Source organism: Budorcas taxicolor, chromosome 1, assembly GCF_023091745.1.
Source record: "Budorcas taxicolor isolate Tak-1 chromosome 1, Takin1.1, whole genome shotgun sequence".
Taxonomy (NCBI): domain Eukaryota; kingdom Metazoa; phylum Chordata; class Mammalia; order Artiodactyla; family Bovidae; genus Budorcas; species Budorcas taxicolor.
In genome coordinates this window covers 145,026,275-145,170,453 of record NC_068910.1, presented here as the reverse complement: position 1 = coordinate 145,170,453, position 144,179 = coordinate 145,026,275, and the positions used below count along the sequence as shown (strand labels likewise).

General features: G+C 43.7%; 4 protein-coding genes and 1 pseudogene across 5 annotated transcripts; 2 read left to right on the top strand and 3 right to left on the bottom strand.

Annotated features, from left to right (window-relative positions):
• Positions 1-50,287: 50,287 nt before the first annotated feature.
• CRYGS (crystallin gamma S) lies at positions 50,288-55,777 on the bottom strand. The gene is made up of 3 exons (XM_052647132.1): positions 55,757-55,777; positions 50,962-51,204; positions 50,288-50,560 (listed from the first exon to the last, which is right to left on the bottom strand). Exons 1-3 carry the CDS (start codon positions 55,775-55,777, stop codon positions 50,288-50,290), a joined length of 537 nt encoding a protein of 178 aa, XP_052503092.1.
• Positions 55,778-55,912: 135 nt separating this feature from the next.
• TBCCD1 (TBCC domain containing 1) lies at positions 55,913-82,428 on the bottom strand. 2 transcript variants are annotated; one of them, XM_052647112.1, is made up of 8 exons: positions 82,367-82,428; positions 79,449-79,827; positions 74,877-75,032; positions 72,096-72,462; positions 70,132-70,318; positions 69,497-69,994; positions 61,351-61,501; positions 55,913-55,941 (listed from the first exon to the last, which is right to left on the bottom strand). In XM_052647112.1, the coding sequence occupies exons 2-7, from the start codon at positions 79,782-79,784 to the stop codon at positions 61,372-61,374; spliced, it is 1,674 nt and encodes a 557-aa protein (XP_052503072.1). In that variant the 5' UTR covers positions 79,785-79,827; positions 82,367-82,428; the 3' UTR covers positions 55,913-55,941; positions 61,351-61,371. The 2 variants fall into 2 exon arrangements, with proteins under 2 accessions (XP_052503072.1, XP_052503065.1); XM_052647105.1 differs by lacking the exon at positions 55,913-55,941 and adding an exon at positions 58,204-58,402.
• On the bottom strand, positions 62,645-64,175 carry LOC128054492 (elongation factor 1-alpha 1-like; annotated as a pseudogene).
• Positions 82,429-86,134: 3,706 nt separating the features above from the next.
• On the top strand, positions 86,135-101,033 carry DNAJB11 (DnaJ heat shock protein family (Hsp40) member B11). Its single transcript, XM_052641010.1, has 10 exons — positions 86,135-86,366; positions 88,280-88,436; positions 93,054-93,151; positions 94,867-94,999; positions 96,746-96,888; positions 97,650-97,732; positions 98,594-98,651; positions 99,616-99,727; positions 99,952-100,111; positions 100,575-101,033. The coding sequence occupies exons 1-10, from the start codon at positions 86,299-86,301 to the stop codon at positions 100,637-100,639; spliced, it is 1,077 nt and encodes a 358-aa protein (XP_052496970.1). The 5' UTR covers positions 86,135-86,298; the 3' UTR covers positions 100,640-101,033.
• Positions 101,034-124,191: 23,158 nt separating this feature from the next.
• Positions 124,192-130,935, top strand: AHSG (alpha 2-HS glycoprotein). Its single transcript, XM_052647470.1, has 7 exons — positions 124,192-124,404; positions 126,506-126,616; positions 126,941-127,025; positions 127,562-127,725; positions 128,912-129,013; positions 129,895-129,981; positions 130,618-130,935. The coding sequence occupies exons 1-7, from the start codon at positions 124,192-124,194 to the stop codon at positions 130,933-130,935; spliced, it is 1,080 nt and encodes a 359-aa protein (XP_052503430.1).
• The last annotated feature ends 13,244 nt before the right edge of the window (positions 130,936-144,179 follow it).

Genomic DNA, 144,179 nt, shown 5'->3' with positions numbered 1-144,179 from the left:
GGCGCTGGAGACGTGGCTTCAATCCCTGGGTGGGGAAGAGTCCTGGAGGAGGAAACGGCAACCCACTCCAGTATTCTTGCCTGGAGAATCCCATGACAGAGGAGTCCAGCAGGCTGCAGTCTATAGTGTCGCAAAGAGTCCATAGGATCACAAAGAGTGGAACACGACTGAAGGGTTTGAGCACACAGGCTTATTTTAAAAGATTGTGGTTTTCTTTTGGAGGTCTTAAAAGAATGAAAAATTCTCTCCTGTATGAAATGGTTTAAATATGGTGTGGTGTACGAGCTGAGTGTCGAAGAATTGATGCTTTTAAACTGTGATGTTGGAGAAGACCCGTAAGAGTCCCTTGGACTGCTAGGAGATCAAACCAGTTAATCCTAAAGGAAATCAACCCTGAATATTCTTTGGAAGGACTGATGCTGAAGCTGAAACTCCAATACTTTGGCCACCTGATTTGAAGAACTGATTTGTTGGAAAAGACCCTGATGCTGGGAAAGATTGAGGTCAGGAGGAGAAGGGGACAATAAAGGATGAGATGGTTGGATAGAATCACCAACTCGATGGACATGAGTTTGATTAAGCTCTGGGAGTTGGTGATGGACAGGGAAGCCTGGTGTGCTGCAGTCCGTGGGGTCACAAAGAGTTGGACACAACTGAGCTACGGAACTGAAATGGTGTACGAGCAGCTCTTAGTTCTTCACCTGTTTTCTTGCCTCAAACGATTTGAATAAACAAGCCAATCTTTTTGTACTGCTCCTTCTTGGTAGGGACTCAATCATTATTTTATTTAACCCTCACAATAACCTTGCACGGTATTATTTTTCCCACTGTACAGATAATGAAATTGAAGCTCAAAGAAGTTAACTGCCTCCTTCCTTCTTTAAATTGCACTAATTTTTGACAAGGTACAGAAGGTCAAAAAGGGTAGAAAATCAGAATGTATGTTACCTAAACCCCTTGTGTTATGTCAAACCACCATCGACAGTTTGGTTGTGATAGTTTGCTGGGTCTCTCTCAAACTTGAACCCTCTGAATGCAGCTCACAGTATCTCTTATATAAGAAATCTTTCTAGGATTCCTTAGTTTTCTTTTAGGTATATTCTTGTAGACTCTTACAGCGCTCACTTACATAGCAAAAAATTTATCTGGGGTCACTGTGTCCCAGTAGATTGCATGTTGCCTAAGAGCAGAAGCCTTGTCTGTTTTGCCTACCATTATAATCTCTAGCTCTTAGTGCTTTGCACTTGTTATTTGTTAATTAATGCAATAGATATCCTGGTGCATGTAAATTTATACTCCTAGATGCAAGGAGCACCTAGAGGTCCAAATGCCAGATCAAAAGTATGCACATTTTCATTTTCAATAGGGATCTTCCCAACCCAGGGATCAAACCCTGGTCTCCAGCACTGCAGGCAGATTCTTAACTATCTGAGCCACCAGGGAGGCCCCCAGATACTGGCAAATTGTCCTTTAAAAAGATGCATTAATTTACATCCCTACCAATGTTGTATAAGAATGTTGTTTCTCCCCACACTTGCCAAACCAGTTTGATCTTAGCAATCTAAGTGAAGATGGAACCTCCAAATATTTAGTCTATGTTTCTTTCCCTTTCTTATACATGTTAAGAGATAGTTCTTGCAGCTAGTATATGATTTGATTCATGGTATTTTCTTTTTCATGCTAGTGGAAAAACCTCAGAACTTTAAGCTTTCTAGCTATGATTTCATCATTAGAAAAAGAAATCCTCCACTCTAAAGTGAAAGAGGAGAGTGAAAAAATTGGCTTAAAGCTCAACATTCAGAAAACGGAGATCATGGCATCTGGTCCCATCACTTCATGGGAAATAGATGGGGAAACAGTGAAAACAGCGTCAGACTTTATTTTGGGGGCTCCAAAATCACTGCAGATGGTGACTGCAGCCATGAAATTAAAAGATGCTTACTCCTTGGAAGAAAGGTTATGACCAACCTAGATAGCATACTAAAAAGCAGAGACATTACTTTGCCAACAAAGGTCTGTCTAGTCAAGGCTATGGTTTTTCCAGTGGTCATGTATGGATGTGAGAGTTGGACTGTGAAGAAAGCTGAGTGCTGAGGAATTGATGCTTTTGAACTGTGGTGCTGGAGAAGACTCTTGAGAATCCCTTGGACTGCAAGGAGATCCAACCAGTCCATTCTGAAGGAGATCAGCCCTGGGACTTCTTTGGAAGAAGTGTTGCTAAAGCTGAAACTCCAGTACCTTGGCCACCTCATGTGAAGAGTTGACTCGTTGGAAAAGACTCTGATGCTGGGAGGGATTGGGGGCAGGAGGAAAAGGGGACGACAGAGGATGAGATGGCTGGATGGCATCACCAACTCAATGGATGTGAGTCTGAGTGAACTCAGGAGTTGGTGATGGACAGGGAGGCCTGGCGTGCTGCGATTCATGGGGTTGCAGAGTCGGACACGAATGAGTGACTGAACTGAACTGAACTGAACATATAATATTCTTGCATATTTTCTTCTAGTTTTTATGTTTCTTTCTCTCTTTTTAAATTAAGTCTTTGACCCATCAGAAATTTATTTTGGAGTAAGAAATGACCACATCATGTCTTGTTTTATTTATCAAGCAAGGTCCTTAGAGCTGACTCTGCAGGCCAGATTGGGGCTGAACTCCACTCTAGAACAGCCCCGTGATTGAAAGCTCTTTTAGGCACCCCCTCTAGATGACTCCTGAAATTAAATCATTCATTTGCTCATTCATTGATTCATTTATTCAATACCATGCCTATTATGTGCAAAGTTCATTGTTAGGTGATAGAGATTCAGAGACCAAGGTGCAGTATTTTCTCCCAGAGAACCCCAGACTAGGGAGCACATAGTAAACAGATAATATTTAAACACATGCACACAGCAAGTGTAAATATTGGAGGTACTGGTTTTTGCAAAAGCTCAACAAGGAGAATCTCGCCCAGGGATAGAGGTGGTGGTGGGATTTTCTGAGGGTAGTGAGTAATGTCTGAGCATCTTAGAGAACGATCATGCATTAAACAGGCAAGGAGAATCCCAGGCTGATGGGAAAACATGAGCAGAATTGGGTAAGGAAAAACTACAGGGATTCATGGCAGGAAGTGGAGAAAGATGAGGCTGGAGAGGCAAACAGGGGCCAGGGAACAGAAGGCCTTTTATGTCAAGGGAGCAACTTGGCTCTCATCCTGAGGGCAATGAGGGCCCATAAAGGATTTTAAACAAGAGAGGACATAACCGTATGGACAATGAATTTATGGGAGCCAGGAGTGTAAGGAGGTATGCCATTGTACCCTCGGGAGTACATTGGGAGACCACTGTTAACGGTCCAGCTGAAGGACAATGTAAGTATCAGTTAAGACAGTGATGCTATGAATGGAAGATAGGAGAGATAAAGGAATAAAGTATGGCTTCCCTTGTAGCTCAGTTAGCAAAGAATCTGCCCACAATGCAGGAGACCCAGGTTTAATTCCTGGATCGGGAAGACCGCCTGGAGAAGGAAATGGCAACCCTCTCTGGTTTTCTTGCCTGGAGAATCCCGTGGACAGAGGAGCCTGGCAGGCTACAGTCCTTTGGGTCACAAGAGTCAGACATGACTTAGCAACTAAGCCACCACCATCACCAAGGAATAAAGTAGCACTGAACTCTTTGTTCCTCTCATCTCCTCTAGTCTGTGTAATCTCTCTTTGCTTTCTTAACTCCCTTCCTTTTAATGCCTTGCAACATTTTATTTCTACCACCTCTCCCTTCCCAACCTCTTCACTTGTCAATATAGCAGGATATGTCTGTTAGTTGCCAAATTCTACCCACTCATAGCTTTTGGTCTAAAGAAATTATTTTCCTGAGAAATAAGTAGACAAATTTGTGTAGGTGGCAAGGAGCTTTCTAGAAGAAAGAAATCAAGCCCCTAATTGCTTTTGTTTTTGAGGCTCAGTGTTTTCAGAACTTATGTGATGAGTTTCAGTATTAAAATGCCGATTGGCCACAAGCATTCATTTCTTGCCCTAACAAAATTTTTTGAAGTACTTATTTATTTATTGATGTCCTCTGGGTCTTAGCTGCAGCATGTGAATCCTTAGTTTTGACATGTGGGATCTAGTTCCCTGACCAGGGATTGAATTTGGGCTCCTTGCTTTGGAAGCTTGGAGTCTGAGCCACTGGACCACCAGGGAAAACCCTGCCCTACCAGATTTTTGCCAAAATGATAATAAAGGAGGAAAAAATGGACACAAGAACATAGAGAACAAGAAAGCAAACAGCAGATATGACATTTAAATGAATTTTTGGAGGATGGAAAGCAGATAAAATAGTGGTCATTGACTTAGCAGAGAGGAGCAAATGATAACTTAAGGGTCTGTCACAGAAAATTCTTTTATCTTTTAGAATGAAGAATCTGCATGCTCTTCCATCCAATGGTCTCTTCTTCTTGGAATCTATCTGACAGAAGCAAGAGTCTATGGGGATATAATCATGATTATATTTAATGAATTTTTCCAAGTGGCCAATCAAAACCAAAATTAAAATCCAAACAAAAGGAAAATAAATTTAAAAACAGCAACAAAACAGCAGGGACTAAACCAGTAAAAGGAGATAGATCTGTATAAGAAGACTTAGTGCATTTTTTCATATTTTTCTCCTGCCTCCCTGGTCTCTGGTCTGCAAAGTAGTTACCTGGAATGCAAATGGGTTGATGGTGGTGGAGGGGAATGTAAGCCATGCAGAAGGAGAGCAGGGAATTAGGGAGCAAAAGACTGCAGTTAAAAAGGTATGTCCCAGAATAAAGATAGCATGCATGAAACCCTCATTCATGTCAAATGATAAATGCATATATACAACATTTATGTATATGCAAAATACTGTCAACAAATTGTTAATGGGACCTTTTTGGGGTGATGAGATTTTCAGTGATTTTTTTAAAGTTCTTCCTTCCACTTCTACACATTGTTCAAATTATTCCAAAAAACATGTGTTAATTATACAAACCAAAACAGCGATTACTCTGTTTTCACAGTGAGGGAAACAAAACAAAACAAAACAAAAGTTTGCCTAGTATCCAACATCTACCTGACGCTTTCTTTAAAACAATATCATAACCAACTCTGTCCTGGAGCAGACATGTTGTTTCATTTTATCATGTGATGTAGGAGGTGGTATTTCTTTTAAGTATTTGAATGCTCCCTCTCTCTCTTGCCATGAGGAGGGTTCCTTGGCATTCTGAGACAGTTATCCTTGCCCCGTTTCTAACCCCGGGATCATTTTGCAGATTTGGCTATTGTCTGTTCCACTGATTGTGCTACTCCCCGACTGCAGAACAGAGCAGAACACCAGGGCTGAGAGGATCAAAGCCCCAGCCCAGCACCACAGAACTGAGAGCATTTCAGACACAGCCCCCAAGACCTTGAGATAAGCTGGAATGACAATTCTGGACCTGCTCGGTCTCAGAGGCCAACTTCATCCTGCTGCCCGGTAAGCATCCATGCAAAGCCCCCCTCCCCATCCACCCTTCTCTGGAGGGGAGCTGCAAGGGGCCCAGCCCCTCTGCAGGTGCTGAGTCCAGAACTAGTACAGTTCTCCTTTCACCGGTCCATGCAAAGTCAACACAGCAAGCTTTCGAGAGGGATGATGTTAGCTGCTTTCAGACCCCAATCACTGCTGGCTTTCCCTTTTCATCATAAGCCACTGAAAACGAGTTATTTAAGCCAGCAAAACTCCCACAACAGAGACCAGCTGGAGGAGTGCCAGGCAGGGGCCCTGACATCCGTGTTCCGGGCCCTGGGAAGGATGACACCAAGGCCAGCGCAGCCACCGAGCAGTGCCCAGCTCCTCCAGCTGCACACAGCTGCTGCCCTATGGCTCACTCTGCACTCAACTAAGATAACAGGCTCTTAGAATAATACAATCAGGGCATCTTTGAACACAGAACCATTGATTCTTGGAATCAAACTCTTAAAAGCAAGAATCAGAGAATGTCACACGGGTAGGTACCTGGAGGTCACCTGGTCCTGTCTCTCCTCCGAGGTGACAGGTGTTTCTTCTGGGAAATTTGAGTGAAATTAGTGGGTGGCCACAGAGCCTCATGATATGGAGACATGCCCAAGGAAGCAAAAGTAAGGATTGCTGTGGCTCTAGCTTCTGAAATAGTACATGAAGCCAAAAAATGACCCTCCTTCTTGGTTGCTACCTGAGCTACCCCATCCCAGAAGTCTCTGACACTCTTGTACTCTCTAGAGACAATTTGAGGAGGAAGGTTTAAGGAGGAAGAGGAGGATTTGGAAACTCTTTAATATGCCTTTGTCCAAGAAGCTAGTCTTTCAGACCATCCTTGAGAAAAACAAGAGAAAATGGGAAATTCTTACATCTCTCCACTTCAGAACTATGGACTATTTTCGTTGACAATTTTGCCCTTCCCCACCTTTTTTGGCTCTTATATCTAAAAACAAACAAGCAAAAACAGCCTGTTCTGTGAACGATATAGAATGTGAGCTAATTTGGTCCCCTCCATCGCAGGCTTTGGCCACAGCCCCTGAGCATTAGAAAATAGCTTGTCACCCACTTGACTCCCCGTCTCATTCTTAAAGGAAAATATTTATATTATGCCACAGAGAGAGTTTCCATGGTAGTGACGATGGAAACACAGTTGCCCTGGCAACCACATGAGTCCTTCTTGAATGATCTGAAATCCCCTTCAAATACAAATAAGGAAAGTCTGTCAAAAGAGTTGTTTGGCTGGTAGGGGGCTGGGCCTGAAAGATGGCTTTCTCTCCCCTCAAGTTTTTCTTCTGGTGCTTTCTCCTTGGTCTCTAGCTCACTTCCTCTTGTACACTCTCGAGGGAACTTTCCCTATTTCTTGCTCTTCCAGGGCTGCCTTGTCCTTTTCCTGATCCACTGTGGAGACCCTTCCCAGAGCTCCACAAAGGGTTAAGGACTGGCATGCGAAGCCACGCCAAAGATAACAGGAGGCAGAATCAACACACAGATTGTCCTTTTTATAGAGTTTGCTGCCTGCCCCCTGGGGACTGGGGGCACGTTCTTCTCTGTCAGCCCAAAGCAGCTCTGATGGAGAGTTTTACAGGGAAAACAGACCAAGCATCCCTGAGGCCCCACTTCCGGTCATCACACGTTGGCAAGTCACCTTTCTGGGTCTTGTCTGTGAAATAAAGGACTTGCATGGAGCGTCTTCTGGCTCCTACATTCTAGGAATTTTTATGACTCAAGAATGTACCATCCTCCAGCTCCCAAAGGCACCAGAGATCCCTCTTGGTGAGCCTGCTGGGAACTCAGACAGGAGGCTGGGACAGAGAAAGTGCTGCAGGGGGAAGCAGCATGCCCACATTGCACATGTCAGTGCCATTTAAACCAGAAAATGCAATGTGCACACATATGGAAGCATCATCATTATCAACCTCAGTGTTAATTAGCACCTGCGTGCACGCTTAGTTGCTAAGTCAAGTCTGACTCTTTGCAATCCCATGGACTATAGCCCACCAGGCTCCTCTGTCTGTGGGATTTCCCAGGCAAGAATACTGGCGTGGGTTGCCATTTCCTTCTTCAGGGGATCTTCCCGACCCAGGGATCAAAACCACGTCTTCTGTGTCTCCAGCAGTGGCAGGCAGATTCTTTACCACTGAGCCACCTGGGAAGCCCAGAAGGCACTAAACTCTAGAGCCCTATTCTCAGGGCCACTCTAACTCAGTATCTTTTTCCTAGAGCAGGTGCGTCATCAAGCCAAGTAAATAGTTAAATGAGCCCTCTGCTGGAGGCGATCTCTTCAGCACAATTCATGCCTGAGATAGGGGCTTTCTTTGCCTCTTTGCTTATTGAAAAGCAGCTTGAGAAGCTAGAAATGCTGACTTGTTTTCTTTCGTTCTTCCTGCTGCTCTCAACTGATGGGAAGAAAGCTTTTTCAAGAGAGGAAGAAAGCAGTTGAAATCATATTTATCATTCCACTAGTAGGCAAGGACACCACTCTCCCAGTTTGGTATGGAGGCTGGGAGAAATGCAAGGAAAAAGAAAAAAGAGAAAAAGGAGAAGTAAATGCCATCATATGGTTGTTGTTATTCAGTTGCTCAGTCATGTCTGGCTGTTCTGCAACCCCATGGACTGTAGCCCACAAGCCTCCTCTGTCCATGGGATTTTCCAGACAAGAATACTGGAGTGGGTCGCATTTCCTTCTTCAGGGGATCTTCTTAACCCAGGGATCAAACCCATGGCTGCTTCATTGCAAGTGGATTCCGTATCACTGAGCCACTGCTGCTGCTACTGCTGTTAAGTCGCTTCAGTCGTGTCCGACTCTGTGCAACCCCAGAGACTGCAGCCCACCAGGCTCCCCTGTCCCTGGGATTCTCCAGGCAAGAACACTGGAGTGGGTTGCCGTTTCCTTCTCCAATGCATGAAAGTGAAAAGTGAAAGTGAAGTTGCTCAGGCATGTCTGACTCTTAGCGACCCCATGGACTGCAGCCCACCAGGCTCCCCCATCCATGGGATTTTCCAGGCAAGAGTACTGGAGTGGGGTGCCATTGCCTTCTCCGCACTGAGCCGCTAGGGAAGCCCAAATGCCATCACAAAGGAAACTGAAATACCTCTTCCCCAAAGCCTTTCTTGGCGAGCAGAAAGTCCACAAAGCCCGCTCAGACTCCTTCTGGCTTCAGACTTAACTGAGAGGCAAGAGGTGCAGGAGTTAGAGGGTGGGCTTTAGGGGGAGTCATTCAGAGCCAGGTGCAGTAAACCACCCTTCAGACCATAACCTTTCTAAGTCTTGGTTTTTTCATCTTTAAAATGAGAGAAATAATATCTACCTCATGGGTCTATATGATGGTTAGTGTTTTTGTATCAATCTGGCTAGATTCCAGGGCCCATTTATCTAATCAAACATTCAGGTGTCTATGAAGGCTATGCGTAGATGTGGTTAACATCTATAATCATTTGACATTAGGAGAAAGGGACGACAGAGGATGAGATAGTCAGATGGCATCACCAACTCAACGGACATGAGTTTGAGCAAACTCTGGGAGATGGTAAAGGACAGGGAAGCCTGGCATGCTGCAATCCATGGGGTCACAAATAGTCAGACACAACTGAGAGATGAACAACAAAAGTCAAAGAGGTTACTCTCAATAATGTGCGCAAGCCTCATCCGATCAATTGAAGGCCTTAACAACGAAACCTGAGGCTTCCTGGAGATGAAATTCTGCCTCAAAACTGCAACATTAACTCCTGCTTGAGTTCCCAGTCTGCCCTGTGGATTTCAGACTCAAGATGGCAACATTAGCTCCTGCCTCAGCTTCCAGTCTGCTGGCCTGCCCAAGGATCTGGGAATTTCCAGTCCCCACAATTGTATGAGCCAATTCTTTAAAATAAATCTATCTGTGTGTGTGTGTATTCACACATATATATATACTTACATAATATGAATATATGTTATATGTAATATGAATACATATATACTTATAGAATATAAATACACTGGCATACCTTGTTTTATAGCACTTTGCTTTATTGGGCCTGACAGATAGTGTGTTTTTTACAGATTGAAGGTTTGTGGCAACCTGTGTCAAGCAAGTCTACTGATGCCGTTTTTCCAACATTTGCTCACTTCATATCTCTGTGTTGCATTCTGGTAATGCTGGTGATATTTCGAACTTTTTCAATATTATTTTACTTGTGATGATGACCTGTGATCAGTGACCTTTCAAGTTACTACTGCAAAACGATTACAACTTGCTGGAGCTAGATGATGGTTAGCATTTCTTAGCAATAAAGTATTTTAAAATTAAAGTAGGCACATTGTTTTACACATAATGCTATTACACACTTGATAGACTACAGTTCAGTTCAGTATAGTCACTCAGTTGTGTCCAACTCTTTGTGACCCCATGAACCACAGCACACCAGGCCTCCCTGTCCATCACCATCTCCCGGAATCTACCCAAACCTATTTCCATCGAGTCGGTGATGCCATCCAACCATCTCATCCTCTGTTGTCCCCTTCTCCTCCTGCCCACAATCTTTCCCAGCATCAGGGTCTTTTCTTTTTTTTTTTCCTTATAAATTTATTTATTTTAATTGGAAGCTATTTACTTCACAATATTGTATTGGTTTTGCCATACATCAACATGAATCTGCCAAGGGTGTACACGTGTTCCCCATCCTGAGCCCCTCTCCCACTTCCCTTCCTGTACCATCCCTCTGGCTCATCCCAGTGGACTGGTTGGATCTCCTTGCAGTCCAAGGGATCCTCAAGAGTCTTCTCCAACACCACAGTTCAAAAGCATCAATTCTTTGGCGCTCAGCTTTCTTTATAGTCCAACTCTCACACCCATACATGACCACAGGAAAAACCATAGCCTTGACTAGACAGACCTTTGTTGACAAAGTAACGTCTCTGCTTTTTAATATGCAGTCTAGGTTGGTCATAACTTTCTTTCCAAGGAGTAAGCATCTTTTAATTTCATGGCTGCAATCACCATCTGCAGTGATTTTGGAGCCCCCAAAAATAAAGTCTGACACTGTTTCCCCATCTATATGCCATGAAGTGATGGGACCGGATGCCATGATCTTCGTTTTCTGAATGTTGAGCTTTAAGCCAACTTTGTCACTCTCCTCTTTCACTTTCATCAAGAGGCTCTTTAGTTCTTCTTCACTTTCTGCCAGAAGGGTGGTGTCATCTGTACATCCAAGGTTATTGATATTTCTACCAGCAATCTTGATTCCAGCTTGTGCTTCCTCCAGCCTAGCGTTTCTCATGATGTACTCTGCATATAAGTTAAATAAGTAGGGTGACAATATATAGCCTTGATGTACTCCTTTTCCAATTTGAAACCAGTCTGTTGTTCCATGTCCAGTTCTAACTGTTGCTTCTTGACCTGCACACAGATTTCTCAAGAGGCAGGTCAGGTGGTCTGGTATTCCCATCTCTTTCAGAATTTTCCACAGTTTCTTGTGATCCACACAGTCAAAGGCTTTGGCATAGTCAACAAAGCAGAAATAGATGTTTTTCTGGAACTCTTTTGCTTTTTCCATGATTCAGCAGATGTTGGCAATTTGATCTCTGGTTCCTCTGCTTTTTCTAAAACCAGCTTGAACATCTGGAAGTTCACGGTTCGCGTATTGCTGAATCCTGGCTTGGAGAATTTTGAGCATTACTTTACTAGCGTGTGAGATGAGTGCAATTGTGCGATAGTTTGAGCATTCTTTGGCATTGCCTTTCTTTGGGATTGAAATGAAATCTGACTTTTTCCAGTCTTGTGGCCACTGCTGAGTTTTCCAAATTTGCTGGCATATTGAGTGCAGCACTTTCACAACATATCTTTCAGGATTTGAAATAGCTCAACTGGAATTCCATCACCTCCACTAACTTTGTTCATAGAGATGCTTCCTAAGGCCCACTTGACTTCACATTCCAGGATGTCTGGCTCTAGGTGAGTGTACTTTTATATGTTTAGGGAAACTGAAAAAGCTCACATGACTGAGTCTACTGTGATATGTGCTTTATTGTGGTGGATTGCAACCAAAGTTCCACTATCTCCAAGATATGCCTGTGTGTGTGTATATATATATATGTGTGTGTGTGTGTGTATGTGTGTACATATATATATATTCTGCTTATTGTTCTGTTTTTCTGGAGAATGCTGACAGATACAGGCTGTTTGGAGACTGAGATAGCAGCTGTGGACTAGACATGTTTGCAGGGCCCACCCAACTGTAACTGTTCCGGTTTAGAGCACATCTTGCCCCCCACCCCTTGGTGCCTGCTGACCAAAGCTGATTGCACTAGATAGGAGGAATAGGCACCTGACCTGAAGGCAACCAGCCAGTCATGGTCTGGCCTGATCTGATCCAAAAGAAAGAGCCAAGCCAATTAGTTTTCTTGTTTTAGGAACCTAAATAGGAACTAAAGAAAGAATTCACCAGCTGGTAGAGGACAAGCAATTGAAAGAGAGAATAACTGGGAGTCAGAGAAGAAGACTGTCATGGGATGTGACCTCATGATGGTCTGCATTTTTGTGAGTCTGTTACCAATCTTTAAAATTTGAGAGATTTCACATTAAAATCCAGCCAGAAGTAACACAGGGCTGCAGTCTGATGGAGCTGGGGTGCTGCCTCTTTTCATGGGCCTTGTGTTTTCCCATCCAGCCCTCACCATACTCCACTTGGCTCTATCTAGCCAGCCTCACATTTATGTTACCTGCCTGGCACATGTGAGTACTGCTGCTTGCAACCCCTGAATTGGAGGATAGGTTCTTAGAATTACTTCTCAGAAACTAGAGTTGTTTTGAATACAGAGCCTTCAGAATTCTGGAAGCAAAACCCTAATGTGTTTCCTGTGCCCAGATTTCCTTGAGATGCCCTTCAGTCTTCGACATGGAGCCTTATAATAAGTCTTCTTTACTCAGACTAGGGTGAATGGGTCTCCATTCCCTGCACTGGCAAAAGTCCTGTGCACACAAAGGTAACAATGAAAACTCCCCCTTTCTCTGCCCAGGCCTCTCAGAGGCTGCAGTTTACACAATGGGCTGCTCTCTTAGGAGGACTCCAGAGAACACTGGCTGGTGATGGGGACCTGTAGCCTTGGGACTCAACTGGGCACCAGTAACTGGGGTTGGGCTTATTTTTGCCAGAAGAGATAAAGGTGGTAAGAGTTGCCACAGGCTGGCTCATGGGCCAACAGTTTGGTGACTACCAAATGAACTCCCACAAGGTTCCCTGGAGGTTCCCTGGGGCCAGGTGTCAGCAAGGCACAGATTGGTCCTCCGGATGCCAGGGGAAACGAAAGGTGGGGTCCAGTGGAACCTTGGGGAAGCTGACCCAGGCCAGGAAGGAGAATGAACTTTAGCCCTAGTACAGGAGCTGGGATGTGGAGAGCCCAGCTAGACTGTGGAAGGGGCACAGCATTGGTGCCTTTGTGGGGCACTGCTGGCTTAGCCCTGAGAGTCTTCCCGTCTATGCACAGCCACCTCCAGCAGCTCTGCTTTGGCAAGGATTTCGAGTCAGAGACATGCAAGCTCCAGGGGATTGCACTTGGCTCTCACTAACTCCCAGGTACCCTGGACATGAGCCACCAACCTTAGTGCACAGTAAGGTTTTTTTTCTGCCTTCTAGAGTCAGAGGCTGCAGCTGAGACTCATGGGGGTCTAACCTGCAACCTGGGCTCTGGAGTAAGCACAGGATCCCTATTCTGAGACCTTAATGCCTTTTGACAGTAGGAAGCTCCTCCATGTCAGGCTTTCAGTCAATAGTGGGAGTAACTAGCATGGCTATCTGAGAAAGGAGAAAAGCAGAGTAGTTGTCTTGACATTGTCCATGACTGGATGAATGGTGAGCCACTCTCTGAACTCGACTTGGGTCTCTCTCATTTGAAACAGGTTTTTAAAATTAGATTATTTCCTGAATCTAAAATAACAACATTCAAGGTAGTGAATTTGAAGAAGACAGAAAAGAATAAGAAAGAATGTAAATACTAATGTTGCATAGTGTCAAGCATACTTACTGATTCCTCTTGGGGCAGCTTCAGAGCTGAGGAAGTAGCACTGGGGATGTGGTCCGGTCTGAGTTGAAACCCACCATGAGTTTTCCCCCTGTGGAGCCAGCTCAGACTCTGGAACACCCAGCAGCAGCCATCATGTGCCAGGGGCTGCTCTAAGCTCTGGAACAATAGCTCCCATTCCTAAAGGCAATCATTATCTTCTCTTAGAAAGCTCCAGAACTGGCTCAGTAGACAGATAAATCCCTAAATTCCTTTCAACAGTGCTTTGAGTCAAGTGTAACCTTCCAGGAAGCCTTCTCTACCTACTCCAAAGCAGCTGTAATTAATTCTTTCCATATAGCCATGCACAATATACCACCCAAAACCAATGGCTCTTTTTAACGCAAAATGACCCTAGTGTGTGTCTCCAAGCCAGCCCACCACACTCAGGTCTGTGTCTAGAAGGCCTCTGCCTTCCTCCCAGCTCACACCTCTGCCTGGCGGATGTCCCTACACTCCCTGGTCTGGCTTCAACAGCTTGTTTTCCGTCGGCTAGTTCAGCACATGTTCCTCCAGGGCCGTGTGACACATGATTAAAAACAAGTTCTGAGTTCTGAGACATCACTTTAAATATGTTGCTCATGTAATAAATCTCCCAGGAGAACATCTTTTCTTTCCTACATGTCAACAGCCCCGAGTCAATCTCTAACCAAAACATACTCCCACAAATCCTGCTTAAACCTCCAAATTAATTTGACAATAAACCTCTACTAAGCACCTATCGTATTCAAGGTCCTCTATGGGTGCAGGGGACACCAGCCAATTAAGACGTGTTCACCTTCAATGAGTCATGAGACTCCAGAATGTGAATGAGAAAGGAAAGGGCCCACAACCATGGGGAGCAACCTCCCATTATGCTGGGGAGGAAAATAAGGCCCAGTGTGCGGACAAGTCTTATTTCTCTAGTGTCCCGTGGTTATTGTCAGAGCCAGGCCTAGAGGCAGGTCTTTGAACTCCTGGGCCAGGTCATTGCTATTTCACCATGAAGGGGCAAACTTGAGTTTTCCAGGCAGGTGACATAAAGGAGAGAAGTGGACTGAACACAGACCTCTCTAAAAGCAACCTCTTAAAAAAATAAATAAATAAATAAAAGCAACCTCTTCTCAACCTCCTACCTCATCCAGCCTGCTTATCCCACAAACAGGACTCTCCCTCCAACATAGTAACTGCAGGTGGGGCCACAGGAGTGTGGATAAAGTCAAGTTAGGTCCATCCCGTAGCTCTGCTGGTTTAAAACATTAATCATTGATGTTTGTTTAACTTTACTTGTGTGAACCAGACAAAGGGCTCAATTTAATGTGCAAAACAATCGCCTCAGCGGTGTTTTAAATGTGGATTCCTGGGCCCTCCCTTGTGATGCTGAACCAGAACCAGTGATTCTGATGTGGCTGATTCCCTCACTGAAACGTAGGGATGAGTAGTGCACTCCATCTCACCTACCTTCAGTAGTCAAGGTCATTTTAAAAATTTCATGTCCTCCAAGTGGCATGTCTAACAGTAAGATATCTACCCAAGTTATTTCCCAGGAACTTGGAGTCAGTTGTCTGGTTCAGCTGAGCTGAAAGTCAGTTACGCGTGTCTAGTTCTAGCTGAGCTGGTAAAGACTACCAGCTGGATAGGATCATTGACCCTCCAATTGGGCACACGTGCGTGTCTGGCTTGGTGATGTTTTGACATCAGAAGGCTGAAAACTCCACCCTCAGAGACCTGTAGCCTAGTTACGTCTGCATAGAACTTCAATTCCTGCACCTTTTTCCAATCACCTTTCCCCATGCTCCCCGTGCCTTACTCTACACTGACGCCTTATTCCTAAGCCTAGAAATAGCCCTGTCCCTTTGCCTTTGGGGAGATGGAGTTGAGACTTGTCCTCCTGTCTCCTTGCTTGACTGCCTTGAGAAAAAAAATTTTTTTTTTTTTTTTTTTTTTTGCTGCAAACCTCATCGTCTCAGCATTTGGCTTGTTGTGGGTGGGCAAACGGAACCTGCATCAGTGGCACGGGCTGGAGCAAGCTATGAGGAGAGGGAAGAGGCTGGTTATCTGGAGCTGGCTGGTGAGCTAGCTGTATGACTTCACTCCCAAGAGTGTTGTTAAATGAGGAGCTCAGGTGGGATAACCCAGTAGACCCTGCAACTCTAACATTCCAGGTTGGGTCAAGGGCTGCATCCCTGATGCTCAGGCCCCTTGGCTTGGCCCAGTGAACACGCACAGAGTGACTGAGGGCATCAGCCACACTGAAATCCACCTGCACGGGGTTCCTTGGACAAAACTCTCTCCTGCAGATGAACCTAGAGATGAGTCCCTGGCCCCATTGGAAGATCTTAGGCCTATTGACCATTTCCCAAGGTGTGTGTCCTTCCCAGGGGCCCTGAGAACAGTGCCCGGCCGAGGGGCCTGTCTAGGTGGGACAGGTCCTCCTGACTCAGACATCTTGTTTTTTCTTTCTTCCACTGATGTGTTTACTTCTGAAGTGCTCATACATGTAGGAGGGGATGAGCTCACAGACACAAAACACATGATCCTCCAAAGGGAGAGGAAAGTGGGGTCCTGTGGACAGTCAACTATGGGCCAGAGAGCCTGGAGGCACCATGGAGGCAAGACAGGGTCAGACTCGATTTCCAATGCCGACTCTGCCACTTACCAGCTGGGGGAATCCAAGTGACTCAACTTCTCTGAGCCTCATCTGAGGAAAAACAAGTGGGACTAATCAACTTTATCTGCAGGGTAGTGGTGAGAATGAAATCTGATTACCCACACGGAGTACCTGACACTTAACTGGGGCTCAGCCATCCAGCCTTCCCCGCCTCCTACAGCTTTCTCTGGCCCCCACCCTCTGCTGGGGGAGGCTATTGCTGCCTGTCTACCCAGCTTTGGAGTCATCAGAATAGAACAGAAGTGGGGGCAGGATGCCTTCTTGCTTTAGTGTTATTGAAAAAGAAACGTTTACCCCAAAAGCAAACTCTGAGGAAACAAAGGGAGATGAATAAAGCAAATATAAATCCATAAAATGAAATGCAGATTACAGCTCCCACAAAAGCCATGATAACCGCACTACCACCCCCCACCACCCCGCCCCAGCTTCCAGGGACAATGGGGCCGGTTGGAAGCTGCAGCTCCTCCCCTGCTGAAAATTGAAGCCCTGTCCCTCCCCTGGGGCTTCCTCTGCCTCCAGGCTGTTTTCTCAGCCCAGGAGGGTGGGAGGTGCCTAAACTGGAGACACAGAACGCACACTCCTCTGTGGCTCCCGGCCCAACCCACACAACCCTTTCCCGCATCCCCATCCCTCTGGCGGCCCCTAAAAGGACAAGAACTACAGCCCGCCCCCGCAAAGCTGCACGAAGCCTGTCACGACTCTGGGCTCAGGGGGACGGCTCTGAGTGGTGGGCGTAGGACAAACGGCAGGAGGCTGACAGCCCTGACTTTCCTGCATCTGGACCAGGCGTGCATTGCGGCTGGCTGTTGGGCAAAGGGGGACTGAGAACAACAGCGGGGACGCAGTCCTGGAATGCACGTCTCACCACCTGGACTCAGCCTGGAGGGGTCAGGGTGGGGTCGCTTAGAGGGCTGGCCTTGTGCAGCAGGCACCTCAAGGGCAGGGCTGGTTGAACCAAGGCTCTGAGGAGTTGGGACAACTGAGAGGAGCCCCACCCCCAGCTCACTAAGACTGAAGGTGGAGACCCTCAGCTGCCAGTGCTCCCTGGGGGAGTGGCAGGAGTAACCACCACCACACAAGCTGCCTTTGCTGTGAGAGTTAAGTGAGGCTTCCTGGGCCCGGGCCTGAAGGTGAAACTGGGATCTCATCAGGAGGAATCCAGAAAACTGTACAACGAGAGATTTAGGGAACGGAGGGTGCTTAGCAGGGAGAAATAAGCCTGGGGCACCTGGGTTCACATTAGTGAGGGTCCACCTGTGGAAGAGGAATTTGCCATATTTAGGGACACCTCAAGGCTTTGCTGGTGGCGCTGGTGGTATAGAACACGCCTGCCAATGCAGGAGACCTAGAGATTCAGGTTCCATCTCTGGGTGGGGAAGATACCCTGGAGGAGGGGATGGCAACCCACTGCAGTATTCTCGCCTGGAGAATTCCCTGGACAGAGGAGCCTTGTGGGCTATTGTCCATGGAGTTGCAAAGAGTCCGACAATTGAAGCACACTCACAGGGACACCTCAAGGCAAAACCCAAGGGTAGAAGGTGCAGAGAGAACTTGCCACCACTCAGAGCTATTAACAAGGGAGCATTGCGGCCTTTAGAGGAAGGGTCTATTTTGAAGTTGGAAGAGACATGCCCCAAGTGAGAGATGTCAACGGGCATACCAGTTACAAATCCAACAACAGGCTCAGAGAGCCCTCTGTGATACTTTGAGCAGGCTAGTGGTGCACAAGAATGAACACATGCGTGTGAGCTTCCCAGCCAGATAGACAAACCAGCATCTCCGGGAGTACTTCCAACCCTCACCTTGAACATCACCAACTCCGGACTCTCAGAGCTGCTCCTGAAGGAGTACAGCCCTCAGCTCCAAGGTGTCTGCAGCCAATGCCTGCTAATCGGAAGCTCTGCCTGTGCCCTTCAGGAGCCTGGGGATCATGCTACTGGACCCTAGGAGCGCACATCCCTGTCAACAGGGGCACAAGCAGACTGCCAGAAAGAAGGGATGGTGTGTCATTCACCATGGAAAACTTCCCCGGGGACACATTCTTTTTGCATCAGGCCCCAGTACAGTGGGTCCAGTTGCCCATCCAACCCAACCTACAGCCTGTCTGAATGCCCATTGTTTATAGCACCCTAGCTATGAGGCCTTATGGTCTGTAAATAGAGGGAATCCCACAGAGGGACCCTCCAAATGGCTATGCCTATCCATTCCCTATGGACTATCATTGCTTTTCCTCGTCTCTTGGCTGGAGAGATCTCTTTCTATAATCCCGAATAAGGACATCTCCTATCAGAATATATTTTAGGCCAGACATGGGGAGAGAAGCAATTTCTCTCTTGGAAACACAACAATGAATAGGCAGAATCAAACGTTTATTGCATTCAGAGCTGTACATCCTCTAATGTGGCCCTCATGGAAATTCTTTCAGATGAAATACTTTCCACAAGCCTTTTGGATCGAGGAACTGTAGAAGGGAATGGTTCTTCCATTTGCTTTGATAAAACAGCTCATTTTGTTTGGACTTTGGCTGCATCTGGGAGTATCATCTACCTTTCTCCAGGATGGGATGAAACATCTTTCAGTCCCTCCAGGAAGAGGAAGACAGGATGGCTGTGTTGTCCGTGCCCACCCTCTGTGCCTTCAAAGAAGGAGGATCCTAATTTTTCCTTCTTTTATTTTTAATTACTAATGAGGTGAGCCCTAGTTTTTATGGATGGGGTAGGCATTTGTGGTTTTGTACATCACCTTCGCTATCCAGAGTTCTTTTCCTAAAAATACCTAGGTTCCTTTTGGGGGGCTCACCTCTCCCCATTATGGGCAGGTTGGTGTGTGGTGTGTGAGTGTTTTTTCCCCTCAGTATAGCAGCCAAGGAGCTCCAGGAGACTCCCTTCATCAAACTCCTTCTGTCACCTCAACACAGCCAAGGAGGTGGGTCTGTGATCTAAGTCCAACCCATCAGACTCTTCTCCCTACTCCCCGGGAATTGAGAAGATTAATGCAAAGACAGGACATGCTGACTGTCAAGTACGAACTGTCCTGGCTCCTATTCTGCTTCCAGGCTGCCTTCAGAATTCCCATCACTTCCATCTGCTCCCTGACAACTTCCCAATACATTTCCTTTTTGCTTAGATCTTGTTTTAGGACTTGGCCAAAATCAAGGATGACTCCCTTCCTTGGCATTATTTTGACCCTGTATAATAAGCAATGGGATGGAAGAATAAAGTCACCAAGAGATTAAAAAGTCAACGTACTTTCTACTGCCCCCTTCCTTCCCCCTCTGAGATGTTGTTTAGTGAACAGGCTGAGAGAAGAACAGCTTCGATGGAAACATTCATGTAAGCGCTCAGGAGCCAGGTCAACCGCTTGCCATTCAGCCTCACTGTTCCCATGAGTAACACCTTCACACTGCCTTCAAGGGGCTCAAGGCCGTCTCCTACACAGCCTTCGGGTGAGGGGAGCTCTCCTTTCAGTGCTACTCAACCACTACCTTGGGGTGGCACCTGGTCCCTACTATGAGCCACCGTTCTGCCCTCATTTGGCCTCCCCTAATGAGGATGTCCTGTATTGGGCCCCCAGGTCAACTGGAAGCTCAGAAAGGGCAAGGACTCCAAGGGTGGTCTAGAAGCTCTTGCACACAGGCTCAGAAGCTGAACTGAGCCCTCTGAAGAAGCAACTGCTGGGCCAGTGAGTGGAGCCCCTGACTCACAATCAACTGCACAAGCACAGGCTGGGGCCCACTTGTCTCACTGTGGCCCACAGAGAATCACCTGGAAGTTTTAAATGACTCAGGAGACAATGGAGTGATGCGATCCCAGTGAGAACATCCAATCTAGAGATTCACTCAATGATGCCTGGGATGTTGGGCAGCTCTGTGCCCTCCACTGAAACACCTCCACACCAGAAGATGGGGGACATGGGAACCTGAGCTGGAGAAGGTGGACGGAAGGTGAGTGTAGGCAGCTAGCTTCTTCACATTGAAGAAGGGTTGGAGTTTTTCTAAATTAAAACCAGGTGGGTCAGAGGTCCAGGGCAGCAGACTCAGGCTGCTGCTGCTGCTGCTGCTGCTAAGTCGCTTCAGTCGTGTCTGACTCTGTGTGACCCCATAGACGGCAGCCCACCAGGCTCCCCCGTCCCTGGGATTCTCCAGGCAAGAACACTGGAGTGGGTTGCCATTTCCTTCTCCAATGCATGAAAGTGAAAAGTGAAAGTGAAGTCACTCAGTCGTGTCTGACTCTTAGCGACCCCATGGACTACAGCCTACCAGGCTCCTCCATCCATGGGATTTTCCAGGTAAGAGTGCTGGAGTGGGTGCCACTGCCTTCTCCGGACTCAGACTAGAATAGGGAGAATCTTTTAAGCAGAGGAGCACTGCAGCCAAGTGGGCTGCCGGAGGGAAGCTCTCAGGAACGTGGACAAGAATGCGGTCTCAGGGACTTCCCTGATGGTCCCGTGGTTCAGACTGCACTTCCATCCCTGGCTGGGGAACGAAGATCCTGCATACCTCACAGTGTGGCCAAAAAATAAAAAAGAACAGAGTCTCAGGGGCAGCCACCTCAGGTTCAGCTCTAGCACAGAGCTGTTATGTGGCCATGGCAAATTTCTTAACCTCTCTGTTCTCATCTGTAAACTGAAGGAAATAATGGTGGCTACCTCCCAGGGCTATCGTGAGTGATAGGAGGCAATGTTGGTAACAGTGTTGAGCAGTGTCTGACACACACATGCGAGGAGTTCACTAGCACTGTTATTTCAAGGCTGTGAGACCTCATTGCTGGAAGCAGTGGAACCTGGGCCGGCAGGAGACCACCCCTGCCTTGGGCGGGAGACTGGACCAGACTTTGGTACAGAGTGGAGTGTGGGCTTGGGTGACAAATGGCACGAAGTGAGTGCTGTGACTTTGGGCAGACCACAACAACTCCAGGTCTCAGTTTTCACGGCCGTCAGTGAGACTAATGGCTCTCACTCCACAGCATGGTCACAAGGATTAAGTAGCCACATGGACAGATTCTGTCTTACTACTTGTATGATTGCGTGTTTTTGAAAGTAGTGATAATGGAAAGTATTTAAAGAATTTTCCTCTATGGATGGTCCCTGGCAGACAATGGACGCAAAGCTGGTGTGATCCCTTCCCTCCCCCGTTCCCACGTGCCCTGTGGCTCCCGGCACCAGATCTGGTCTTCAGCCACCTTCTGGCAGGTCTTTTGTCCTTTTACAAAGAGTACTCTCTCCTCTCAGACGGCTTTGTGTGATTCACACTCCTTTGCAGTGAGTATTCTGCTGGAGGCTCCCATTACAGAGAATGAGCAGAACAAGCACATTGGTCTGAAGAGGGTTTGATGGGCAGGATGTTTCACATTGAGCTTTACTACCCAAAAGACAGAAGATAGGCCCCTGGATGGGTGACGGCTGGCCTGACTCTTGTCCAACTTTGTCCCCTGACCTGTGTCCACAGTATATTCAGTCCCAAGGACCAGGCCTACTCACTCACACACGCTCACCTGCACCTGGCTGGCTGGCAGGAGCCAGGAAGCTTTGCTGGCAAGGAGAGAAATGATACTTCTCAGAGCTTGTCTTGCACTTCATGTGGGATGCTTTAATTGAACACCTACTCCGTTCAGGATTCCTCACTCCCTATAAACTTAGAATGTATCAGGAGGTGAAGGCAGATCCATGAATACCTCCGAATCTTTCTGACAGCACCATGCGTGTGCACTCAGGTGCCCAGTTGTGTCCTTGTGCCCCACTCTTTGTGACCCATGGGCGCAGCCCACCAGGCTCCTGTGTCCATGGCATTCTCCAGGCAAGAATACTGGAGTGGGTTGCCCTTTCCTAATCCAGGGGATCTTTCCAACCCAAGGATCTCCTGCTTTGCAAGTGGGTTCTTTACCACTGAACCGCTGGGGAGTCCCATGACAGCACAGAGACGGTGCCATAAAGTATAGAGAAGAAAGAGACTTTCCAGTCAGAGGGGCCCAAGAAAAGCTTTACAGTTGCCAAGAAAAGCTTACTACACCGTGCAGGTACTTTCTTTATCTCATTTAACCAACACAATCTGTGAGGAATGAGATTATTACCACTCCCACTTTATAGATGAAGAAACTGAGGTTCCAAAAGGTGAAATAACATTCCTCAAATTATTCAGCCAGTAAAAGGCAGAACAAGGACAAAATTTATGAGTCTAAAGCATGTGTTCTTCCAGAAGGCCAGGCTGTCGACCTCTTAGAGAAGGCTGAATTTGACCTGAGCCTGAAAACAGGTTGATATTTTAGGCAGCTCTGGAGGTAGGGGATAAGGCATTCCTTCTGTTTCCCAGCTTCTAGACGGGCACCAACTGCCTGCTCTGAGACAAAGCTAATGGTCTTCCCTTTTCTTCCCACAGGTGGCTGATGAACCTCGTGGCAGGCTTGGGGAAAGGCCCTCCTCTAGCCCCTGTGATTCAGCCCTAAATAAATAACTACACTGTCCAAATATTAATAGCACTGCATGCCCACTAGAACCAATAACCCAGATTGATTTAGCACTTTCTGGGAGTTATTACTTGGTTATGCACCATTAATGCCTCATTCAACTTTATCTAGCTGAGCAGACAGCACATCCTTAATGCTGCTGCTGCTAAGTTGCTAAGTTGACTCTGTGCGACCCCATAAGTGGCAGCCCACCAGGCTCCCCCATCCCTGGGATTCTCCAGGCAAGAACACTGGAGTGGGTTGCCATTTCCTTCTCCAATGCATGCAAGTGAAAAGTGAAAGTGAAGTTGCTCAGTCGTGTCTGACTCTCAGTGACCTCATGGACTGCAGCCCACCAGGCTCCTCCATCCATGGGATTTTCCTTAATGCTACCTCAAGGCAAGTCTGTTCTTGTCTTAGTCATTGAATTGTGCACTATCAGAGCTGCAAGACGACTGAGTTTACTTGCCTCTCCTGACAGATCCCATACTGGAGTTCAGAGAGGGGAAGCAGCTGAACCAAGGACTCCAACAAAGGACCACAAGAAGAGACACTGCTTTTCCACACTCCACATCCACTGAGGGGCAGAACCAAGATGTCTTGAGCACATCTTCTGCAGATATTTGTCCCAGGAGTTCTTACAGTTCATCCTCACCACAGCCCTGATTAGAGGGCCTTGCACCTCATTTTTAGATGAGAAATTGGATGAGTTGAGGGGCCATGGACCATTCCCATGGTCATATGAGAAGAAGCACAGCCAAGGTGGGGGACGTTGGCTGTCTTCAAAATCCCACCAGAGAATGGAAGGAGACAGGTGTTTTCCCCCACCCATTTTGGGGCTTACCAAACAGGCTAAGGTTTGGCATGGACCCAGGAGGTACATGCCTCAGTTTCTCCAGCACTGGACCTCTCCACAGAAGGGGATCTGAGCTGCCTGAAGTAACAACCAGCCCTGGGCAGCCACAGAGTGACACCCTGGGGCTGTGTGAAGTGTATTTACATCTCTAGCTTTGTTCCTGGATGACTCATGCGGCCCACGTAACAAAATCAACGTCTCCTCCAGCTCCGGCAAACTGCGCTGCTTTCTTTAAACAAATCACAGTCAGCCTATAAATGGCCCTGGCTTATTCTGGGGACATGGAGCCATCCTGTGGCCACTTCCCTGGACATGCTGGAAGCTGCAGTCAGGACCCCAGGAGTGGGAGGGCTCCCCAAGGCTGTCTTCGAGTCCTGCACTTGCTTTGGGCCAGACCTTCTGCTCCATGCCAGCAATGTTACAGCCCAGTCTCCTCCGAACTGAGGTACTACATACGGGCCAGTGCTCTGGAAGTTCCATGACCACTGCTCTTGTACGGCCCCTTTCCCCTGGGTGGCCACAGTACTCACTTCTAATGTTTCAGCTCTAGGCCCTGCTCTGTGAGCTTTCCCTGCCTCCTCCCGTGCCCCCACCCCCGGGTGGCATTGCCCCGCCTCGCTTTGTGGTCTCACTATCTCCATGTACACAGCCACTACTTACATAGTATTTTCAATGCACCAATCACATAATTCTAGGAAATATATATACACACACACACATTTTACATATGTGTGTGTGTGTATACATATACTTTAATCACTAAGTCATGTTGAAATCTTTTGAGATCCCATGGACTGTAGCCTGCCATGCTCCTCTGTCCATGGGATTTTCCAGGCAAGAATACTGAAATGGGCCATTTCCTCCTACAGGGGACCTTCTTGAGCCCCTCCTCTCCACCCAGGGATTGAACCCACATCTCCTGCATTGCAGGTCTTAGACTTCTTATTGTCTCCTCACATGCTGGAAGGGGCCAGGGGGTCCTGGGGGGTCTCTTTTATAAGAATACTAATCCCACCACGAGGGCTCCACCTCTTAATACCATCCGATTGAAGTGTGTTAGTCGCTTGGTCTTGTCTGACTCTTTGCACCCCCGTGGACTATAGCCCACCAGGTTCCTCTGTCCATGGGGTGTCTCAGTCAGATACGGCTTTCTCAGCTAGAAGATCAGATGGCTTCTGGAGGAAGCAGCATGTGTTCGTGACCCGAGAACAAGCAGGAGGTGGCCAGGAAATCAGGGGTTGCAGGCAAGAAAACCACACATGTGAGCAGAGGTGCTCCTGTATTGATGGGTTTGCCTGCATCCGCATCCTTTCACCCACCTCTCCTTCAGTTTCTACTTTGCCCGCTCAGCACTAGCCAGACCCTGGTCAGTGCTAGTCTGCTGCTGAACATTGCTGGCGAAGTTCGCCAGCAGTAGTTCCAACACAGATTACACTCTCATCCCAGCGGGACCCTTGGTCACTCAGCGCTTCTTTCCTTGATAATTAGCTGCTTGCCACATTCCTCACTGCGCGTACTCCAGACATTCTTTGTCTGTCTCCTCTTGCTGAGGGTGACCTGACCTCAGACTATAATGTGACCTCCTCTCGTCTCTTCTGATCTTCACTTCCTAGAAGGTTTGTATTTTCAACCCTCATCTCCCTCAAACAGTCTCAGAAAAAGATATCATCATTTTTCTTGATTAACCATTTATCTTGCCTTGCCTGGGTGGATTGTAGTTCAGGGTAACCGACTAGCCCAGATGAATAAGAGAAAGTTCTTTTTAAATAGAATTCCAGCTTAAAAATGTGAACGGAATGCAGAACTGCAAAAATCCTCATTTTGCAATCTTGTTTGGTTCAATGGATGATCCAATCCAATGGTCTGTTAATGGGAACTGTGCCTGGAGTGGTATGCATACCACCACCTGAACCCACTGTTTCGTCTTAACGAGATCACTAAGGATGGGATAACCAACAAATAAATGGGCCTTTGGATGAGATGAAACAGTAGTGGATAGTGCACATTGAAATCACCTGGGGACCTTTAAAAAGTACTGATGCCTGAGACCCATCCCCACCAATTATGATTTAAAAGGTCTCGGGTACCAAAAAAAGAGAATTTTTTTGAAGTGTTCCAACAGATTGTAATGTGTAGCCGAGGTTAAGACTCACACCTGGCATACGAACCACAGCCATGGACAGTGCTTGCCCTCACAAAACTTGATCCCATCAAGCCTTTTAAATTAATCTCAATATAAGAAATTTCTAGAGCAGCAGGAGCCGGAGGGTGTACGATAGACCTTGGACTGGCAAATAGAGGCCTGGAGTGGGAGGTCAGTGTACCTCCGTTTCCTCCCCAGTGACAATGGAATGTTTATAATAACTGAGGGGACTTCTCCAGTGGCTCAGACAGTAAAGAAGCCACCTGTAATGCAGGGAACATGAGTTTGATCCCTGGGTTGGGCAGATTCCCTGGAGAAGGAAATGGCAACCCACTCCAGTACTCTTGCCTGGAGAATCCCTGGGACAGAGGAGCCTGGTGGCCTACAGTCCATGGGGTCACAGAGTTGGACACGACTGAGTGACTGACACACACAAAGAAATTTCAAGGCATAAAGGAACAAGTGACACTGTGAGGAACTGACAACACAAATGCCTCAGTGACTTATTCTGCCAAGCAACTGACTCACGTCATTCTTCAAGAATTCAGTGGCATAAAAGAGGAGGAGGGCTATTTCAGACTAAGAAATATTAAAGACATGTGAACCAAATGAAGCACCTTGGACAAACCATGTTTTACACAACTGGGGAGACTTGATTATGGCTTGGACATTAGATACTACCGAAGAGTGTGAAACTATTGGTTCGGTATGTAACTATGATGATGAAAGAGCAATGCTGAAAAAAGCATAGGTTTTTAGGGGTAAAAGAGTGAAATGATAGTTCTGGAATTTGTTTTAAAATGTTTTAGCAACAAAATTGAAACTAGTGTGACAAAATTTAAGAGTGATTAAATCTTGGTGAGAGTATTTGGATGCTCATTATGTTAGCCTAATTTTGTTTATGTTTGGAATTTGTATAATGTGTTTTAAAAAATGTGAACCCTTTGGCTTTTGCAGTACCAGATATCATTATTATTTGTGTCGTTACATCTGTTCCCTCCTTTCATCCTCCCAACCAGCTGCCGAGGCAGTACTAGCCCCACTTGAGTGAGACCAGGGATTCTGCTGAGCACTGTAATTCCCACCACACATCAGTAGGGTGGATGCTGTTATCCTTGTTGTAACAGATGAAAAACTGAAGTTCAGAGAGATGGAATTACTTGCTCAAGGTCACATAAATGGTAAGAAGCAATTAGAACTACAAGCCAGATACAGAAGCCCCTGGTCTCTATCACTAAGCTCTCCCTCCCTCTTGCCTTCTCTCTGTCCCTCCCCTTCGGCCTGGAGGGATGCTCCCCTCAGCCCTGCTGTGACTCAGTCATTTCTTTCCTTTTCTTCCCTTTTCCACACTGCCGGGAAGAGTAATCGACACTTGCCTGCCTCTATTCTCACCCCTGTTCCCTCCTTAATTCCTTATGCTCTGATTTCTACTCCCTCAAGGCCACAGAAGCCCTCCAGAATGAAACCTGGTGGCTGTTCGCAGTTGACCACCCTGCAGCATCTGAGTGACTTGCCTGCTCCTTCCTCCCTGAGGCCCACACTCCTGCTGACCTGGCAAAGGCAAGACCAATTCTCTTGATAACTGCCCTCACTCCTCTGGCTCCCTGCCCTCCATTTACAAACTCAACGCCCACCTTTCCCAATGTTCTAAGCACTATGATCTTTGTTATCTATACATTTCTCAAAATAGGGTTCTAGGAACAACATCACAATCACTTTGGGGTATTTGTTAAAAACACAGGTTGCAGGGCCCAACCCAGACCTGCCGAATCAGACGCTCCAAGTCGTGTGTCTTCACTTTAATCAGTTCTCCAAGAGCTCCTCTGTCCCTAGTGTAACAATGCTTTCCCAGCGTCACAGCCCTTCTAGGGCCTCCACCTGCAGCTTGCAGGATGACGATTCTGAATTCTGCAGATTCTTTTCAGCTTTCGGTCTTCTTTCCTACCCATCACCTGATCTCGAAATCCATTTTTCATCTTCTCCTTCATCTTCTTCCTCATTTTCCACACGTGATCAATTGCTCCACCTTGTTCATTTTGTTTTGGAACCTTTCCCTGCATTCATCCTTTCCCCTTGTCCCCCTGAGCCCCACAACCCTGCCTTTGGTGAAACTCTCAGCCTCTCTCACCTGGCATGCTGCATTCATTGTCTAAGGGGTCCCTTAGCCTCCAGGATCAGTTGTCTTTCAAATTGTCCTCTACCTTGCTGCAAGGGAGTTCAAAACAGAGCTCTGGGGACTTCCCTGGGGGTCCACTGGTTAAGACTCCGCAGTTCCACTGCAGGATTGCAGGTTTAATCCCTATCAGGAAATGGGGATCCCACATACTGTGAGGCATGACCAAATAAATAAATAAAACTACTTGTCAATCACGGATGGGAAGTCACTGGAAAGACAGGAAACAGTCAAGGATGGAAATGCATCCCCTTCAACCTGGTCATTGTGCATAGGAGTCTTTGCAGATGAGCTCCAGGGTCCTTAAAACACAAATAAAAAGAGAAGCTCTGATCTAATTATGTGAATTTTCCAACCCTGCAACACACAGTGCTTCCCTATTGACTACAGAATAAAATCCACCTTCTTTCTTCTTCCACCTTCTGACCTCCATCTATTTTTCCAGTCTTAACTTCTGTTTAGATCTTTAAATGATCAAAACTAAAACAACTTCTCTTCTCCACATATACCTGTGCCCTGCTCATGAGCTCTCTTCTGCCAAGCACACTTCCCTCCTCCAATCTTGGATTTGGATGTTGAAATCCTACCCTCAGAAATTCTCTGGCAGTCCAACAGTTAGGACTCGGCACTTCGACTCATGGGGCCCAGGTCTGATCCCTGGTTGGGGAACTAAGATCCCCCAAGATGTGCAGGGAAGGAAAGAAGAAAGAAAGAAATCCCCAGCGAACCACATTTCCTAGTCATCATGCCCTTGTGTAATTTCCTCCCACTCAGATCTGGCCTGCCCAGTAAGATGCAGTTGAACTGACGTTGCCTAACTCCCAAGGTTAGACCATGAAAAGCCTTGCAGTTTCCACCCTCTTGGTCTTGTGGCATTATGCTCTGAGGGAAGTCAACTGCCATATGAGAAGTTCGACTGCCCTGAGTTTTACATGCTGTGGGGAAGCACAGCTAACCACGCTGGAGAAACCATATACAGCCCAGGCCACTCCAGCTGTACCCAAACTAGGTACCAGATGTGAGTGGTGCCACTTTGGATGTCAAGCCCAATCAAGCCTTTGGATGACTCCAGCTGCAACCTGACTGCAACCCTACAGGAGACTCTCCCAGGGAGCCCAATCAACCCACAGAGCAATGAGAGAGTGCAGCCAATTGCTGTTGAAAGTCACTACACTTGTTACACAATGATGGATTCTTTTTTTTTAAATTAGTTTATTTGGCTGCCTTTGTCTTAGTTGCGGCACTCAGGACCTTCACTGTGTCATGAGGAAGCTTTGATGTACCACTTGGAGCCTCTAGTTGTGGCTCAATGACTCGGTTGCTCTGAGGCATGTGGGGTCTTAGTTCCCCAACCAGGGATCGAACCCTGCATTACAAGATTGCCACTGAGCCACCAGGGAAATCCCCACAATGATAGATTCTAGAACATCTTCATTCTAAGTACGGCTCAAACAGCCCCTCTTGAGTGTGGAGAGTCCTGAGTGCTTGGACAAAATGGACTGTCCTTTCTCATGTGCTCCTGTAGCTCTGTGTCCAGCAGAGGTTCAGGATAGCCTGACACACAATTTAGGTGGGAAGGGTGAGGATCTGACCTCATCATTTCCATGACTCTGCCTGTCACTGTTCATGGCAGAGCAGATGTACTGAACTGACTTCCTCTCCCTTTGTCCGGTCCCTTGAGGGAGTCAGGCAGCCTCAGGAAGATACAGGCACAGGGCATCAAGGAAATCCCAGGGTAGGCAGTGTCAATCAGCGAGCTTGAATGTGCTGAAACAGTCTCAGACAAGCTTTCCAACCAGAGGGAAGAAGAACTTTTGAGGCCATTTTAAAAAGCTGAGCTGAAGAGAGAGATGGAAGAGACAGAGGTGACTGCTTCCTCCCTGACTGACAACAGACAAGGACCTGTGGGCTGGAGCATCCTGTGCCAAGAGCACACCTCCCCAGCAACCTGGAAGCTTCCCACAGGTTCCGGGCTGTGAGGGAGAGCCAGGGGCAGCTGCCACAGGCCAGCTGGGATGAACGCTGCACACAGGTTCCCTGGACAATGCCACCGAGGCCCCTTAACTATTGCTGAGCTCAGAATCAGAAATCCACTGAAGCCCTCACGTGGACAGGAATAACTCTTCTATATCATACTCCCCCCCGCGCCGCCCCCCCCCCCCGCCTCCCATTCAAAACATGCTCCCAGATCTCCCTCTGATCACCTTAATTCCTGGTCCATTAAACAACCCTCCCAGTATTCTTGGGCTTCTTGGGCTTCCCATGTGGTACTAGAACTCACCTGCCAGTACAGGATAACTAAAAGATGCGGGTTCGATCCCTGGGTTGGGAAGATCCCCTGGAGAGGGAAATGGCAACTGACTCCAGTGTTCTTGCCTGGAGAATCCCAGGGACAGGGGAGCCTGGCAGACTACAGTCCATAAAGCTGCAAAGAGTCAGACATGACTTAGCACCCAGTATTCTTAGCCATATCCTGCCAAACAATTTTAAGTATGTTTTTAAATTGCAGCTGTCACACTCTGCAGATGGCAAAAGTCTTTACTATAGGACAGAATTCTAATTAAAAATTATTTTTTTTTTTTTTTTTTTTACTGTGCTGTGCAGCATGGGGAACCTTAGTTCCCTGACCCAGGGATTGAACCCTTGCCCCTTTCATTGGAAGTGCAGAGTCTTAACCACTGGACCACCAAGAAAGCCCCTATCATAGGACAGAACTCTAACTGATCTGCCCTTATCCTCTATGTGCCACATGGTGAGGACCTTTCTAAGGACTCAGTCTGTTACACTGGTGGTTCTCCATCTCGGCTGCACATTAGGATCCTTTGAAGAAGGATCCTAGGAAAGCTTTGAAAAATGTATTAGTACTTCTGCCGGGGTTCCATCCCGAAACAAAGAAATTGGAATCTCTGGGCACAAGGTCTAGGCATAAATATTTAAAAAAATTTCCCCAAGTGATTCTAATGTGCAGATGAGCTGAGGACCATTGTTTCAACAGAACATAAACATTGATCATGTCTGGGATTTCAGGCAAAAACAGGCAGTTTCTCACCCTGTCCTATTTCTCATTTTGGTTACAAATGATCTTTTCATAAAATATTATCTAGGACAGGAAGGACACCAGAAAAACACTTAGTTGTCAAATTTATAACTAAATTCAGACCAGGCATGTTTCATGAGTCCAACTCTGTCATTGAACGTGGATTTGTGGGTTTTGCTTTTTTTTTTTTTTTTTTGGTGATAACCCTGAAACCTGTAGCATGAGGAAATATCATGCTATTGAGTAAGAATTTTCTCTTGTGTGTGAGTGCAACTGCATAAAAAAATTGTGTTTTTAAAGGCCTGGAAATGAAAGAACAAAATGATCATAATTATAGCATTGGATGATTTCTTTTCTTTCAAACTTTTTGTTGACTATCACACTTGGAAAACTTAAAAAATAGAAGCAAGATATATGTTTAAATACTTGGGTTTACTTTTGGAGAGACTGCCTTTGGCCATCAACAAAAAGACAGGTCACTATGCAACTTGGACAAGTGTCCCCCACCTGGACCTCGGTCTCCTGTCTGCAGATGGCACCAGGAGAGCGGCAAGGCCTCTGGCAGCACCACGTGCTGATTCCAGGCTCCCACAACACTGTTTCTATGAGACCAGTTTAACAAATGTTATCCAATATGCTTCCCTTGGCGATGAGTCGGGGCCAAGCGGGCTCTGAGCCGAGCTGTTTCACCTCCTCACCTCCAGAACGCGGTCGCCCACGGTTCTGCCTTTGCCTCCGCCTACAGGGTGCCTTGCACTTGCCAACTTCCTCCCTGTGGTCCCCTTCTCCCACTCACAACTGCAGGCCTCCTTCCGGGCCGCCTCTACATGATGAGCGGTTTGCCAGTTAATATACATCAATCTGCCACCTCCAAACAGCTTGGAGAGCCCCATCTGTTCTCTGGAGCATTCTAGCTAGAGGGACCACCCACCACCCACCGCCAGCAACTCTTAGGCCAGCTCAAGAGGGTTTCTATGAGTGCTGGGCAGGGGGCCCTCCTCTGAGCCCAGTGAGGCTTGGCTGGGAAGAATGAGAGGCAAGCACATCCCTTCACCTGGCTGGGCTTAACGGCCTAACACTGCACCTGATGAGGATCTCCTTCTCATTGTTGGAGTCTAGGTCCACCCCGAGCCACCCTCCCCTGGAGAGATCTGAGGGCTGAGGACCACATGGCCCTGGATGCCGGCCCAGGGTTCAAGGAAGAGTCATCCAGCATGGATCTGGGTTTCTTGGCCCTTACATAGAGTCACATGGTAACTGCTGCCCCTCGTCGTCCCTGCTCCAAACTCCTTATCCCATGGAATGTCTCAATAAGCTTGAATGTAGGAACTGTTATTATAACCATGTTTTTAGATAAGGAAATTGAAGCTTATTCAAGGTAAGTAACTTCCTCCAAAAACATAGTTAAGTGATAAGACTGTGTGAAGTATTGGCTCTGAACTCAAAATGCATGGGTTTGAATTCTGGCTCTGTCACTTGTAAAGTATGTAACTTTGGGTGAATTGCTCTGAACATCAGCTTGTGCTTCTATTACATGGCATAGTTAGCCCCCCTTTATCAGGTCTAATGAAAAGAGCTTTGTTCATAGTGTGGGCTCAAGAAATGCAAATTATATCATTTTTAGCTGGATCTGAACCCTGATTCCTCTTCCAGGTGCTCAAAACTGACCTCCCCGTAGGTGTTGAGCTTGTCTGATTTGCCCCTGCACACAGGCTCTGGAGACCTGGACTCCACGTGCCACCATTGCCCTTCAAAGCCCAGCCTTGAGAAAATGAATAACTGAACAGGCATTACTGAGCAAATCTTATTTTAAAGGCCACCAGCTCCACAGCCTTGTACTTCTAGATACACCAACTCTCTTCTGTTATCAGAGATCAGTTGCCCTGGGTCAAAGCGATGAGGTGGGATGGGGAAAGTAAATGGAACATTTAGAAGAAATACAATGAGACCACCCATCCAAACACACCTCAGTGAGAGAGCCTCTTAAAATAGGCAGTCTTACATCCCACCCCTTCTGCCCCCTGCTACCCAATCAAATAGAGATGGGGAGAATGCTTACAAAGCAAATACAAGACCACTTAATCTATAACATACATAGTGTGTGAACACCCAGTTGACCCCTCTGCCTCTCAGACTGAATAATCTAAAGGACGGATTTTGGCTGCATTTCTCCTGCCCCAGTATTCAGGTAGGAATGGATAGCAGCAGTGGCCACAGGGAGTACTCCTGACTTCTTGAACTTGTAAATTTGCTCTGCCCAATTATAGAAAACCACCCAGAAGGACTGAAGGGTGTGTGTGTTTTCTGTGACTTCAGCATCCAGGCCACAAATAAATTGAAATATTGGTGACATCCCTGTGGAAGGAACCTCAGAGGTACACCCTCCTGTCATGTCCTTCTGCAGGCCACTGGCTTATTGAATCCAGAGAAGAGGCAAGTTTATTTCTTTGTCACTAAGCACTGCTGTGCACACAGTTTGCAGCCACTTGGGAGCTGGTAGTGAGTGAGCTCCCACACGACAGTACTGGGGGACCGCTTAGGAAACCCTTCCCATTAACCTTTGACTCCTGTGCCCACAGCCTGCGGCTTCTGGAAAACAAGGCTGTATGGGTGTAAAACTCATATTGAAAGGACTTCCTTCTTCTTTTCTGTCACACTTCATTCTGAGCAAGACTCACTGGCTTGTGACTAGTAGGTGCCCTAGAGAGGGATACAGGACTTCTGCTGCTTTTTATCCCTCTGGTGGAAGGCCATCCTTTTCTTCTCAGCTCTCTGGACATTTCTTCCACCAGGTGGCCCCTCAGGCAAGAATCCCCCCTCTCAGAGGTCGGGCAGTTTTCCCTTGTTGCTCCTTTGGATTAATTGGCCCTCACTTGGCAGTGGCCGACCTCACTCGCTTCCTGGGAAGGCTTATGAGTCCAGCCTGGCTGCCACGAGGTTCCAGGCCATGTGTGGAATGCTAGGCTGTTCCGTTAGCCTCTGTCCACCTCCCCGTTCCATTCTCCCACTCAGCCTTCAAACCCTTCCACCTGCCATGCTCCCACACGTGGATCAGGAAAGCTGATCTGTGGGGGAGTGGTGGTTGGCAAGAGTGAGAGACAGAGAGAACTAAAGACAAAAGACACAGAACGTGTGCTCCTGCCTGGCTTGTCTTTGGTCCTCCAGGTCTTCATTCCAGGTTTTCCAGAATGCTGCTATAATCGTATGATGCCTTTTTAAAAAAAAAAAAAAAAAAAGGAGTTAGCTAAGTTTGCTTTCTATTTATTGTCCCCCAAAGAGTTCTAATATATATCTCAAGCCCCCCATCCCACTTCACGAATCTTCTGCATGTCTGTGCCTCTCTTCTCTGAAAGCTCCCCACGGGCAGGGTAAGTTGACCGCACCCCCTTCCCAAGGCATCTGTAGACAACCTGCTGTACACAACTTGTGTGGGTTAAACATCTCAGCAGCCCTCTGCCCATTTCCTTTCCCCAGGTTCTCAGGGCAGGGACTGAGTCTCTTATCAGACCAGGGACCCAGGTATCCTGCATTCACCCAGGTATCTTCAGATGCCCGGAACACTGCCTGGCATAAGGCACATGCTTATTAATGTTGGAGGAAAGAGTGAATCAGTGAAAGAATGATGTGTCAGTGCACCAAAATGTATGTTGTATAAAACTCTCTAAAATAGCTCTGGAAATTTCCATTCTAACTTAAGTCTTAGGCATGCCATTTAGTCCAAGAAACATTGGACTGGCAAGGATGCCGCCCAGAAGGGTGACTGCCAGAAGCCCATTAAATAGGGCTTAGTAACTGTTCTGTTTTGAAAACGTTCCCATGCCCCTTCTCCTGGAAATAGACACCATCTCCCTGGACAAAAACGTGAGCACATGCCCCTGTTCTGGCCAATAGGTATCCTTGCCTGACCTGTAGTACCCTTGTTCCCCCCTAAAATGCAAAGGGTCTGGCTGAGACTGATGTCTGGGGCCCAGGTGACCAAAACAAAAAGACTCTGGGTTAGGTTTAAACATATCCTTTATTATTAATCTCCTAGAATCAGGATTAAGAGAAAAAAGCAATGTATAGGAAAGTGTGTAAAATAATGATTGATGTACTGAAGCTGGGGTGGGCATGGTTATAAAAGCAAAGAAAGCACATACAAGGGGCTTCCCAGGTGGCCCTAAAGGTAAAGAATCTGCCTGCCAATGCAGGAGATGTCAGAGACATGGGTGTGATCCCTGGGTCAGGAAGATCCCCTCGAGTAGGAAATGGCAACCCACTCCAGTGTTCCTGCCTGGAAAATTCCATGGACAGAGGAGCTTGTATGGCTGCAGCCCATGGAGTTGCAAAGAATCAGGCACATCTGAGCACGCATAAGCCCTGCTGCACATACAAAGGTCAGAAGTACCATCTGTACGTAAGCTCTGTAAGGACAGGAATTTTCGACTTCTTAGTCACTGCTCTATCCCCAGTACCTAGAACAGGCTCTCGATGAGTATATCTTAATTGAGCAAGTAGGACAAAAATGAAAGGAATATCCCTGAGGGCAGAAATGAGAACATGGAGTGGGTGGTTGCCTGTTGGTGGGGAGAGCAGAGGTGTCAGGATAGAGGAGGGCTGCGAAGGAGACAGAACACTGTTCTGTACTGTGTACAGCTTTTACACACGTGGACTGCCTTAAACGGCAAACGTAAAGGGGTAAGACCAGGAAGACAGGACACTGTGGAGCTAAAAACAGACTGGAAAAAACGTGAAATCTGGATGAGCATCTCTTACCGTCCTCCATGACAGCAGAGGAAGAAAGCTAACTGGAGGATTAGCAGTCCACTCTCTTCACACAGCAGCCCTGTGGGGCTGATCTGCACTGGCTACAAAGATGGCAGCCTTGAGTGTTCTCTTACATAAGCAAATTAGGCTCCCATAAATAGCAAAGCCAAGTCCTTTGAACACTGAGGTGACAGCCCTTCGTTTTGACAGCCAGCCCTTGACATCTTGTCAACCTCATGGGAAGTCATGGCTGCCTGTTCTCTGCTAAGCTGGTTTTACTGACACCTTTGGAAACAGTAGGCACTCTTGGATAAAGAAAAGTTTTCTTTGTTTAATTTGGGCCAATTCCTATTACAATCAACATTTCTTCTATTTCTAGAAGAATATCCCCAAAAGTTTGATTTCAGGGCTCCCTCTGAAAGGTGGGCAGCATATGAAAGACAGAATTAATATCCTTTATCTTTGATGGAGAATTTAGTAGTTAATATTTTGACAGAGAAGTATAAACTTATATAAAGCATCTCATTTAAATCTTATTTCAGCTTAGAAAGGTGAAAAATTCAAGAGATGGATGAAGGTGAGAGTTGTACAACAATGTGAATATCCTTAGTGCCACTGAACTGTGCAGTTAAACATGGTTAAAATAATGTTTCATATCAAGTGACTTTTGCCACAATAATAATAATAATAAAAACATTGGCCTACAGAAAATGTCTCTCAGATACTTCATAAATTTTAACCTGAAAAAAAAGTCAATGAAAACATCTTAAAAAGGGGGACAAACATGCATCTTTGAAGGTAAAAAGTCAATTATAAAAATTAAATAACAGCTTTATGCAGAAGATGAGATCACCCCATTTTATAGAAACTGGGGTTGTGGGAAGCAAGTGGGAAGCAAGGGTTCCAACCAGGCCAGCCTCTAAAACGCACGTGTGTTCCTCACCACTGCATACCCACACCTGATAGTACCTGCAATTGACAGAGCAACTCTCAGAAACTATCCCATTTAATTCTCTCAACAATCTAAGAATTATTTTAAATTTACATTTGCTTTGGACTGAACATCTGTGTGTCCCCTGTAAATTCATATATTGAAGCCTAATCTCCAATGTGGTGGTATTTGAAGATAGGGCCTTTAGGTTGTGAGGGTTCAATATAAAAAAAAAAAAACCCCAATCAAAAAATGGACAGAAGACCTAAGTAGACATTTCTCCAAAGAAGACATACAGAATCTCCAAGTCACTAATCATTAGAGAAATGCAAATCAAAATCACAATCAATTATCACTTCACACTGGTCAGAATGACCATCATATAATATATATATATAACCATTATATATAACTGAAAAAAAGTTTCTCTTTCGTGTGTCTCCAAAGACACCAGGTTCTTTTTCCAAGAATTACACAAAGTCTTGTTAAAATCTGCAAGCTATGTCACTTCATTCGTGTCCCGCTGTTTGCCACCCTTGGACCACAGCCTGCCAGGCTCCTTTGTGCATGGGATCATCCCAGCAAGAATGCTGGAGTAGGTTGCCATGCCCTCCTCCAGGGGATTTTCCCGACCCAGGGATTCAATCTGTATCTCTTATGTCTCCTGCATTGGCAGGTGGGTTCTTTAACACTAGCACCACCTGGGAAGCCCAACCTAGAAATCTTTAATTACCTGTGGCTTATACAAATTACTAAGATTTCAACTGAGTCAAGGCTTAAGATATTATTAAAGTGATCTGTCAGGACAAACTATAGGAACAGGATTGCAGACTTCCTCTCTGCTCTCTGCCTGTGAGGACACGAGACGGCCATCTGCATCCCAGGAAGCAAGCTCTCACTAGACACCAAATCTGCCCATGCCTCGACCTTGGACTTGCCCGCTTCCAGAACTGTGAGAAATAAATGTCTGCTACTTAGGCAACCCAGTCTATGGTTATTTGTTACAGCAGCCCCAGCTGACTAGAACACCATTTTACAGAGGGAAAAAATGGACCGTGGAGAGGGGAACACAGAGGTGGTGTGGTAGAAGACAGAGAGTGCTGGTCTGGGGAAAAAGACCTGGATCCTACTCCCAGCTGTGCCCTGTTGAACTTGGTGACCTTGGGCAAGGCATGCATCCTCTCTGGCCCTGTGTCCTCCTCTGCCAGGCAGGGCGATGGACTAGAAGCTCCAGCATCTGCAGCAGCTCAGATGGTCTTTGATCCCAGGAAACCTCTTGGTGTTCCTTGTGAAGAAACTAGAACTTGAGTTGCGAAGGGGGAGCCAACCAAAACTGCCATACACAACTGGCTCTGGTGGGATGTTGGCACTTGTTCCTATGCTGCAGTTCACACGTCTAAGTTTCTACAGTTGCAATGTCTTAATCATAACGACACTGCTTCTAGACTGCCATTAGTATTCCCATCAGAACTGGAAATGCCAAATTGTTAACAGCACCCTGGGGGCTTTGAATCACATGCTATCATCACTTTAGACAATTTTTTTATCGTATTTATTAAAATATCAACCTTTTTTTTTTTCTCCCCAGTTAGAAACAGGGAAGTCTATGCCAATGTTTATATAAGGGCAGGAAAAAAAAATTCTGTCCACCTGAAAGAAGACAGCCCACAGCTCCACTGAGAGGATGAAAACATCTGGAAAGCCCACCTCTGCCTGTCTGCCTGAGGCTTCCCTTTGCTAGTGGGTATTGCCAGCAGCAGTGGCAGGTCAGTGCTCAGTTAAAGCAGCAGGTAGAACCAGTGCAAGCAGAGGCCCGGGGCTCCTATCTGTGGTTCAAAAATGGAAGCTATGGTGTCTCGCCTGGTAAGGAAGTGGGTAGGACAGAAAGGGAACGGGCAGCCTGGGTTTGAATCTGGGCTCCATTGCTTGTGGCTCTGTGAGCCTGGAACAGTTACTTCAACCCTCTGAGCTTTAGCTTGCTCATCCGTAACTTCTCATTTAGCATTTCTGGCTGAGAATCAGTGCAATGATGGAACAGGCTTAAGATGCAGAGAAAAGCAATGGTGGAACAGACCTAAGATGTAGAGAAAACAATGACAGCTAGGTAGGCAGTTTCACTATTCCCATTTAGTAGATGAGGAAATTGAGGCACAGCAACAGTAAATAATTTACCAGAATTTGAATCTGTGTCATCTATTCCTAGAGCCTACAGTTAGCCATTATACTTGGCCATATGTCTAAATTCAAAAAGTTCTCATTCGTAGCTACATAGCTCCACTGACATGTCACCTCCTGGGAACGCTGCTGTGTCCTAAGGTTTTTTTCACAGAATACCTTTCATCACTTTGGTAAGGTTGTCCTGGTGCAAGATTTGGTCTTCAGCATTGTAAGTCCAGAAACCAACTTGTATCAGTGCAATAAAGATGGGACAGTAATTTATGAGTAATAACAACTGGAGGACACAGAACTCTTAGCCCTTATGCCCAACCCACAGTCACATTAGTCAGAAGCCAGGTCAGAATCAGAGTCGAGTTTGAAAAACAGGGACTCAGACGAGGATAGCTGCAGGCCTCATGTCTGACAGCTGTCAGCTAGAGAATCCAGCCATCGAAAGCCTGCCTCCTCCACCTCCTGTCCTTGGGAAGGTACCCCCAGGCTTCCTCTTCCAAAGTCAGCGCTAGGACATTCTTACCTACTGACCCAACATTGTCCCTAAGACTCGACTTTTCTTGGATTCCATGGCTCACCAAACCCGCCCTGTTTATTAACTCATCCCTGCTCATAAAGGGGCTTCCCAGGTGACACTAGTGGTAAAGAACCCGCCTGCCAATGCAGGAGACATAAGAAATGTGGGTTGGATCCCTGGGTTGGGAAAATCCCCTGGAGGAGAGCATTGCAACCCACTCCAGAATTCTTGCCTGGAGAATCCCACGGACAGAGGAGCCTGATGGGCTACAGCCCTTAGGGTTGCAAAGAGTAGGACATGCTAAGTGAAGCAACTTAGCATGCACACCTGCAATTAAAATTTCCATTAGGATACAATAAAACTCGGAGGGTGAGGAGTCTTTCTGTTGTCCAAAGATGGCTTTGAACATCTCTGCTGTTATTCTTAGTAAATTATGCCTAAGTTTAGGTCTTCAGGAGAAATCTTTCTTCCTAGCCCAGCAGTATGGGCAATGTACACAAAACACCTGACACGTAGTAGGTGCACAGTAAATGTCCATGTAACAACAGACATCCACCCTGGTGATATATGGATGAGAGACAGCCTCCGACCTCAAGGAGTTCATGGTCTAAGGAGGAGAGAAATGTGGAGAGACAGCTGTGACTGACAATACAGAGGACTGGGGTACTGGTGAGGGTGGAGAGTGGCAGGAGCTCAGATGAGAGCATGTAACCAGATGGGAAGAGGTGATGTCAGCAGAGGAGACGCTCCCTGCCCTCCCCCAGCTCGTTCCCACACCCCTACCCCTACCCCAGGAAACATCTGAGCTGATAGCCAGGATGAGGAGGAGACTTACCTGGGAAAGGTAGGGAGGATGATTCCTGGTGGGAAACAGCAGACTGCCTTTGAAGGATTATCAGTGATTCACAGATTCACTGTGAGTGCTGTGGGTTGGAGGTGGGGGTGAGGGAGCCTGGGAGAGTGGAAAGAGATGAGGCCTGTGAACCCCTCTGTGGGCCTGCAGTTTTCCCAAGCCCGTTTCTCCATGTGGCTGAATGGCCCTGCACAGTCACTGCACAACAGCACCCCAGGCCAGTGGCACAGGGTGCTGCCTCATGGGGGATGTGGGCCAAGGCCTGGGAAGTCTGGATTTGGTTCAGTTCAGCTCAGTTCAGTCGCTCACTTATGTCCAACTCTTTGCAACCCCATGAATTGCAGCACGCCAGGCCTCCCTGTCCATCACCAACTCCTGGAGTTCACTCAGACTCATGTCCATTGAGTCAGTGATGCCATCCAGCCATCTCATCCTCTGTCGTCCCCTTCTCCTCCTGCCCCCAACTTTTCCCAGCATCAGAGTCCTTCTCAATGAGTCAACTCTTTGCATGAGGTAGCCAAAGTACTGGAGTTTCAGCTTCAGCATTATTCCCTCCAAGGAAATCCCAGGGCTGATCTCTTTCAGAATGGACTGGTTGGATCTCCTTGCAGTCCAAGGGACTCTCAAGAGTCTTCTCCAACACCACAGTTCAAAAGCATCAATTCTTCGGCGCTCAGCCTTCTTCACAGTCCAACTCTCACATCCATACATGACCACTGGAAAAACCATAGCTTTGACTAGACGGACCTTTGTTGGCCAAGAAATCTCTCTGCTTTTGAATATGCTATCTAGGGTTGGTCATAACTTTCCTTCCAAGGAGTAAGTGTCTTTTAATTTTATGGCTGCAATCACCATCTGCAGTGATTTTGGAGCCCAAAAAAATAAAGTCTGACACTGTTTCCACTGTTTCCCCATCTATTTCCCATGGAGTGATAGGACCAGATGCCATGATCTTTGTTTTCTGAATGTTGAGCTTTAAGCCAACTTTTTCACTCCCCTCTTTCACTTTCACCAAGAGGCTTTTTGTTCCTCTTCACTTTCTGCCATAATGGTGGTGTCATCTGCATATCTGAGGTTATTGATATTCCTCTTGGCAATCTTGATTCCAGCTTGTGCTTCTTCCAGCCCAGCGTTTCTCATGATGTACTCTGCATAGAAGTTAAATAAGCAGAGTGACAATATACAGCCTTGACGTACTCCTTTTCCTATTTGGAACCAGTCTGTTGTTCCATGTCCAGTTCCAACTGTTGCTTCCTGACCTGCATATAGGTTTCTCAAGAGGCAGGTCAGGTGGTCTGGTATTCCCATCTCTTTCAGAATTTTCCACAGTTTCTTGTGATCCACACAAAGTCCTTGGCATAGTCAATAAAGCAGAAATAGATATTTTTCTGGAACTCTCTTGCTTTTTCCATGATTCAGCAGATGTTGGCAATTTGATCTCTGGTTCATCTGCCTTTTTCTAAAACCAGCTTGAACATCTAGAAGTTCATGGTTCACGTATTGCTGAAGCCTGGCTTGGAGAATTTTGAGCATTACTTTACTAGCATGTGAGGTGAGTGTGATTGTGTGGTAGTTTGAGCACTCTTTGGCATTGCCTTTCTTTGGGATTGGAATGAAAACTGATCTTTTCCAGTCCTGTGGCCACTGCTGAGTTTTCCAAATTTGCTGGCATATTGAGTGTAGCACTTTCACAGCATCATTCAGGATTTGAAATAGCTCCACTGGAATACTATCACCTCCACTAACTTTGTTCATAGTGATGCTTTCTAAGGCCCACTTGACTTCGCATTCCAGGATGTCTGGCTTTAGGTGAGTGATCACACCATTGTGACTATCTTGGTCATGAAGATCTTTTTTGTACAGTTCTTCTGTGTATTCTTGTCACCTCTTCTTAATATCTTCTGCTTCTGTTAGGTCCATACCATTTCTGTCCTTTATCGAGCCCATCTTTGCATGAATGTTCCCTTGGTATCTCTAATTTTCTTGAAGAGATCTCTAGTCTTTCCCATTCTGTTGTTTTTCTCTATTTCTTTGCATTGATTTGGTTCAGAACACTCCAAACCTGAGAAATTCACTAGAAGGGTTTAAATCAAGGAAGTGACACAATCACAACTGTGGTTTTGAAAGAACACTCTGAACACAGGAAGGCTGATGGATGGGCGAGGAGTGAGAGAAGTCTGGAGGCCTGGGGTGGGGAGAGGGGAGGATGAGCAGAGGCACAAGAGTGTGTGCGTGGGGGGCGGGGGGGCAGGGTCAGAAAGGGAGCCTTGGAGGAATCCACAGAAGTTAGGATTTTGTGATTGGGTAGAAATGGGAGGAGACAAGGACACGATGAAAGCTGGAGCCTGTGGCTCAGGAGACTTAGATACGGGAGTCTTTATGTAGAGAGAGAGGAAGGTGGATCCACCCTTGACCAGAACAAAATGTCAGGGACCCCTGATGTTTTGGAGACAGGAAGAATCCTGTGGGGAGCGGGGAGGGGGCTGAGTAAGCCTGGTCCTGCGGTCTTTCTTGTTCCCACCAAGTAGGAGGTGGAGGTATCTGGAGAGACCGGGTGTGTGGGGAGCCTGGAGGGTGGTGAGGAGGAAACAGCTGCTGTGGGGGGTGAGCGAGGCAGTCGATCAGGACACCGGGGAGGACTGCCAAGCACGGGTTGTTTTCTCCTGGCCTGACAGCTGCCGTCAGTCAGGGGACCAGATGGAACAATGAGGTAAGATCCTCCCGGCACAGGAGCTATGCTCTGGAGGCAGAGCAGGTGCTTTTAGACATGGAATTGTGTCCTCTGTGCCACTAGAGGGCCACCAGTGCAGAGGCAACATTTGCTGATGAGGAGGGCCCCAGGCCAGCCTCCCCAGCTACCAACGGGAGCAGGCCTAGAGCAAGAGTGAAAACAGAGGCCCATACATCCAGATGGCTAAAATTGGAGACACTGCACAAAGCTACTCCCTCAGTAGGCCTGGGACCTCGCAACCTATTCCCCAGCACCACCCTTGCACCCCAGAGACTAAAAACGGTGAGCTCTCCCCTGGGTCAGCCTGGCCACCTGTGAACCTGTGAGCCAGGATAGGGCATTAGCTGGACCTGGGCCCAGGACTACCAGTTGGCGACTAGACCCTCAGAACCGATAGGGACAGACCTAATCAAGGTCGCTAGGGAGTTGAGGTAAGCAGGTTCCTCTCTCTGAGTCTGAGTGTCATTTTGCCAAACCAGGAATTCCAGGCAATTCTAAGCACCTCCCTAAACCACATCACCCAAGTACAGAGAGGAGAAAGAGTTATCTTATAGAAAATGCTTTGGCTAAATGCCTTTTTTGTGTGATAGGAAGTGACTGTCAACAAGGCAGGCCTTTTGGAAGCAATCCAATCTCCTTCAGCTGGTAAGTGATAAAGCAAAATGTGGTATATCCATACAGTAGAACACCACTCAGTAACTTAAAAAAATAGACTACTAATATGCAACAAGTCAGATATATCTCAAAAGCATCATGTTAAGAGAAGAATCCAGGCACGGAAGGCTCCAGGCTGCATGATCCACCTTCATGGCGTTCTAGAAGAGGGGCTATGGGGAGACAAGACAGATCAGTGGTTCCAGAGAAAGAAGGATGGAGAGGATTGGCTGCAAGGGGGCAGAGGGGAATTTAACTGGGTGATGAAAGTGGTCTAGACCTTGATTGTGCAGGTGGTTACACAACTGTAGACACTTATCAAAACTCATCAAGGCAAATACTTTAAAGGGTGAATTTAATGAAGCATGTTGTTTCTAAGTCCTGTCCGACTCTGTGCTCTCGGTGACTCCATGGAATGCAGAGTGCCAGTCTACCCTGTCTGTCACCATCTCCTGGAGTTTGCTCAAATTCACGTCCTTTGCATCAGTGATGCTATCTAACCATCTCTCCAGGCAAGAATACTGGAGTGGGTAACCATTCCTTTCTCCAGGGGGTCTTCCTGACTCAGGGATCAAATCTGCATCTCCCGCATTGCAGGCAGATTCTTTACCATCTGAGCCACCAGGAAGCTAATGAAGCTACCCTTCCCAAACAAGTAAATAAAAACCTGAATCAGACCCCATTTCTCTGGTTTCCCAGGACAGAGACTGTGATTTTCTCCCTCTTCCCTGGTCTAGTGGATCCATTTCAGCCTAAGTGACCCTCTCCTGGATAATTACCGTTATCGAATTGGTTACCAAACCAGAGAAAGACAGACAGAGACAGAGATTTAGACAGAAATGCAGAAAACACTTTGTATTTTAGAGTTTGTGATATGTAGGATCCTTCTGAGGCTTCCCAGGTGGAACTAGTGGTAAAGAAACCTCCTGCCAATGCAGGAGACATAAGAGATGCTGGTTCGATCCCTGGGTCAGGAAGATTCCTTGGAGAAGGGCACAGCAACCCACTCCACTGTTTTTGCCTGGAGAAGTCCATGGACAGAGGACTACATGGTGGGCTACAGTCCATGGGGTCACACAGGATCGGACGCAGCTGAAATGACTTAGCACACACAGCACACAGGATACTCTAAAGTGTGGGCCCCAAGGCAGAGAAAGGGTCCTCTTTTCAGGGTGTGAGGACAGGAAGAGACTGTCACAGACTCAGAGCATCTCCTTTGATAAGTCTGGGTACCTCAGCTTTATCTACCACGTGATAGATTCTCACTCAACACACAACTCTTTGATAGTAAGCCTTCCATGAGCATTGCATTTTGCTGAAATTTTCAATGTAAACTTTTAAAAGACTCCTGTAAGTAGCCACTTTAAAGTTAATATTCTCCCCCTAATTTACTTGTTTTGTACATTTGAAACTTTTCATGAACTGGTTTTGCTTAAAAGGATAAGCCTGAAGGATAACCCATCAAACCTCCACTTGGCTTGACAGATCTGTCAGATTGTCCTGTTGTGGCAGGGCCCAATCAGAAACCAGAAAAATGAAAGGCAGAAAGGAAGAAGATAACACAAAACAAGGCCTAAACAGAAAGCATCTCTATGTGTCTTTCTGATGCATGCTTCCTGACACTCACATGTCCCTCCCCAGCCCAGCAGTCCTATGCTCACCTGGATTTCACTCAATCACAGAAGCCACCTACTCTGAAAGTATGCGTCCTTCTTAAGATGATCTTTACAAAGTTGTCATATCATGGGAGAGAATTTTGGCATGAGCACCTGTTATACCAAAGGGCTGCTGCTGACCATGGGGACCCAAGAGGTCTATAATGACCCCTACAGTCACATAGTCCTTCAGTGACTCAGTGTATTCACAAGTAAAGTGGGAATAAAATATTGTCTTTTTTTCTTATAACCATGATGAGGGGTACATATGGAGTTGCATATGAAAGGGCCCTATCAGCTCTGGAACAGCACCTATATAGCACCTGTATGACTCTGAGCCTGAGACACAGCCAGCTCCCTCTCCATGGCAAAGACCCCTGGGTTTTAGAGGAGGCCTCCAAAGCTTGTTAGTGGTTGAGATGCTTTTGTTTCTAGTTTATAACCAACCTGCAGAAAGCCCCCTGCCCCTCCCCGGCTCACCGGAACACATGGTCTAAAGATTTCTCTTGGTGTCCTGAGTGCTGGACCCTGCAGAACTAGTCAGGGTCATCAAGTTCCCCATGAGCTCCACGCAGCACGCGGTGTGTGCTGAGAAGCGCGGAGGTCAGCACCCCAGACAGACCCCCATTGTCCGGGCCCACGGGTCAGCGCGCGGGCTAATGTGGCCTGTTCAGGGAGGTGGGGCATGAACAATGGGAACAAATCTCTGCCCAGTGTCCTCCCAGGGGACAAAGTGCTGGCAGGCTTTCCCTTGGAGCTCATCAATTCCAGAACCATTCAACCAGGTTGCTGAGCCCCGGAGGCTGCTGACTCACAAAGGGCCACTGGGGTACTGGGGAAACAGGAAGCCATTTCACCAAAGAGAAAGGAAATGAGATGGTTTACAGAGGTAAGAGAAAACCAAGGGGGCATCCCAAGGCCTGGAAGAAATGAAGTGAGAGAGATCACCTTCCCCTTTCTGTGCAAGTAGCTGCTCCCCTCAAGGGCAGGAGTTCTCTGCTCCCCTGCAATCCTCCCCAGCCTCCATAAACCACCCCCTTCCTTCCTCCTCCGTACCTGTTCACCAGACACCGGCTCCCAGACACTCACGGATCATTAAAGTGGGGAGGGACTGAAGAGACCACCAGCCCACGGGCTCCAAGCTTTTCAGCACCAAGCACTCCTCTCGCGTCTGCTCCTGCAGGGATTCCCTCTTTGGGAGGATTTTAGAATAACTGCCCTTACCGAGTACCTGCTCCTTTGGATCATTCACTGAATTAAGAATTTCCCTTTATTATCACTTCTAGTGCCAGCAAAACCCCTGGGAAGTGGGTGTAATCATCTTTATTTTACATACAAGAAAACAGAGACTAAGAGATTTGTTTTTGCCTGAAATCCTATAGCTAGGAAGTAGGAGAGTTTTGAACCGAGGTCTGTGTGGCTTCAAGTCCCCACAGGCTTCCAGCATTTAAGAAGAAACAGCTTAGGCTCCCTGACCTATTTGCCCTGCTGGATGTATACTCAAGCAAAATGAAACTATGTGTCCACATAAAAATTTGTGCAGGAACGTTTACAGCAACTCGATTCAAACGTTCATCAGCTGGTGAATGGATCAACAAAGTGTGGGATATCCACACAATGGAATATTATTTGGTCATAAAAAGAATGAAGGAGATTGGTGATTGCCAGGGCTGAAGGGTGGGGGTGGGGGTGGGCAATGGCAGTGATCCCCAAAGAGTGCAGGTTTCTTTCTGAGGTGACAAAAATGCTCTAAAATTGACTGTGGAGATGGTTGCTTATGGCTGTGAATACACTAAAAACCACTGAGTTGTACATTTTCAACAGATGAATTGTATCGTGTGGATTATATCTCTATAAAGCTATTTAAAAAGAAATAGCTCATGTTATGACCGGAAGGTACCCTGGTTCTATGTTGTGAAGGTTGAGAGGCAGAAGTTGCATGGTGCAGAGGAAAGAACCAGAACTTGGGAACCTGTAACCTTGGACAAGTTGTTCATCCTCCCTGAGCCCGAGTTCCTTGTCTGTAAACTGGGATTAAAAAGCCTCTCTCTCCCTTGTTATAGTGTACGCAAGACCCCCAGCCCCTCCGGGCACACAGTTCTCTGATTTTGAAGTTTGAGGCTTGAGTGAAAGAGGCAGAGGGAGGAGGTGCCCGTGGACACAGTGGCTTCCCCTGCATAGAGGAATCCTTCTCTCCAGATACTAAGGGCTAGTCAGGCAAAGGGCTGGAAAGAAAGCTTGGTGATTCACTGTTCTCTGTTGCCTAAGAGACCCCAAACAAGACAGACTGAGGAGAAAGTGAGAAAACAGTGTGTGTGTGTGTGTGAGCTCTCTGGATGACCCTGCTGGCCCGGGGACTCAGAACCAGGTGGGAGGCGGGTGTGAGAACTAAGGGACAGCCAGACTTCTGTGGAGGGTGGCTGCTTTTCAAGGCAACAGGATGGGTTGGATGATTCTGATATGTTTCTTCCCAACTAGGAAGCATCTGCCAAAATGCCGAGATGCTTTTCTGAAAACAACTGGGGTATTAGAGTTATGAAAAAGCTACACAAGTAAAATAACAAAACCCAGAAAACAGAGAAACTTGACAACAGAGGTCTAATACTTAATGTCTTGGGGAAAGGTACCAGGTCAAGCGCCAAGGTGGGAAAGGTACTCGATCTTCGTCATTCACAGATTCCGTACCCATGAATTTGCCCACTCACTTCAGCGCATGTGTAATTCCCAAATCACGGCTCATGGTGCTTTTGAGGTCATTCTCAGACACAGCAGCGAAAAATTTGTCACCCAGTGTGCACATTCTCAGTTGAGGTGGAATAAACTCTGCCTTCTTGTTTCAGCTCTCGTACTGTAAACAGAAGTTCTTTTTGCAGTGTTTCTATGTTTTTTGCATTATTTCCTTCTTGGTTCATGATTTTGCTATATAGAACCACCCCAAAGGCAGTGCTAAGGTCCCGTCCAGTGTTCCCAAGCATAAGAAAGCAGTGATGTGCCTTACAGAGAAAATAATGAATCAATAATATATATTACGAGAAGCACATATTTTAAAAGGTTATATATTGATTAACTGACAAGAATGTTGTGACCAGAGGCTCACAGGAACCCAACCCTGTATTTCCTTTAGGAAAAAGTAGTGCAGTGTTTGCTATTCAGGGTTCACACTCTTTATGGAATAGAGCTACTACAAATAACGGATGCTACGTATTTTTCACATATTATCTCAGTTTAATGCCCACAAACTCATATCTTACAAACAAGGAAATTGAGGTTATGCATATTAGACTGTGTGACTTACAGTTAACACGTGCCAGTGGAAGGATTGGAATCCATTTCTGACTCTGCCGCGAGGAAAGGAATTTTCACTGAGGAAAGTTCAGGATGGAAGCAGAGCTGAAATAGTCTAAGAATGCTTTTGTCCAGTTTTCTTGAAATCCCCCATTTCAGAGCAACAAAATAATAAAAGGTAGAGGGAGATAATAATTCTAAATAATATCAGTGCTCTTCTGGGTGTGCTTGAACCGGGTGGTGGGGGGGTGCGTTGAGGGGAAAGGGAGACATTAGCTTCTCACTCTAATGCCAAAATATTGTACCAGAACTGAGATTGATTGATAAGAACGTAAAGTGTTCTTGACCTCTAATATCAATTGCTAGTAAAATTCCTTTTAAGTGCAAGTTGATTGATGTCTCTACAGCTGGGGAGAACGGTTGCAATTGCTTTCTGGATTAGGGCATGAACCAAAAGGCATCTAACATCTAGAAATGATAATTCAGTTTCATCTGTCAAAAGCCATCTTCTTCTTCTCTGAGGCTGTGGTTAGTCATCCTGACACTTGTATTCCTATCTTGCTGCCAGAGCTGCTTTTCTGGCTGTTTTGAACAGACTGCGGCCGACTCACCATGGAATGGAATGTGGCAGCAGTTGATAAGAGAGGAGAGACTGGCCCTAACTCACTGTTACTACCACTCCAGTTTCCTGGGCAGAAAAGGAGGAGCGGTATCTCTGAACCACTTCCTGAAAGTATGCCTCTAAAAATGAGTGTCAGTGGTCCTTAGTCATCAGCTAGTCCTCAGCCTCCAGAGAATGTTGATGTTTGACAGGACCTGAGCGAGTCTTTGGTTCAGCTAGCTGGTTTTGGAGATCAGAAAAGTTAGCTTCAGGTTGGGAGGCCCAGAGCTCTCTGTAGCTCAGTGCTCATCCTCCCATTCCTCTGCCCCAGTTTATCATAACCCCTCACTCAAAACAGACAAAATTACAAAGGGCAAGGGAAGTTAACAGAATGAATAGTTTTTGAGAGAATTACCACACAGGGCTTCCCAAGTGGCTCAGTGATAAAGAACCTGCCGGCCAATGCAGGAGACATAGGAGATGCAGGTTTGATTCCTGGGTCAGGAATATCCCCTGGAGGAGGAAATAGCAACCCACTCCAGTATTCTTGCATGGACAAGAGGAGTCTGGTGGGCTATTGTCCATAGGGTTGCAAAGAGTTGGACACGACTGAGTGACTAACACACACACATACACACAGACGCACGTATACACGCGCACGCAGTTCTATTATTTTCAAGTAACAGCACTGTTTTCACTGCCTATTTTTGATAGGTGTGCTGGTTCAAGCAAAACTTTGGGAGGACCTGTCCTTCCTAGCTTTTCAATTTCTTGTGGTCTTACATTACGCACAGAGATCCCCAGCCAATGTGTTGAAAGAGTAAGAAATAAAAAGGACAAGGGCTTTGGAAATATAAATGTCCTGTACCAAATCCAGGTTCCTCCATTCACCAGATGGTAAATTTGGGCAACTTTTGAACTTCCCTAGGCCTCAATTTATTTGTGAAATGCAAATAGACACTGCCCCCCTACCCCCTCATTTATAGGGCTATTGTGAAGAGAAATGGGAAAATGAAGGCACACAATAAATGGCAGCTATGATGACTGTACCTTAAGCAACAAGGGCCACCATGTGGCAGTATGATTTTCTATCCTTTTAATGCAACCCTGTTTTGTTTGGCACAAAGATACAGAAGGGTAACCTGAAGGGTGAGTTGCTTTATGTAACTGCGTGCCGTGGCGGGCACTACTTGACTGGTCCCTGTTTAAGGTGTTTAAGGAGAGGCGTCACAGTAAACAGCGGAATGCATGCCAATTGTTTTATTTATAAGGCTTATTTGGATGACAAGGCCAGCCAGCGTTTGTGTGCATCTGTATCATCACTCCACAATGCGGCGGAAAGACTGGACAGCTGGGGAAGCTGCACCCCAGTCGACGGGCTTCCGGTACTCCTTCTTGTCCAGCAGGTACTGCCTGCCGCGGTAGTTGGGCAGCTCATAGAAGATCCAGGCGCCCTCCAGCACCTTGCAGGAGTGGATCTCCCGCATGTGGAACTGCTCCATGATGGAAGGGCAGTCTTCTGTGGCCTCATACATCTGACCATTAAAATCCCCTTTCTCAAAGATCTGAATCTTATACTGGCCTCCACTAGACTGAAAAAAAAAAAAAAAAAAACAGAAAACAAGGGGAAAAGAACAGCAACTGTTACGGGAATGAACAGCAGGCTAGGAACTCAGAGAAGAGGGCAGTTCAGGACCCACCATCTTGAAAGCGAGATGATCTAAACTCCCATCCCTACTGTGTACTGACTAAAACAGCTGATGTTCAATAAAGAAAACTTTATTCCTTAAAATATATAAGGGGTAAAGAAAGTGGAAATAAAGCATATAGTCTTATGATGAACTGATCTAACATTTGACTGAAGCCTCAGCAGCCAACAAGAGATAACCAACCATTAAGAAGTAGGCAAATCTTAAGAAAACTCCTCTGCATAAAAGCCTAAAGGAGTGGAAGGGGGAAGGAGAGAGAGGGAGTCCACCACCTCCAGACTCACCAAGTGAACAGCCCTGCAGGAGCTGAGGCGGTCGTTGAGGCCCATCCAGTGCTGGTACTCAGGATACTCGCCCCGGGGTAGGATGTACATGTACCCAGCAAAATTGGGCCTTTCATACACAGCCCAGGTGCCTCCTTCCACTCTGATGGAGTTGCAGCGGCTCAGGTACATGTGGAAATCCGCACAGTCGCAGTCGCTGTCATAGTGGCGGCCTTGAAAGTTTTTGTCTTCAAAGAAAGTAATCTGGAGTACGGGGCAAACAAAGAAAGGACTGAGGGGTGAGGTGGCTACGCTTACAGAAAAGTGAGAATTAGGGCATCTTTCCCACTCTAAGAATTCCTTTTCCCTCCATTTTGAGGAGAGAAGTATATAGTTCTACTGTACCTCACATTAGCCTTCTGGCAGACAACTTTAGTTGTCAGCAACAGGAATGAGGACTTTATGAGGGCTCTACTGTAAGCCATCATTTTCAGACTCAGGTTCATGGCTTCTTCCTCACTCTACTCACCACATTATGTAATACGTTTTTCACTTTTTTAATCTCTCTCCCACCGAGACTTCTTTCAAGGGCAAGGATCAAGCCTTATTTAAGCTATGGATTCCTATGCCCAGAACTGGACAAAACCCTCAACAAAGGCTGGAAGATGAGTGAGTGAAGTCACTGTCGTGTCTGACTCTTTGCGACCCCATGGACTGTAGTCTACCAGGCTCCTCTGTCCATGGGATTTTCGAGGCTAGAGTACTGGAGTGGGTTGCCATTTCCTTCTCCAGGAGATATTCCTGAACCAGGAATCGAACCCAGGTCTCCCACATGGTAGGCAGAAGCTCTACCGTCTGAGCCACCAAGAGGAGTGAGTTCCAAATACAGAAATTCATTTTAGATGATAAGGAAGAAACATAAAAAGAAAAACAAAACATAAACTTTAGCTTAAGAACTTTAGATAATATAGAATATGAAGATATAAATTCTGTACTATTATTTTGTTGCCAATAGAGTCATTGCAAAGTAACAAAATGACAAGGCAAGAATGTTCTTTGCTTCAAGCTCTTATCAAGTTGCACCACAACCCTCAGGGTAATCCTCCAAGGCCTGTGACAGCACTGGGAAATATGCAGCCCTGGGAAACAGGGAAACACCACGCCTGGCTGGAGAGCTGCAGCTCTGCAATCAGCCCTGCTATTTTAATCAAGCCCTCGCTCCAGGCTGCAGCTTCTCATTGGCCAAATAAAAGGACTGGACTGGAGTTGAAGCCCTGCCTGTAAAATAAAACTTCTCTCTTTGCACGAGGCAGCCGAATTCCCAGGAAGTCCCAGGGCTTCATGACGCCGTTTCTGAAAACCACTAGACCAAATGGACCACAGAGTTTGTCCCTTCTTCTATGACTCCACACCCATGATCATTGCCAGGTTATAATTCCAACTGAAATCACAGGTGTCATTCCCTGATGCTGTGCCGCCACCTGGTGGCTAACGCGCTTTATCGGTTTGGAAGGAGGAAAAACCAGGTCAGTCAGCAGCAGAGCCAGTAACGATCTGGAGAGGACTTTTGAAGAGAGGATCTCTGGGGTGAGGGTGGAAGGATAAGGAGGGGTTTTCTAGAGGCAGAAGGAAAAGGACAGCTTGTTTAAAGAAATAAAGGAGCGAAAGAACATGGCCCACCATAGAGTAGGGACAAGTAGTTCACTAAGCCTGGTGCAGACTGAGCGCGTGGTGAAGAGTTAGGAAACAAAGCCAGAAGTGACCCAGAAGCCATGCTAGAACAATGTAGCGGCTTGTGCCTAGACAGAGCTGCCTGCTATGGTGGCGTTGAGAGCTGCTGAGGACCAGCCAAAGGCAAGAGCAACACGAACAGCACTGAGGATGAGGGTCTGGTGACTAGTCAGATGCAGGGAGTGAAAGAGGGAGAAACCAAGAATGACTTGCACCTGAGCGTATCACCTCATTCTTTTCTACCCCAGGTGAGTCTTTCTAGATGGTAACCGACTAATAGTTTCTTCCTTCCACTGTAAACTTTCCCCTCCCGGCCCCTTCTGTTTCTCTCTTCTCTTTCCTGTTCCCTAAAAGCTTCCTTACCCTTCCCACCCCTAAATCATATACTCCACCCCCTTTTGCCCCTTCCCACATTCATCTCTTCCTGCTCCCTTTTCCATTTTAGCATAAGACAGGTTTAGAGATCTGCGGTACCTGTTTACAGATGAGAAAACAAAATTGCACCACCACTAGTTAAATCTAGGTAACACTGTCCACTGGAGTTGTTCTGAGGGTCTGATGGCACAGTGCCAGTAAAGCAATTTTAATAGCTGCCTCATGACTGCCAATAAACTTTTTCTACATCGGTGACAGATAAAGAAGTTAAGTGACTTGCCTAAGGTCACTAGCTAGTTACAAGTTGGTTGTGGACAGTGGTGCAAGCTTCTGGCCGGCAGTCAGTGGTCACTTCATCTCCCTCTGTTGTCTTCCTACCTGCCCAGCTAGCTCTGTTCAACATATGCCACTTACTCTTGGAAATGGAGCGAGACTGATCCTTCTGACAGGATTTTCCCAAAACTTGTGGTGAGATCTTTAGGAAAATCAAGGTAACCTCTGTAAGAATGGATAGATTTTAAACTCCTTCAATCAACTGACCTTTGGTTTTTGGCCAACTATTCACCAAGTAAGATGTTCTACAAGGAATATGCCATGGGAAATTAATATCTTTCTTCATTGTTTCTCACACTTACTACCTTCTGCACGCTTACCTGACTGACTTCAGTATATGAACAGTAGAAATCTGTATAATTTTTTGCTTGCTGTTCACCTTCCCAGCAGACCAGCCAACCACCCCAAGGTTGAAACAAAGCACTAGCATTGCCATAGTACCATTACTGAGCTCCAGGGCCGAGCTGTTCTTTTAGTTGGAGACCTTCCAAATCTTAGGACCCAGGTGCACCTCTACTCAATTTCAGTTTGTAGAAGGACCATGAAATCCACCTTATAGTCAGCTGAGAGGTTGGACAAAAAAAGATGTTGAGAAGGCTAAGAAATGTGCAGATTTTCCTAAAAGTTATTACAAAATCCCTCCAATTGTCAATTAAAAAAAAAAAAAAAGCCCACTAATCCAATACAGAAGAGGGGAAAATGTCTTGAGTATTCTACAGATAACAAAAAAACCAGAAAAATTGCTTTTGCCTAGCCCATAACTCCTCCGATTAAACTGCTAGCAAGATAGTGAGAAAGGAAGAAGCAATAAGAGTAAGAGATAAATTACTATCTCCTTTGACCTAGCAAGTAAGTTTTAACTAAGTGAATAAACGAGCTACAAGGAATAAGAGTACTCCCATGCTGGAAATCACTGAAAGTGGGAGTTACTCTATAACAGTCTTCCTTCCATGCATGTGGATAGCCCTCTAAAGATTTCAGATTCTCTTTAGTGGATTTTCATGGCATATTTTTCAAAAATCTCAGAGCGCTCACTTTTCTCCCCAAACCTTCTGGATGCAAATATGATTATTAGTTCTGTTTTCCAAATTGGGGAAAAAAAAAAATCAGGCACTAACCAATTATGGAACAAGTTAACAGGTGCCTCCTGAAAAAATACAATGGGAAGTGCCTGACACTGCCTATGTAGCTTTCATGCCAAGGTGGTAGTCTGAATCTAAACATGAGAAAACAATTAGAAAAATTCAGATTTCAGTACTTTTTATAAGGCATCTGGGTTTGGAGTTTGAAAAATGTCAAAATCTCAAAGAACAACAATAAAAATAGGGGGGACTATATTAAAGAGGCTAAAAAATGTTACAGAAACTTGACAACTAAATGAAATGCATGGTCCTTGACTGGATCCCACATCAGCCAGCCATGAAGCATTTTTGCAGGGAGCACTTGGAGAAAATGTGAATATAGTCTGAATATTAGGTATTATGTTTTGCTAAGGATATCCTGTTTATACACGGAATGCCCTTGTTTTTAGGATATGCCTAAACACTTAAGGCAAAGTAAAATGAAGTCTGCTATTTATTTTCAAATGGTTTAGTAAAAAGAGAGACACAGAGAGAAACTAGATATGGCAAAATGTAAACAACTGGAAATTTAAGTAAAGGACAAACAAGTATTCTTTAACCATTTCTTTCTTATTAAGATTCAATGGGCTTGAACATTTTCAAAGTAAAACATTGGAGGGAAAACCAGGTACCAGAGGCTTTGCTTTAGACCTATAGTCAGTGAAGAATTAAAAAGAGAAGGAAGATATATTCCCTCATTCCCAAAGAGAATCAATTTCCAGTCCAACAATTATGGATCAAATATTTGAGAAGCAATTTTCCTGCTCTAAGGTCAGTAATTTATTTAGGGAACAGGATAAGAGTAGCTGCTGAATGAAGGGGAGATGTAGGATTTAATTCACCTGATTGGTCTACCCACTTTGGCCACTTAGAATATTAATGATTGAGGCTAAATTTCACAAAATTTTAATTGAATACTGAAAGTTTTCTGCTCCACATAATCCTCTTATCTGCACGTCTTATTCCTGTGGAAATTCAAAGATCAGTTGCTAGAAGGCAGAAATCATGATGGTACTTACACATTACCTACCTGTATTCAACATAGCACCATACATGAAGATAAAACCCTTAATAAATTATTTGGTAATTGCTGGAATTGAAAATATAATAAGCATTCCTTCATCTTTTCTTCAATCATCCCAGCCTTCTAACTATCACACTCACCTCCAGGTAAAGAAGCAAAAATGTTTCTTTCAATGTATCATTAGGTGAAAAAAAAGTGGGTAGGCTAGAAATCAGTGTGACCATTTACTTACTTTGGTTCCAGCTTTAGACATGTTTGGTGCATAGACTGGTTTCCCCAGTGCTGAAATCCAGGAATGGCTAGAGAGTTACAGGCACAGAGACATTTATACTGGGCTGGTTTCAAATCAAACATTTGCTTAGTCATGAGAATAGGATCCAAAAATTGAGTCAGTCATTTAGAGGCTATTGATGGTTTCTAGAAAAACAATCGGGATTATGAAATAAAGGAAAGCTTCAGTACCCTCTTTAATGCTTACCAAGCCTTGCTGCATTATAGACTCTGCTGAGTCAAGACACCAAAACCCAGCCAAATTTTTCAAAATTAAAAACAAAGAAGATCCTCCTACCTGGGCAATTTGGTTTTTTAGCAAGCAGCCACCTTGAAATCCCCAATATCTTTTTTTTTTTTTTCACTTCAACAGAGCTTGTAGGAGAGGAGTTGAAAAACCACACTCTAATTCTGAACAGAAGTAAAACATGTTCCAAAGCAATAAAACTGACATGTCAACTAATGGCAGTACATGATATTGTGTTTGGGGGGAAAAGTCAACACAAGTGACATTTTAGGAATAGCTAGAAAAATTGTAATACAGACTGTATATTAGGTACTACTATCGTGCCATTGTTAAAACTTCCTGAATTTAATTATATGTACTATGATTATGTAAAAGAATGTCTGATTTTAGTAAATACATACTAACGTATTTAGGAGTTAAGGTCCTAGATGTGGGCAACCTATCCTTAAACTGTTGAGCAAAAATAGAATAGTAACACTATGTAGAGGGTGGTAAAGTGAATATGTGTGTGTTAGTCACTTGGTCGTGTCTGATTCTTTGTGACCCCATGGACTCTGCTGTCCATAGGATTCTCAAGGCAAGAATACTGGAGTGGATTGCTATTTCCTTCTCCAAAAGTGAATGTGGCAAAACGTTAACAATTGGTCAACCCAGACATAGGGCATGTGGGAATTCACACTCCTGCAACTGTCCTTTAAGTCTGAAATTTTTTTCAACCCACACACATATATACAAAATTCTAGTCCATAAGAAAGGGTGCTACTATATGTAGCCCAAGAAGCAAAAGTTACTGTGGAAATCCTGCATCACAAAGGTTTAGCTAAGCCCGACCTGCCGCCTGCTAGGTGACATTCCTCTGCCATGCTATCATCTTAGAACCTGTGTAGAGAACAGTTTTTGGCATTTAACATAAGTCTGATTTTATGAATAAGATTACATCTCATGATGCTGGGAGGGATTGGGGGCAGGAGGAGAAGGGGACAACAGAGGATGAGACAGCTGGATGGCATCACTGACTCGATGGACGTGAGTCTGAGTGAATTCCGGGAGTTGGTGATGGACAGGGAGGCCTGGCGTGCTGCGATTCATGGGGTCGCAAAGAGTCAGACACGACTGAGCGACTGAACTGAACTGAACTGAACTGAAACTCAAACAACAAATCAAGTCTTCTCCATTTTAATTTTCCTGGTCAAATATACTCTTCTTAAAAGTTCTCCTTCCTCATCTTTCCACTAACAAAGACTCCAGCAAATTTTTTATAAATGGGATGACCCCAGATATATTATGGTTAGTTCATAAAATGACAAATGTGCCTTGATATGAAGCTTGTTGGGTTATAAAGTATTAAGTTATGTGCTTAGTATTCTGAATTTTATAAACTTTAAAGAAAGTATCTAATTAATACCATTAATTTTATTAACAATAGCAATTTCCAAAACACACTCCTACTACTCCAGTGTTTATTTGATAATGCTCTGCTTGGTTAAATTTCATCTTAAAATAAAAACTGCAAGAACTCCAACTAAAACATTCTGAGGGTTAATTTTCACTTTAGAAATAAGAGATATTCCTTATCTCTTCATAACAGATATAATTTTGATATAATTACTAATTAACTGACCACAAAGCATATGAAACAACATTTATCAGCAATCAGATTATTTATTAAACTTTTCCTTTATCTTAAAAACACAACTCTCCTATCAAATGTAAACTTTATTTTGATATAACAGCACAGAGTGACTTTGGAAACCTTTCCTAAAGTTAAAACTTTATTTTTTAATCAAAAGGAGAAAATTACTTTTTAGAGTTTTATTGAAAATTTGAAGCAGAAAATGAAAAATAAAAATTCTACACAATTTCATTGTTGTATACTCTAAGGACTAAAATATCTTTGTATAAAAGCTTTTCTGCTATATTTATACTCCAACAAGTCCTACTTTCATTTCAATTCTATTTTAAAAGGCATAGCAATTTCAATTTAAATACTTACAAAGAACTATAAAACTCTTATTTAACTCTGAAAGGATGAAACCCTTTCATTACACAACTTAAAATGTAAGGTTTACTAAATCAATACTCAAGTCATTTTAATATTAACATAATGTCTTCAACTTTTTCATTTTAGCATCATAAAATGAGCCTTCTGATATTCTATAAACAATATGTTTATATAATATAAGTTTAGACTAAAATTCAATGTAAACAGTAACAAATGAAATTGGAAGGAAACATAAAGAAAGGTCTTAAATAGGAAGAAAAATCTCCAAAGTCTCAAACAGCAAAAGCACCTTCCCAGTTTAGTCTCAACATGTGCACAATTTTCTGTTCATCCACATGTTGCCAGGACCCTGAAAATGACTGAAAAAAAAAACCAAAACTATAATCACTTAATTTTCTGTCACCTTCAAGGAAAAACAGGAAAAAATCCTTTTCGCAACATCACATAAATCAATCACATGATAATTTAGAGTGATAAAACGTGAGTTAAAAGTTAACTACATTCCTTTTATCTTAGGTTCACATACAGACATAAAGAAAAGAAACTCACATATAGACAAAGTAGTAGGCAGTGGGGATTAGTCTAAAGTAAAATTTTATCCTCTTATAGTTCCCATTTCTTTTGTATAATCTTCATCAGATTTTCAATTCTTAATCTCACTATTTATTAACTAAGTATTTTAAGTGACAGACTTTATTTTCTTGGGCTCCAAAATCACTGCAGATGGTGATTGCAGCCATGAAATTAAAAGACGTTTGGTCCTTGGAAGAAAAACTATGACAAACCTAGACAGAATATTAAAAAGCAGAGACATTACTTTGCTGACAAAGGTCCGTCTAGTCAAAAGTATGGTTTTTCCAGCGGTCATGTATGGATGTGAGAGTTGGACTATAAAGAAAGCTGAGCATAAAGACTCTTGAGAGTCCCCTGGACTGCAAGGAGATCTAACCAGTCAATCCTAAAGGAAATCGGTCCTGAATATTCATTGGAAAGACTGATGCTAAAGCTGAAGCTCCAATACTTTGGCCACCTGATGTGAAGAACTGACTCACTGGAAAAGACCCTGATGCTAGAAAAGATTGAAGGCAGGAGGAGAAGGGGACAACAGAGGATGAGATGGTTAGATGGCATCACCGACTCGATGTGAGTTTGAGCGAGCTCTGGGAGTTGGTGATGGACAGGGAAGCCTGGCGTGCTGTAGTCCATGGGGTTGCAAAGAGTCAGACATGACTGAGCGATTGACGTATTGTAAAATTCTTTTTTCATAAAAAGTAACACATACTGAAGATATAAACAATGTATAAACAGTAAAGAATATGCTATCCAGCTTTGGAAAACAGTTCAGCAGTTCCTCAAAAAATTAAACATATGGCCTTTCAATTCTACTCCTCTGTATTGTATACTGAAGATAAATAAAAACATATCTCTACACAAAAATTTGTACATGAAAGTACATATAGCAGCATTATTCACAACAGCTAACAAGTGGAAGCAACTCAAATGTCTATCAACTGATGAACAGATAAAGTGTGGTATATCCATATAATGGAATATTAATAGTAGTTGTTTAGTTGCTAAGTTGTGTCCGACTCTTTGCGACCCCATGGACTGCAGCCCACCAGGCTCCTCCATCCATGGGATTTTCCAGGCAAGAGTACTGGAGTGGGGTGCCATCGCCTTCTCCAAATGGAACACTATCCAACCATAAAAAAGAATACTGACACATGCTATAACATAGATAAACCTTAAAAACATTATGCTAAGTGAAAGAAGTCAGACACAAACGCCATATGTTGCATGATTCCACTTATCAATATATGAAATGTCCAAAACTGACAAGTCAAGTGACAAACAGCAGGTTAGAGATTGCCTGGGAACAGGGGGCAGAGGAGATATCAGAGTTGGAGGATTTGGGCTTGACTATCAATGTATATGGGCTTTATTTCTAGGGTGATGAAAATGTTCTGGATTTGTTCATGGTGATGGCTGTACAAACTTGTGAATATAATCAAAGCTGCTAAATTCTTCACTTTAAAAAGTGAGTTTTATGGTATGTGAATTATATCTCAATAAAAATTAAGAATAACTTTTCTCCTACCCTAGACATCCAGTCTCATTCCTCAGATAAACACTCTAACAATTTCTTTATAACTTTTCAGAAATTTTAAAAGCATATAATTAGTATATAAATATGTGGGATTATCCCTCCTTTTTTTCTCAAACACACAAGGCAACATTTTACTCCCCTTCTCACTTTTTACTTTCACTCCACTATAGATCATTCAAGGTGAACACCTGTAGATATACTCCACTCTTTTTAAAGATGCATTCCAAGCATGAATGAACTGGTTCACAGGCACCAGCCCTCTACTGAGAAACATTTGGCTTGTTTCCAGCCTACAGCTATTTCAAATAATGCTACAGATCTTTACAGATCTTTAAACAGATCTTTGCATATCTGTAAGCTAAATCTAAGATGTGAAATTACAAAGTCAAAGAATGTGTGCATTTTAAATTCTGATTTTGTCAAACTATCCTCCAAAAAGGTTGCACAAATATACTTTGCTCAGTGGTAAGTGAAATGTCTTAATGTTGTAAATTACATTTTTGACCTTTGCCAATGTGATAGATGAAAAATAGTATCTTACATTTCTAATTTTAGGTGAAAGTGAGGATCTTTGTATCTTTCTGTGAACTACCTATTTATGTCCTTTGTGTTTTTCTGTTGTGAGTCTTTAAAGATACTTTCAAATAGCAAAATAAGCTAATTTCTATTAAAAAAAAATACTATGTATTTGGATTAAACAACTTCTAGTAAATGTGTCTGTATCTATGTCCTCTTCTATTGAATCTGCAGGTTTCCTAAAGATTAGTATTCAAACCTTCATTTGGATTAATTCTAGTTATTTATTAAGGCACAATTAACAAAGACTAGCTAAATTAAATGACTAGTATGTGGATTTACAGGATAGAGGTGAAATGTATTAGAAAGAGTAAACCTTAAAGCCATATACAGGGAAGTACAGAACAGCTTTGGACTGTGTCAGGCAAGAGACAAAAAAGACAAATTTGGCTATTCTATTTGCTAATAACGCTATAGGTGCTGTTTGAATATTCTGGTTGGTCTTCTCAGTATAAAATGTCGTAAACATGGGCATTTACAATTCTGTATATACTGGTGGGAGCAGTGGGAAAAAATAGCAATGGTTGGTAACATAATAAGTCTGTGTGGGTTTTTTGGGGGGGCGGGGCACACTTACAAGATTTCCCCCAAATAATTTATATGGTCGCCATTGTAAATACCTACCAGTGTTTCGAAGAGGAAGTCTTATCCTGCTGCTTGTTTGGAGCCTGCTGCAGGAGGCACAAGACTGTCCAGCTGCTGACGGTGTCCTGTATTAATCAACCACTCATAAAACTTGTTTTCCACAAGTACCTGAAACTGCTTTCTTTGATCCCTAAAATTGCAGAAACAATGCACTCATATTAATTTTATACCAAGTGGTTACAAAATGCTTTAACAGGATAAATTTTAAATTATTTCTAGTTATTCATTTGTTCTCTCTGAATGACTGCTTTGTTCAGTGCTACATACTACATCACCACCACCAAAAAAAAAAAAGATTGGTCAAATACAATTCTCTCTTTGTAAAGACTTGTCAGTAATTATATATTTTCTACTGTGACCATTCACTCAACAGATATTTACTGAGGACCAGTGATGCTGAGTAGTGTTCTGACTGATAAGACATGTAAAGGAAAGAGAAGTGGCCTCTGTCCAGGCAGGTTTGCACCACACGACTCCAGAGGGAGTGGTTCCCATTGTGATCTATGTAGTCTGTGCTCCTCGTTAACTGCATATTCTAGTAGGGAATATAGGTAATAAATAACGTGTGTGTGTGTGTGTGTGTGTGTGTGTGTGTGTGTGAACCTAAGTAGTTAGAAAAACAGAGCAGAGTAGGGAAATTGAGAGTATTGGGAATGCTAATTTAGAAAGGACTGACAGGAGACACCTAAGATCACACTTAAGCAGAAATCTGAATGAAGTGGTGGATTAAGAAAAATAAATATCTGGAGAAGAACATTCCAGGCAGAGGGAACAAAAACTGCAAAGGCTCAAAAGTGAAAGAATATTTAACATGTTGAGGATAAGCAAGAGAAGAGAAGTTCCTAATAGCCAGGAGTTGGCTTAGCACCTAGGCTTAGCTAGGCCTGGATCTGGCCTGGTTGTGGTGCTCTTCTGTTAAACATAAATAATCCCACAGCACACCAACAGCAGACAAGATCATTGTGGGATGATGCTAGATCAACACAAAAACAAAACCACTCCATAATCATATCTCAGGTCTGGATGAAAAACAAAAACATTTTGTGATCCAAACCATAAAAATGACTGAGCATTACCCTTTCCTGGCTAATGAGTGACTGCTGTTTTTTTACAATCACATTTTTTTTTTTTTCTCATTAAACTTTTTTTAATGGGTCTCAAATTCTGTGACAGATTTTTGGTCAAGTTGTTTTCATTAAAAAGTACTGATTTTAAAAACTAATAACGTAAACTGCCACACACAAAACATATGGTCCACAAAAACATTCTCCTTTCCTTCTGAAGGTTTTACAATGCATTGTTATCATTAACCAGTCTTTTACTATTAAACTTAAATGGCCAATTGAGACAAACAGTTCTGAGACCGTTCTTCCACCACTGATTAAGACTGGGGTGGCAGGTATTGGGGATAATATTCATTTAGCCTTCTGAGCTTTCTGGGCAGACTTGGTGACCTTGCCAGCTCCAGCTGCCTTCTTGTCCACTGCTTTGATGACACCCACAGCGACTGTCTGTCTCATGTCACGCACAGCAAAACAGCCCAGGGGAGGATAATCAGAAAAGCTCTCGACACACATAGGCTTGCCAGGAACCATATCAACGATGGCAGCGTCACCAGATTTCAAGAATTTAGGGCCATCTTCCAGCTTTTTCCCAGAACGACGATCCATCTTCTCCTTCAGCTCAGCAAACTTGCAAGCAGTGTGAGCTGTGTGACAGTCCCGCACAGGTGCATATCCAGCACTGACTTGGCCTGGATGGTTCCAAATAATCACCTGAGCTGTGAAGCCAGCAGCTTCCATGGGTGGGTCATTTTTGCTGTCACCAGCCACACTGCCACGACGGACATCTTTGACAGACACGTTCTTGACATTGAAGCCCACATTGTCCCCAGGAAGGGCTTCACTCAGTGCTTCATGGTGCATTTCTACAGACTTCACCTCAGTTGTTACATTGACTGGAGCAAAGGTGACCACCATGCCAGGTTTGAGAACACCAGTCTCCACACGACCCACAGGGACAGTACCAATACCACCAATTTTATAGACATCCTGGAGAGGCAAACGCAAGGGTCTGTCAGTTGGGCGAGTTGGTGGCAGGATGCAATCCAGAGCTTCAAGCAGGGTGGTTCCACTGGCATTGCCGTCCTTACGGGTGACTTTCCATCCCTTGAACCATGGCATATTAGCACTTGGCTCCAGCATGTTGTCACCATTCCAGCCAGAAATTGGCACAAATGCTACTGTGCTGGGGTTGTAGCCAATTTTCTTAATGTAGGTGCTGACTTCCTTAACAATTTCCTTGTATCTCTTCTGGCTATAGGGTGGCTCAGTAGAATCCATTTTGTTAACACCAACAATTAGTTGTTTCACACCCAGGGTGTAAGCCAGAAGGGCATGCTCACGGGTCTGCCCATTCTTGGAGATACCGGCTTCAAATTCACCAACACCAGCAGCAACAATCAGGACAGCACAGTCAGCCTGGGATGTGCCTGTAATCATGTTTTTGATGAAGTCTCTGTGTCCTGGGGCATCAATGATGGTAACATAGTACTTGCTGGTCTCAAATTTCCACAGGGAGATATCAATGGTAATACCATGCTCACGTTCAGCTTTCAGTTAGTCCAAGACCCAGGCATATTTGAAGGAGCCCTTTCCCATCTCGGCAGCCTCCTTCTCGAACTTTTCAATTGTTCTCTTGTCAATCCCGCCACATTTGTAGATCAGATGGCCAGTCATGGTAGACTTCCCTGAATCTACGTGCCCAATGACAACAATGTTGATGTGGGTCTTCTCCTTTCCCATTTTGGCTTAGGTTTAACGGTGGTTTTCACGACACCTGTGTCCTGGCAGCAAACCCGTTGCGAAAAAGCTACAATCACATTTTTATCCCCTTCATTCCTCTCTTCTTTAATATAAAAATTATTATAATACCAAATCACAGAATTACCCTCACTTCCAGATTGCATCCAACTCACAACAGGACCCTCCCCCAAATCATCTATTACAGCCAAAATGCAATGACCAGTTCTTTTAAACATGCTTTTATGGAGATGTAACTAATTCTCTCCCTCCTTGCAATACGTAATGATACCCAACTTTATTCTACAGATACATTCCTGGTGGTGTATGGCTGGATGGCAATGAGTAAGTAAGATCATATTATGGTGGGAGGACAGTGAATAAGGAGAAGAATGGCAGAAAAATGAGGCAGAAAGGGCCTGGTAGGTACCATGAAGGTTTTATATTGCATTTTGTTTCAAGTATGATGGGGACTTGTGAGAGGGGCCACAGTAAGGAAATGATATAACCAAATCACTTTAAAAGGATGATGTTGGGAGTTTCAGTTCAACTTAGCAAATAATTCCTCTGTCTTTCCATGTCCCCAAGGTGAAATTGTGTGCTTTCCCTTGTCTCTATTGGTATCAAGGATCTTACCACTTGAAGACACTCTAACTCACAGTTAACATGTGTTAAGTGCCTTATCACATTCCAGATTCTGCACGTGTATAAGCTTTCTGTACATGGGAGAAAATCTAGGCATCTAAATACCAGCAGCGTCCAAACAACAGAATGGCTTTAAAAGAATGTTTTTCCAATGATCCACTTTTATATCACATCATTATAATGATTATATTATATATGATAATAGTTCACAGAAAACAGTAGAGACACTAAGAACCTAGGTTCTGGAATCAGGCTGACTAGATGCAAATCCTGACTCCTGTGTGACTTTGGGTAAGTTACTTAAATTTCTCTGTTCCTTAATTTCCTCATCTGTGATAAGGAATTGTTCAGTTCAGTTCACTCAGTCATGTCCAACTCTTCGTGATCCCATGAACCAGGCCTCCCTGTCCATCACCAACTCCCAAAGTTTACCCAAACTCATGTGCATTGAGTTGGTGATGCCATCTAACCATCTCATCTTCTGTCGTCCCCTTCTCCTCCTGTCTTCAATCTTTCCCAGCATTAGGGTCTTTTCAAACAAGTCAGCTCTTCTCATCAGGTGACCAAAATATTGGAGTTTCAGCTTCAGCATCAGTCCTTCCATTGAACACCCTGGACTGATTTCCTTTAGGATGGACTGGTTGTATCTCCTTGCAGTCCAAGGGACTCTCAAGAGTCTTCTACAACACCACAGTTCAAAATATCAATTCTTCAGCACTCAGCTTTCTTTATAGTCCAACTCTCACATCCACACATGACCACTGGAAAAACCATAGCCTTGACTAGACGGACCTTTGTTGACAAAATGATGTCTCTGCTTTTTAATATGCTGTCTAGGTTGGTCATAAGTTTCCTTCCAAGGAGTAAGTATCTTTTAATTTCATGGCTGCAGTCACCATCTGCAGTGATTTTGGAGCCCCCCAAAAAGTCAGCCACTGTTTCCACTGTTTCCCCATCTATTTCCCATGAAGTGATGGGACTGGATGCCATGATCTCAGTTTTCTAAATGTTGAGCTTAAAGCCAACTTTTTCACTCCCCTCTTTCACTTTCATCAAGAGGCTCTTTAATTCTTGTTCTCTTTCTGCCATAAGGGTGGTATCATCCGCATATCTGAGGTTATTGATATTTCTCCCAGCAATCTTGATTCCAGTTTGTGCTTCATCCATCCCAGCATTTCTCATGATGTACTCTGCATATAAGTTAAATAAGCAGGGTGACAATATACAGCCTTGATGTTAGGAAGAAGAAATGAGTTAATACATAGAAGGTGCTTAGAACAGTACAGGGCACATAGTAAGTGCTCAGTATGTCTCACTTACTTTTATGGTCATCAGCATTGTTTTGCTAAGCTGAACATGACTGATCCGTATTATTAGTATCTTGGTGGCTCAATCCATGAGATACAAACCAAGTGGAATGTTTATTACAGATAACAGCAGTATTTTTACAGTGGATTCCCAGATAAAGCATGAGTTGTGACTATTACCGATGTTTATATTTTTGGTAGCCAGCAACTATTTTGAAGAAGCTAAATGCAAACTTACTTACAAAACAAAAAGAGCCTCACAGACTTAGAACTAACAAACTTATGGTTGCCAGTAGGAGAGATGAGGGGAAGGGACAGTTAGGGAATTTGGGATGGACATGTACACACTGTTATATTTAAAATGAAATAACCAACAAGGACCTACTGTATAGCACGTGGAACTCTGCTCAGTTTTATGTGGCAGCCTGGATGAGAGAGGAGTTTGGAGGAGAATGGATACATGTGTATGTATGACTAAGTTCCTTTGCTGTCCGTCTGAAACTATCACAACATTGTTAATTTGCTATACCTCAATACAAAACAAAAAGATTTTTAAGAAAAGAATCTAAATGCAAGTGTGTAAGTATATCTTATATACTTCCTTCCTTAATCCATATGCCACAAAAATGCATCCAGAAAATTAGATGGCTGGATCGAGTCTTTTTTCAACAGTTTCTCTTAGAATGAAGTTAATTCTAACAGGTCACGTCTCAGACATTGAGTAAACAATCTCACCTAGAAGATGTGTCTCTCAAACTCATCATTAAGCAGGGTGTCTTACACTCACACTATTACACATGGTACAGGACACACCACTACAGTGTCTTATACACGCATCATTACTATAAGTTATCTTTATTAATGAACCTTTATATCAGTCGTATCAGGTAGAAAATACACTCTATATATATGTGAAATAGCCAAGAGATAGATCAGATGACACCTTCAGTGTCATACAGTAAGCGGCATGGTCTGTACTAATTCCTGAGTCAGAGTACTTTCCACTACAATACAGACATGCTGTCCAAAGAACAACACTAATTTTAACATCCAATAAAATCAAGAGATCTAATTAAAATAGGCAGTCCTACTTACACATCAAATCACAGCTCTGGATCATGAGAAATAGAAACATTTTTAGAATGGCTGCTATTTTCCAAGATAATGATAATCAGGAAAAATAATACCAAGCAAATGGAATCCAATTATTAAAGTAAGAGTTTTTCTAAGTCTTAAGGATCAAGACATTATTAGGATATAGGACATTTCATGTAAACAGCCTCCAAAAGAACTTGATACCCTCTTCTCAAACTAGCTCCAGCTCCCAAATGGACAATGTTGTAGAAGAAGCACCCCTCCATCTTGCGGTACTATAATGTTTCCTACTTATCTTTCCTAACATCTCTAACAAAATTAAACACCAAAATATTGTACAGACAATGATTACTTAATTATTAAATAATTACTTCATAATTATTCTGAGCACCAACTACTTTTTAAGTTGTACATGCTATTCTGTCCAGAAGAAAAGTGATCAAAGGTGTCTAAACTGGAGTGCAATTTTTGAAGTCATCTTTGTCTTTTTTAGAAAATCTTGTACCAAGTTCAGCCTCCTGTCAAAATATTTCTGGTTTCCACACCCTTTATCTCCACTCTAGTCCAGTTTCTTAGTCTAGAATATTGTAATACCACCCTGACTTCCCTCTTTCAGATCTAGTCAGAGCATCTTCATATGTGCCAATCACATTTATCTGCCATACCATCTAATAAGGTGGTTTGCATATTGCAGGCATTCTATAAATGTTCCTGAATAAATGAAATGGCTTTCTGAACTTCATTCCATTGTTTAAAACCCTTTTATGCCTTCTATTATTTAATTCCACATAAATCTAACTCTTATTGACTGATATGCAAGATTCTACATTATGTGGCTTGATCTACTCATACAAGTTTAAATATTATTATCCACACCCTGAATCTTGTTTAAGCAACTGATTTCCAGGACACCTTAAGTCTGCTTCTACTTCCACATCTGTTCCTCTAATGCTGTTTCAAGTATTCTGCCTAACCCTCAATTCCTATCCAAACTCTGCTCATTTTTCAATGTCCAACACAAATTCTTTCCATCAATCTTCTCCAACTACCCACATTCATGTTTTCTGAATCTTTATATATACTTTATATATAGTGTGTCCCTGGCTCCTGGAGTTTAAAGACAAGTACCCTTGAAATAAAATTTTGTGATGGACATAATAAACCATAAGCATCTATTATATCAAGCATGTTATTAAAAACAAGATACTTCAGTACCTACAAAGTAAGAAAGAAACAATTTCAGAATAAAAGACAGTATTCTAAGTTGACTAAATTTAGCACTACTTAAAAACACTGTACTTATTTTTCACAATTTACTATTAATTAGGAACTTTGACAAAAACTGGCATGAATCCATGGACCAGCATTAGGAATCCACTTTTGGGAAGTCTATCTGTAGAGTAGAGGAGCCAGGACCTGTATTTTTAACAAGCTCTTTAGATGATCCTGATACACAACCATTTGAAAACCACCAATATAGTGCAGAGGAGAAAATTAAAAACTAAAAGTAATCCATTTATGATTGACCTTATATACGGTCCTTCATTTAAGTCTTATATCTGCCAGTTAAACTGAAGCTTCTTAAGAGGAGAGAGTCTATTTGGGAAGGTCATGTACATACTGCTATATTTTAAATGGATAACTAACAAAAACCTATTGTATAGCACACGGAACTCTGCTCAGTGTTATGCGGCAGCCTGGGTGGAGGGAATTTTAGGGGGAGAATGGATACATGTATTATGTATGACTGAGTCCCTTCTCTGTTCCCCTGGAACTATCACAACATTGTTAACTGGCTATACCCCAATACAAAGTGTTTTTTTGTGTATAAAAAAAATAAATTTACTATACCAAAAAAAAAGGAGGGAGTCTAATACTAGAGTATCCACTTGCTCCCATCCCCCAACCAAACAGTACCTGGAATACTGACCTTAACAAAAGACACATTTTGTCTTTTTTGTTTGTTTAGCACAATTATAAACATGTGCAGATTAATTTGGGGGGCTTCCCAGATGGTGCAGTCATAAAGAATCTACTTGCCAATGCAGGAGACGCAGGTTTGGGGGTTGGGAAGATCCCCTGGAGTAGGAAAAGGCAACCCACTCCAGTAGTCTTGCCTGGAGAATTCCATGGACAGAGGAGCCTGGCGGGCTTCAGTCTATGGGGTCACAAAAGAGCCAAACACGACTGAGAGACTGAGCATGCATGCAGATTAATTTGCTTTCCCATGGCCTTTTACATAAGACAAGTTACTACTTACTTCTAGAAACTACTCACTTTGTTAAACGAGCTTCCTTCACAGTTTTCTGCCAGACCTGTATCTTTTTTTCCCTTTGGCTCAGTGCTTTCTGATATGCAGATGGAAGACCCCCAGGTATCTCTGTTGTGTCCCCTTCCATTTCAAATGGAATAATAAACACATAGAATTCACATGGTGGTAGGAGTCGGAAGACACTTGGGCTGCTGTTCTCTCTGCACACAATCGTGGGATTATCCCAATAGTTAGGCACTGTAGCAAGGCCGGTCCTGGCCATGTGGTCCTCCAGCATCGGGTAATGGGTATGAAAAGGGGCAAAAGTTACTCTCTGGTTCCCAGAGAGAATAAGGGGGCGTGTAGGTGTCAGAATGTGAAAGATGCAACCTGTCGTCGACGAGATGGACAGACGATGGCAAACAGCAATGACTTTAACATTGTCACAGCTGTGGAGGTGAAGAGCAGTCTGTATAGGGCCCAGGACAAAGGTGCTATTTCTGCACTTCTCAACTGTCACGGATCTGAAAAATGAGGTAAATTCCTTTGAACAAGATTAAAAAACATTTGACTATGATATTATTCTGTGATGACAAATAAAAGGACCAACCCCATTCTAAAGAAGATGTAACAATGTCAGAACACTATGAAGACTGCTTACCGTAAGGGAGAGAGCAGATATATAAAAGACTCGTTGCAACGATGGATCTTTACATGTGCCCCCACCAGAGTATCTGAGCTCTTGGCCAACGTTTGCTTGTAAACCTGGCTCATCACCACCATGCGGTGCATCCTTGGGGCCACGTGAGTATTACAGGCAATCTTTGCTCTCTTGGTTGTCCCTTCAACTATTTAAGAAAAATACAAACGAGATAGTTTCAAAGGAAACCCATCATCCAAATGAGCTTATACATATCTACATGTCCACATGTCTAAAATTAGATACATAACAGGTTTAAGAAGTGTTCGATCTGGGTGTCAGGTAAAGAGGTGTATGCCATACTACACTCTGTGCTTTTCTGTATGTTGCCAAATTTTAAATTTTTTGTCTTTTTAATAAAAGGTGAAATCTACAATCCATTCAAGATTGCCTATAGATCTAAGATTTTTTTCATGTCTACTCTTCAAGTTAAGTAACGTGCCTAAGGCCATATAGCTAGTAAGTGGTAGAGTTGACGCAATTCAAATATCTTCCCCAACTCACCTTAATTTATCATCCCAACTCTGAAATATTCTTTTTAAACTGCCATAATACAAATTCTGAACTTCTCCTAAGTTACTTACCACATCCTTCCATGCATTCTATTTAGGTTCATGTCTTTACTCTCAGGATCATTACTGAGAGTACATCTTCCTCTCAGACAGGCTGCCTTGCACAAACTCACACTCAAAAACTCTGTGCAGGCTGCCCTCCTAACACAGTCTCACCATGACGTCATTGCTTTCTCAGACTGTACTTCCCTGCAAGCCATCAGGACCACTCTTGTAAAGAAAACTGCCAAATGTGGAGAGGTCACATAGTACACTATTCTTCTTTGAAAACAATTCTTATTGTTTTCTTTTATTAGAAAATTAATATATGGCTACTGTAGAAAACTTTTAAATACTATAAGTAAAATAAGATAAAAATTATTTGTAATCCTACTATCTACACATTTTATAATCCTAAGAGATCAGATGTCCTTTTTCCTCCTAGTACTTACCCTAACAATGTTTAAAAACTTACTTGCACCTATATTTCTTTTATCAGCATCAACAATTATATAGTGTCTCCTGTTTATAGAAGCCATACATACCTGAGAGTCTGACCTCATGCTAGAGCAATAACTTGGTTGCATGTAAAATACTTGGATCATTATAGATGTTGCTCAACCATTTTCTGAATCTTAGCATTACAAAAATTTGATACAAAACTGCTTTTTTTTTTTTTTAACATTTGCATGGAAACTATTTTCTCTTTATCTCTGAAACTCAGAGATTTTGAAAGCATATTCTAGCTTTTTCCTATTAATTCTGCCTGGCATTTGCCTTAGTGTAGCACCTACTTCTGAGGCCCTCTTCTCTTAAAACTTATACCTGGGCCCCAAGAAGTCATACAGTACCTGAACCTATCCTGTTAGCCATCACTGGACACTCAGAAGTAGATACCTTTGCAACCAAAGCCAAATTCTCTCTACTATGAATTTAAATTTCTAATTCAGAAATAGCTAGTCTGCCTGTGTCTGTATAGCTAAAAGAACTTCATTTTTGCAACAACTCTATGAGGGTATAACTGCAGAATAGCCAATTTCTGCTAAGCGGCACAGAAAATGGAAAAGCTTCAAGGAAATCAGCATGAGAGTGAGAGGGAAAACAAGCCAGAAAAGACGAAAGTAGAGCACAGAAAGGACTAACTGAAGTTGGAGTTTCTGTTAGTTGCAACCAAAGCAAGTTGGACTAATGAGTCAACTGAGATTGTTGCTGCCTTGAGAAAAAGTCATTTACAATAGAGATGTTCCCCTTTTTCCCTTTTATAGTAGCAATATTCTTGAGGTCTTCCACAAAAGATGTGTGATATATACCAGAAAATACTAGATTCCATAACCTGTCAGTCAATTTAATATAGATTAAGATATTAATAAATACCTTGGTGAGCCCAAGCCAATTTCTTCCCAGACTTGAGGCAAGCAGATGTACCAAATGGATTCCCAGTCAAGCAGGTTCTCAACCAGGCTTCCAGCTTGTAGAAAGAAAAGGTCTTAGAGGTCTTTGAGAAGCCAGTTTCCGCATGCAGTGGTTGCCACAGTGCAAGTTCATAAAGCGGATATATCTTCCTAGCTCCACTCACTGTACCTTCGATAAGAAAGCTGAGTGCCACAACAGCTTCCCGAGAGACTAGACTACTGTGGGTTGAATGAAATGATGCGGTAAGTTGCTCTGGGTCTAAAAGCAGCTCAAGGAGATCTGACAGATGATCACAGACAAAAGCCTGATGACTGTAATCATTCCAGTTCTAAAAAATATCAAAAGAAAGCACTCTCAACAGAACAAAGAGACTCAGTGAGATCTGAAACTTTTATATTTTAATTGTTTTATGTTTATACTTTGCCTCATCCCCCCAAAAGCATTCAAGGTGACTATACAAAACTTATAAAGATTTTCTGTGCATGTGATAGATATAAAGAGATTCTATCCTACCTAAGAATCCAAAAGTAACACTAATAGCTAAGCTGCAGTGTGTGCCAAGCACTGTTAAAGAAACTTTATCATTGTTTAGTCCTAGCAACAGTCTTAAATTAGATGCCATTACCATGCCCACTTCACAGATGAAGAAATGGAGATTCAAAAAGAAACTTGCCCAAGGTCACACAGCTAGTAAATATTCTAAAACATTTCATGAAGCACTAGGTTTTTTTAATTTACCTTCTCAAATCACAGAACTAATTTCAAAATCCGATGAAAAAAGGCAACTGATCTTACAGTAGTCAGATTTAAAAGAAGTTATTACTTTGGGAATAAGCTTTGAGTTGGCGGACGTTCTAATAACTTGGCTCATTCATTTGACAGATATTTTTTGATCACCTCTATGTGATATGACCAGTGTTACGTGATGAATTCTACAAATTGAGTAAGACATAGTTCCTGTGCTCAAGGAATTCAGCATCTGTGTAGTGCAATGACAACATAAAGTAAAACACAATGAGATAAGACCTATAGCAGAGATCTGAAAGATGTTCTACGGGCAGGAGAGGAACAAGAACGTCATTTGGGGAAAACAAATCTTAGTGTAGTGCTGTTTGAATAGATTCTTGATTGACAAAGGTAGTTTTGCAAACAGATCGGGAAAAAAGGCCATTCTAGCCTTAGGAAACTGCATCCAAAGGCTCATAGGAGTAAAATTACGTGCTATGTTGAGAGAAGTGAAAATTCTGGGTGGGGTGAAGGGAGCATGCTGGGGAAGTGGCAGGGGAAGGTTAAATGGTAGGTAGCATCCATTCAGCAAAAGCCTTGCATGAAATACTAAGGTCTCTGGGCTTCATTGTGTGTGCCAGAGATTTTCAAACTATTTTGTACACAGCTATACCATTTTCTCTTTTGAATAAACTCTCTTTTGGATGTTAGAGAACACTTCAAAGCAGAGCTGCCCACTACCTCACCTGCTCTTCCTCCCTCTTGCTGCATCTCCCTCCCCCACAGTAAGCAGGCTGGAGAGGACTCCAAAGAGTACAAGGGTGCAAACAACAGTGACAGTGAGAATTCACTGATGGAGTTCTGACAGGAGATGGATACAACTGATCTGTGTTCTGGAAACTCCAGTGTAGTAGGTGGGCTATAGATTAAAAGCAGGATGATCAAGTAGGATCTAATACCAGAAATAAAAGCAAAAAAAAAGACACTAGGACCTATAGAAGAAGAAGAAGGAGAAAGACAACTTTTTAAAGTTATTTTGGAATCAGAATCAGTAAGGCTTGACAACTAAGTAGGTAAGGGTGGTGATAAAGAGAGCATGGGTGGCTGGCTGGTAGTAACTTTCACCGGCAGAGGGAATATAAGTTAATTCAAGTGAAGGGAGATTTACTGCAGGGACACATAGTCATCTCCCAAATGGAATTACAGGGAGGCCTCATCAGAACCAGAACTGGAAAGCCAGTTAGAACCTCTTCCTCTCCCAGGACGCTCTGCATATCTGTTCCATTCTCTTCTTTTTCTCTGATTCCCTCAGAGTTTCTAATCCATCATAACTCCAGGTGACTCACAAATGTGGTAGCTGTGCTGGTCTCAATGCCACATGAGCTACCAGCTCAAATACCTATCACCAATTGGTAATTTCTTCAACTCCTTGGGGTATTGTTTGGGCCACGGTCACCATTTCAAATCAGACCAATTTCAAATTCATGCCAAGGAATGGGTTACTCTAGTCAAGTGTCCATCCCTGGTCCAGTCGGTTGCTGGGAGATGCCACACACAAACTAAAGTCATCATATACCAGTGCTTACTGCGCAACAAGTCATGTGCTGTGTATTACTGAATTCTCACAGCCACTCAGAAGTAGGCATTATCATCACCATGTAGAGAAAAGAAGCCAAGCAAGAGAAGTTAACTGACTTGTCTACAATCATGTGAAATCGAATTCATCAACATTTGCAAAAATGTGAACACTAATTAAGAGTCAAGTAAATGATTTGCCAGAAAATTATCTAAGTGATTTTTGTGTCATTGAAGGGACTGAAATCACTTCTCGATGTTGATTGAGACTGCACATGTTGATTTTGTTTTATAAATAGGAAAAAAAGAAAAAAAGCAAAACAAAACAAGCCAGCAAATCTCTGTCTTATATAAGTTACTCAAAGTAATATTTAATGAAGGCAATATATCTCCCTCGAAAATTGTCCCTTTCAGAGAAAGAGACCATAATTTAAACAGTACCTTATTATGACAACTGGATTTTTCAGTCAGGTCAGGAGACTGAGATCTGTGTCTGGGACTAGGCCACTCTTCCCCAATCAAAGATGTCCTCAGGGAGACCTTGTTTAACTGCTGTATGTGTAAGAAGAGCAGAAACTGCAGGGTGTCCACTGAAAGCTGTCCAAGAAGAAAATAAATGATGAACCCATGTCCTAAAATGACATCAACCACTAGTCTACAACTAAGTAGATATAGTAAAAGAAATTCACAACAGTGTTCTGATCCTAAAAGGACAAATGCAAAAATGTTTCTAGCATTGGATACATATGTCTCTGGTACCCAGATGTAGGAGTGTCTAAAACTAATTAACCTGGAGTCACTTATCTTCTCAGAAAGCTATGTAGCATCTATGGCCATTGATATTCTCTCCCAAGAGTCATGAAGCATGTTCTTTTATGAAGTATATTATTTCAAAAGTTTAAAATTATATTTAAAAAACCTTAGTAATTTGAATTAAAAAGTAGAAAGGCAGGAAATTTAATCAAGACACAGAAGTTAGTTTAACATAATCATAAACTAATCAACAAAGTTTAGGATATCAGGGCAACATCTGAAATTGTATGTAATTTTTTGGTGTATGGTATTCTGTGGAGGAGTAGGCCTCAGGTTTTCATCAAATTCTTTAAAAGTGCTTGATTGAAAAAAAACTACTACTGGCCTGACAAATGTTCTAAATCATTTCTTATTTGAAGAAGATATGGTTTGAAGCTCATGATTATCCTCATATACCCATTCCCATACACATACAATGGAGGCAAAAAAGTGAAGTAATAATACCTCTAGGACTACAGCTATATTCACCCTGATTGCCAACACAGCTCAAAATCATGAAGTCTAAGGAATTTAAAAATATGGATTCTCAGAACCACCTAAACCTAGCTGTTCAAATCAGCAGTCAACATGGAACCTCATGAATCTATGCCTTTTTTTTTAAGTTTTTTTCTTAACTAAACCTTTTGAGGTAACTGTAGTTTCACATGCAGCTGCAAGAACAAAGATCTGATGTACTCTTCACTCAATTTCCCATCTTGCCTAACTATTGTGCAATAGTATTGACACGGTATTGACATGGATGCAGTCAGGGTAGAGAACACTTCCATCCACACACGGATCCCTCATGTTGCCTTTTTATAGCCACACTGACTTCCCACCTTCCCTCACCCCTTCTTCAGCCCCTGGCCACTTTTCTGTTCTCTATTTCCATAATTTTGTCATTTCAAGAATGTTACATAAATGGAATCACAGTATGTCATCTTTTGGGACTGACTTTTTTCACTCAACACAATTTCCTGATTTTATGCATATTAGTACTTCCATTTAATAATTATTTGTTATACTGTCATTACTTCTCCATATACCTGCCTCTCCATGAGACTGTGAGATCGCTTTTTCATTTTTATGTTCCCAGAAACTAGCACACATAGTAAGCACTCAAAAAACACTGGGGCTTCTTGAAGGTTTTATTCATCTCTGTATCCACAGCACTCGCTACTGCACATAGTAGGCACTCAATAAATGTTTAAGGGCTGATGCTGAAGCTGAAGCTCCGACACCTTGGCCAATTGATGCCAAGAGCGGACTCCTGGAAAAGACCCTGATGCTGGGAAAGATTGAGGGCAGGAGGAGAAGGGGGCAACAGAGGATGAGATGGTTGGATGGCACCACTGATGCAATGGACGTGAACCTGGGCAAACTCTGAGAGATAGCAAAGGAGAGGGAAGCCTGGAGTGCTGAAGTTCATGGGGTCATAAAGAGTTGAACATGATTTAGCGACTGAACAACAACTAATTATAATGCCCTTCTCCTCCTGGTTGTTTGCCAAACTTTTTTTCAATTTCCAAAACCTTGTTTAGATATTATTTCATGTGGTAGAGTCTCGCTAGATGCTAACTAAATACCTTTCCCTCCTTGAGCACACAATTAGATGGCATTTCCCAGCCTCCTTTGAAACTGGATATGGCATAACTGGGTTACAATCAATGGAATATGGGTGGATTTACATATACCACTTTCAAGCCTCCCAAAGAATAGAACTGAAGGACTCAGGCCCTAGTGGGCATGGCCATAGCAAACTGTATTTTATTTGCAATTGTTCACTTCCTCATCTTCCAAGGGGCTTACATGGCTCTACCCGTGGCCACAGGATTTCCCTACTTCCTATGAGGCAGATTCCCTCCCATCTTAATAATATCAGGCATGGACATATGACAAGGCTTTAGCCAATGGAACAAAAGTAGTTGCTGTTTATGTCACATCTGAGCAAAATTTTTAAGAGGTGTCAAAACTTTTCTCCTATTCCTTTGCTCTTCCCTTCTATCATAAGACAGGTATGACCTTCACAGAAGCTGTTTCTTCAGCCTGAGTCCCCAAATGGGCAGAAACAGAGCCAGACCCTGGAAAAGAACCTTCACTAAAGTGCAAACTAAAAGTCAAATAAGCAAGAAATAAACTCCAGTTACTGTAAGCCACTGGAATTTCATTTTTGTTTGTTTTTAACTGCAGCAAAGCAGACTAGTACAATAGTGGCTCCAAAAGACAGAAGATGCCTAGACCCCTGAGTCATTGCTTAGACAACAGCAGCCTAGAGACTCATCCAACCAGATGCCTTATGTTGGACTGCCGCATGAGTAAGAAATAAAATGTTATTGCACTAAGCCACTGAAATGCTGGACTCACTTGTTACTGTAACAAGCTTACTCTGATTAATATACTTTCCCTGTGAAGTCTTTCCTCATCACCAGAATTAATTATTCTCTTCTCTATTCTGTTTCTGTACTCTATGTATACTTTTACTGTACATTCTATACTATTAAATAGTACTTTTTAAACTGAATTATAGTTGATTTACAATACTGTGTTAAATTTCATGTGTACAGCAAAGTGATTCGGTTACACACACACACACACACTTGATTCTTTTCCATTATATATATACACATTTGATTATTTTCCATTATATATACACACATTTGATTCTTTTCCATTATAGTGTATTATAAGATACTGAATATAGTTCCCTATGGCATACAGCAGATCCTTGTTGTTTATCTATTTTATATATGGTAGTGTGTATCTGTTAATCCCATACTCCTAATTTATCTCCCCTCTTCACAAGTTTGTTTTCTATGTCTATGAGTCTGTTTCAGTTTTGCAAATAAGTTCATTTGTACTATTTTCTATATCCACATAGAAGTGGTATCATATTTGTTTTTCTCTGTCTTACTTCATTTAGTATGATAATCTCTAGGATCATCCATGTTGCTGCAAATGGCATGATTTCATTCTTTTCTATGATGAGTAATTAATATATGTATCTTGCTTATCCATTCATCTGTTGACAGACACTTAGGTTGCCTCCAAGTGTTAGCAACTGTAAACATGCTGCTATGAACACTGGGGTACATGCATCTTTTCAAATTAGAGTTTTCTTTGGATGTAGGTCCAAGAGTGGGATTGCTGGATTATATGGTAGCTTTATTTTTACCTTAAGGAACCTCCATACTGTTTTCCATAGTGGCTGTACCAATTCACATTCCCGTCAACAGTTTGGAAGGTAGTCTTTTCTCCACACCCTCCCAGCATTTATTATTTGTAGATTTTTTGATGATAGCCATTCTGAATGGTGTGAGGTAATACCTCAAAGTGGTTTTTATTAAACAATTTTTATTAGAGTATAGTTGATTTGGGCTTCCCTAGTGGCTCAGATGGAAAAGAACCTGCCTGCAATGCTGGAGACCCAGATTCGCACCCTAGGTTGGGAAGATCCCCTGGAGAAGGGAATGGCAACCCACTCCAGTATTCTTGCCTGGAGAATCCCATGGACAGAGGAGCCTGGTGGGCTATAGTCCATGGGGTCACAAAGAGTTAGACACGACTGAGTAATACAGTAACAGTTGATTTACAAGGTCTGTTAGTTTGAGGTGCATAGCAAAGTGAATCAGTTACACATATATCCACTCTTTTTTTAGATTCTTTTCCCATACTGGTCATTTCAGAGTACTGAGTAGAATTCAACGTGGTTTTTGATTTGCACTTCTCTAATAATTAGCATTGTTGGTCATCTGCATGTCTTCTTTGAAGAAATGTTTATTAAATAGCACCTTTTTACACACACCAGCTTCCCCTACTAGTCTATAAGCTCCGTGAGAGCAGAGCTGCTAGTCTAATCATCTTTGAATCCCAGCACACAGCAGATGTACACTTAAAAATAGGCAGGTGCTCTTACTGTAACAGGTCAACAGTTCATAAGCACCCACATACCTCAATATTAGTTTTAAGGTCAATGAAAATATTTCCCTCTTCCAATTACAGGGTTTCTGTATCATTATCACTTTGAAAGTAGATGGGTATGGATTGCTAAGTAAGGACTAATTCACTAAATACTGCCAAACTGGAAATGCTAAAACTTAAATGGTGCTTTGGGAGCACATGGTCATTAAAATCTAAAACTTGCACACTCTACAGTTAGTACAAAAATTTTAAATAGTTTATTTCCCAAAGTAAACACACACACACATACATATAAATTCATACCTGATTTCTTTGCTTTTCGACTTCATCCTCAGATATGCAGTTGGACAGAATCTCAGACCATTCCAGGCGCTCCTCTGGTGTCTTCATTGCAAGACTATCAAACATTTCAAAGTAAAGCCATGCCAGATCCTTAGCTAACTGCAGCTTCCCACATGCAATGTGCCTCCATGTAGACCAAGACAGGCGTGGGTAACCTCCCTCTATGGTCCGTGTTCGCACATAGGTGGATATCTTCCTGAGATAGTGAAGACTGAACTTGGAAGGAGGGGGAATCTGCAAGGCACCCACTATAAAGGGTTCTGCTTTCACCCAGAGGAGAACTCCGGACTGATCCATATTATCTCTAAGGACATCTGCGTGAAAAGGCTTCTTTGCATACCTAGGAAACAAAGTTTCTTTACAAACTAATTTGAAACAAAACTCATTTACACATTTTCTTGTAAGGTGACCTCTCCCTTAACTGTTTTTAAATGTACTGCTGCTGCTGCTGCTAAGTCACTTCAGTTGTGTCTGACTCTGTGCGACCCCATAGACAGCAGCCCACCAGGCTCCCCCATCCCTGGGGTTCTCCAGGCAAGAACACTGGAGTGGGTTGCCATTTCCTTCTCCAATGTGTGAAAGTGAAAAGTGAAAGTGAAGTCACTCAGTTGTGTGCCACTCTTAGCGACCTCATGGACTGCAGCCCACCAGGCTCCTCCATCCATGGGATTTTCCAGGCAAGAGTGCTGGAGTGGGGTGCCATTGCCTTCTCCATTTAAATGTATTAGGTCAGTTTAAAAAGTGAATAGATTTTTTGGTCAAATCTCATCATAATCTATTTGAGCAAGAAAAAAATGTGATAAAACCATCTGACTTGTTCAAAGTGGTTGTTCTAGGAAGAGTATAAATGCGTGAGGTATGAGATATAGATGCCTGCTCAGGATAAAGAAAAGAAGAAATGGAAAAAAAGAGCCATCCTATCACCAGAAATCTTGCTCTACCCTGAGGGCAAACACTAATCAAAATAAGAGGAATAACATTTCAAAGTCCAATCACTTACATATAGAGGATGAGACTGATTAAAGATTGGGTGTGTTAGTTGCCAATATGAGTGCAACATCAAGCACTAGCACGAGGTGGCAGACAAGAACGCTCATGTAAACATAAACCGAAAAAACTGACCCAGGAAATTAAAGCACCTTTATTCTCCGTAACAGTTAACCTGCTCTGGCATATTCTATTGTCCTTAGTTCAGGAGCAATATTTTTAGATTTTGTTGGTTCATTGCTTGTTGTAACAACAAGACACCATTTTAATGGAATATTTATTAAATATCTAAAAATGGAAGGGGAGGAAAGTATCCATAGGCCCACCACCAAAGGGAAACTGGTTAATATTTTACTGTACTTCCTTCCTTTTTCTACACAGGTTTTTGAATGTTCATAGTTGTGATAATACTGTATATTTTGCATTGTATAATACAATTTTTATTATTTTAAAAGCTGAAAAAATATATTCCAGTTTACTCAACTGTTCTATTTTCAGACACCTTGTAAATTTAAGTTTTTTCACAAAAACAAGACAGACAAAATAGTGATCATTGTTGAAGCTGGATGATGAGCACATGGGGGTTCACTTACCTATTCTACTCTTATATATGTGAAATTTTTCTGCGATAAAAAGTTTAATGTTTTCACTTTTATAAATAATGCTATAATTACCACCTTTCTGCATATATTCTGGCTTGTGATTAATTCCCAGAGAAAATTTTCAAATGTGCATTTGTGAAATGAAGTAATTGACATTTCTCAAGTTCCTGCCATATATGTCCACTGCTTTCCAAAATGATTATATAAAATTTTCCATCAGCTGACCAAGCAATGGTTTTCATCGAGCACGCCTCAGCATTAACCTTACTTTAAAAACCTTCATTTTATGACTGGATGAAAAAAAGTGTTACTGCTATTTTTGTTTGGCACTTGATTCTAAGAAAGCTGTGCTTCTTCGGGGAATTCTCCGTTCAAAAAATAGCGGACATAAATTACGTGCATATTATGTGCCAGGTAGCATTCTAAGTATTTCATGCTCTTCACCTTCTTTCATCCTTACAATCACCTAGAGATACATATATTATCCCCATTTTCAGATGAGAAAACGGGGGCTTAGAAAAGTTAAGTGAGTTACTTACCTAGAGTCACATACTTGAGTTGGCAGAGAACCCTGGATTAGAATTCAAGTCAATCTGACTTCAGAACTGAGCTACTTACAAATATATATATTAATACTTTAGGAACCCAGTTTTAGGAGAATCTGGAAAGTGGGAGTGAATCCAGACGAGAATTACCAGAATGAGTGGTCTTAAACGGAGGGCCACGTAAGGGCCAGGTGAAGAATCATGGAAGCATGAACCCCAGAAAGGGTGTGAGAGGGTGGATGACGGCTATCTTCGAACTCTCTGAGTAAAATCAGACGATGCAGGTTCTGTGAGGAAGATCTTGGTCCGCTCCAGTATAGTCCACCTGTCTCTATAGCGAGCAATCAAAAGCTCAATGGAGACGAACCCTCTATTCTAACCACGAAATTCCGGACGGCTAAATTCATAAACATAAACGGAAGCTCCTTTCCGCTTCAAAAGCTTCCCTGGGATGCCCTGGGATCCTGGTTTTTCAGGAAGGGAGACCAGCGTGAGGCCCAAGGCCGTCCTCCCGAGGCTTCGCCGCCACCTCATCCGCTGTCCAGGGTAGGACGCGGTCCAGGTTGGGAGGCGGGATGTGCAGCCCGAGAGCGCCCGGATCAGACTTCGGGAACAGAGAAGCCTCAGGTAATAGGGTCTGTAGAGGACCCAAAACCTGGCGAGCGCAAAGGCTGCCTTCCCAGCCGGAGCCTGAAGCGAGATGGTCCCTCTCCTCCCTCCCTGGCGTGGGCCCGCGAGCGGTTACCTGCGAAGGCAACGGGCCGTTCCACGGGACCTCTCAGGGCGCGGCCGTGCCTTGCGCGCCAGACCGGCCCAGCGCTCGTCGCCCACCTTCTGCGCAAGCGCGAGGTCTCGCACCACCGAGACCTGGCGCACGACATTGCTAGAGCGGCCCAGTACTTCTTTCGCGATCTGCGAAACACTTGGCTGGCGCCAAGAGTCCTTGATGCTGGAACCTGGAACCAGACCTGGCTGCTTTCTGGAGTCGCGCTTTTCTACTCAGGGTAGTAGGAAGTTTTCTATTCCTCCACAGAGCTGTGGTCAGCGACTAGCTGCTGGTAAGGTCAGCACGCTTTCATCAGTAATAATAATGAAAGTGACAGTTTACTTTTATAGAATACTATGAACTGGGCACTGATTAAAGCACCTTAACTTATCTGTCTTCCTAAGAGCACTCTAAGTACACTTGTTTTACAGATGAAGAAACTAGGGCTTAGAGAGGTGAAAGTAACACAGCGACCGAGCAAAGATACAAACCCAGGCTATCTGAAGCGAGAGCGACCCAGGGTGAGCTCATGTCAACCGTGTTACTGCCTTTAGGAAGTTTTTTTTGGATTTCACCTAGTATAAGAACATCACTCTTTTCTCTAAACTTTCATTTTATGATTTTTGGCCATTTTCTGTTTTCTTAGTTCGTTTATGGCCTCTAGGTGTGGGAGATACAAAGGTAAAAAAGACCGTAAAATGCAATTTAGCTCCTCTTGCATGTGGCCTCTCTCTCTTAGTAGGCATCTTCCTGAAAGCAGTAACCTGGTCTCCCTCTTAGCTCTGCACTGTATCTGGCACAGTGTTAGCCACTTGAATTACAGTAGTGAACAAAACATAAAGCCCTTGTTTTCTTGGAGTGTATATTTTGATAGGGACAATGGGTGAGTGCCAAATCTGAGCTGAGGCCTGAAGAATAAGAAGCCAGCACATGAAGATCACAGTCAAAGCGACTTTTACGCCGTGGCAGACTCTGTTCTAAGCTGCTGCCTTAAACAGCTGTTAAGAGAACAGTCCATATTCATGCTCTCATGAAACTGGCATTCCAGTATGTGTGTGTTAGGGCAGGGATGAAAATAATAAAACAGAGCAGTATAAGAACAGAGATTCAATAGTTGCTAATTTTGGTTGCCCCGTCAAGGAAGTCTGCTATAAAGTGGTGAATTTAAGCTGTTATCTGAGTTTAAAAAGGAGTCACCCCTGTTAGGATCTGAGGGAAGAGTGTTTCAGGCAGAAAAAACTAGAATAAAGGCCCTAACCAGGAATGAGCTTAATGTATTCAAAAAAGATAAAGGAAACTGTTTTGCTGGAAAACGTGGTAAGGAGTATACTAGGTGAAGGTACAGATCATGTACATTTTTTGTTCTTTTTTTCCCAGCTTTATTAAAAAATAATGTTTCTTACTGGCCACATGTGGCTATAGAGCACTTGAAACTTGGCTAGTGGCACACTGGAATGATGCTGAGAGTCAGGGTGCATTCATTTATACATGCCTCCCCATGTCCTGCTTCCTGATTCTGACTTCTGCCTGCCGCCTGCTGTGATCACTTGATCACCATAGCTGCATTGCCAGTCATGGTTCAAATATTTATCTGTGAGGTTTGCTTTCTCTATTTAAGTTCCCATAAATTTTTATTTCATTATATTTATTCTGCAGATGATCACTGGCATGTTTGAACAGTATCATTCTCCCACTTCCCCAGCTCTTTATATTCTAGACTGAGAGATTTTAGATTATCATCTTAATCTGACTTTATACACATTCCTTATTTTTTGAGATGTAACAGTACAGACTTTTAGGATTGTACAGGAAGAGACTCTCGCCTTTGGGATGTTACTAGATTTTAGAACTAAGATATTTTCTAGGATTAACATTATTCTGAAAATTTGGGTGACTGCTTCCATTTCTTTCGTCTCACCCTCAGTCACCCCTTCTCTTCCTGAGGATGAGATAGGTGGATGGTATCACCGATTCAATGGACATGAGTTTGAGCAAACTACTGGAGATAGTGAAGGACAGGAAAGCCTGGCCTGCTGCTTTCCATGGGGTCGCAAAGAGTCAGATACAAACATGACTGAGCAACTGAACAAATCTGTTTCTTTATATTATCAATGTTTTAACATTGACTCAGCTAGGCCAGTATTCCTCTTTAAACTTTTTAAACACTAGTTACCCACTTAGAGAATAATTAGGTAGATGGTTTATTTAAAGTTATATATTTGTCTTTCACTGCCTATTAATATTTTTAATGTGTATGATACCCAACTGATATACATATATATAATTGATATATTTTAAATCTCTTTAGACATTTCTTATGGGGCTTCCCTGGTGACTCAGTGGTAAAGCATCCGCCTGCCAATGCAGGAGACATGGTTTGATCCCTGGGTCAGGAAGATCCCCTGGAGAAGGAAATAGCGACCCACTCTAGTATTCTTGCCTGGAGAATCCCATGGACAGAGGAGCCTGGCAGGCTACAGTCCATGGGGTGACAAAGGGTTGGACACGACTTAGTGGCTAAACAAGTAAACATTATTATATTATCTAATAGCTAGTATAAAGGCTGGGGATCTTATTGTGCAATGGAAAGTCATTCGAGGCTTTTAAGCAGAGAAATTATATGATCTGACATGTGTGTAAAAAATCATGGCAGGGAAAAGGGTCGGGGTGAGAAAGAGATCCTAAGATATTAGGAGTGGAGGCAGGGAGACCAGTTAGGAAGCCCTTGCCTGGTGGGAGATGATGTGACTTGGCCAAGAGGTGGTGGAGATATATAATAGTGGACAGATTCAAGAAATGGTTTAAAGGTAAAGATTCGGATAGGGGACACAGGAGAGAAATCAAGGAAGATACCTGAAGCTTTGCAGTGATGATTTACTGAAATGAGCAAAGGGGTGGGTGGAAGGGGTCAGAGGGTCGTTTCTGTTCTTTTTTTTTTTTTTGGTTCTTTTAAGTGTAATATTTATTATTCTTTGCGTGCTTACTATGTGCCAGACGCTGCGCTAGACGGCTTACAGATTAAAATTTCACAATACTATCAGTAAATGCTGTGCCTCAGTTTTGTAGAAAAGAAGCTTAGGCTCAGACTTGGGACAAGGCGCATGTTCTCACCGCTAGAAGTGGTGGAAGCTGAATTCGAACCTAAGTCTGTCTGCTTCCACGGACATCAGGCCTCTTCTTTGCGAAACGAAGACAGTTTTCTCGTGAGTTTTGTTAGGAGAAAGCAAAACATGACCTAAGCGTCGCGTCCGTTGTACCGTTGACTTTCAGTCATTGTCCCCGCCCATCTCGCTCGCGTACCTCCTCCCGGGCGTCCAGCGCCTAGCTCTACATGAATGAAATTCCTAGACTTGTAACCAAGATAAAACCTCCCTCCTGCAATTGGCCAGTGCTGGAGGAAGAGCCTTGTGATTGGTAGAGAGTCCAAGGAGGCGGGCGGAGGGAAACTTCTCGTACCGTGGACGCCGGCTCTAGGACGCATCCTACATCACCAATCTTTACGTAATTTTCTCCGACTGGCAGGTGCCTGGGCCGGACGGATTCCTGCGGCGGCGCGATTCTCTGACGTTTCCCCTTCTAATTGGCCGGGAGCTGCGGCTGCAGTCCCGAAGCCTAACTGGCCGCCCGCGCCGCCTCGGAGGTGAAGTGTACTGCACTGATTGGCTGTGAGGCGCCGGCCGCGTGTGATGTCCGGAGCAGCGATTGGCTCTGGCCCGCTAGAGGCTTCTCTCGCCGGGACTCGGGACTCCCGGGAAGTGGACTGGTAGAGGAGGGGGCAAGCTAGCTACCGCTCCTAACTAAGTCGGAGACCCGGGCGTAAGGCGGCCTCTCAGGGCCCGGTGGGCTGACGAGCCGACGCGGCGGCGGGGGCTGTAAGGAGTGCGGGGGACCGGGGCCGGCACAGAGGGACTATGGCCCCGCAGAACCTGGGCACCTTCTGCCTGTTGCTGCTGTACCTCATCGGGACCGTGATCGCCGGGTGAGGAATTGGAATCTGCGGGCACGGGGCCATTAAGTCAGTCTTGGCTGGGAAGGAGGCTGGGGAGAGAAGGGGACATTGTCCGACGGGGGGAGTGGTAGGGGGCGTTGCTGTGGTGAGGCGGTGGAGAGGAGTGGGTAGTGTGGGCCAGGCTAGTGGGATGGAGAGGAGGACAGTGGGTGACCCAGGAGATAGGGGCTTAGACTCAGAAGCCCTAGAGCTAGATTTGCCCAGAGAAGCGAGGGTTGCATGCAGTGGCAAACGCAACGTGGGATGGGGGGCTGCTGAGTTTGGAGAAGGGGACGATACAGTGTTAAGTCTACAACGAGCCGTTGGGCTGGCATTAAAGTGGGTGGGTTGTGATACCAGGCAAAGTGAGGAAGTGGGGAGAATAGGTAGAGTAGCCATGCCGGGACTGAAAGAAATTGGAATGAAGGAGCAAGGCAGACCCTTTGAAGAGCTCTTGTACCTTTCAGCTTCGTGAGATACTGAGCCTAAGCTGTCATGCCACATTGTCTCTCCAGGAAGCATTCTTTGGGAGCTGAGTAGTATTACAAGCAGAGGGGAGAAACATTTCACCAATAGCTAGTAGACTGGAATTCTAGCCCCACCCAACTTATAAATTATGTGACTTTGAAAGAAACCCAAAATTCCCATCTTTGACATGAGGAGAATAATGTGCCACCTGTTTGAAGGAAGCAGGACCTCCTGGACTCTAGAGATTCTCCAGCCTTTAAGATCCACTGTCCTGTAGGGCCGGTGCCCACTGAGTTTGATATGCCAGGCTCATATTTAGAATGTGGAAAATAGTAAATCCTTAGCTTCTGACAAATTTGTAGGTTACTCTGAAAGAAGAAAGCACTACGTAGAAGAACGTGACACTTTAAGTGCTTATTATTCTCTTAAAAGTTTCCCCCTGCCCGTGTGCATATATGCTTAAACTTTGTTGTTGTTTTTTTTTCCTTGTGAAACATCTTATATTTCTAAAATAAAAATCTTCTTCTCCTAGGTAAAACTTTATTGTATTTTTAACATGTTTTTGTTAGCACTTTTTGCACTTAAAGCAATGTGTACCTTAAGTTGTTTGAACAAGATGTCAGTATGCTGCTGCTGCTGCTAAGTTGCTTCAGTCGTGTCCAACTCTGTGCGATCCCATAGATGGCTGCCCACCAGGCTGCCCTGTCCCTGGGATTCTCCAGGCAAGAACACTGGAGTGAGTTGCCACTTCCTCCTCCAATGCATGGAGTTGCAAAGAGTCGGACACGACTGAGTGACTGAACTGACTGAATGACTGCAAAATTGATATTTTCTCTTTTTCGGCGCAAAACTCCACAACTCATACATTCAAATGAATGTTATTCTCTTTTCAGGCTTCTCTTGTTTGGGCTTTGACTTAAATTCTGTGTTAACCTCTGAAGTTAATTTCAGCCACTTCATCTTTAGCATTCAAAGAGTGCTACTGTTAGTCAGAACGTTTATGTGATACAATTTTTTTGGATAAAGAAAATCATCCTTTGAGATTATTTGATCTTTGGAAGCAGTCAAGTCATTTGAAGTCGATAATAGAGGACGACAGACTCAATTTGATTATAGCAGTGTGACCATAAAATAAGAAAATGACTTTCTTGACTAGAACTAGTTATCCTAAGAATGCCACAGATACTTTGAATAATCCTAGCATTGTTCAAAAAGTACATAGCCGCTCATTATGATTGCTTCAGTGTATGAAACTCATTACAAATTCTGGTGTGGTTTTTTTTTTAAGTCATTCTTTTTGTGTGTCACATAGGTACCTTCATTTTCCTACCTCTTTGCTCAGACACAAACCTAAATGTAAAGGAAAAAATTTCACTTTTAAAAATGTAATGTATAACCCTTTAATGAAGTATCTTCTCCTTCTCCTGCATCCCCAGGCGAGACTTCTATAAGATCTTGGGGGTGCCTCGTAGTGCCTCTATAAAGGATATTAAAAAGGCCTACAGAAAACTAGCCCTGCAGCTTCATCCTGACCGGAATCCTGATGATCCACGGGCACAGGAGAAATTCCAGGATCTGGGTGCTGCTTATGAGGTGAGTCAGGAAGAAGGTAAAGTATAAACAAAACCTGCAGATACAGAAAAGACCATGTAACACAGAGTAACACTCCCATTTTTCAGGTCACTTTTTAAAAGAAATAGACAATAGATAAAAGTAGTGCTCAGTGCTATATTGTACATGTATTTTAGAAGGTACTACTTCCTGCCCTTTTCATATCAGCATTTGTTTTATTAAGGAGAGTAGTGTTAAAAAAGATGAAGGCAGATAGAATTGGTAGATTAATAGTAGATTGGAAGTTGGAGCCAGAAGCAGAAACAAAATCTAAATGAGGCTTGCACATCCACCCACCTATGTGGACCGGGCAGATAATATGCATGGCAGGTATTAGATAAAACAGGAGAGTGGATATTCTACCTCCATTTTAGCAATCATCAGGGAATGAAGAGGACTGTGACAAACTGAAGACTTCTTGACTCATTTCAAGGGAGCAGCTGTTATTCAACCCCAACCAGTTTTTGCCATATATAGATGTAAGCACTGTGTTGCCAGATCATTTAATTTTTCTAGAGGAGTGGAATTGCTGGGTTTTTTGGTAAATTTTCCTGGTTATAACGTGTTGGGAACTAATTCAACTTAAAATTTTCTTTTATGTGCAGATCAAAGAAAACATAGCTATAGTTTGAATTTGCAACCTCTGATCTAGACGTTAAAACATTTTGATGTGTATCATTTCATTTAATCTTCATTAGGACAACATGAAATATAGTAGAGCTGGGCATATTCTTATTCCCATTTTCTTTCTTTTTCATTTTTAACAACACAGAGGAGTATTTACTGAATCCTAATCACCTTTTTTACTGTTTGAAAAACCGTTTCACACAGAACCATTTTACACAACACCATGGTGAAAAAATTTTTACAAATAAGCAGCTGATAATCTTTCATGTGTATTAATTTAAGAGTTAGCTGCTTAGCATGTGTTGCAATTCACCTTTCCCCTAGAAATAGGATAAGAGATGGTGGTTATATTTTTTTTTCAGCTTTGTTGAGATATAATTGATAAATGAAATTGTAAGATATGTAAAGTGTACGTTGTGGTGATTTGATATGTGTATACATTGTGAAAGGATTTTGCTCAGTCCATCACATCATATATTTCTTTTTATAGTGAGGACATTTACTTTCTGCTTTCTTCACAGCTTGCAGCTATACAATACATTGTTATCAGTTCTAGTCACCATTTATTCCCATTTTCTAAAAGGGCACAGAAAAAAATAATTTGACTCCAGTAGTCAGGGAGCTGACACTGTTTCCACTGTTTCCCCATCTATTTCCCATGAAGTGATGGGACCCAATGCCATGATCTTCCTTTTCTGAATGTTGAGCTTTAAGCCAACTTTTTCACTCCTCTTTCACTTTCATCAAGAGGCTTTTTAGTTCCTCTTCACTTTCTGCCATAAGGGTGGTGTCATCTGCATATCTGAGGTTATTGATATTTCTCCCGGCAATCTTGATTCCAGTTTGTGTTTCTTCCAGTCCAGCGTGTCAGACTTTATCTTTTTGGGCTCCAAAATCACTGCAGATGGTGACTGCAGCCATGAAATTAAAAGATGCTTACTCCTTGGAAGAAAAGTTATGACCAACCTAGATAGCATATTCAAAAGCATTACTTTGCCAACTAAGGTCCGTCTAGTCAAGGCTATGGTTTTTCCAGTAGTCATGTATGGATGTGAGAGTTGGACAGTGAAGAAGGCTGAGCGCCAAAGAATTGATGCTTTTGAACTGTGGTGTTGGAGAAGATTCTTGAGAGTCCCTTGGACTGCAAGGAGATCCAACCAGTCCATTCTGAAGGAGATCAGCCCTGGGATTTCTTTGGAAGGAATGATGCTAAAGCTAAGACTCCAGTACTTTGGCTACCTGATGCGAGGAGTTGACTCATTGGAAAAGACTCTGATGCTGGGAGGGACTGGGAGCAGGAGAAGGGGACGACAGAGGATGAGATGGCTGGATGGCATCACTGACTTGATGGACTTGAATCTGAGTGAACTCTGGGAGTTGGTGATGGACAGGGAGGCCTGGCGTGCTGCAATTCATGGGGTCGCAAAGAGTCGGACACGACCGAGTGAACTAAACTGAACTGAACTGAGTCAGGGAGCTACAGCTTCTGAATTCAGATTAAATCCCTATATAGTGAGAAGATTGGAAACAAGTCTGGAAAATATTTTAGTGGAAGAAACCACAAAGAGGGGATTCCTAAGGCCGCCTGGGTTAAAGAAGTGAATGAAGTAAAAGTGATTTATATGCACATGAAACTTAAAATTAATGGGGTTTCCCTTTCTCCTCTCAACAGCTGTAGGACCAAAATTCCTAACCTTAGGCTCACAAATAAACTTAAGAGAGTTGGTGGACCCTCTTAAATTACTGTATGTAACCTTTTGTTTCTTGTTAATATGGATTCCATGTTTTGCACTTTATTTACCATGAATACTCCCATTACTTGATAGAAACCCAATAATCAAAACTATTTTGTGGGAGAACTGTTGCTAAGGATTTTCCATGCTCTTTGTAAATTCTCCATGTTGTTTCACCATGACCGAGGCAGGCTATACATGCATCATTCAATGAGATTGCATTTTAACTCAGAACCTTTCTAGTCCCCAGTTCAAATTTTCTTTCTTCTTTGTGTCATTCACTTGATTGCCTGTCTTTGGTCCTTGGATAAATCAGTGTCCACAAATCAAAATCTCACTAAAGTTGAAGGGTCTATTGTGAATACGTCTATCTTCTCTACTGAGCTGAGATTACTGCAGGTAATTAGTTGAGACTGGTTGATTGGCCAGTCAACTAAGAAATTCCTCTCTTTCTCTTAAAAATAAAAGTTTGCAAGACTGGAATAAAACTGCATTCTTTAGACAGAAGAGAAGTGAGGAGTAAGTGAATGATAATAGATAACTTTAAGGGTAGTTTTGGATGAGTTATTACAGAAGCCTCCTATGTCCAAAAAGAAGCTGACTTAAAAATAGTCTTTGTTTGGGGGGGTTTGAAATGGAATTTCTTATGGATCCAATGTGGAATTAATTTCTTTGCCAAGACAAGAACAGAGAAATGGACTTGAAAGTGAAAATATTGAAAATCCTGATAACATAATAATGAGGGTTTTTCTGTTTTGTTTTTTAAGTTAACTCTGCCCATTTCTATTTCCCCAAAGTAGCTTTTTTTTTTTTTTTAAGGATATTTACCAAACCCTTTATTTTTCACCTGCTCTATCGTAGTGGTTTTAGTTGAGTACTCTTGTCACTTCTAGTCTAACTCATTTCTCTTTGATTTTAAGAATGCTCACTCTCTTATACACTGACTTTCTTCTTATCCTTCTGAATGTATCTTAAATGTTAATAGTTTGGTTTTTTTTTTTTTTTACTGTGGCTCCTTACACATCATTCAGGCCCTGAGCCAAAAATGTGTCCTATTTACATATGCCAATCAGATCTTCCCTTTGTTTTGCTGAGTCAACAAGCCCCATATATTTCCAACCTTTTTTTTTCCTGAGCCAACACAAGTATGAGTTTCGAATAACTTTTTCCTTCCGTCTGCTGTCTAAATAGAAATGTAAGAATACCAAAGAGCATAAAGTTGTTTAATTTTCAGTTATGTTGTTGTTTAGTTGCTAAGTTCTGTCAGTCTCTTTGCGATGCCATGGGACTGTAGCTCGCCAGGCTCCTCTGCCCATGGAATTCTCCAGACAGGAATTCTGGAGAGGGTTGCCATTTCCTTCTCCAGGGGGTCTTCCCAACCCAGGGATCAAACCTGCATCTCCTGCTTAGCAGGCGGATTCTTTACCACTGAGCCACCTGGAAAGCCCCTTCAAAGTGCATATATTTCAGAATGCTGTCAGTAAATGGGAAGCTTTTTCTGGAAGGCAAATTTTGAATAACGCTGAAGCTTATTTTGTTTTACATTCTTTATTCTAGATATGAAATGGTCCCAGTGAGAAAGCATATACTTATGACTGAGCATCTAGTTTTCTAAAACCATTAAAACTTTAGAAAGTCTTTTTTCAAGTTGTGAAATTGAGCTTGAGCATCCTTCGTAGAGCAGTATCCCTTTTCACTCTTTGCAGTTCAGACTCAGGATGTTGTGAGCTGTATGTGCCAGACAGCACTCTTCCACAAATGGATTTCTACATATATCAAAAGAATGAAAGGGGAATATGAAAATATTGCAGTGTAGACCTTTCTGGAAACCTGTCATCTGATTCTCTCGATTTGCCAATCTCTTAATTTGTGTTGGGGTAGTGTCGGGTAGAGCTTATGGTATAGGGATTCATCTCACTCTTTCCTGTTACTGCCCTCACATTCATAGCCATGTCGCTAATCTTGTTAGTGCTAATCTGCATGATGTTTATGCAGCTCCGTAGTTCTGATCAATTTAAATTAAAAACATGAGTTGAGCATTGTGAAAAGTTACAAAGTGAATGTGGATCAAAGAATTTATTAACTCTTAAACATGCCTTAATACCATACATAATGAAAACCACCATCCACTAAAATTTTACACACAGTATCAGAGTTTAAAAATTTTAAAACATAAATGTGAATGCACCTTACCAGACCATTTTTCATAATCATTTCCTCCACTGGCTTTTGCCCCCAGGTTCTGTCGGATAGTGAGAAACGGAAACAGTATGATACATATGGTGAAGAGGGCTTGAAAGATGGCCATCAGAGCTCCCATGGAGACATTTTTTCACAGTAAGTAATTTATCCATCTGCAAAGTATTAGTGTCTGAGAGTGGATCACTTATTATTAAAGAATTATCCTTGCTCAGAATCTTTTGATGAAAAGTACAACTCAACTGATCCTTGACCAGCAGGTCATTCATCATCCTTTGTATGGGAATATACCTCTCTATTTTCACAAAGCTCCAGCAAAGATGGGTAGTACTTATAGGGATGTCCTTCTAGCCAGCCATATCAGTTGAATCAATTCCCACTCTGTTGGGGATGATCTATGTTGGAAACCAGTTCATTTTGTCTCCTCGCTGTCTTCAAATCTGCAAACCACTTACTGAGCAAGGTGATTCTTGTAAGAGAGAGAAATTCCTGCTCCTATACCCAGAGCTGCCTTTTCATCCTGGCAGCAAGAAAGGGATGATTGTGATCATCAGCATTGGTGGAAGGAGTCAGGGCAGAGAACTCTCTGTCTCTTGCTGCTCCCGGCTTTCTGAGAATGCTGAGTGGCTGGATGATAAACACCTTACCTTCCCACTCTTTGAGGCCCACTTTATTGAACATTTGAATTTTCATGTGCTCTGATGATGCATAAATAGGTGGTCTTGATTGGGGGTTTTAAGTCAAATTATAAATAAAAAGATATTTGAATATACATTTCTGTTGGGGGAGGATGCAATGCTTTCTTCAGATTCTTAAAGAGTTTTGTGAACTCAAAAAAAGTAAGAATCACAGTTGCTATGTTTAGTGTTTGGGGGTGACGGTAGGTTTTCAGGACCTGTGAAGATGTGTGAGTAATACGGTTAGGAAATCCTGCTCTTCCCCAGGATTGATTTGGCTGCTTTAGCCTACCAGGGAAGTGTTCTGTTCAAACCTCTTGGCAGTTAGAAGTGATACCCAGAGATGCCAGAAAGAGAAAAGGCTCTGCCCATGCCCCTCCTGCACCCAAATCCTCCCCCTCTGCTTTTATTCAAGATTCAGGGAGTCTGTTCACCGAGACTGGGGGATTTTTTGTCTTTTTTTTTCTGGAGGGAGGAGTTGAGGGGTTGTATAGTTGTCATCACTATGCTAACATCTGAGACTTCTTAACCAAAATTTAAGGCTAAAATTAGAACTCCTATGGAGTTAAAGGTCACTGTTTATATTAATCTTAAAGTGATGCTTCTGTTATTTAACACAAGTTAATTTTGATCATATGAGACCAGAACTTCCTTTTCTGTCAGGTCCAGAGTTTTACTGAGGCTGATGCTTTTTTAGTTTAATTATGTATCCAAGATTTTTGTACGAAGCAGTAGCTTCTTTCACCAAAGTTAGTATCTAAAAAGCATATAAAGGTGAAAACTACAAGAGTCCAAAATTACCGTTGGTTTCAGCAATACATGGGCTTATATATACTATACCCTTTCTCAACATCTCCATTATATTCTGATATTTGTCAGTATTAAAGAGATTATTTTTTCATTGATTTATAATTTATTGGCATACTTTGTACACTGTATTGTATATCTAGACAATATTAAAAGTAGTTTTTTTGTGTTGGGGCAATATATATGTGCTGTATATTTATACTATAAATACTATATAAGTTATATATGATGTTATTACTTCAGTGTATTAAAAATGTCTTTCAGTTTTGCTCATTGGTAGGTCACAATATTTGATCAGTGTGAAGAAAACTAAAATTGTAAGAGGTGAATTCTGATTTCTTTTCCTGATGATTTTACACTTACCAACAGCTTCTTTGGAGATTTTGGTTTCATGTTTGGAGGAACCCCTCGTCAGCAAGACAGAAATATTCCAAGAGGAAGTGATATTATTGTAGATCTAGAAGTCACTTTGGAAGAAGTGTATGCAGGAAATTTTGTAGAAGTAAGTCCAAATTTTGCACCTATTCATATTAACTCTAGAATGTGTTCTTATGACTAAAACTAAGAGGTTTGTGGGTACCTTCTCTGTCTTTTAGGAAGGAGGGCAGTGCATAGAATTGAATGAATCATAATCCATGATTATGTTCCATGGACTAATGATTAGTTCATGATATGCTGTAGTTGTTTCATGAACTCATCTCTCAGCCCAAGAACTTAATAAAACAACAAACCAGGACTTATATCTACCTACATGCTACTTCCCTATTCCATCCCCCCACCTCCCTTCCAAGGTGACTACGTCATATCCTGAGTTTCATCTCTATTGCCACTCTTTATTTGTTCTATTATATGTGTATGTATACCTGAATAGTATTTCGTTCACTCACATTGTTTCTGACTTTTTGAAAACAACATCAGACTACATTATCTTCTGAGACTGGCCTCTTTTTACTTACTCTTAATATTGTCAGGATTCACCCATGTTGTTGCTTACAGCTATAATTCTATTGAATAGAATTTCACTGTGACCACATTGGATCAATAGTCATGTAGGTTGTTTCCAGTTTTTTTCCAATTCCAAACAGTGCTATTAGGAAGCCTTATACCTATATTCAGGTACAGAGATTAATTTCCCATGTTCCCTTGCAGGCCTGTTGTCTGTAGTCATTGGCTATACATAATGTACACATCACTTTCTTATAGTTAGCAAATTCCTTGTTAATCTAATTATTGTAAAGAATGTATGTGACCTTGCTATTTAAATGTCCCCATGGTCGATTCTTTTTAAGAAAAATAATTACTCTAAAAGAGCATAGTGGTTAGAAGTACAGACTTTGGAGCTAGACTTGCCTGATTTAGAGTCCTGGCTCTGCCATACATTGGTTGTGTGACCTTGGTCATATTACTGAGCCTTTCTGTGCTTTCATTCCATTCTCTGTAAAATGGAGATGATAGCGGCATCTATGTCATAAAGATTTCGTAAATACATGTGATTAGGGCCTTGCTTGGCACATATTAAGTGCCATAACTGTTAGCTCTGATTACTTTTATTGTTTATTCTGTTGAACTGGGCTTCATATGCTAGTAGGCTTTGAGGGATTTTTCTCCAAGCATTCGCCTCATTCAGCTGCATAGGCATGCATTTCTTCATATATTTTATTATATATGAAGGATATAATATATATATCCTTTGATTTGGAGGGATCAGAATATTTGATTGCAGTCAGCTACAAGGAGATGCTCATTGTGTCTCTTCTTACAGGCTGAGTATCTAGATTGAGGCAGCATTGGAAAACACTGCCAGATTGAATTGCCTGAAACAAGGAAGTGTTTTCATGAGGTTAATCATGGCTAATCTTGGAGTGGGAGCCACATGCCAGCTTTTGAAGGCTGTGGTCTTCAGGGCTCCTGCTTTACACAGCTCAAATTTCTCGAGAAATAGTAATTCTGTGGACTATTTGTAGTATTTCTTTGTGGCTTTGAAAAAGTGATCCTATGCACACTATCTTCTAGTTCTCTTTCTTACCCTCCTCTCTCTCCTCCAGCTTTAGAATTTGAGTCCGTTAAAGATCCATTTACTACAGTCCTGTGTGGGGGCTGACTTGTAACTCCTCCAGGACTTCCCTTAGCTGTGGGTCTCCCTGAAGGATGGCTTGGGAGAGAAGGGAAGGTTCCAGCCCAGATCCGGTGAGGAAACTGAAATCTGGGGGATGCAAAGAGAAGCTTATGCTGTGTGTGCACTTCCTAGGTGGTTAGAAACAAACCCGTGGCGAGGCAGGCCCCTGGCAAACGGAAGTGCAACTGCAGGCAGGAGATGCGGACCACCCAGCTGGGCCCCGGGCGCTTCCAGATGACCCAGGAGGTGGTCTGCGACGAGTGCCCGAATGTCAAGTGAGTAGAAGCACCTTGTTCGCTCTGCCAAGGGACACTTTAATCATCTCATTGATTTAATAAAATGCCAGTGGTCCATACCTAGATTTTTTTCCCTTCCCTCTCTTCCTCATGTCCTGCCAGAGGACAGAGCAAAGAAATTTACATTTTTGTTTTTTCTTAAAGTATCTCTTCTGAATGTCTTCTTCTATGTCTATAAACGAATCAGCTTTATTTCTGAATATTCTTAAAGCTGTTGATATTCCATTTTTTTCTACTTGTAATATTTAGAGCAATCATATGTCTAGCTAAATTTCAGATTAGAGACATATTGTTTGCTGATTATATTGTGAACACAACTATTTATTGAACCTTCAATTGTATATATTAAATCTAGCTCATTTATTTGTGGGATCAGGGGAAAAAGCAGATAGGATAAACTCACCTGTTAGATTTTCTGATAAACATGACACTGTCCTTTCAGGTGGACACTGATGTAAGTGTAAGTGCTTTTCTCTGTTACTGATCCTCATGCTAAAGCAGCTAGCCAACCGTAGGCCCTTTTGGAGTCAGTGGTTGCGTGATTACGGGATTCATAGAAGCTTTGCCTTGGCATTTGGCAGGTGGAAGGTGTAAATGGATATCAAGTGGCTTTGTCATCTAGAGATATAGCCTAGTCTTCCAAGAAACAGTAGATTGAGTAGATAAAACTTGAATTATCTGTGTCTGGGATTTGGTTTTTATTTTCATTTGTTTTTCCTTTTAAATTCTCTTTGTCTCAGACTAGTGAATGAAGAACGAACACTGGAGGTAGAAATTGAACCTGGGGTGAGAGACGGCATGGAGTACCCCTTTATTGGAGAAGGTGAAATATTGACATTGATGTTTTATTATCATAACTTTCTGCTCTCTGATTGCTTACGAATACCTCCCACCTCACCCCATACTTCATGGCCACGTAGTAAATGCATGCATCATTTCCAACACACTTCCATTGTTTTTTAGGATACAGGAAGCTTTTTGTGACCATCTTTAAGCTGTAGCATTACTGTTTATCCTTTGAATACGATGGCCAAAAGTTACTGTCTAGTAGCCTAAGTTGGGCTTCCCAGGTGGTGCTAGTGATAAAGAACCTGCTTGCCAATGCAGGAGGCATAAGAGACGTGGGTTTGATCCCTAGATCAGGAAGATCCCCTGGAGGAAGGCATAGCAACCCACTTCAGTATTCTTGCCTGGAGAATCCCATGGACAGAGGAGCCTGGAGGGCTATGGTCCATGGGGTCACAAAGAATCAGACATGACTGAGCGACTTAACATGCACACACAGCCTAAATTATATCAAAGTTTAAGATGTTCAGAACTTAATGGGTTAATTTGAACTCCCCAATAAGAGACGTAACTCTAATTGGCATTAATAAGATGCTCTCAGACCTCATTTTGGGGTTAAATTTAAAACTCTAGAAGAAAAAATAGCTTTAAAATATAAGGTTCAGAAATCAGTGAATCATTCTTTGTTTAGGAAATAGGTCAACTTATTTACTGCTGTGCCTGAGGCACAGGTGAGCCTCACTAATAATCTAAAATTTGATATAACCAGGTAGGGAGACTGTGCTCACAGATAGGCTTAACAGTCAAAGCCCAAGTTAGTGGCTTTAAAAACTTTTTTCAGCTACTGAACAGATTTGCAGTGTTCTGCTTACAGTGTGTGGTAATCTCTTCTGAGTAGGTGAGCCTCACGTGGATGGAGAGCCAGGAGACCTGCGGTTCCGAATCAAAGTTGTCAAGTAAGTCATCTCAGTTTGGAAGCCTTCTTTGGGTTGGAGCCCCTTATTGAGCCTAACTATTTATTTACTCAGGACTTAAGATTCTAAACGATGTTGGTTGGAGAGCATTGATAAGACAAGTAAGGAGCTGTGAAAGAGAAGCAGATGAGGAGGTCAGAGATATTAACTGAGGAAATGCGCCCCATGCAATAATGGGAGACTTTTCCATAGACAGGACCTACTGTGACGTCATCTGCAGCTGCTGGGCAGCTTCCCTGGTTGTCTCTCTCCAACATGCAGTGCCCCTTACATAAGAATTTTGCCTGGAACTCAGGCTTGTTTACCACTTTGGAGACCAGTGATGCCTCTGCTTCTAAGGATTCACTGAAACAAGATTCCCACCCAAATATGGAGAAATGGGCCCCCAGTGCCGAAGACTTTGCTCTCTCATAGCACTCCTTAATCTCAGTGATCTTTCCCCAGTGTTCTTCATCTGCCTTGTCTTTCTGATCACTTCTCAGGAAACTGGGATATGTTCTGTTTCCTGAATGAACCTAGTCCCTTCTCAAGTCCATATCTTTGCCAGAATTCCCTCTTGTCCTGTCCCCAGCCTCCCATGTACCCTCCTTATCTACAGCTTCAGAGCTGACCGGGCCTTATAAACCCAGCTCTGGGATCCCCACCGATCTCTGATGCCCTTCTCCCCCAACTCCATGGCCAGAAGTCCTTCTCTTTTTTCCGTAATCTGATTACTTGTATTTTAATTATATGCTTTTGCTGATCACAAGCTCTTGAAGATGAGGGCTTAATAAATCCTACTAACTTTATAGTCTCTATTAATACTATACACAAAGGAGTGTCTTAAGAGATGCTTATTGTTTGAAAGAGTGGCATCCATCCTTTTCCATGACTTTTCTAAAAACTTTTTGAACTCTTCCAAAAAAAGACTTTGGAAGTTACTGATCTTTACCTTGTTCTCTTCCAGGCACTCCATATTTGAAAGGCGAGGAGATGACTTATACACAAATGTGACAATCTCCCTCGTAGAGTCTCTGGTGGGCTTTGATATGGACATTACTCACTTAGATGGTCACAAGGTAAGCAAACTAGTTCTTTTAAAAGTCCTGTCCTTTTAAAGCCTTCCTGTGGCTGATGTTGAGGTTACTTCAGTCCTTTGGAGCCACAGAGACATGTTTTGCTTGCCCCTTCATCCTGGTGCTCTGCTGAGCTGTGAAATGAGCTCTAGGTATCAGTGCTCACTGGAAGCTGTGTTGTGTTCTGAGAGTACAGTCCTTCTCTAGCATCCCCTTTTGCTTTCCAGGTACATATTTCCCGGGATAAGATCACCAGACCTGGAGCCAAGCTATGGAAGAAAGGGGAAGGGCTCCCCAACTTTGACAACAACAACATCAAGGGCTCTTTGATAATCACTTTCGATGTGGATTTTCCAAAAGAACAGTTGTCAGAGGAAGCAAGAGAAGGTGAGGGTATAATGTTTATTGTTCAGGGAAAGATGAGTTCTGCTTTAGAAGGATCAGAGGCTTGGAGGGTGAAGGCTACAACGGTTGCTTGAGAAGAGGGCCCAGGTGGTGGGTCGTAAGTAAAAAGGAAAAGGTAAAGGAGAAAGGAAAGAGGTCAAAAGTGGAAAGAGGACAGAGAAGAAGGGATGGAAGACAGCTGAAGAGCTTTCTGTCCATTCCAACTGCCTCTTCTCATGGAATTTTGTGGGATGTGTGTGTTGTATGTCTGCCTGAGACACAAAGACAAGGGATTACCTTGGATGTGCATGTATGGGTATCCACACGTGATGAAGTTGGACATGGGTGGTTACTTGTTTAATTCAGATCCATGCTTGTCCTAGGGCCTTTTGTGGAGCCTTCCTGTGAGACATGCTCTTTAAGCTACATTTTTGTTAATGGAGTCATTTGTTCATTCTTTCTCCAGGTATCAAACAGCTACTGAAACAAGGATCAGTGCAGAAGGTTTACAATGGACTGCAAGGATATTAAGAATGAATAAAATTGGACTTTGTTTTAAAATAAGTGAATCAGCGATATTTATTATCTGCAGGGGTTTTTTTTGTGTGTGTGTATTTTTGTTTTCATTTTCAATATGCAAGTTTGATTTAATTTTTTTTCTTCTAATGATCGTCATGAAATGAGTAAGCGGGCTTAAGAATTTGTCCATTTGTGTTGAGAAAAGAATGACCAGCAAAAGGTTTAACAATACCTCTCCCTTTGGGATTTATGTCTGGTGCTGCCGCCCGAGTTTCAAGAATTAAAGCTGCAAGAGGACTCCAGAACAAAAAGACACTATACAAAGGGTTGGAGTTAATGGTTAGCTGTTTCATTTGAAATGCCAACTGGAGAAGTCTGTTTTTAAATACATTCTTTTGTTAATTTTTTTCTTGACTCCTGTTTCTTGTTGGTTTAGCTCCCCTGTTGTCTCTCCCATCTCCATCTGTTTTCCTTGCCGTTTTTCCTTAATCAGCCTCATTTCCCTCCCTGGGACCTGTGTGCTAGTTAGATTTTCCTCCCATGAAGCAAGATGAACGCACAAACCTGTAAGAGTGGTGAAGTCCCCATACCTAGTTAAACACACATGGCACTTTCTAGAGAGGAGCCTGAAGAAATTAGAGATGAGAGTGGATGAAACATGCCCCTAATTATCCTTGAGAAAGTATATTCCTTCTCATTTTAATTAGGGAATAGTAAAATCTGACATGGGAACTTTACTGTTTAGAAAACACTTTTCATGTGTCCAATCTCAGTTGACATGTTTAACAAGTCTTTGGCTTGTGTTGGGAACTAGGATTGTTGTTGCCCCTAGAAAATGAAATTTAAAGTACTAGAGTAACAAATTTACATTTCCTTCTGTCAGTGGCACCTAATTCAGGTGGTATTTGACCTCAATATATGTGAATTTGGAACCTCTTTCCTTTTTCTTCATTACATGGTCAGATCACACTCTACTCTTCTTTACTTTGGCTAGTGAATGTTTCAATGTTGCTGAACAACTGTTGCAGAGGGTTTATGGAGTGGCCGTCTAGCCATCAGTATGGTTCCAGCAACATTCCTGTCTATGTCTATATAACAGCCAAAGCTGCTGTTGCCTTTTCATTTATTTTGCCCTGTTTTATAAAAATTAAGGGAAGGGGGAAAGAAATTTCATCCATTTAGAACAGTTAACAAGCACATCATTTAACCTTGATCAGACACTGGATTTGAGTGATCCAACTGTGCATTTACCTGTAAATAGAAAGAAAATTGAGAAATATTTAAAATGCTAAAAAAATCTTAGAAAGTAAATGCACCACACAGATACATATGTATGTTTCATGGACTTTCTGTACATTTAATATTCATATGTACCAAGATCCTGTAGTTAATTTCTGAGGAATAATTATCAACATTTATCTTCTATATCTTAGCCCAGGAGAGCTCTCGATCATGATTTGCACCTATTGATTTTTTCCAAGATTTTTGCAAGAATCAGTCACATACTAAGCTAGAACTGTTCTTAGCTAGGAAGACCCCAGATATAATTCTTACGCTGCAAAAAAGAATGTTCATGGGGCTTTGTCACTATTTAAGTGCTTTCTCTGAAACACATTGTAATTTGGAAAGACTTGTATCAGAGCTCCATAGGTTTTCTTGTAATAAAGCATAGTAATACGATGATGTGGTGGAGATGACAGGAAAACTGTAAAACCAGGCTTTAAAGTCCAAGCTTTTTGCACTAGGGTACAGCTGCCTTCCCAGAAGTTAATGCTGCCCTGAAGTGGAGCAGAAATCCCCAAGGCAGCAAGCTTCCTACCGAATGGGCTTGGGAGGTCATAATGGTCAATATGTAAGCTCCCCTTGAGCCAAAAGTTTCTGTGTATCAAAAAAAAAAAAAAAAAAAAAATTTCTATGAGTTACAAAGTTTTCATGTGAAGAACTGAAAACTTGTCCTCTTATTCACTGAGTAGAAAATATTGAGTCCTTACTATGGGCCAGTTTCTGTTAAAGTGTTTTATATGGATGAGGTTGTTTATATGGAAGAGAGACTGTTATCCTCAATCTACAGATGAGGAGATTGAATTACATCTCACAGCTTACAAGCAGTGGGTCCAACATTTGAAGACAAGCAGTCTGCTCCAGAGAATGTATCTTCAACTACCATGAACTCATGATTTCTACTCAAAGAAAACAGGTGGTGTGGAGGAATATTCTAGGTAGTGATGGTGGGAGGATAAATAATAGTGTCTTCAGCCCTGCAGGGAAAAATGTCCCTGCAGTGAGATATATAATGAAGCAGAAAGGGTGGCTGGCCTGGGATCAGACTCAGTTCTGTGACACTGGGCAAGCCAGTTGGAAATGATGATGGGTGATATATTTTAAGGCGAGTTTTTGCACATTTCTAACATATTTTGGCTATACATTTATGTAAGTTTAGTTTCTGCTCTTCAGCTACATTCACTATTGGTTATATTGCCAGATTCCTGAATGGGTGTTAGTGCTCAGAAATCACTGTTGTTGGAAAAGGGAACAAGATATGGAAACTTAAAACCAATTGTAAAAGTTGAATTGGTTGGTCTTAAAAATGGAAGGAAGAATTTACTCTAGTCTTTGAAAAAAGTTAAGCTGCCATTAGCTCCAGTAAAAACATCTATCCTGAACAAAGACTCCAGGAGATAAGCAGAGAGGGAAAAAGTTTGAGGAGTGTTTATTTTTTTAAAATTCTAGACTCTCAGTCACTGGCATGGTACCAGAACTCATGATGAAGGGTTGACTAGAGGTCACAAATAGTGGGTGCCGGTGCAGCTTCCACCATGGTTTATGTCAAAGAGCCCAGACCCTTTCTCTTTCCACTAAATGAAATCGATACTTATGAGTGGAACAACTCTAAGTAAGGTATCTCTACTGATGCAGCCAGCCTGAGAACGCCATGATCAGAGTGCAGTGCCATCACAGAGCTAAGCGTCAGTGAGGACGCTCTAGAGCCGCTCAGACCAATATGGGACATATGTCCTATATCTCCACTTCTGAGCACCTGCAATGTGGCTGGTGCAAACTGAGAGATGCTATACGTGTAAAGTATACAGCAGATTTTGAAGACTTGGTACAAAAAAAGAATGTAAAGTAATGCAATAATTTTATATACTGGTTACATGTTGAAATGATAGTATTCTGGGTATATTTGGTAAAATATATTATTAAAATAATAAATAAAATACATTATAAAATTCACCTTACCTTAGTTTTGGTTTTTCACTTTTCAAAATGTGGATTCTAGAAAATTTTAAATTATGTGTGTAGCTCACTTTACTGATAGGGAGGCTGCCAGGTTACTTCTCAATATGGGGCAAATTGACTTAATACTTTGGGATGACGGGCCTCATGTTCACTGCTATTCAATTACATCTCATTCAATTCAGTCCAGATGGTTAAGATGTTTTGGGATTCCAACTCAGTCATCTGATATTCTGTGCTTCTCCACTTGATGGTATCTGTCCTCTGTATTGGCTGAGACATCAAGATTTTTTATCCAAATAGTGAAGAAAAGAATTGAAGGCCAACTCTTGAATTTTGCCATTGAAAGCCTTGCTCCAGGTTGTCATCAAAACATCAGCATATAGTCATATCAGCCTCCATGAAAATAGCTGTTTTGCATGTAGCCATATTTCTTATCATGTCCACAAGGATATGCTGAGAGGCCTTGCTGAAATCCATTTATACAACAGCTTATTAGGAAATGAGGTGGGTCTGACTTGACCCATATTTGGGTCAAGCCCATATTTGCACCCTAGGGATCAATACTTTCTAATTTACATGCTTACAAATGATGCCTAAGTTGACTATCATGTTCTTAGCTTTTGGAAAAACTGCGCATCTTCAGTCTTTCAGCCTCTTCTCCACAGTCCCTCAACATCACAGCCATGTTTAACAACCTCCTCTATATTCCTTTAAGCACTTAGATTTTGTCTAGTCCAGCAGACATGATTTCCTTTCAAGTGGTAAAAGTGTTTCTTGTCATCAGCTCTTCCCTCTTGGGCTTCCATTTCCTCCTACTGATGTTCATTCTGCCCCTTACATTTCAAACGTTCTTCCTGACAGAGTACAGATGCAAAATTGGAGGTTTTATATACCATAGTGATTAAAATGTATATGATCTAGAATCAAACTGCTTAGAATCAAACTTCAGCGCCACCACTTACAAGCTATGCCTCAGTTTTTCCATCTGCAAAATGGTAATAATAATAGCACCTATTTCACAGGGTCATTGGACAGTTCCAACTGGAATCCCTGGCTTGTGGCAGATAGGCAAAAAGGAGCAAGTTAGTATTTCTATGTTGCTGAACTAAGGTTTGTTAAGGTTTATGGGTTTTTTTTTTTTTTAATTTCCTCCCCTCTGTAATGCATGAGGTTTGCCTCAAGGTGGCACTAAAATAGTGCTATGCTAGTGTTATAATTCAGCCCTGAAACTCCAGACTTTTTTAAAAAGCCATTTTCTGGCTATTATCACTTAAAAAAAAAAGAGTTATTCATTAAAATGACAAAAATGATAACTTTCAATGCAAATTCAAATAAATAATGCACCTTGACTGTCTCTACCCTCCTCTCTTAGCCTCACTTAATCCTAATGTAGATTCCACAGGGGCTGGATTTTGATTTAGAGATCAATTCTGCCAAAAAACAAAAATAAATAAAAGATGGATCCTGAGAAAACAGTTGTGGAAAACATCGTGAGGAGCCAGACTAGATGATTAAAAACAAGTCAGGTAATTAAAGCCTGTGTCTCTTCTGCTGCTGCTGCTGCTGCTGCTGCTGCTAAGTCGCTTCAGTCATGTCCGACTCTGTGTGACCCCATAGACGGCAGCCCACCAGGCTCCTCCGTCCCTGGGATTTTCCAGGCAAGAGTGCTGGAGTGGGGTCACGAACCTAGGACAACAGAAAATTGATAGACAAGGTTTTCAGCAAGGCATTTTATGATCCATACCTTTATATCTTTGGGGGGCAGAATTAGAGACATATAGTTGGATTCATAACTCACTAACTATGGCTGAACATGCTGTTGATTAATGAATCAGTGTCAACCTGGAAGGGAGCTGGTCTCTGCTGGCACAAAACAGAGCTATGTCCTCTCTGTCTTGATCTATTCAGTACTTTTATTAGTGGTGAGCGTTCAGGAAGAGTTTAAAATGCCAAATGCCTAGTATGTGTGTAACAGTTTCATAGCCCTAATGTGCTTGTAGGTCCAAAAGTCCTAGGAGAGAAGCAGGACACATTAAAGCTGACCAGACAAGCTTTGACTCCTGCACGATGCTCTGGATGGGGGAAGCACAGCACAACACAATTACAAGGGGGCTTGCACTAAATTTTGAGGGCAAGTAACTGTAACAACAGCTTCCCTGGTGGCTCAGTAATAAAGAACCCGTGTGCAATGCCGGAGATGTGGGTTTGATCCCTGTCGGGAAGATCCCCTGGAGGAGGGCATGGCAACCCACTCCAGTATTCTTGCCTGGAGAATACCCATGGACAGAGGATCCTGGTGGGCTACAGTCCACGGGGTTGCAAAGAGTCAAACACAACTGAAACTATTGAGCACACAAAACTGTAACCAACTAAAGAATCAGTTGATTCGAAGTTTTATACCATCAGGACCACTATATGAAGCTGTAAGTCTCCAAATGGTATGAGTTAGATGTCTCCATGTTTTGAGGTTTGATAAAAGAATTTTGACACTGGTGGGAGCAAGAAACTTCCCCTAATTCTGCTCACCAACTGCAACAAGAAGGAAGCCAGGTGAGCAGCCTGATGATGCTGTTAATGGTGATACCCCAGTGACTATTGCCAGGTATCAAATTACGCCAAACTGAGCGGCTTGAAACAGCAACATTTATTTTTATTGCAAGCCTGCAGTATGGGATGGACTTGATGAAGACAGCTCCTTTGTGCATGTGATGTCTACAGGGACAGCTCAAAACCTGGGGACTGGAGTTGTCTGAAAGCTCTAATCACATTTCTAATAGTTGACCCTGGGAGGATTCAAGCAGCTAGTGGCTGGAACAATGAGGCTTCTTGGGAATTTTTATCCGCGTGTAACCTTGGCTGCGTGGCAGCTTTAGCATAGCTGACCTTCCTCTATGTTAGTTCAGGGCTTCCAAGACACATGTTTCAAAAGACAAAGGAAAGGAAAAGCTTTATTTCTTTGTATGACCTAGCCTCCTAAGTCACGCAGCATCTTTTCTCCATATTCTTTCTATTCATGGCATCCACAAAGGCTCACCCGTATTCCAGGGGAGAGAAATTAGACTCAACCTTTTGATGAAAGAGTCTTCAGGTTCTGAAAGAGTACAGAGATCTGCATATACTGCTGTGCCCCCCACCTTTTTTTTTTTTTTTTCAGAAAATACAATTTGCCCGGGAGATCACATGAGATAAACATAAGAGCAGTAACCATGAGCCAGGGATGTTAGAGCAGCAATGGAGAAGCCTCATGGTGCTCTTGCAGCGTGAAAGAGGGCAGCGAAAGTCAAGAAGAATGAAGGGACTATCTGCACATCCATGAGCACTTCCCTGTCCCTGCCACCCAGGAAGGGAAGATTCTGGGAGCAGGAGTCTTGGAAATGGGACCTGAGCCAAAGGTAGCACCATTCTAGTCCATGGGGTTATCCCCTTCTCTGCTTGGGGTGGGGGGCTGAAAAATGTGGGTTACACGTCAGTGACCTTCCATGAGAACATGAAGGATGCTGATTGGAGCCGTGGACACTCAAACCGGAGACCGTTGTCAAGAGGACAGGTCTGGTTCCTTTCATTCCCATAGCTGAAACCTCTCAGAACCTGGTTCTGGGAAAAGAGGACTACTAGTTGTGTTTCCCTGGAGGAGGGCATGGCAACCCACTCCAGCGTTCTTGCCTGGAGAATCCCCATGAACAGAGAGGAGCCTGGTAGGCTACAGTCCGTGGGGTCACAGAGAGTCGGACACAACTGAGTGACTAAGCATAGCACAATTGTGTTTTAAACCAAATAGCACAAGGAAAGTCCTTAAAGTCAATTGCATCTTCTGGTAGCCCTCAGGACTTGCCAGTGTGATCACTGAATTCATCCCCACCAGCTGCCAGGTGCTATGCAAGGTGCCGAGGATAGGTGTGTGTAAGGTGCTCAAATATGCTTCTCAGCATGGGGTCGGGGGGGCACTCACAATCTAGTGCAGGGGGTTCCCACACTGACCCCTGACCCCATATAATTCATGTTCAATGCAGAAAACTTGGAAAACACATGCAAAATGTCACATTTGAACCTAAAACTCTCGGGAAGAACTCAAAACACAGTTACTCCAAGATGTGTGTGCATGCCGAGAATTTGATCAAAAAGGAGATGCAAACTCAAACTGTTATGAAGTACCACACTATGAATTGTCTTTACATTTCTTTGATGGTCTTTGTTTTACATTTCTTTGAAGTTTCAAGCCTAGATCTAGTCAGCGTGGCTCACTTTCTAGAGAAACTGGCTGAACTGAGACGAATCCTTGGCTACCTGTAAGCCATGGGCATGTGGTCCCTGGAATTTTGGTGACAGCATATAAATCCAGAATGACCATAGAATCTCGGACTGGCTAAACTCTGGGCAATTCTTGGATTCATTCACTGTACAGCTATGTTTATCTTTTACTTAACTCTTGCTGTAGAAACTGAGAGCCCCATCAGTGATACAGACGTAGGTCCAGGAAGACATAGGTTCAGGAAGGAGATGCACCCTGACTGATATGCTCGCTCCACAATTGCCCAGAACACTGTCTGTGAAATTGCAATGTTCTCAATTTGCTTGAGTGTGATCCTGCTTAGCTCCAGGTCTGCGGTTCTGAATCCAAGTGCTGACTCTGCAGTGAGACTATCTGAATTCAAAGCCCAGATCTTCCCATTATCAGCAATGTGACCTTGGAGAAGTATCTGAACCTCTCTGAGCCTCAGTCTCCTCACCTACATCATATTCTGAAGGTACACAACATGATGTACTTAAAAGTACTTAGCAAAGTACCTGGTATGCAGCAAATACTCTTTAAATATTAGTTATCACTGTGGACTGGATGTTTGTGGCCCTTAATTCTCCTCCAACCACCAAATTCATAGATTTCAGCCCTAATGCCTAGTGATGGTATTCAGAAGTAGAGTTTTCAGAAGGTAACAAGGTCATGAGGATGGAACCCTTATAAATGGGATTAGTGCCTTATAGAGATGTGAGAGAAGATCTCTCTTTCCACCATGTGAGGATACAAGAAGAAGACAGCCATCTGCAAACCAGGAAGCGTGCCCTCACCGGACACTGGATCTGCCAACACCTTGGACTTCTCAACCTCTGGAACTGTGAGATATACATGTCTGCTGTTTAAGCCACCCAATTTATGGTAATTTGTTATAGCAGCCTGAGTGAAGACAGTCATTATTTACTATTATGCAATAAATGCAATTAAACTTTTTTTGAAGAAATCTGCACTTCTGGTAAACACCACATTTTTGAAACCTTAACAGGTTATCTTGCCGTAGTGTCAACCAGTGTAAAACATTCACTGACCTGCTCATGTGTGGATTTCTGACCCTGTAGTACTCCCCACTCTGAAAAAAACACAGAAATGTCCCTGCTGAAGGATTTCTGCAAAGAGCGGATGGAAACTGACCCTACATTCTCAGTCGGTTCCAGGGCCAGAAAGACAGGAACTGCCAGGAGGGGGTGTACTATAAAACATTAATAGAGAAACCGCAAATAGAGTTAGGAGACCAGAAGGGGGCACTCTCACGCTCTGAGTAAGCAAGACTTCTCTTTCCTAGCAAGGACTCGGTCAGTGGGAAACCGTGGACTTCTTGTTTACTACAGCCCTTCCAACTTTCTTTCACTCTTAATGAAAGCATTCTCCTTCCCTTGCTGTTTGGGACTAGCCTGTAGCTCACCCTGGTTGCAGACACTGAAATGTAATTCTCTACTGGTCAGAATAAACCCATCTTTGCTGGAGAAATATCTAGCAGTCTGCTTGTTTCAGTCAATATTTTGGTGGCCTTAACAGGAACCAGGAAAGACTTCCAGTGGTTCCAGGACTGCTAAACAAATAGGTATGGTATCCACCCTTGAGCCCAGAATGGCTTACTGCTTTTCTCATGAACCTGGAGTCGGAAGGTACATCTTTCTCCTGGACCTGACCTCACACTCCCTTGTGTTTAAAGCTCTCCTTTATTTAGGATCTATTTAAAGGTTTCATCTTTCTGGTTAAAGCTTTATTCTCTATGTGAGTTACTGTTTGGAACTTTGGTCTGATCTTAAAATCAGACTGTTTGAAGTTCTCATGCCCTGAGATGACAGCATAGACCAACTGGAAGAAGAAAGACTCCTCTTCTTTCCCAGTAAAGACTCAGCCGATGAAAAGCCATGGACCATTTGTTTACCACAGCCCTCCCAAATTCCTTTTCCTCTCTATAAAAGTGTTCTCCTTCCCTTACCATGCTGGGACTTGTATGTACCTCGCCTTGGTTTCAGGCTCCAAACTCCAATTCTCTGCTGACCCAGCAATCCATCTTTGCTGGAGAAATGTCTGGTAGTTCACTTGTTTCAGGTCAACAGTACTAAAGGTTAAAAGGGGGAAAAGCAAACCAACCACAGAGTCTTATAAGAAATAAACACAGGTGGCTCCAGAATTGACCTGTGGTGTACCATCTGTCAGGGTGTTAATATAGCAGGAAGCCTTAAATTTCTTGGGCCTATGCTGCTGGAATTCTGAAAGTCAAGACTCACAGTACTTGGTGTGACCTGTACCAGCGCCAGGGTGACCAACTCATCCTTGTTAGTTTCTGGTCTTAGAATTAGAAGTTTCAAATTCCAGAATGAAACTTGGGGTCCATGGGTTGTGTGCCTGAGCCTGATTGCAAAAAGCCTCCAGAGGGAAAGCCCAGGTCCATAAGAAACATTTTTGAGACGGTTTCTTTATTTCCATGAGAAGGTGCTGTCCACTCTGGAGGGGTTTGTTCTTCAGTCCCTCGGTCATGTCCAACTCTTTGCGACCCCATGGACCCCTTCATCAAGCCAGGACGGTTGGTCACTCTATGGTCCAGCATTGAAGGGGCAGCTTGCATGGAAGATGCGTGTTGTTTGTAATTGCCATGGGCAAGAGCGATGGCTGAAGGGACTGGATAGGCAGAGCCAGGCTGAGTCCTGAGAATGTTCCATGAAGGAGGAATCTGTGAGAAATGTGCATGGAAACCTAGAAGAGCAGGGCCAAGACATGACTGTTGATGGGTGAGTGTGTGCAGTGACAGGCCAGACCCTGGTGAGTCCTTCCTGGACTGGTGCATGGATTGGCATGCATCAAAAACTGCACGCCACTTTGGACATTTATGCAGGGGAACAGAGAGGCAGTGATTTTCTTTATACATGCACCTCATCCTTTATATTGCAGCTGTAGAAACTGTTACATGTACTGACAATATGGTTAAAATGTACACTTGTCTTTCACACATTTCCATTTATTTTAATGAATAACTTTATTCACTCATACTTCTAAGAGGACAAGCTACTTATGTGGTTCTGGGCTTAAATTCCCTAAAAATGTCTTTAAAATTATTTTTCTGACTATATGTTGGCAAAATTCTCTCACTTTTTGTTTGTTTTGTTGTCTCTTCATTTTTTTTTGCCATTTTTGATTATTTGTTTTGTGCCAAGCATTTTCTTAAAATCAATATTAAGGGTTTTCATTTTATATAATATTAATAAAACACATTAGTTTCTGTGAACAATGGTATTATTCCATTTCAGAATTCCAGCCTTCCCTGACTACAGACAGTAGGCAATGGCCAGCTGGCTGACCTCAGAGTCCCTGTCACAGCCTGAGCCTGCAGGCACAGATTGCAAAACCCCTCCAGAGGGAAAACCCAGGCCCACAAGAAACATTTTTGAGACGGTTTCTTTATTTCCACGAGAGGTTGCTGTCCACCGTGGAGGGGGTTGTTGTTTAGTCCCTCAGTCCAGTCCAACTCTTGGTGACCCCATGGACTGCAGCATGCCAGGCTTCCCTATCTTTCACTATCTCCTGGAGTCTGCTCAAACTCATATACTTTGAGTTGGTGATGCCATCCAACCATCTCATCCTCCATTGCCCCTTCTCCTCCTGCCTTCTATCTTTCCCAGAATCAGGGTCTTTTCCAGTGAGTCAGTTCTTCGCATCAGGTGGCCCAAGTATTGGAGCTTCAGTTTCAGCATCAGTCCTTCCAATGAATATTCAGGGTTGATTTCCTTTAGGATGGACTGGTTTGATCGCCATACTGTCCAAGGGACTCTCAAGAGTCTTCTTCTGCACCACAGTTCGAAAGCATCAATTTTTCAATGCTCAGGTTTCTTTATAGTCCATCTCTCACTTCCATACATGACTACTGGTAAAAGCATAGCTTTGACTATGGAGGGGATAGGCTGATATAATATACATCCTACTGACTGAGGAGTCAAGTATGGAAACTTTGTGAAGGAAATGGCAACCTACTCCAGTACTCTTGCCTAGAGAATCCCATGGACAGAGGAGCCTGGCAGGCTACAGTCTATGGGGTCGCGAGGAGTCGGACTCGACTGAGCAGCAGCTGAGCACACACACTCACATGGAAACTTTGACTGACCGTTGCCAGGCTTCCAGTTTGCTCTAGAGTCATTTTAGCTCCTGCTACTGATTGGCCATGAATGCCAGCCCCTCTCCCTATGACTCAGGCAGGGGCTCCATGTCCTCCCTTCAGCCAGGGAAAAGTCCAGTGTCTGTGGGGCAGAGAGGGAGTGGGCAGAGTTATGCCAAGGAAGAAGAGAGAACTTGACTGTGGAAGACTTTTCAGGCTTGCCTGTGTGTGTGCTAAGCCGCTTCAGTTGTGTCCAACTTTTAGCGACCCTGTGGACCATAGCCTGCCAGGCTCCTCCGTCCAAGGGATTATCCCGGCAAGAGTACTGGAGTGGGTTGCCATGCCCTCCTCTAGGGGATCTTCCCCACCCAGGGATGGAACCCACATCTCTTATGTCTCCTGCATTGACAGGTGAGTTCTTTATCACTGGCACCACCTGGGAAGCTCCTTGCAGGCTTAATTTGGTATAAAAAACAATTAGAAACAATTGCAGACTTTTTCAAAGGGAAACAAGAAGAAAACAATATACTCTGTTGAGTCATTACACATTTATCAAGCAGCCTCAATGTACAACAACGTTGGAGACCCTGGGGAACCAACAATGCCCAAAGGCCAGCTTATGCATGGGGGAGCCAGCCAGTGGGAGTGGGGAGGCAGACTTGTTCAGTGATCTCCTCTCTAAGAGTCATGGCTGTTCTCCTGACCTTGGTAGGAAAATTGGCCTCAGCGTGTTTGTAACATCATCGGAGTGGCAGAGCAGAGGTGGAACTGAAGCTTGTAGGCACTGGGGGTTAGATTTCTATTCAGCAGTGGGGCTCAGGGTAAGCTAGCTGGGGTTGGAGGGAGTGCAGCTGACATATCATAAAGTGGCACTTCTGTAACATTTCATGTCAGATTGGATGAAACATCAATCATTCACATCAAAGGCAAGGCAGTGCTGATGGAAACTAGGGCGTAAACCTCACCCCCATCCACTCCACTAAAGGCCCTCCCGCCCCCTGCCTCAGGCTCTCTGGTCAATACTTTTCCATGGACTTATCTTTAAGCTCATGGACAAAGGACACAGGAATAACAAACGGAATTTGACTTCTATTACATCAGAAAGTAAATCAACCTTGAACTGTTAGTTTTGGAATTTTCACAAAGAGATAATGCTGCCATCCCCTCTCCCTCCATAATCTTGTCTCCCTTGGTTTAAACTTCCCTGGGTAACCATTTACTATTCCTTCTTAAACACAATACTTCCAAATTTCTTTAGGTTAAATGCTTATCGCTAGAGATACATTGTATAATAGCTATTTACAATGAGTGGACATTGTTTTCTAACAGCAATCAAATGCCATGGGGACGTTAAGAGCACCACTGTCTTCTGCAGGGCACACCGCCTGCCCCTGGACTCTGCTGCCTGCTTCCAGGCTCCGCTGGCCCTTGTCCTGGGCATCACTCCTGCTGCTGGGCCCTGGCTTCTCCCGCCCCAGCGGAGGCCCTGGAGCACCCAGGGCCACACTGAGTTCTGTACAGTCTGTGGGAGAAGGTCTCTTCGCTGTTCTGCATTATAGGCTGTCAACAGGCAACAAAACATAAATGCTGGAATTTTCCTGAGGTCCTCTGGGGACAGCCCTCTTCAGTTCTTTCTCATAATAGAATTCAGATAATGAGTTCAAAGCAGTGCCAGGCCAGGAGACAAATCTGAGTGACACTGTTGTGTTGTTCGCTTTGACTGTGGAGGAGGCCTCCGTACCAGGCAGGCCTGTCGGCCCTGACTCTATCCAAGGAAGTGGGTGCTGCCCCAGAAGGTGCCCCACCCCTCCAGCAGATGGTGTCTTGGTGGTCTGTTCCACCAATCCCCAGACACACAGCAACATGGCCTAGAAGGGGGCTGAGGCTCTAGGACCACAGAAAACCAACTAGCTATCTCTATAACTCTGTCTCACTTAATTTAGAAATGGGAGCTCCAACTTTCAGAAGCCATGGCACGCTTATATAGGAAAAGGAAAATCAAGGCATGTTGATCGAGTGACAAAGTTCAATATTTATGCAAATCAAATGGAAATAACACAAAATGTATGTTGGAGTGCCATTCATGATCCACTTTGTTCATTGAACTAAACTTTATTTCTTTTAAATAATTTATTTATTTATTTTAATTTCTTGGCCATGCCGTGGGGCATGTGAGATCTTAGGTCCTGTGGGATCTTAGTTCCCAGACCAGGGATTGAACCCATGCCCGTGCATTGGACGTGCAGAGCCTTAATCACTGGACCGCTAGGGAAGTTTGAAATAAAACTCTAAAGATAAATTTTAAGGTAGTAAGGTTGGGGATAGAGATTGTGAGATGTTTCGAAGAAAATATCTTTCATGTTATCTCTCCTCTGAATGGCCAGAGTATGACCATAGCTAAATTTATAAGTACCAATGCTGGCAATGCTTTCTAGATCACTCCAGGAGTCCGTTTGGGGAAACCCACCACTATGGAGTGAAATGAGGGCCATGGCAGTGTGGGGTAGTGGACAGAGGATAGGATGTGGACTCTTGTCAGAATTCCACCTTTACACCATGTGCCTGCTATGCAAACCCCCACACAGAACTTGAGTTCCAAAAACTGAGAGAGAGCAAGTTAGATGATGGGGATTCCTGACTGAATTTTTTCCTGGTATGCATTTGATCTATTACTTGACCTAATGAAGTATTTTTCACTTTTATTTCAATAACCACACTTTTCAATGAAAATTTTCTACTTGATTCTTTGTTATATCTGCCTCTCCTGCCTGCTGCCTTGCTTTGTGGTTTCTATGAATAACATGGCTAAATTTAATGCATGAGTTTGACAGGCATCTAGCAGAATGAATCTGGAGGAAAGGTCTAAGAGAAGTCTTGGGGAAAAGGCTACCCTGAGAAAGTCCAGCTGAGCACAGTGCTGCCCCGGGACAGCCCATGTGAGCAGCCCAGGAGTGGGGACTCTGAATTCACAGGGTTTCTTACCATTGCCTAAACACAGCCCATCCTCCTCCACCTCTTGACTTTGTCAGTGTGTTTCTCCCAACCAGACAGCCATACTCTGATTTCTACCTATCCAAACCCTGCCCATTTTCAGGGTCACATTCAAAATGCACCCCCATCTGTGATGTCTTCTTTCCTTTCTGCTGCCCACCCTCAGTGGGGAATGATTCTCCCCTCCTCCCATGAACTCCTGTAAGCTTGGTTCCTTTTATGATTAACAGAGCTGGCTATATGATTTCATGGCTCAATGCAAAATGAAAACACAGGGCTCCTTGTTCAAAAGTTATTAGGAATTTCAGTTCGGTGACAGCAGAGTGTAACACCAAGTGCAGAGCACTGCTAAATGCTTGCACTGTCTGGAAGTACCTGGACCACTATCTGGAACACAGTCAGCAGCCAGGTGACTACACTGGAACCCTCCGGGGAAAACTGAGAGGCCCACTGGGCAGACACAACTGTTTAAATGCTTCTTCGAATCCCCTCCCAGGGAATCTCCTGAGTTGCCCACCTACCTGAGCACTCCAGAACCTGCCTGCCTGGCTCCGCACCTCACAGGCACCTAGCTGAGGGCTCGCCTTCCCCAGCCCTGCCAGCCACTGATCTATGCCTACCATCCCTTATCCCCGAGTCCTGCCTTACTGATGGCATTAGCACAAGGAACAGGGAAGAACCTATATGTAGCTTTCCACAATCCCACTATCCCCCTTTCTCCTGCTGCTCCTTCCTGTTGCTAAAAATTACACACATGTGGCCCTCTCTTTGCCAGCTTGTTGGTACAAAAAATGCAGTCACATTCTTACACATATTCTAGTTCTTCTCTCTATGGGGCAGTGTAGATACTTACTTGATGCTAGGAATATTAAGTGTACTATCTCATGTAATGTTCTCTGCAATCCTCTGACGTACGCACTGCTATCCGTATGCCTTTTCACAGATGAGTAAATCAACTCAGATGGGTTAAGGAACTTGTCAAAAGTTATAAAGTTGAGGATCCCTCATTCTTAGCCATTGGCCTATATTGCATCTGAATAGGATGTTGTCATTGTTAGTCAGTGTTAACTGAAGGCAAAGATCATATTTTAGTCACATTGTATTCCCCTTACCCTGTGATATCTTTTTTTGCTTTCTATACTAGAGTGCTGTTGGGGTTATTCAGAGCTCCCATTTATTGATAGCTCAAAGTGTGCCATGCCCTAGGCTGAGTATTTGCAAATGTTATCTCATTAAATTCTCAGAACATTTTTACTAGCCAGGTTTTACTGCCCTAGTGAATGGATGAAGAGGGCTTCCCCACTGGCTCAGTAGTAAAGAATCTGCCTGAAATACAGGAGACCGCCTGCAATGTAGGGAACGTGACTTCAATCCTTGGGTCAGGAAGATCCCCTGGAGAAGGGAATGGCTACCCACTTGAGTATTCTTGCCTGGAAAATTCCATGGACAGAGAAGCGTGGTGGGCTATAGTCCATGTGATTGTAAGAATCAGACACAGCAATTAAACCACTACCACTACCTAACAGATGAAGAAACTATGGCTTACCATGACTAAATCTCTAGTTAAATCAAACAGCTAGTAAAGGGCGGCTGCTGCTGCTGCTAAGTCACTTCAGTCGTGTCCGACTCTGTGCGACCCCATAGACGGCAGCCCACCAGGCTCCCCCGTCCCTGGGATTCTCCAGGCAAAGAACACTGGAGTGGGCTGCCATTTCCTTCTCCAACGCATGAAAGTGAAAAGTGAAAGGGAAGTTGCTCAGTCGTGTTCAACCCTCAGCGACCCCATGGACTGCAGCCCTCCAGGCTCCTCCGTCCATGCGATTTTCCAGGCAAGAGTACTGGAGTGGGGTGTCACTGCCTTCTCCAGTAAAGGGCAGCACCTAACTCTAAATGCAGGGCTCCTGATCAAGCTGTTCCTGAGCCCTTCCCCCCAACCCATCTGCCCCTCTCCATCTTACTCGCCCTGCCTTCCTGCTAGCGTTCATCCTCCCACTGCCTTAGGATGTCTGTAAATGCCGGAAGCCCAACACTGCATCAAGAAATCGATTTAGTTAATGTAGTTTCTGAAGGGAGAATCTGCATCTGTTAGTGAGGCTGCAAGTTAGGCCGGTGTTGACTCAGCGTGAAGAAAACTAGTAACTTCTTGGTTACTAGAGGGATTCAGTAACAGATGGGTTGCCACAGTGGTGGAGAGAAGTCTGTATCTGGATGTCCTCAGGAAGACTCCAGACATTGGAAGGAGGCTCTGAGTTGAGTAGGAGACTGGCCAAGAGCCCCTCAGTGATCATGTATGGGGCTTAGCCTTACAGGGTTGGGCAGGAGGCAGGTGCTGAGCACATAAAATTGAAAATGACATAGACCCTGCTGTCCTGCAAGAACTTCCCAACTCAGGCTTGTGTTCCTCTGGATTTAATGCAGGCTGAGGGCAGGACCCACAGTCTATACTCCTCTAGTACGTGCACAAGAACTAGCAGAGTGCTGTGGAGCTAGACTCAACAGTGAGCGTCGAAGACAGGAATGTAGCCTTCCATCTGTGCATCCTTAGCACTGGGCACAATGTAAGTGTCCGAGAAACAGTTTGGAGTTAATGTGTGCCCAGAGAATAACTCAATACAAGTCAATAAATGGATCTCATCAAACTTCCAATACTGACTCACTGTCAAAAAGGACCCATTCCAACCCCAGTTATCTACATGCTGGATAAAGAAGGGCCCCGATTTACTAAGGTGCAACGAGTTGGCTGATTTCAGTGGCCTCAGTATAACCATACGACCCAAGGCCGCAGCTCCTCTGAACACCTCCATGTGCAATGGCTGCAGATGGCACCCCAAGGTGCTCATTAGAAGACAATGGTTTCAACTCTCATCTTCCTTCTGGTCTGAAGAGAGCCACTCACTTATTTGGAAGATATCAAATGTTGATGACAAACCAGCAGGAAGGATGGATGTAATTCTCTGCCTTGACTAGCATTCCCCTGGAAAACATTTAACCAGAAATAATGTAATCATTTACCTTTTATTTACCTCCTAAACTGGAGTTAGAGATAGTTTCAAAAACAACTGAAGTCAAGAGGTGAAAGTCTCTTCTGCAAAATCGATTTTTAGCTATTTTCCATGACTGAAATGAGGTGGATAAACTAATTTTTTTTCCTTCTTTTAATTGTTAACCACACAATACATTTTTCTATATCTTTTGCGTTTCTTCAAATATGGCATACAGCCATGTTTCCTATTGCTAGGAATAATGATTTATTCACTTTTAGGCAATGTTTAGGAGCCAACCTCCTCAGTTTTTTGGGGGCCCTATATTCTTTTGGTTTGAGGTTAATAGAGAAAAGCAATTGGAGTAAAGCCAGGGTCCACCACTGTGTGATATGGGCAGGTTTCTGAACATCTCCAAACCTCTGTTACTCTATAAAGGATGGAAGATGAGAACAGTACAACTCTCAGGCAGTTATGAAAAAAGAAAAGCACAAAGCCTTTTACAAAATAAGGAATCAATATCATTTGCTCTGATGATGATGTTGTTTTCTGAGGGGACGCTGGTACAGCTTCAGAAAGTCCAAATCTCCCCATTCTTTCTTTAATCCTAAATGATTCTCTTTCATGAGACAGAACGTTGGAGCGGGTATCAAGGCCACACTAAGCAGTGCATGATAGTAAGTCTTCTTCTAAACAGAAGAAAATAGAAGGTTCCCCATAGCTTCCTATGTGATAATGAAAGCCAAAGACAAGTGTCACTGAGTTCTTGAGGCTGATTTCATACAGAATATCAATAGCTAAATAGAAAGAAAAACACTATACTTGAGAGACTTGATGAAATACAAACATTTTTTTCTATTCTGGGTTTAGATTCTGCCTCTTCCTCAGGGTCAGGACTGGGATCCACCAAAGTACAGGATGAAGGCACATAACTTAAGGAGGTGTGACCCTCAAAGCAAGCATTTCTTTCCATGGATTAGATTTTTGAGCCAGATCACGGTTATGAGCAGGATTAGGCAGGGGGGGTGGGGGTGGGGGCGCTTGCTGAGCCCTTTCTCCACCTAAAGAAGGAAATAATCACCTGTGGTCACTGGGGTTTAATCTATTTTGCCAAACTGTGCTCAAGCCAGTGTCTCCCAACTTTGGTGCATCAGCCCTGAAAGCAAAAGTCTCTTCTAAATAACTTTCAGGGCAACTAGGGCTCCATTATCTTCACAAGAAACCTTGTGGGGGACTCCCCTGGTGGTCCTGAGGTTGAAGCTCCATACTTCCAGTGCCGAGGGGTACAGGTTAGATCCTTGGTTAGGGAATTAAGCCCCACATCCCATGCAGATAAATATAAATAAATAAATAAATAAAAATTAAAAAAAAAAAAAGAAAAGAAGCCTGGTGGGTCCTTGGAGAAGGGCAATTTGCATTTTATTGATCAAGGGTTTTACACTGGAGATATAAACCCCAATCTGTCTCCCTAGGACATACAACACAATCATCTCATATAACTTACAGCTCTTGGCTGATCAGATGTTGCTGGACCAAGGGAGTCAAGGTAAGCTCCTTTAGTGCAGACTGTTTTCTCATCACTCTGCTTACAGGCACCTGACATCACAGATAGTAGGTTTTCAGTAAATACCCATAAGGATGAAGAAATACCTGGCTAATCAGAAATCACTACTGGGCTTCTTAGGACCTAGGCCCTTTAAGTACCAGAAAGGGCAGAGCCAAGAATCTGGCCCAACAATTTAAACACCAACCACTGCCACTTCCTCCCTGTGAAAACCAATGGTTCTGCTGGCTTTTGCTGACGTGCACTTGTTCATGTCACTAGCTCTCACCTGAGCCCTCACTGCCTGACTTGATATTTCACCCCCTTCTAGCTCTATCTTTCCCCTCCAAGATTCCTGTCTGCTGGCAGGGCCCAAACAGAACCAACCCCCAGCAACTCTGACTCTGCACTTGCCACCATCCTTATCTGACTCCCAGCTAACAACTCTCAAGGCTGAATTCTGCTTTGGAGAAATTTGAACACATCGCCGCCCTAGTGGACAGCCCTACTCACAAACGCAGAGCAGCTGGTGCCAACCCTAGCTTCCATCTTGGAATTCCGCCATCAGCCCGTGAACTCCACACACCAAGCACTGCTTAGCACCCTGCTGCCATCTCCTGGTGGTTGTTGGTCCTCTTCTGCTCCTTGGATCTTTGGGACTGCTCTTCCCAACCAGCTCTAACAAGTTCCTGAGATCCTCATTGTGCTACTAGACATTGTTTTATTGCAGACCTGGGCCTCAAAGAAAAATGCAAAGAGAAGTCATTAAAGTAATGAGACGCATGACCAGAAAATGGAGTAAATGCTTATCTCCTCTTGATATGCTAGAGCTAGGTAGGTGAAACTTACCCAAGATCACTCAAGGATGGATATATGCATTTGTTGTGTGAAAATCTTTCAGAGTTTGAAAGTGATGTCGCCAGGCACGGTGAAATACTTAGAGCCTCCCTTGGGCATCCTTTGTCACAGTTTTCTTGGAAAACATATCAAAAGATCCTCTAGTGTCTCCTTCATTTTCAGTAAGTAAATGGTAATCTTTCGTTTTCCAACTGAAAAAAATTGAGACCTTTTTATTCAGCTTGACACCAAAGCTATTTTAGTTTATAAGCATTAGACATATAGAATAGTTGAGCTAAAACCAAAGATATTCATAAAATACACCAGTTAAATGGTAGGGATAGAAATTAATGTAGAAATTTCTGACAGGCAATTTGGCCACAGAAATTAAGATGTTCTAAAATCAATGATTCACTAATAAATCTCTATCTTGCATAAAAATAACTAGAAAGTCAAAGATTCCTGAATTAAAAGTTCATTACGACTTTGTATATGAGAGTTCTCGATTGAAAACAAACTAAATACACAACAATAAGAGAATGGTAAAATAGATTATGATACAACAGAATCATAGGTAGTCATTATAAGCAGATTTAAAGTATTTAATAACCTGAAGAAATATTCAAGTTATAATGTTAAATGAAAAAAGAATACTAAGCTGTATATAAGTATGATTATATTACACTGAATTATATTAAAATAAGATGCAAATACACCAAAACATTAACACTGTTGATCTCTGGGTGATGAGACTGTGGGTGAATTTTGTTTCAGTGTTTATCTGTGTTAGGATGACAGCTGAGATATTAATTGCTCTTTACCACATGCTTTGTTTTTCTAGCATCAGCAAAACAGGACAATACCTGGGGCTTTAGAAACCGTCACCCATGAAAGATCCAAGAACAAAGATATCAAAAGAAATGTGCCAAGTATAAGACAGAAATGGTCAGACAGGATGATCAGAGAGAACTTTTTTTTTCTCCTTCTACCCTCAGGTTGGGATGGCAATAGAACCACCCCCAGAACAGTGTGGGAGTCCTGGAGAAGACCCTCCAGAAGAGCCTGGAACCTCACTGCAGGGATAGGGAGGGGAGGGGACACACAGGTAGCACAGTGAGATACCACATGGCAGGGAGAAGCCCCCTGAGTAGCAGGGCTGCCCTAGGGCAGCGGGGGGTGGGGGCCGGTGGGCTATGACAGCAAAGTCTAAACAGACAAGTTTGAGTCAGCCTCAGGAAGCCCCCACAGCCTGGGAGGGCAAGCAGACAAATTCTCCTAAGCTTAAAGAGGCGGGTGGCTCTGGGACTTCTGTGGTTGTTCAGTGGAGTCTATGCTTCCATTGCATGGGGCATGGATTCTATCCCTGATCTGGGAAGTTCCGCATGTTGCGAGGTGTGACCAAAAAAATAAAAAGAAGGGGGTAGCTCCCAGCTAAGAAAAGGCCTGTGGGCTAGAAAGGGTGCCACAGTTTTGATGATATGACCCCTGATCATAGGATGTGGGAGGGCTGTCTTTCTACGGATTAGATGGAGGAAAGCAGGCCATTAGCTCAAGAGTGCATTTGTCTGAAGACCACATGAGACAGGCTACCTGGCAGAAGATGCCAAGGCAAAAGTAGATACCTCTTGACCTTGACAAAATCAGTATTTGCATAAATCTCCCCCTCTGCACTTCAGGCTTTCTTCTAACTTCATCAGAAGAAGCATAATGGCAAACCTAAATTGGACCGGGTTTCAATCCAAGTACCTGGAAAGCTGAGTTGCCTGGAAGTGAGTAGACTCCATTTTCATGAAAGAAAGCTCAGAGTCAGAAATCCAATTGTGTTATGGAAAATAAAATTATATTGTAGACACTTGAGCTTATGACATGTGAAACATGTACTCACTGCACATATTTTTTGTGATTTTCAAATTTTTAGTAATGACCATATTTTGCATTTTAAAAGAAAAGCAGAGCATCTGCAAAAAGTTTCTCATGAGTCAAGGCCCTGGAGGCAATGGGGCACAAGGCTGATGGAAAGTCCCCCAGTTCCGAGGCTCATCCTGATGGATGACCAGAGAACCTGGGGTCTTGACCACACCTTCTGAGCCTCTGGAATTAAGGGTCTGTGTGTGAACAGCTGGGAGCAAATGTGAAAACCGTGCTTACACTGCCTACTACCTTCTCTACCCATCACAGGCTCCCCCCGCTGCTTATCTCCCTCCTTACAGGAAGTCAATATTATTAAGCTTCTCTACAGAACACACCCCCCACACTTTTAAACCAAGTTTTGTTCTCTGAAGCAATAGCAAACAACAGAGCAAGTCCACCCCCACGTAATGATAACCTCTAAATATTTGGAAAACGTGTTGGTTTCCATGTTTCGGGCTTCTTTGTTCCAGGCTAAACCAAACTAAACCTCGGATGATATTTTCCAAGGCTCTCGCTATCCTGACCACCTCTCCTTGGAGGTCACACCTGAGATCATCATGGGCCACAACTGAGAGGCAGTGTCTGAGCCGATATTGTGACCTCGTGCTCTGGCCACCAAGATTCACTCTAGTTCTGCTAATGCTCCAAAGGACCCTAAGGAGGCATCTGTGTTCTTAATGTCCTCACAGCGTCTCAGCCTGCAGTGCAGAATTCAAAGCCAGAGGTCTGCCAAGTGAATGGCTATTGGACCAAGGCTCCTCTCTGCTGCACTCATCTACTGGCTGAGGGCACAGGCCACAGGAGCACGGGGTCACTGGTGGCACTTGGTCACTGGTGCCAATCACACTCAGCCACCCAGGGAACCCAGGTCAGGGTGCATTTTTGCAGTGTGTTGGCAGTCTGGTCTGGAGAAAAGGGGAAGTGGCAGTGGGGAAGCTCTGCAGGCCATAGCCCTCTGGGCTCTGCTTCAGGGAGGAAGGGCTCTCTCCCCATTCCCCACTCCAGGCAGAAATCTCTCCCTTCCTTTCTTCTTTTCTCTAAGGATCTTATCCAAGCTCTTATCCAAGATCCCTTAACTCTCCCTCTTCACTCCAAATCATTGGTACCTTTGCTACATCTGTGGGCCTTGTTCTCCCTCCAGAAGAAGGTAATTGTCCCTGACATGTGAAGATTTTAGTAAATTGCTGAGCATCCCTACTTTCCCAACATGGACCCCATGTTGCCCTCAGCTCCCAATGGAGGGCACTCTCTCTGCTGCCAGAATCACAGCGCTCCAGGGCCGACTATGCCAGCCCCTCGTCACCTTGGTGCTCACCTCGTCCTCTCAGCTGCCTCCCCTCTTTGCTGCTGTTACCATGTTCCAGGCCAACTCTGGAGCATCTCCCCAGCCCACCCCCCAACCTGCCCACACCGGCCCCTAAGCAGCATTGACTTTGGCAGATTTCTTGGGGGCCAGCGATGTCATAACCTGTTTGCTTTTCCAGGACTGATGTTTGCAGGGGGCTTTTTTTTTGGAACCAGAACAGAAATCATCCCATATCCTTACGCAATCCTTCCGCAGGCTCCAACATATAAATAAAGCCTTTCGACACTCCACCAGGCAGAGCACCTGGGTTGGTCCGGAAGCCTCCAGCTGCCTGCCTGCTGACACACCGGGGCCTCTCTGAAGCCACCATGAAATCCTTCGTTCTGCTCTTTTGCCTGGCTCAGCTCTGTAGCTGCCGCTCGATCCCGCTTGACCCGATTGCAGGTTATAAAGAACCGGCCTGTGATGACCCAGACACAGAGCAAGCAGCCTTGGCGGCCGTGGACTACATCAACAAGCACCTTCCTCGGGGCTACAAACACACCTTGAACCGGATTGACAGTGTGAAGGTGTGGCCGAGGGTAAGTGAACCTGCCCTGCCAGGTGGGGCAGGCTGGCGTGGGAGGCTCAGCCGGGTGTCTCTGAGAGCCTGCCTCCCAGAACAAAGGAAACTGCATAGCGAAAATGCCCTGATTCCTCCAAGGAGGGAGGGAGAGGGCAGGCCGAAGGAAGAGAGGAGACATTCTGTACTGTGGTCAGGGTCTCCAGGAGGGTGCTGGATGGGAGCAGGAAGTGTAAGGAGAGGACGAGGCTTCAAGTGGAATTTTGAAGGTCACAAGTAGAAAGTGCGACCTTCTAGAAAAACTAGCACCAGAGAAAGGATTCTGGCTGCCAAACTACTACTGGCTGGAAAACATTTCTTTTTCTTTGTTTCTGTTTCTCTGCATAAAGACTGAGTGTGAATGAAGCGCGCATTTTTTAAGTGCCTACTATGTGCCAGGCCCTTTCATATAGTTCATCTCTGTAATCCCTTCCCAGCTGTGTCCCCAGTTCTGTGGGGGTACTGTCCTTGTCTTACATAAGAGATAACCAAGGCTCTGACATATTTAGGGCATTTTTTTTTTTACCCAAGGTCATAAAATAGTAAGCATCAGGCAAGGATTTTATTTCAGTACTGTATTCCTTCCTCTACACAAGCTGCTTTCCCAAGAAAGGTACCCACATCCCAGTGAGAAATCTTGGCATGAAAGGATTCACCTCCTCATATGCTGGAGGAGAAAGCAATGCAGTCTGAAGCTGGTGACAATGATCAAACTGGGAAATGTGCCTTGGAGGTCAGCTGAGTGATTTGGAGAGGTGGGGAAAAGGCATCCGTCTATTGCCTATTTTGAAATTAGATTTTACAGCTGATGAAGGATAATTCTTTCAGCCTATGCTAATTACAAGTCTTCCAGGACAAGCACCAGTGTCAGGTGCTATGGGGGATGCTAAGTTGAATCATATGAAATAGCCAGCTTTGTATATTAAAAGCAGTCAGATATTGGCATTTTAATGATTCAACCTAACACAAAGATGAGAAAGACATAATTAGTGCCACAGAAGATTCACAATCTAGGAAGGAAAATAAGGCAAACCTCAGGACGTCTGGACTGACTCACAGACCTCTGATCTTACAATGGGACAAAATAATTGAAATAAGGATTGTCCCGGATGGAGTTTAGGAGTTCTGCAATAGTGAAGTACAGTGGTGGTTCAGAGGAAGCAATGATCAGTTCAGGGGAAGTAACACACAACCTGCATATTTGAAGGAAAGAAAGAACAACGTTGCAATTTTCACTTACAGCAGGGTATGAGAACCGCAGGAGTGCCCGGCTCCTATTCACTAGCTCTGAGTGTTTTCAGGAAGTTAATTTGGGCACATCTGCACAATATAAAACAGGAAAGGAGATTCTGAGGTTTCAGGTACTAGTGAATCAGGCACAACAGAAATGAGAGGCAAGCAGAGTTGGGCTGAAAGAAAAAAATAGGTATATGCGTACCTTCTGGACTTTCTGGTCTTTGAAGAAAGGATGCAGAAACAGGTGAACTGGCAGGGAAAACTCCAAGGAATCATCCAAGCTCCCCTGTCACTGCCTTACCCACTACGCCTTTCCTCTGTGCAAGTGAAGGACAGACACACTGCTTCCGCCCGCAGAGGAAGGATCACGCTTCCCCCTTACTACCAGCAGGGGACAGTAGGGAACCCCAGCTTTGCATCCAGGCATCTACAAGACAAAAAGCCACAGACGACAGCTTTTCCTTTAGGAAGGAAAAGAAAATGGGGAAGGAAGGAAAGTAGGTGTTGAGAAGGAAGGAAGGAAGGAAGGAAGAAGTAGAGGGAGGGATGGAGAAGATAAAGGAGAGACAGTAAATTATTATCCTACACCACCTTACTTTGCTGCTCGACTGAGAAAAATCCCAAACTGACTTTTTCAAAGTACCACTTGAAGGGTAAGCACCGACAGTCATTTTTGCCTTCCAATTACATCTGAGAGCGATGACTGTGGTTCCATCAACCTGTCCAAGCCCATGCGCACTTCTTTCTTACCCTTCCAACAATGGGTGTGTTGGCACCCAGTGGGGGCTCACCCGTGGACCCGCTTAGCAGGCTCAGGCTCACCTCTTCATCCTCTGTCTCCACAGCGGCCCACGGGAGAGGTGTATGACATTGAGATAGATACCCTGGAAACCACCTGCCACGTACTGGACCCCACGCCCCTGGCGAACTGCAGCGTGAGGCAGCAGACGGAGCACGTGAGTGGCCCTCTCCCGGCAAATGCGGGGGTGGGGCGGGGTGGTGCCCCAACTAAAACTGCCAGTCAATGGCGCCTTCCCTAGCGCCGATTTTTTACAATTCTCCTTTTTGTTGCACCCTGCCCCCCCCCACGCCTCCCCCGCAACCTCTGTAAAACCAGACACTGTCCTGTTTCAATATCACCAAGTGAAGGAGATTTTGTGTGGCTCACCTTTGACATCCACGCCTGAGGGACCACGCCCTCTTCCCCCCTCCTCCTATCTTCCACCTTGAGAAGTGAAGGTCAACCCTCTGGGGCCCTCACTGTGGGTTTTTTTCTCCAGGCGGTGGAAGGAGACTGCGATATCCACGTGCTGAAACAAGATGGCCAGTTTTCCGTGCTGTTTACAAAATGTGATTCCAGTCCAGGTAGAGCTGACTATTCTTATTACTGTTACCCGGTAGAGAGAGTGAGGAAGGGACCTGAATTGGTTTTAACAGAAGCAGATCTAGCCACTTTATTGGTGATGACAAGGGGAAGCCAAATTTCCTGAGTTTGGGGGTTTTAAAACTGTTTTTTAAGGAATTGTTCAGCTCAGAGGTTGAAAATCGCCCCTTGGTGAGAGGAGCTCCTGCAAAAATGCCAGCACGCCAGGGGCCACCCGAGGGTTTAAGTAAGATGCAGAGAATCAGCCTGTAACTGTTTGGCACCTGTCTTCAGTTCAGTTCAGTTTAGTCGCTCAGTCGTGTCCGACTCTTTGCGGCCCCATGAATCGTAGCACGCCAGGCCTCCCTGTCCCTCACCCAGAGTTCACTCAGACTCACGTCCATCGAGTCCATGATGCCATCCAGCCATCTCATCCTCGGTCGTCCCCTTCTCCTCCTGCCCCCCTTCTCAAATAAGCAGAGCGGCGACAAATGCCGCTGAGAATTCCAGGCCCGAACCAGGTTACTTCTGTGCGCAGATTCCGCCGAGGACGTGCGCAAGTTGTGCCCAGACTGCCCCCTGCTGGCCCCGCTCAACAACAGCCGGGTGGTGCACGCAGCAGAGGTCGCGCTGGCTACCTTCAATGCCCAGAATAACGGCTCCTACTTTCAGCTGGTGGAAATTTCTCGGGCTCAATTTGTGGTAAGACTGAGACCCTGCTGACAGGTCGGGCAGGTTGGTGGCACTTTGGGGTGTGAACGTGGTGAAGCAAGTGTGAGGGAGGGAGCAGGGGCAGTCACAGGAAGTCAAGGAGGGTGGTGGGAGAAAGGGAAAGAAAGGGTCCTAAGTGTCCTGGACCCAGAGCGCCCTCACCGCACCCCCCACCTAAGCCGCTTCAAAATAAAATAGTCAGAGTCTGCGTGTCTGTTCAGGCTGTGTTCCTCGGGTTTAGTTAACACCAGGGTGGGAGTTCCCATTTTATCGAGAAGCACACACTGTAAATTCATGGGTCTCCACATCACCATCACCTATCACCACTGAACATCTGCTCTTGTAAGTATCAACTCTTGTTATTGATACTTACAAAGGCATGGGCATACTTATATATAATGGCAGAATCTTAAAATGCTGTGGAATCACTGAAAAACAACAACAACTAATTGTCCTGTGGTTAGGTTAGCACATTTAAACACAATATAATTCTAATATTAAAAAAAAACAAAACTGGTATTCTGGATGCCAGCCATGGCATACTTGGAAATACACTGTAGGTAGTAATTCTATTAACCAGGATATATGTGATTCTAGAACCTCTACCCCAGACTATAACAAATTAGAGATATTTTATTATTTTAAGTGTCCTTATGCTCCAAGAACAATGAGATAGAAAAGCATAAATATCTTCTGCACTTCCAGTTATCTTTTTCATTTGATCCTGCTATCTAAAATATGTGGGAGAGAAATTAATTACTTTCCCATCCCATCTTGGAATAACCTGAACCTTGGGTCTCAAAGTGCAACCTCAATACGGAAATTGGCAGGAGGCAGGGTTCCTACCCAGATCAGTGTCAAGTAAGCCCTCTGGGTTCCTGCTTTCTGCCTGAAAACTCACCTCTGCTCTGGAAGGATGAGCAGTGGATACCTGCACCTACTTCAGGAAACACCCAAACCCCAGCTTCTGTGTGCAAGTCCTTAAAACCCAATGCCCCCATGTGAGCCCTGTGTCAGCCACCAGGGGCATGTTTCCTGGCCACACAGTGCGGTCTACATGAATGGTGCTCCCTGGACTACGTGGTACCATGGCCCTCACTACTTCCCTCTGGGCTCTCCTTCCGTGCCTTTCTCATGCTGTCATGTTGCTTCACGAAAATTTATATATCTTCATCAGCCTCTTCCAGTTTCTGTCTCTGTGGAGTTTGCAGTGGCTGCTACTGACTGTATTGCTAAAGAGGTCGTAGATCCAACCAAGTGCAACCTACTGGCAGAAAAGGTGAGCGGGCCAGGCAAAGCTGGTCATGGAACAGAACATTCTTAGAGCAAGTTTATATCTTGGGGCTGTGGAAAGAGATAATGCAAAATACTCATGCCCTGTGAGGCTGGGTCATGCCAGGTCATCCCTTGGGGTGTCATCTCCCCTGCTTAAGAGCTATCTCCAGATCTTCTCATCTGCTGGAGGCCCCTGGAGTTAGAGAGGCTATTTCCTAACTAATATGAGTCATATCAGGCTGCTGGCAGTATAAAATGTAGATTTTCTAGATATATCTCAGGTATGCAACCTAAGTCCTTAAGCCAGTGTCTACTTCTAGGAATTTAGCCTAAAGAGGTCAACATGTTTGACAAAATATATCTATAAAGATGATTTATGACATATTCAAAATGACCCCAAACATCTGAATGTCCAACAGGAGGGAACTGTTGAATAAAATATGACATGTTAGTAAATAGAAAATTATAGTCACAGAAATTATGCTTTCAAAGAATAATGAATGATAGAAGAGAATGCTATCATTCTAGCATGTGAAAAACACAGTCTCCAAAATGGTATAGTCACAATCATGTCAACTTTCAAATGATATCTAATAGTATTTAAAAATAAAGAAATACATAGATGTTAACAGAAGTTCTTCTGGGTCACCACAATTTCTGAGATTATGGGTGAGCTCTCTCACTCCCAAAACATTTCTGTATTTTCTACATGCTATATAAAATATAAGCAGAAAGCCTAAACTTTAGGGAAAACGTTTTTTAAAAACAAAAAGACAGGAATTAAGATTTCAGCGGTTCACCCTGGATGTATTAAGTGTAAGTGGAACTGGGGGAGAAGTCCACTTTTTGGACCTGCTGAAATAACTCCTCTCTTTCTGTGGGAAGCAATATGGCTTCTGTAAAGGCTCCGTCATTCAGAAAGCTCTTGGTGGGGAAGACGTCGCAGTGACTTGCACGCTGTTCCAAACGCAGGTAAGGGCCCCACAGATGTACTCGCCCTGCTTTTCAGAGTCCAATGACCCCTTTGGATTTCTGCCATGCAGTAGTAATTAGGGCATTAGCTGCCTGTTCTTCTGAGCCCCACAACACAGATAGTGCCAGGAATGTGAAATCATCAGTAAATGAAAGGTTTCAGTCATGCCCTCCCCTTCCAGGAATTGGTACGTATAGGGCAGAACCACCCCCAGGTGCAGTTGGCAAGGTCATGTTTCTAGTTGCCATCCCTGGGGAGTGAGAGGGTGTGTGGGAGTGGTTTTCTGAGTTGCAGAGACTAGGTGGGTAGATCTGCCTGCTAGCTCCCTGTAACTGCAGGTGTAGATGAAAAAGAGGGTGACGCTGCTGGTGAAAGTTAGCCGTAAGGTGGGGTTCTTTTGCTCGTGAAACGTGAGTGTAAGTCTACCAACCCCAAAACAGCTGGTAAGAAAGGGAATGGCGCAAGCCAGTTAACCCACCCCTTGAACCCTGATGACTATCCTTTGTACCTAGGTAGTTCTTCTTTGCCAGATTCCTTACAAATAAAAATTATTACTGTGAGAGTATTGGGTGGGGATTCCCCCTGGAAGGAGGAGAAAGGCAGCTGACCCAAAGAAACGCTCCTCTTTCCTCCAGCCTGTGATTCCGCAGCCCCAGCCCGAAGGCGCCGAAGCTGGGGCCCCAAGTGCTGTGCCGGACGCAGCTGTGCCTGTGCCTTCTGCAGCTGGCCTGCCCGTGGGCTCCGTGGTGGCGGGGCCAAGCGTGGTAGCAGTTCCCCTGCCGCTGCACCGGGCACACTACGACTTGCGCCACACCTTCTCTGGTGTGGCCTCAGTGGAGTCAGCCTCGGGAGAAGCATTCCACGTGGGGAAAACACCCATCGTGGGGCAGCCTAGCGTTCCTGGAGGTCCAGTCCGCCTTTGCCCGGGGAGAATCAGATACTTCAAGATCTAGAAGATGGTCGGAGATGAGACAGTTTGGCACAGAGAATACAGCTATCATTTTGTCCAAGTATGGGTAGGGGCTTTGTCTGTTCTGGCAGCAAGTGCTGCCTGTGGTCTAGATTAATGTCAGGTCCTGAGTCCCAACTTCTCATCCTTCCAAGGACAGGAGCAGAGGAGGTGCTAGTGATGTTTGATGGAACATAAAGTCAGCAGCTTGATTGTCACTGCTTTGATGTAAGCCACCACCACTGTGTTCTCTACCTTCTATTGACCTCACAAAAATAACTGGAACTGTGACTCTGAAAGGTGCTCTTGCCAAGTTTATATCTGCTTGTCATTAAAAATGCCCTAATAAAGAAGGTTCTAAGCTGAAATGTCATCATGATTGTTGCCTGCTTTGTCCAATCTCACGTGTGTGGTCTTTCCAGGAACCATACCACAAGTGTCCCTAATCAAAATCAAAGTGAAAATAGGAATAAAATAGAACAAAACCTCCTATATACATAGGAAAAAGTGAGACCAGGATCTGCTCACAACCTATATGATCTGATAATTTCCTTCTAAGAAAATAATTCTTTCATTTCATAATGGTCAGAAAATATTAATAAATTAGGACCAAGTGCTGAAACTTTGTACAGACAAACCAACCATTGGTTTTCACCAATTCCCCGGTAAGGAAAAGTTAGTAATTAACACAGGAGCCTCACTTTAATTATACCTGTTGATTGTACTATATGTGTATATAGTAAGAAAGAAACGAAGTTGTTCAGTCGTGTCTGACTCTTTGCGACCCCATGGACTGTAGCCTACTAGGCTCCTCTGTCCATGGGATTCTCCAGGCAAGAATACTGGAGGGGTTGCCATTTCCTTCTCCAGGGGATCTTCGCAACCCAGGGATCGAACCCAGGTCTCCCACATTGCAGGGAGACACTTTACCCTCTGAGCCACCAGGGAAGTATATATATAGTTCAGTTCAGTTCAGTCGCTCAGTCGTGTCCGACTCTTTGCGACCCCATGAATCGCAGCACGTCAGGCCTCCCTGTCCATCACCAACTCCCAGAGTTATATACTAAAATGGATTCTAGCCAATCCATTTTAAGACCTCAAGTTTAAGCTCTGATTTATTGTATGAATAGAAAAGGGGTACCTCCAGTGGTAAATCCAGTGGACATTTTTAGATACTATCCAAGTGCTCAGAGAGCATAAAGAGATAAATAGTTCCCATTATATAGTGGTGCCTAGACAATTTCAATGTTTATCCACTAGCATTAGGTTGTTCTGAGCAACCTAAGTGATGGGCCCTTTCTTATGAAATTTTAAAGGACTGGGACTGATAACTGATTGAGTGGTTTCACTTGACCCAAGAAGACTGAATCAGGCATTGACACTCACCTTATCACTCTTGCCTGGAGGTTTTGCCAACACTCCAGTAACCAGAAAGAATGGCCAGGAAGGTAGGAAACCATTAGGTGCCTCAGAAGCCAGGGGAGATGAGGCAGGCATGACCAGCTGAGCTAAAAGCTGTAGAAAGAGCAATAAACATGAGGACCAAGGAAAGGCCATGGGTTAGTACACTGACTTGGAGGTGACGGTGACCACTGGCAGATGGAATTTCAAGAAGGGTGAGTATGAAAGCCTGGTGGCAGGGTGGAAGATGCCTGGTGGAAGAGGATGAGAAAATGAGAGGAGTGTGTAATATCTTTCAAGTAGTTTGATGGTGAAGGGTGGGAGAGAGAGTATATAATCTTAAAGGATTGATTTTGCACAGACACAGTGGAGAGCAGCAGCTTGCAGCGAGACCTTCGTTCCCTGACCAGGGATGAAAACTTGGTTTCAGCAGTGAGAGCACAAAGTCTTAAGCACTTGACCAGGAGGGACTGGGGCTAAGACTCCGGGCCCCAGTTCTTGTCTACCTAGGAAAAAAAAAAAAAATTGCCAAGGAGACAGAAGGTAGAAAGGAAAGTAAGACGTGTACTAGAAAAGCAGAACACATGCAGAGAGACTCACAGGTGAGTTCAGAGAGTCGCACCTTGGGAAGTTTAAACCATTTACAAGGGGGCAGTCTTCCTGGTCTTTGTTTTCCTCTGGCCAGTTGTCTTGCTCTGACCCTACAGCTGATTTATCTCAGGGTCCTCCCCTCTGTGCACGTGCATCCTTTAGCCAAGATGGAATTCAGCACGAGCATCCCTGGGAAGTTAGCAAAACATACAGTCTGGCATCCTCTCCCTTTTGGACCCCCGAGGAGCCTTTCTGTGCATGCTCAGTTGAGGTCTTTCTGATTCCAAGGATGGGAAATATGTGAGCTCCTGATCTTTTACCCAAGCAGGGCTTAGTCCCTCTCTGTCCCTGCCATTGCTGGACTATTATCTTTAAGTGTCCACAGGAGACAAAGTCCGGCTGTTTACCCTGTTCCTCTTGTTATTTCTGAACATCCTGGAATTCGAAGTCAAGTGGGCCTTAGGAAGCATCACTATGAACAAAGCTAGTGGAGGTGATGGAATTCCAGTTGAGCTATTTCAAATCCTGGAAGATGATGCTGTGAAAGTGCTGCACTCAAATCTGGAAAACTCAGCAGCAAATCTGGAAAACTCAGCAGTGGCCACAGGATTGGAAAAGGTCAGTTTTCATTCCAATCCCAAAGAAAGGCGATGCCAAAGAATGTTCAAACTACTGCACAATTGCATTGATCTCACATGCTAGTAAAGTAATGCTCAAAATTCTCCAAGCCAGGCTTCAGCAGTACATGAACCATGAACTTCCAGATGTTCATGCTGTTTTAGGAAAGGCAGAGGAATCAGAGAGCAAATTGCCAGCATCTGCTGGATCATCAAAAAAGCAAGAGAGTTCCAGAAAAACATCTTTTTCTGCTTTATTGACTATGCCAAAGCCTTTGACTGTGTGGATCACAAGAAACTGTGGAAAATTCTGTAAGAGATGGGAATACCAGACCACCTGACCTGCCTCTTGAGAAATCTGTATGCAGGTCAGGAAGCAACAGTTAGAACTGGACATGGAACAACAGACTGGTTCCAAATAGGAAAAGGAGTACGTCAAGGCTGTATATTGTCACCCTGCTTATTTAACTTCTATGCAGAGTACATGATGAGAAACGCTGGGCTGGAAGAAACACAAGCTGGAATCAAGATTGCCGGGAGAAATATCAATCACCTCAGATATGCAGATGACACCACCCTTATGGCAGAAAGTGAAGAAGAACTAAAGAGCCTCTTGATGAAAGTGAAAGAGGAGAGTGACAAAGTTGGCTTAAAGCTCAACATTCAGAAAACAAAGATCATGGCATCTGGTCCCATCACTTCATGGGAAATAGATGGGGAAACAGTGGAAACAGTGACAGACTTTATTTTGGGGGGCTCCAAAATCACTGCAGATGGTGATTGCAGCCATGAAATTAAAAGACGCTCGCTCCTTGGAAGAAAAGTTATGACCAACCTAGATAGCATATTTAAAAGCAGAGACGTTACTTTGCCAACAAAGGTCTGTCTAGTCAAAGCTATGGTTTTTCCAGTAGTCATGTATGGATGTGAGAGTTGGACTATAATGAAAGCTGAGCACCAAAGAATTGATGCTTTTGAACTGTGGGGTTTCAGAGGACTCTTGAGAGTCCCTTGGACTGCAAGGAGATCCAACCAATCCATCCTAAAGGAAATCAGTCCTGAATATTCTTTGAAAGGACTGATGCTGAAGCTGAAACTCCAATACTTTGGCCAGCTGATGCAAAGAACTGACTCATTTGAAAAGACCCTGATGCTGGGAAAGATAGATGCTGGGAGGAGAAGGGGATGACAGAGGATGAGATGGTTGGATGGCATCACCGACTCAATAGACATGAGTTTGAGCAAGCTCCGGGAGTTGGTGATGGACAGGGAGGCCTGGCGTGCTGTAGTCCATGGAGCTACAAAGAGTTGGACATGACTGAGCGACTGAACTGAACTGAGCTTGTTATTTCTATCTGGAAGTATAAACAGGAGGCTGGTTGCAAAAATGTCTAGCCTGGAACTCATCTGTTCTCCTGCTTCAGGATAGATTAGAAGGTAGAAGGAAGATTTCTTTTCCAGGAGAGAAGAGCTTTGAGTGTCCTTAGGGCAAAAGATAGGAAGAGATGGACGAAGAAAGAGAGAAAGGATGTAATGGGGCAGGGGGCAGAGGCAATATTTAGTGAAGAACTGGAAATGGTTTGGGCAACTCTGCCAAAGAGATTAGTCCTTCTTTGAGGGAGTTTGCAAGGGAATTCTGAAAATTTCACCTTTCACCCAGGATTAAAAGACTCATTTGCTTTCTACCCTTGCTATACTCGGGTGTGGCTGTGAGGGAACATGGAGTAAAAGAGTGTTTTCCTTGGCAGGTGGTAGATACCCAATCCAAAGCAGCTTAAGTAAAAAGAGAAATGTCACTCCCTCATGTGCTGGGAATTGAAATGGGTGAGTCTTACATAGGGCACCACAGAATCCAGGAATCATTTCCCTTCTCTCTTTTTCCCTCCCCATCTCCTTTCCTTCTCCCCCCCCCCTTCCCTCCTTCCTTCTCTCCTTCTGTCATCAGTGCTTGCCTTCAGTCTTAGCCAGGATAGCCACTGGCAGCCTCACACCTTCATAAGTACTATTGCCTTACCCTGCAGAGAAAGAGAAGGGCTAGTCTAGAGGAGACAAGGGAGAAGCTTCCCAGAGCAAGAGCAGGCATGAAGGCCTAAAGGCAGAAAGTATGTTGATGTAGCTAAGGGTGAGAAGCTGGACTGAAGCAGCTAAGAGGAGAAAGAGGACGGCTTTAGAAGATGAGGTTGAAGAAGTAGATGAGGGCAGGTCATGAACAGCCTTGAAGTCCCCCAGAAGGAATTAGGATTGCATTGAGGAAAAATCAGTGCAATGGGAAACCACTAAAGATTCTAAGCAGGGAAGTGGCATAATCTGATTTACCTTAAGAGATCAACCAGGCACCATGGTTCTAGACCTGGGATGAGGAAAGGTAGGGTGAAGCAGTATTATTCCCTCCCACTCCCCCCACCTGGGGACATTTGGAAGTAACTGGAGACACTTACTTGGGATGGTACTGGACAGAGACTAGGGATGCTAAACATTTTGAAATGGACAGGACATTCCCAACAATGAAGTCCTAACAATGAATGAAGATTAATTAATGCTCCCAAAAGCCAATAGCATTCATGTTACATTGTTATTTGCTATAGGAAAAATGGGTTGTATCTGGGAAAGAGTAGCCATGGGATAGGAAGTGACTGGAGCTTTCTAGGGGAGAGATGTGTACCTTAGTCTAAGGTTGTGAGCAGATGTGGTTGAAAAATAGGAATGTAACTTCAGGTAGAACCCCTAGGACCTACAAATGGATTTAATGTAAGAAAGAGAGAGGTGAAGGATAACTCCTGATTTGTGGCTTTGCAAACTGGGTAGAGGCTGGTGTCTTTTACTGAGGCAGAGGGCGCTGATTCATTTCATCTGAGTTACCCCGGTTTCTCTCCTCTCTGTCTTATCATTGTGCCTTTGATTTTTCTGTCATCCCATTCCATGCCTTAATCTGACAGACTTGTGCTGTCTGGGCTAAGACAACTCAACTTTTGATTTATTCTGGCCTCCATTATACAACCAGGTGTATGCAACAGTCTGCCAGGACTGTAGGGAGGATTAAATGCCACGCTAGAAGTAAATGCTTGGAACCTTCATGACACATTCTAGATACTCAGTCAGGTCCTCCCTAGCTGCTTCCTCTTCCTGTACTCTGAATTTGGTGGCTTCTGAAGATTATGTCCTTGAGCTTCTCTTAAATGTGTACTCTAAGCTTAGGAAGTCTGTTCTTTCTCATGATTGAAACTCTCGATCTTACACAGATAACTTCCAACTTTATAGCTCTAGCTGGGGCATTTTTTTTCAAATTGTAACACTGCATTCCAAATGTCTCCAGGATTTCCTAACTTGAATTTACCTGGAACAGTTTCCTATGTGATTTATTTGATATAAGAAAGGAATGCATACATAAAGACTTAGTAATATTTGAAATATGCATATTCTAGAAAAATTTCTTCCTAAGAATATACATAAATTAAAGAGAATGAGTTATGGAGCTGTTAAATCAACAGTGCCTCAGCACATTTTTGCATCTAATACAGCCCTATATTTTCTCAACATCATCTTTAATATTTTGCAGAGTGCACTCTCCTAAATTAATAGCATTGCATGGGTCTCATTTACTTGCCTGCTTAATGGTTTTTTTTAAATCACATCTGCTTCATCTTCCAAAGTTACTGAATTTCAGGTATGTTTTTCAATATTGTATCACCACACCAATCAACAATATGTGGTGGGAGTCAGGATAATAGAAATACAACAGTGATAATAACAGTGACTATTAGAATTAGAGAACGCTGTTGTTTTTGAGTCATTAAGTCATGTTCCTGACTCTTTTGTGATGCCATGGACTGTAGCCCACCAGGCTCCACTGTCCATGGGATTTCCCAGGCAAGAATACTGGAGTGAGTTGCCACTGCTTTCTCCCACCACTACTCAGGGCATCTTCCTGACCACCCAGGGACTGAACCTGCATCTCCTGCCCTGGCAGACAGATTCTTTACTGCTGAGCCATCAGGGAAGCCCAAGAATAATAGAATAGTATTCATCAAAACCACTCATGGAAATTTGCTACACAGGAAAATTTAAAAAGTGGTTCCAGTGATACTGACAAAGGGTGATGGGCATTTCTCTTCCATGTAACATTCACATGGCAATGTTGTAAACAAGGTTTACAAAGTACTTGCTGAAAAGCTGTCTGTACATCCCCTGCTTGACCAGTTCCTGCTTCACCTACACCTTATTCAACTGACTCTCCCTAAATCATCCTCTTAAACCATAGGTTCTAATTGGAAAATACCTATATACTCCCCTCCTCATCCCACCTGAGGTACTGTTCTAATCTTGAGCTCAGAGTGCCTTCTCCTTGATAGTTTAACAAAGGGAAAACCTCTGCTGCAGGGAGGTACTTAGCCCCTGGGGGTTTTAGAGGGCTCAGCTACTCTGCTGGTTTCCCTGGTAACAAATGAGCCAAGCTGAAGTCAGTTCCCCCATAACTGATAGCCTTCCTATTCCCCCCACCCAGAGTGAAGCCTGCAGGCACATTCTGCCCACCATCCACTGCACACTGCGGGGTGTCATTCCAGGGCCTTGCTTCAGATGTGTAGTAAGCTCCCTCATCCATTACATCGTTGATGTCTCTGTCGCAAACTCTGGGCTCTTTCTTCAGTCTCACAGCTGGGCAAGCACAGGACTTGCAGACCTCTAGGGTGCAGCTCAACAACTGTGGCCAGCCAAAATCTAGCCTTCTCTGCCCACTGAAGCTGAACGAAAAATATACAGAGACAGAGCTTGGAGGAAATAGAAAGGTGGCTTTTATTCTCAACTGGTGGAGAGAGGATCCCAGTAGGCTCATGCCTCAAGAATTGCTCTCCCCCTCCGTGAGGAGTCTAGGGGCTTACATAAGGCAAGGCTCGCAGTCAGGGGTCAGTGATGAGGTTGAGTTCTTCCTCTTGCATTGTTTCACAGACAGTCATAAACTGCTGTCAGTAACCCAGGAATTGAGCCTGGTGGTTTGCTGGCTCTGTGGCCTTCTTTTCTGGTATGTATCTACAAGGAGAAAGGTGTTGTAAGGGTAAACACCAGACAGGGGTTTTAGCATAGAGTCAAAGGAGAAAATGTGAATTTTAGCTCCTGCAGAGTTAGGGGGCAGAAGCAAACTTAGTTACAGACATGCAAGAGTTAGGAGCAGTTAAAGTAAAAAAAAAAAAAAAAATGGGGGGGGGGAGCTTCCCAGGTAGCGCAGATGGTAAAGAATCCACCTGCAAGGCAGGAGACCCCAGTTTGATCCCTGGGTTCGGAAGTTCCCCTGGAGAACAGATAGGCTATCCACTCCAGTTTCTTGGGCTTCCCTGGTGGTTCAATGGTAAAGAATCTGCCTGCAATGCAGGAGACCTGGGTTCCATCCCTGGGTTGAGAAGATCCCCTGGAGGAGGGCATGGCAACCCACTCCAGTATTCTGGCCTGAAGAATCCCCATGGACAGAGGAGCCTGGTGGGCTACAGTTCATAGGGTCACAAAGAGTCGGACACGACTGAGCGACTAATCACAGCACAGCACACATATTCCTTTCTGGCAGTCAGGGACTCCTACCCACCTGCTTCTCTACCATTTTGTCTCTCTCCTTGCCCAGTTTTTAATTGGGTTGCTCATTTCCTTATGGTTGAGTTTTAAGAGTTCATTATTTTGGATTAAAATCCTTCATCAGGTATGTCTTTTGCAAACAATTTTTCCCAGTATATGATTTGCCCTCTCATTTTCTTAAAGGGTTCTACTTTTATTTTTACCTGCAAAGAAAGAAATTAAGCTTTGCTAATATTGAGCATATCAATTATTGATATAGACATATATAATAATTAGTCAGAGATCAAATTGCTAACATCCGCTGGATCATGGAAAAAGCAAGAGAGTTCCAGAAAAACATCTTTTTCTGCTTTATTGACTATGCCAAAGCCTTTGACTGTGTGGATCACAAGAAACTGTGGAAAATTCTGAAAGAGATGGGAATACCAGTCCACCTGACCTGCCTCTTGAGAAATCTGTATGCAGGTCAGGAAGCAACAGTTAGAACTGGACGTGGAACAACAGACTGGTTCCAAATAGGAAAAGGAGTACGTCAAGGCTGTATATTGTCACCCTGCTTATTAACTTCTATGCAGAGTACCTCATGAGAAACACTGGACTGGAAGAAACACAAGCTGGAATCAAGATTGCTGGGAGAAATATCAACAACCTCAGATATGCAGATGACACCATCCTTATGGCAGAAACTGAAGAGGAGCTAAAAAGCCTCGTGATGAAAGGGAAAGAGGAGAGTGACAAAGTTGGCTTAAAGCTCACCATTCAGAAAATGAAGATCATGGCATCTGGTCCCATCACTTCATGGGAAATAGATGGGGAAACAGTAGAAACAGTGTCAGACTTTATTTTTTGGGGCTCCAAAATCACTGCAGATGGTGACTGCAGCCATGAAATTAAAAGACGTTTACTCCTTGGAAGAAAAGTTATGACCAACCTAGATAGCATATTCAAAAGCAGAGAAGCAGAGACATTACTTCGCTGACTAAGGTCCACCTAGTCAAGGCTATGGTTTTTCCAGTGGTCATGTATGGATGTGAGAGTTGGACTGTGAAGAAGGCTGAGTGCCGAAGAATTGATGCATTTGAACTGTGGTGTTGGAGAAGACTCTTGAGGGTCCCTTGGACTGCAAGGAGATCCAACCAGTTCATTCTGAAGGAGATCAACCCTGGGATTTCTTTGGAAGGAATGATACTAAAGCTGAAGCTCCAGTACTTTGGACACCTCATGTGAAGAGTTGACTCATTGGAAAAGACTCTGATGCTGGGAGAGACTGGGGGCAGGAGGAGAAGGGGACGACCCGGGATGAGATGGCTGGATGGCATTTCGGACTCAATGGACGTGAGTCTGAGTGAACTCTGGGAGATGGTGATGAACAGGGAGGCCTGGCGTGCTGCTATTCATGGGGTCGCAAAGAGTCGGACACGACTGAGCGACTGAACTGAACTGAACTGAACTGAATAGTTAGTCATACATATCCATATTCAAACATTCTATTATTAGTGGGGTACATGATTCTAAACATTTAGAAACTTCTAACGCAAGGAATAAAGTCTAGATTCCTTAAATCAGCATTTAAGTCTTTACAAAACTGCTACTCCCCTTCTCAATCATCATACCTTGATCATCTGGTCCATTTTAATCTATCTCTTTGTTTTCCAGTCTACACAGGACATGGCCTTGTCCTTAGAAAGCCTCAAATAAAGTCTTTGTTGAGATTAGACATGGTCCAGTGACACTACTTCAGGGATCTTGTCCCCACAGTCACACCCTCATGGAGCAGTTGTCCTCATCCTGAACAGTAAATCTGGCTACACCCTTTCTTGGTCCTTTAGCTGCCTTTTCCTCCACCTCTCACACACCCTTGGGTAAGTTAAACTGGTTTTTCAGCTTCACTGAGGGCTTCAGTCCCTCCGTCTTGCTGGACTCCTCCTGGTTTCACTTTCTTGCCTGTGAGCCCCAATCTCACAGTCAGCAATTTCAGTGATACCCACACAGCACCCTCTGCAGGTCTCGACCTTCTTTGCCTTTCCAGGGCCCAGCTCCAGCTGGACGTTCCCATTCCTGTTTGCAGCCTGCTGGGTCTGGCTGAAGGGCTTCCCATCACTTTGTTCTTGGTGCGCTGATAAGCATTGCTCTCCATCCTCAGGTGGGACCATAGGACTCCCAGCCTCACGCTCCTCATTTTCCCTCTATTTCCCACTCTGCCCAGTGGGATGCCCAGGTGGTACAGTGCTAAAGAATTCTCCTGTCAATGCAGGAGACTCAAGAGGTGTGGGTTGGACCCCTGGGTTGGGAAGATCCTCTAGAGTAGGAAATGGCAACCCATTCCAGTATTCTTGTCTGGAAAATTCCACAGACAGAGGAGCCTGGTGGGCTACACACAGTCCATAGGGTCGCAAAGAGTCAGACACAACTTAGCAACTGAGCACACTCAGTGGTTAATCCACAAGAGTGCAAGAGTTGCCTCCTCAGGCCCCTGATAACACTCCCATATTTCAACCCTCAACAGATTGAAATTCCCAGTTTCCAAATAAAAGAAAGATCCCAGGCCAAAATCCCTTCCACCTCCCTCCAGTTTATCTCCAAAGTCATCCATTCTTACCTCCTTCTCTCTTGCTCAGGGTAGGGGTCTTTCTCTCCTCTCAGCCATCCCCCTAGCCTATTCTACCCCACCATGTTCCCTAATTACATGGCTCTCCCCAGCATCCTTTCCACCCTAACATCAGACTCGCCCTCCCCACTGAGTGCAAACATTCTCAGATAATTCCTGCCCTAAAATACCACTCTCCCATTAAGACTGCATCCCTTTCAAGCCAATTTCTATCCCTTCCCTTCCCTTTACTATCAAATCTCCTTTCAAAAAATTATTACTTAAATTTAAAAAAATTGTTACATTCTCACTAAAGAAAATTTGGGAAATACTGAGAAGCTGAAAGAATAAAAACAAGTGCCTCCTATCTCAGATACAAACACTATTAATATTTTTTCTGTATTGTATTCAACCTCCTCCACTTCAGAGATGTTTTGTAAAACAGAGTTGAGTTACTCTGAAGTTTCAGTGATTTATGAGGGAAGCCCATATCATACATGCTGCTGCTGCTAAGTCGCTTCAGTCATGTCCGACTCTGTGCGACCCCATAGACGGCAGCCCACCAGGCTCCCCGGTCCCTGGGATTCTCCAGGCAAGAACACTGGAGTGGGTTGCCATTTCCTTCTCCAATGCATGAAAAAGAAAAGTGAAAGGGAAGTCACTTAGTCGTGTCTGACTCTTAGCGACCCGATGGACTGCAGCCTACCAGACTCCACTGTCCATGGGATTCTCCAGGCAAGAGTACTGGAGTTGGGTGCCATTGCCTTCTCCGATATCATACATGAGGGAAGCTCATATCAGGAAGCTTCCCTGGTAGCTCAGTTGGTAAAGAGTCCACCTGTAATGCAGGAGACCCATGTTCAATTCCTGGGTTGGGAAGATCCTCTGGAGAAGGGATAGTCTATCCACCCCAGCATTCTTGGGCTTTCCTTGTGGCTCAGCTGATAAAGAATTTGCCTGTAATGGGGGAGATCTAGGTTAGATTCCTTGGCTGGAAAGATCCCCTGGAGAAGGGAAAGGCTACCCACTCCAGTATTCTGGCCTGGAGAATTTCATGGACTACAGTCCATGGGGTCACAAAGAGTCAGACATGACTGAGTGACTTTCACTTCCCTTTGGCAATCTTATCCAATGTATAACTTCAATTGATTTATTTATTTATCTATTTAGTCCATACAATTTCTTCCTTCTTCCCTTCTGAGGTATTTTTTAACAATTTCCCACCCCAATGGCCCTATGCCTCCCCCAGTAGATCAGTAGAGAAATGTACTTGAATCTCTTCCATTCGTTTTAAAGGTCTTTCCTAAGTGCTGTATTCCTCTCTATCATATGTTGCTTTCTTTTATTGATAGCCAAGCTTTTATGAACAATGGTCTCAACTTCCTGAACTCTCTCGCTCTCTTTTTTTAAGTTTTTGTTACTTTTTTAACATTGTTTGCAGCTACAATTATAGAGGTGGGGATAAGGTTAGCAAAGAACTACATCAACAGGCTTAAAACAATTTTTTAAATAATGGAATGGGCTCATTGACAGCCCTAAACATGTTCAGAAATGCAGATAGAAAATGCTAATATGCTTATTTAATACTAGGATTTCATATCAGGACTTGGTACATCTTGTCATCCGGTGAAGTGTTACGTCTATTTCCCTCTCATTTCATAGTTAAAAATTTTGTATCTTTTAACCTGGGCTTAACAGAGTTGCCTCCAGGTTTTTACTGCAATTTGGCTTCTCCACCCCACCCTGCCCCACCACTCCACTGACACCACTGTCAACAAAGGTCCCAGAAACCTCCTGGTGCTGAATCAAGTGGATATCTGGTTAGCCCTTTTTGTGTTCACTCACTCACTGGCATATGACCCTCTGACCACCTATTTCCTTTGTTAATTCAGTCCCTTGTCTGTGGAGCCTGGCTTTCTCTTTTGCAGCCTTTCAATCTCAGACATTTATTTTTTTAGCTCATCTTCCTCTGCTTGTTTCTTGTATATATGAGACCTCGAGTCTCATCTTACCACCTAACCTGCCCTACCAGAGGGAGCTTATTCACTCCCATGGTTTTACCTCCTGTGGTACTGATGATGATCTTATCCTTTTTTAGCCTCAGTCCCATATATTCAATACCTATTATAAATCTCCATGTAGAGATCCATCAGGCTCTCAGATTTAATAGTCCCAACTCAGTCCTCCATCTCCTTCCCTCCCTAAACTGCTCCTCTCTCGTGATGACCTCACATCACACCTTCTCAGCCCAGATGCCTGGCCTGAGACTTCTGAGGTCATTCTTGACCCCTCTCTCTCCTCATTGCCATACTTAATGAGTCACCAAGTCTTGATTGTCTACACTTTAGTGCAGCTCAGAGTCATCCCTTTGTCTCTATTTGCACTATCACCTCTATCTCTGCTGTAGCATCACCTCTGACAGGTGATGTATCAGTCATGGTTCAACCAGAGAAGCAGAACCACTGCGGGGTATTACAAGGAATTGGCTTAAGC

Coding starts and splice junctions, on each gene's coding strand:
- AHSG (XM_052647470.1), top strand. CDS start 124,192: ATGAAATCCTTCGTTCTGCTCTTTTGCCTGGCTCAGCTCTGTAGCTGC. Junction 127,026..127,561: donor AAAATGTGATTCCAGTCCAG/GTAGAGCTGACT, acceptor TTCTGTGCGCAG/ATTCCGCCGAGGACGTGCGC. Junction 129,982..130,617: donor GCACGCTGTTCCAAACGCAG/GTAAGGGCCCCA, acceptor TCTTTCCTCCAG/CCTGTGATTCCGCAGCCCCA.
- TBCCD1 (XM_052647112.1), bottom strand. CDS start 79,784: ATGGATCAGTCCGGAGTTCTCCTCTGGGTGAAAGCAGAACCCTTTATA. Junction 75,033..79,448: donor TCGAAAAGCAAAGAAATCAG/GTATGAATTTAT, acceptor CTTCTTGGACAG/CTTTCAGTGGACACCCTGCA. Junction 72,463..74,876: donor AATCCAGTTGTCATAATAAG/GTACTGTTTAAA, acceptor GATATTTTTTAG/AACTGGAATGATTACAGTCA.
- DNAJB11 (XM_052641010.1), top strand. CDS start 86,299: ATGGCCCCGCAGAACCTGGGCACCTTCTGCCTGTTGCTGCTGTACCTC. Junction 98,652..99,615: donor TTCCGAATCAAAGTTGTCAA/GTAAGTCATCTC, acceptor GTTCTCTTCCAG/GCACTCCATATTTGAAAGGC. Junction 100,112..100,574: donor GTCAGAGGAAGCAAGAGAAG/GTGAGGGTATAA, acceptor TTCTTTCTCCAG/GTATCAAACAGCTACTGAAA.
- CRYGS (XM_052647132.1), bottom strand. CDS start 55,777: ATGTCTAAAGCTGGAACCAAA. Junction 51,205..55,756: donor TGTCTAAAGCTGGAACCAAA/GTAAGTAAATGG, acceptor CCCGTACTCCAG/ATTACTTTCTTTGAAGACAA. Junction 50,561..50,961: donor CCTGCAGGGCTGTTCACTTG/GTGAGTCTGGAG, acceptor TTTTTTTTTCAG/TCTAGTGGAGGCCAGTATAA.